The 142,108-nt window shown below is 50.6% G+C and overlaps 1 protein-coding gene across 1 annotated transcript; it reads right to left on the bottom strand.

Moving 5' to 3' along the window:
* Nucleotides 1–32,246: 32,246 nt before the first annotated feature.
* NECTIN1 (nectin cell adhesion molecule 1) lies at nucleotides 32,247–94,157 on the bottom strand. The gene is made up of 6 exons (XM_059488352.1): nucleotides 93,561–94,157; nucleotides 45,890–46,240; nucleotides 44,445–44,747; nucleotides 43,688–43,805; nucleotides 41,799–41,950; nucleotides 32,247–32,960 (listed from the first exon to the last, which is right to left on the bottom strand). The coding sequence occupies exons 1-6, from the start codon at nucleotides 93,640–93,642 to the stop codon at nucleotides 32,419–32,421; spliced, it is 1,548 nt and encodes a 515-aa protein (XP_059344335.1). The 5' UTR covers nucleotides 93,643–94,157; the 3' UTR covers nucleotides 32,247–32,418.
* Between the last annotated feature and the right edge of the window lie 47,951 nt (nucleotides 94,158–142,108).

The following is a 142,108-nucleotide window of genomic DNA, read 5'->3' as shown; positions in this document are numbered from 1 at the left end:
CTAATAAGGAGCCCGCTCTTTGCAATTTCTCCTGCAATTTGGAAATTTTACAATTTCTTCTGCAATGTGGAAATGGGAATCTGAACCCTGGTCACTGATTTGTTGTGTTCTTGATTCCAAGTATGATGGTTTCCAGCTATTCCTGCTGCAACAGGGACAAGAAATTCCCAAGCAAAACAGAGAGCTGGAGTGTGGGGAAGTGAAGGGGGAGGAAATAATTAAAAAAGCATCAAAAAAAATTAAATTGCCCTGATCTGTGGTGTGTCTTAGCAGGGAGATTACACCTTCAAAGCACCATATGACTGGCTTTATTTTTACTTCAGAGAGACTGGGAGGATTTCCAAATTTGGATTTGGAGGATTACTGTCCTTTTGCTGACAATAAAATTCCCCACCCTGGGGAGGACGAGGCGAGACCTCCCAAGATGGATTAGGGAGCTCTTGCCTTGTTTGGAGCAGCGGGAGCAGCCCAAGAATCTGTTGGGAACGGGAGGTGAAGACACGAGGGAGAGGGGCTGGTTTCCACCAGCCCTTGCTCAGGGCTGGAATTCCCATCCCAGAGAGGCTGGAGGTGCCAAACAGATCCCCACAAGGAGACAGAGGGAAGGGGAGAACCAAACCCATCCAGAACTTACTGTCCACTCTCGCTCGTTACGTCTACGAAGACCTTGATCCTCATTCTGGGAGCAGGAGTGGGTGAGACACCACAAGAGAGACAGGTTATGGATCTGCTCCGGCCCAGCTGCTGCAGACACTCACCTAGGAGGGCTTTTGCTACACCAGGGGAGCTACAGGGCTGCTTCCAGCACGGGGAAACCAGGGAGAACAGGGACAGAGCAAACTGGAGCAGCCCCTGCACAGCCCGCACCCAGGAGTGGGTGCTGCACCCTCACCGTGGAGCTCCTCAGCTCAGGGGACCTGAACTGGATTGTCCAGGGCTTTATAAAAATGCCATTTTCCTCCTGCCCTTCCTCCCTTCCTTTCCTTTCCCAATGATCCAATGGTTTTTGTCTTCTCCAAGCCGTCCTTTCTGGCCCCAAGGTCCCGCTTCTCTTGAGCCCCCTCTGATCTACCTGGGCTGACCAGGAGGGATTCAAGGATCTCCAAAGCACCTCTCTGCATTTGCTGGCTGCCTTTTCTCCTCTCCTTTCCATTCCTTTAAACCCAAAGATCCTTCCTGCTGCTGGAAAAGCAGCAAAGCAAAGGGGAAGGAGCAAGGCAGAGCCTGGAGTCACCACAACCTCAGGAGTGAGGGACAGCTGGGGCCAAGGAGAGGGGCACCAGTGGCATTTCCTCGGCCAAAAACTCTTGGAATCATCCAGAAAATGTGGGAAATGAGAAATCTCTCCATTTCAGGGACTTGATGTGTTTAATAACTGAGAAAAAGCTGTGATTATGGGGCAAAGGAACATGGGAATAGCTGAAGTCACCCCAGTTTTAGTGTTTCTTCCACTAAAAAAATCATCATTCAGGCAGTTACTGGAGATGGTCCAGAACAAGCAACTGAGTCCAAATCACTCCCTGCCACAGGAGCTGAGCTTGAAAGAGCTTGGTGACACTTGAAAAAGTCCAGAGAACAGGGCTCAGTCAGTAACCTAGTTCTGAGAAGGAGAACACCAAGCAAAATTATCTCCCCCTCTCTCCCAGGCATCCAGACTTGCCACCTGCACCAGCCACACCACACCAGCCCTGTCACTGTCACATGCACTGTCCCTCTCTGCCTGTCCCTTATCCATGGACACTTTCAGCTTGGGGGAACCTTTAGGTGCTCCCAAATTCTGTCACATCCTCTCCCATGTTGTTCTTTCACATATGCTCCACCTTCTCTAGAGTTACTTCCACATGCACACAAGCCTTTCTTTTTTTTTTAAATTTTCCTTTCCATCATTCCCTTGTCCTGGGAGCAAGGAGGGAAAAGCCCTCTGAGCATCTCTGACCTTCTGGTTCCTCAGAAATTCCCTCAACCAGAGCAGGAACTTCAAACCCACCTGGAGCAGGGGGGCCAAACCAAGCCGTGACCCCTCTCCCCCTGTCCCACATGCCTGGCTGCAGGAAGCAAAGGGAAAGACAGCAAAAAGAGCATGCAGAGAGGCAAGGCAAGGCAAAGGCATTCTGGGCAACAACCCCAAAAAATAAAAAAGAGAGACAGAAAGAGAGCAGGAGAGCAGGCAGGGAAGGACAGACAGAGAGAGCGCTCCAGAGGGAGGGAGGAATGCAGGGATGGGGGGATTTGAGGGGTGCAGTGAGGGAGGCAGAGTGTTGTGGTGAGTACCTTGAGGCCAGAATCTGAGGGGAAAGGGCCTAGAGTGACATGCGCTAGCGAAGGTTGGGCTGGATGGTTGCATACTCGACTAGGTCTCCTCCTGCATGGATGGAGCTCCGAGGGCTGGGTGACACAGCCAGAGCCGACGTGTCCAGCTCTGCATACTGGACATCACAGTCCTTGTTGCCAGGGTTCTGGAGAGAAGAGAGCAGCAAGGCAGTGGGGGGACACGAGGGAGGAGTGGGGGGCAGGAGGGGAGTGAGGGCAGAGGGGCCGTGCAGATGGTGAGGGTGAGACAGGACACGGAGAGGGTGAAGGGAGAAGAAAGAAGAAAAAGGGTGAGGAGGGAGGGGAGGAGTAAGAAAACAGGGGGGGAGTAAGAAAAAACAGTTAAAAAGAAGGAGGTAGGGAGGTAATGAATAATCAGTCAGGTAAAATCCCAAATCAAAGCAAAAGTCACCAAGGTGCTGCTCCCCCAAAAGCAGAGCTGAGTGACCCAGCCCTGGCTGGCAGCACTCCCAGCCACTGCCCCTTTCCCTGGGGCTGCTCCCAGCACCCTCTCACTGCTCTGATCTTCCACTGAACCCCCCTGGCACCAGCATTGTCCTTAGCTGGGGCTGGGTCAGTGAGTCCAAACCTCACAATGCACCTGAGCTGTTTGAACCCCAGAGTTTGGGATTCACTGCAAAATCAGGTTCGAGGAAGATGAGTGAAATTCCTTGGTTTGAAATTTGGGGTTTTGTGAAGGAGCTACCCAGAGGGAATGGCTTTAAAGCCCAAACTCCAAAGGCATGGCCACAGGGGAATGTCAGTGTTGTTCTGCCCCAATGTGGGAAATGTGGAGTGCTGAGGAGCCTCGTTTAACACAAGGCTTGGCTGCACAGCTTGGCACTGCAGATTACCTCTGCAGCACGAGTTTGTCATCCTAACACGGTCTAAGAGATGCTCAAAGCATCCTCCTTTGGCATGGAAATATTTATGGGTATTCCTTCACTAAGCAGGCTTATCAGCGAGGACTGCATGAATGGAATATTATCCAATTTGTCTGATCATTCCTAGCCAGGCATCTTTCATGCAGATAATAATAATGGGAGAAGCCTGGGAGGTGGGATAGCCCAGAGCTTGTGGCTCAAGGGGAAAAAGGATCACCAGGAGCAGCCTTGGTGCCAGCAGCCATGGTGTGAGGGGGGATCCTGGCTTCTTGCCCCATGGAGTTTCTTTAATCCTCCCTTTTGGGGCTGGTTGCAGTGCCAGCATTAGCCAGGCATCTGTGGGCCTCTCTGAGAGGAGAGAGGTGTCTCTTCCAAACAAAACAGCTTTCCAGTCTCTCTCTCCCCTTTCCAAGATGGCTGCACTGCATGGCAGTGGTGCAAAAGGTGTTTAATTTGAAAGTGTTCCTCTCCTCTCCATTTGGAAGTGTCCTCAGCCACCGAGCAGCTGTGGCTGAGCCGTTTTTAGGAGTTTATAGCCCTGTAATGAGCTGGTTGAGTGCCTGTTGCTGGAAGGGGCTGTTCACTCCATGATTATCTCGGCCTGTGCCAGGGCCTGGCTCCCTGCTCTGCCCCTCAGCCACGGGGATGAGGGGAATGGAGGGGAACGGGGCTGCAGCAGCATTCCCAGCATTTCCAGCGCTCAGCAAAGCTGGGGCTGCAGGAGCAGAGGGCTGGAGGTCACCTCTGTCCGGCCCTAGGTGGCCAGATGGCAGTGGCGAGTTGTTGGCATCAAAGCTGCACATCCTGTGGAGCCTCTGCTTCGTGTCTGGACACAGAGTTTGGACATTTAGGAAAATTAGCAATGCCAACTCCAGTCTCAGACCTAAATCTAGGCCTTGCAGAGCTCTTTCCCTCTGAATTTTGTGTCTCAGCACCTTCCCCTACTCCTGGAGGAAGCCAGACTAAGTTTTACCTCCTCGTTCCTATCCTGCCTGCTTTGCCTCACTCCTCTCTGCTTCCTTCTCACAGGAGGTGTTTTCTCCATGGATTTCCCTTCCTTTCTCCCACTCCTGGGCTTGCTCCTGCACTTTTCTGCCTGTTTGGAGCAGAATTTATTACAATATCAATAATGTGCCTTGTATACAAGGCCCAGCAGTGCCTCACGCAAGCGCTGGGTGTAAATCATCACCATCGGCACCCCGGTAATTGCCCTGCAAACCCTGAGAAATTATTTGGCTGTCTGCAGCAATGAAACTTCCCCTTCTACCTGTGCAAATGGGCCCTGCTGACACGGACACTAATCACAGCTCTGCTCCTGCACTGCCTCTGCCTCCACCCCTCTCTGGCTCCTGCTGCCTCTCACACATGCATGGAGCATCCACCTGGCACAAAAGCACTGGCAGAGCTCACCTGCCTTCACCCACACACCTGGAACACCTGAATCACACTCCTCACTGTGATTTGGAGTGATATCCTCACTGTCACCCCAAAAGTGCTCAGAGAAAAGCACTGCAGGCAGCCCCCACACCCACCCCTGGAGCCTCAGGTGCCTACACCACTCTCCTTGGGCATTTTGGGGCTGTCAGCTCTCTGTTGGCTTCCTCACAGCCTGGAACCCTAAAAACAGAGATTTATTCATGGCTCTGCTCCCTCCTGCAGGTATCCTGAGCCTGCAGACGTGCCCCAGCCTCTCCCTGTGTCCTGGTCCCCTGCCAGCACACGTCCACACGCTCGGCCCTGCACACCCTCTTGGAGCTTCCTCCTCCACCTGCCTCTTTTATTCTCTCCTGGCACTTCTCCCATTCTCCCCTCCCTCACTCTTTGCCATCTCTAATCACTCCCTGACTCCCATTCTAGCGCTGTGAAATCGTCAACCCCAGGCGGTGTCTTTCGTGATAAATCTGGTTTATCCCAAATTACGAGGTTTTGCACAATTCATTCAAAGCTGAACGCACCCGCCCCATTTTCCTGCAGGATCTGTTCCTTCCACTCTCATCTCCTTCACTCCCCTCCCAAAACAAATCTGCAGATGAGGTACAGGCAGAACAAGAATATCCTGCCTTTCTGCAGTGCATTTCGCTCTCAGGGATCCCAGAACCACAGAGCAGCCACTGCATCTGCATTTGGAGCAGGTGGGAGCAGGGCTGTGCCAAAGTGAGCCTGGCAGGGACCAGGGATGTGCTTCCCTCCTCATCCTCCAGCTGAGCCAGCCCTCAGGTGAAGGATTGGGCAGGAATTGCTTCATCCCATGGTGGTTTTGGACACCACTGCTGTTCCCTGGGGCTTCCCAATCCTCAGAATCCCACTGTGACATGAAAAGGAGGTTATGTAGTGCTTTAAGGGTGAAAAAAGTGATGCAAGTCCCTTTTTTCCCCAGCAGAGAGGAAGGCAAAGCTCGTTCCTTGGCAAAGCGTGGCCCGACAGCACAACCCAGCCCTGGCCTGGCTGAGGCAGCACGTCCTGCCTGTGAGATCTGGGCAGAATCCAGCAAAATCAGCACTCCTTGGCAGCCAAGGACACCCTGGTGTCCCTTGCCAGCCCCAAACTCCATCAGCCAGCTGCCTGCCCAGAGGATGCAGCCATTATTGAGCGAGGGGTGGGAGCAGGCTGCATCCTGCTGCTGGGGCAGGGAGCCAGAGCACGGCGCAGGTACGTGCTGGGCGAGCCTGGTGGCACTGCCAGGGGCTGCCACAGATGTGCCAGCCCCGTGCCAAGAGCTGGAGCCCCCCAGACACCCCGTGCTTGCTGCAGAGCCAGTTCTTGTTGGGCCAAGTGAAGGGAGAGCTCCACGGGCGAGGAGCTGCCGGTGCCAGGCGTGGGACATGGAAATGCATCTTCTCCGGCCAGCACTGAGAGCGGCAAACTCTGTTGCCATGGTTACGGAGCAGCAACCCATCAGGCCCCATCTCACATCACTAACTCTGCCACTTAATTAACTGACTGCTCGTTATTTCCCGAAATGAGCTCCTCCATCCTCCTGCTTGCCTGAAATTCAGCTTTCAGACGCTTTCCGAGCCGCGGTCTCGCTCCAGCGTCCTGTGTTTCATTTAAAACTCAGCAAGGAGCAGAAAGAGTTGGGGAGCAGCCCCAGGGCTGAGGGAGGGCTCCAAGGGGAAGTTTTCCTTTAGGGATGAAATAAACAGGATCAGCACAGAACTGTGGCTTTTGATTTCCAGCGTCCTTGGCATCTCCCTGGCATCAGACTTGTGCCAGCTAAAGGTCACTGAGCCCTGTCCTTGCATTGTCTGCACATGGCAGGGCCACACCAGGATGAACTGGGCTGTAATTAGTGGTGTTCATAAAAGATTACTCCAGTCTGGGCTGATATTTCTGCCCCTTTCTCCAGGCAGGATTTCACTATGCTGAAGCACCAGGCTGAGTGTGCAGTGCTCTGAATTCCTCATGAGGAGGAGTTTGGGACAGACCTGAAGGATTTACATTGGGATATCTGGTCTGCTATGGTTAAAAAAGCAGAACATCCCCATGCCATGGGGTGAGGGAGGGAAAGGATGCTGTTCAGGGCCTCAGAGTGGGATGGTTTTGTGTTTTCTCATCAAAAACTCACTCTAATCTTACCTGTTTCCTATTCCCTACACCCTCACATCTAACATTTCCTCACTCCTTGCAAACCAGCCTTTCCCATGTGACTGCCAGCATCTCCTCCTGACCCTTAATCTCTCCCTGCTGCTGCTGCCTCACATTAACATCTCTCCATCTGAGGCTGAACAAATCCACACTCCAGAAAAAAAAAAAAAAAAAGGTTTAAATAACTTGTTGTTGTCAAGTGAGAGTCAAACGCTGGCATGCTCTGCCCTGCAGATAATTGCTTTGTGAAGCTCTCACTGCTGCTTCCCTCAGCTGCAAACCCCAACAGGGGCTCCCTGCAGGAGCTGAGCGGTGCCCAGGGGTGGCAGGTACAGAATTTGGGGTGGGCAGGGCATTTTACCCATAAAAGCCCATTTGTGGGACCTACAGACAGCTGAGTTAGAGCTGGGATCAGTGTGGAGGCTGCTTTCCTCCAGGATGGGATAATCCCAGGCTGTGGATTTTGCTGTTTCAGGGTCCTGGGTGCCAGGTGAGGCTGGGCTGAGGTGCCAGGCAGTGCCACTGTCACCCTGTGCTCCTTACCAGCTTGTCACTGTAGGGAGAGGGCTCGGGGGCTGCCATGTCATAGTAGGGAGTCTGCAGAGGGAACTTCTGGATCTCCTCCTCGTGTTTCATGTTGTCCAAGTGAACAACCTGGAGTAAAAGGGACAGGAGAGGGATGAGAAGAGAAGGAATAATTATCCTGTGGCACAGCTTGGGGCAAGCTCTGCTTCAGGTGGCACCACAACCAAACACCAACCCCTTCAGACTTCAATATCCATCAAAGGGGCAGAGCAGAACCCAAATTATATCTTTTAATTAATGCTAGACTCTGGGAATTCTGGGGGACAAGTCACAGAATCAGAGAATCATAGAGTCATAGAGCAGTTTGGGTTGGAAGGGACCTTAAAAATAATTTAGTTCAAAGCTCCCACTAGACCAAGTTTCTCAGAGCCCCATCCAACCTGGCCTTGAAAAATCCTCATTTTCTGCCCCTCAAACCCAATCCGGGAACATCTTTGCTCTTGCAAACCCCATTTCCCAAAATCCAGGCCCTGTGGGCACTGCTTGGGATCAGTTTTCCGTGCCAGAGGCAGGAATTTGCAGGTTTTTACCTGGATGTCTTCTGGAGTCAGGTGGCTTTTCATGTCCTGTTTCCTCTTTGGTGGAGGGGCAGGTTTGTGGGATGGAGGGAGGTCAATCCTGCAGGGAAAGAGGAGGCTGCTGAGCAGAAAGCAGGAGAAAAGGTTCTGCTGCTTTGATGTGCCCAAGGGTTTGATTGTGTTTGTCACCAAACTGCCAATACAATCACACAGATTATCCTCAGGAACTCCCCCGTGCCCTTTGCCTCACCCCAATTAGAATTGTTAATGGAAAATAAACTCCCTCCTAGCATTGTGTCCTTATTCCAGGCAAATCCCAGTGTCAGAGTGCAGATCCTGAGGGTGCAGTGGGATACCTGCTCAGGAGTGACTGCAAATCCCTTGGGAGGTGTTTGTGATATGGCTGTGAGGTACCAGAAAGTGATAACAAGGTAATTGTCACAGACATCTTTTATGAAAAATCCTTTCCTTAGGATTTTTTTTCCTCCTGAGAAGCTAAGAGGCCTCAGGACCAAAATGTAAACAATGGTTATCTGCTGCTGTGGAATGCAACAGGTGCATCTGTGATTGGTCTCATGTGGTTGTTTCTAATTAATGGCCAATCACAGTCAGCTGGCTCGGACTGAGAGCCGAGCCACAAACCTTTGTTATCATTCCTTTCTATTCTATTCTTAGCCAGCCTTCTGATGAAACCTTTCCTCCTATTCTTTTAGTATAGTTTTAATGTAATATATATCATAAAATAATGAATCAAGCCTTCTGAAACATGGAGTCAGATCCTCATTTCTTCCCCAATCCAAAAACTCCTGTGAACACCGTCATAGGTAATGCCAACCCCAGCCTGACATCTCTCTGGAAATGGTTCCTGTCTGCAATAAACAGCCTTGTTTGCAGCCACAGCTCCCCAGGAGGAGTTTGAAGCCTCCTCATGGACCTGCCCTGCCAGGCAGGGACATTTATCCCCGACCCTCACCAAGGATCAGCTCCTACCCCAGAGCACAGGGATTGGCAGCCACGATAATCCCAGCCTGGAGACTGTCTCCGCACATTCTGTTCACATGCACAGATGTGTCTAATCCTTTTACAAAACTTATTAAAACTCTGATCCACTAATTAGCTGGCTGCCCCCCTCGCTCCTCTCCGTGCAGACTCCACCAGATCCGATGGAGATGGGCGCCTTCCCTTGGATCCCAGCGTGGGACTGGAATGTGCTGGTGACAGGGAGGGCAGAGCAGGTCCCCGGGGCTCTGTAAAACATTGACTCCGTGGCTCTGCACAAAAGAAACGCCATTACCTTCGGGATCAGCCTCCACAATAGAGGCAGCACCTCGGCAGAGCCGGGCACAGTTGTGTTTCTATTCTCAGCTAAAGTGGCTCTTCCCTGAGCCTGGTGGAGGGCCATTGTGGGAAGTGGATTGTCAGAATGCATCTCGATCACAGGCCCGCTGCTCTTGATGCAATTTCACCTTGTGGTGCTGGTTTTTGTTGTTTGTGTGCCTCTCTGCCTCTCCTGCCGCTTCCCCCGCTCCTCTCCCCTGCCTCTCCTGCTATCCTCCAGTGCCCTCTCTCAAATGGGATTAAATGGAGCACAAAATGTGCCCAAGGTGGAACAACAATGAGCTGGGGGCTGGGGGAGCATAAAAGCAACCTCTGGCTTTGCGTGCTTCCCTTGCTCTCCCTGGGAAGGGAGGGAGGGAAGGAGGGGATGAAGAGCCGGTGCAGGACAGAGCTGTTCAGCAGAGCCCAGGCTGAATGCTCCTGGAGAGGTTCCTGCTGCACAAAGTGACCTCTACACCACTGCATTCCCTGCCTGGCATCTCTGCTGCCCTGTGTGGGCAGCGCAAAGCCCAGCTCCAAAGAGGAGCCCCTCTGGTGGCCTCTGTCCCTGCTGTTGGCAGAGTTTATGTCACCCACAGATCCCAAACTGCAGTGCTGGTAGATGTGAACCCTTCCCAGACTCTTTGGAATGCATTCAGAGATGCTCAGGTGTTGCAGACATCTTTTTATGAAAGTCCTTTCCTTAGGATTTTTTCCTCCTGAGAAGCTGGGAGGCCTCAGGAACAAAACGCAAACAATGGTTATCTGCTGCTGTGGAATGCAACAGGTGCATCTGGGATTGGTCTCATGTGGTTGTTTCTAATTAATGGCCAATCACAGTCCAGCTGGCTCGGACTCTCTATCCGAGACACAAGCTTTTGTTATCATTCTTTCCTTATTTTATTCTTATCTAGCCTTGTGATGAAATCGTTTCTTCTATTCTTTTAGTATAGTTTTAACATAATATATATCATAAAATAATGAATCAGCCTTCTGAAACATGGAGTCAGATCCTCGTCTCTTCCCTCATCCTCGAACCCCTGTGAATACGGCCACAGAGAAACAAGACAGAACCAGCAGGAAAACATTTTCCCACAAAATTTCCCCCTTGTGGAGGTAGAGGAAGGGCTGGAGGAGCTGTGCCCGTGCCCAGGGCAGCTGCAGCCTGGCTGGGCAGTGCTGGTGCTACTCACAGGTCGTTGTCGGTGTCGGAGCGGCTCTTCTGCTGCCGCCTGTAGACGATGATGACGGTGACAGCCACGCCGATGATGAAGACGGCGGCAATGACACCTCCCACGATCCCGATGATGCCTCCGGGGGCACTCTGAGGTAGTGGCTTGTCTGCAACACACGGGGAAGCACAGGGGACAGGGTAAGAACAGCAGAAATGCAGCTGGGGTAGCGCTGGCACCACCAGGGAGCAAAGGTGAGGATGAATCCCGAAGTTTCCCTGAGTGTCCCTGTCCAGCAGCTCCATGGAGGGAGCCAGATCCTATTGAAATGCACTGCTCAGAGCTCAAGAGGAACAGAAATTGTGGCTACAATTGTGTCTCCAAGAGTTAAACACTTCCTTACTCCGCTCTGCAGTTTCATCTTCAGGTGTTTATTCCTGGATCCGCTTCCCTGCCTTTGTTCAGGGCTCAAAGGAAGAAGGGTTTAGGGAATAAAGGTGCTTCCAAGCATTCATGTGGACCTGCTGCTTGATACTGTTGAAGTATTCTGAAAGCCTTCTGCTGGGCTTTGTCCCAGCTCCCTCACTGAATTCCTGGTGCTGCTGGAATGTTCCTTAAACGAGCTAAGGAGCAATGCTCAATAGACTGAGGTGGAGCAGAGGTTTGTGCACCCCAAATCATTTCTAAAAAAGATGCCCTGAGTGCAGGATTTAGGAGCAGGAGGGAGATAGACCCAGTCTTGCATTTCATCCCCTGCTTGGTGACCAGGGCCAGCTCCTTGGTGACAAACATGGGCCTCATCCAAAGGAAACCCATCCTGATGGGAAAGCGCTTTGAAACCTGCGATAAAAGGATTTAATTTGCTCTACCTTCCAACCTAATTAAACTTGAAAACTAGCTAATTGGTACTTTGTACTTACAACTCAGGCAGTGATGAAAGGAGGAGATAATTGGGATGGAGGAAGAAGGAGGAGGAGGAGGAGGAGGAAAAGATATTCAGGGGAGGGGAGCAAGACAGGGATGAGGGAACAAGGGGCTTTGTAGGATCTGTCTGTCACATCTAATTTTTGTACTTCTCTTAATGCCCTGGCTACTGGCTGCTCTGAGAGACCACACTGGGCTAATGGATCTTATTCTGCAACAATTTGGACCAGAATCTCCCCTAAACTATCCATCCCCAAGGCCTCAGAATTAGGCCCACTTTGCATGTGCAAAGCAGTAAAACAAAATGTATGTGGCTATAAAACATCTGCACACATCCCCAAACCACACAGGATGAGGAATCCAGGACTTTTCAGGGTGAAAATCCTGCTCTTTACTCCCACATCACCTCCATGGATGCAGCGCTGCTCATCCTGAACCCCCCCGTGCCAGGTGCAGCCTCAAAAGGGCTGCGCTGGATCATTTACAAGAGCGCATTCCCAGATGTCCCCTCCCTTCCCCAGCTCTCAGATTTGCTGCTGTCATCCAGGAGTGAACTGAGGCGTGCAAACATCTCCCTGGGAGCCCCCCCTGCCCTGCTCCATCCCAAATTGCAAAAAGCACTCCCAGCCCCACACTGAGGAATTCACCCTGGGAATTGCTCTGACACCAATGCCCCATTCCCATTCCCACAAAATCCTGTTTTTTTCCTGCCACAATTTGACACTCCATGGGTCATCATCTCACCCTGCCTCTGCCTTTTCCTGCTCCTTAATGTAAGCTCCAAGCTGTGTTAGTTTGGTGGCAGGATGCTGGAGCCATCAGACCCCATGGTTGGCAGCCTCTTCTCTTCTCTGTTGTTATTATATTTCTAGAGTCCCAGCTCTCAGGCTGCTACAGCTCTCAGCTGTCCTATCTTCTATCACGTCGGGGTCACCACTGGTTTTTATTATATTTCTAGAGCCCCATACCTCCTCAGTGATATTTCTTGGGGGCAGTTCTTCACAGCACAGACTTCTGCTTGTTGCTGCTTCTTAGTCAGGGCTCCTTTCCAGCTCCCCCCAAGTGGCCAAGCCCACCCCCTTTTATCACAGTTATCTTCACTAGCCACAGCTGCAGCCCAATTAAGGACATCGCAGCTTCAGCCCATCAAAAACAACTGGGGCTTATCAGGGCGAGGCCTATACACAGATATTCATATACAATACAGATATTTTACTAGGACTCCTACTTCTCTCCTCTCCTCTCCCCTCCCCTCCCTAAGTCACAACACCTTGTAAATAATATTTGTGCCTCCAGACAGTTCTCTCACATCTGACATCTCACCACAGAGCCCCCCTCCAGGCCAGCACTGGGGATTGTGGCTGTAAAGAATGTCCCAGTCACTTTGGCTGGGGCATTCCCGTGATGGATTGGCCCCTGATGGCTCTGGGGATGGCAGAGAATGAACAGGGAACATCAGCCTCCTGCTGCTGCCGTAAATCAGGAAAAAAAGGGTGGAAGGAGAAAGAGGGAAAGGAAATAAATAAATAAAATGGATCTCCAGGCGCTCAGGTGAGGCTGGGTGATGGCAGGAAGGGGCTGAGAAGATTTAGAGGTGGGGGGAATACAGCAGGAGAGGGAGAGGTGAATGCAGGGCAGCAAGGGGAGGAGGGGAGTGAAAGAATGATGGAGAATTGCAGATATTTGGGTGTTTATGAGAGTCCCTCTCCTTCCCAGGCTCTCTGCATGAACATCCCGGGGTCAGAGCCCATCCCAGGGCTGTGTGGCCTTGCAGGGACAAGCACCAAAGCATGGCACAGCCCTGTGACAGCAAACCCTGCCCCTGCACGTGCAGCTCTCCTTGCTGGGGACAATCTGAGCCACTCCAAAGGGTTGGTCACAGCTTTGCAGGGGTCCAGGCAGGGAGATGGCAGAGGTGACAGCACTAATTGCTGGCAAGAAGAGGAAACCCTAGGAGGTGAGGAAGACAACTGAGAGAAGAAGGTCCTGAGAGAGCAGGAAAGTGCCCAGGATAGAGGAAAATGAGAATTAGAGAGAAACCTTCCTTTATGCTTGCTCTTCTCTTTTACTTTTTTTTTCCCCTTTTAAACCTATTTTTTCATCTCTATCCACTGTTTATTTACCCCTGGGGAAGAGTTGTGGTTGGTACAGTTTGGAGGCCACCACCAGAGCTTTTCTGGAGGGCAGGGTGGCTGCAAAAAGGGACATTTCCAGTCAAAGGGGAGAACACCAGAAGAGCCTCAGGAGATGCCCAGCAGTGCCAGACGAGGATTCAGTTCCACTGACAGGGCTTTTGGGCAGCCCTGGGAAGATGCTTGCAAGGCTTGTGAATCAGGATCAGAATAAATTGGCAGGACAGCTCAGGGGCCTCCAGACAGGAGTGGGAAAAGGCTTTGCCAATTAAGAATGCAAACCCCCGTGCTCTGTCACGCTTGAACAATTTAAGTCTCCAAAAAAAGAACCAAATTAAAAAAAAATAAAGAAAAAAAAAAGAAAACAAAGTTTGTGTGAAGCAGTTGGCAGTGAGGCAGGTACCAGAGGGGCTCAACAAACAACTCGGCCTTATCTGGATGTCTGAGGGCTGCTGGGAAACTCCCTGCTCCTGCTGGAAGCTGAATTAATTCACAGTATTACAATTAAGGAGAAAAGAAGGGCGTCCCACCCCCAGTCTCTCTCAGAGCTGTTTTGTTCATGACTTTGTTCTCCCACGGCTCTTCTGGAGAGGGAGGCAGGCACAGGGAAGGGAGGGAATGGTTATCTCTCTGTAAAACGTCATTCCCAGTCACCGGTGCCGTGTGAGGGGAGCCACCAGCAGACGAGATCTGTGCACAGCCAGGCCAGGGACACCAATCTAAGGTGCTGATAGCCAATTCCCCAGTTCTGAGGGGCTGATAGCCAATTCTCCAGCCCCAGAGCCCAGTTCAACCACATTCCAACCTGCCAGCCACTCCTAGGGAAGGTGGGATGCTGTTAGCCATGGATGTATGTCCTGCTATCCATGGACGTGTGTCCTGTTAGCCATGGATGTGTGTCCCATTCTAGCGATGAATGTGTCCTGTTAGCCATGGATGTGAGTCCTTCTAGCCATGGATTTGTGTCCCCCCAGCCATGGATATTTGTCCCTCCACATCTGCCCTGAATTCAGCTGCCCCAAGGAGATCCTGAGCCCCATCTCATTGCTGAGTCACTGAGCTTCAACCCCCAGGTGAATCTGGAAGCTGGGCCACTCTCAGGGCTGGTTTACAGCAGCTCTGAGTGGAGCTAATTCGTTCCAAGAGAGATGCACACCCTTGTCCTGTCTGCCCTCTGCTAAATCCAACCTGATCCCTCTTTCCTTCCCAGCCAACCACCACAACAACACACAGCACCTCTGCTCTGAGATCTGCTTTACCCATAACCAGCTGCAAAGCAGGGTTCCCTTTCCATTTATCACCTCCCCACAGTGAGCACATCTCCCTTTATTTCATGGCTGGCCAAGGGGCTCACAGCCTTGGGCAGGGATTGGGATCCTTCTCTTTTGAAGCTCCTGCAGCAGCCAGCCTTGCTGGATTTAATGCAACCTCAGCCCTGCTCACAGCATTTACAGCACAGCACCCTGCGCCCAGCCTGTCCCCAGCCTGGATTGTCACCGTGACCTGGTGGAAGGAGAAGTTTGCTGGACTCTTTCTGCCTGCCGAGCAAGACAATGAGCTCAGACGATGCATATTTATAATGCACCCCACCTGACACATTCCAGGGAGCCTGAGACAAGTTCACAGAGCTAAATTAAACCGAGTTGAAAAGCTTGGCAGAACAAATACTTCCCTGGCTTGGTTCTGAAGGCAGGAGCAGGATTGGCTAATTTGAGACACGCTCCAGTAGAACACACACCCCCAGGCACAAGCTGCTCCCCAGCCTTGTTGTGATGCCTTTTGTTGGCAAAGGGTTAATGGAAAGCTGTTCCCAGGAGCTGATAGGGCAGAGGGGAGGATAAACAGAGGGGCTTGCTGGGGGTTTTAGAGGGATCTGAAGCCTGGGGAGGAGAGTGGGGAGGGTTTCTCTGGGGGCTCTGTGCATTCAGTGAATCCCTTCCAGGGACAGCCAAGGCAGGCTGTTAGCCATGGGTGTGTGTCTCCCAAGCACCCAGAGGATGAGAGGGATTCAGGAGGGCAGACACTGCTGGGAAAGCTGCACAGCAGCACTGGACCATGAGTATGTGAGGCTAAAATCCTTCAGCCCTTCATCCTCTGCATCCAAACCCTTCCCAGCCCTTGCTTTGATCCTGGTTTGAAGGGGAGTGCAGCAGCTCACTCTGCTCCCTCCTAGGCCCCCTCAGACCCTGCTCAGGCTCAGACCCTTCCCTCACTGCAGGTGGTGGTGACCAGGCTGCTCTTCACAGTGAAATTCTGCCCTGTGCAAACACAAACCCACGTTCCACAGCGATTCCTGGTTTGCAGCATTAATTAACCCCTGGAAGGATCCAGACCCAGCTCTGTCACCAAGGACTGCTCTTCCAGGGAGAGGAACAGGGGCAGCTGCACCTCAGCTCAGGTAGCAGGAGTGGTCTGGTTAGGAAAGGTGATTGGCAGGGTTTTCTGAGCAGGAAGAGTGTCTGGGCTTCATTTGGAGACAAAAGCACTGTGTCAGTAATTCCCATGCCTGTTATGTAACCCCAGCAAACTTCCACACACGCTCAGGGGAAGATTTTTCTCCTGGGCAGAGCCTTTCTGGTGTGATTTTCAATATTATAATGAAGATAGCTCAGCTGCAGAATGTATGGACCTTGAATGTTTTGCCACGCAGACATCCATCAACATCTTGATTTAACACATCCTTAAAGCTTGTTGGTTCCAGGAGGTTCTGGAATAAGGGATGCTATCAGCTGTCTGTTCCACTGATAGACAACATCTTCATTTACCCCATCCTCAAAACTTGTTAGTTGCAGGATGTCCTTGGCTGGGGGATGCTGCCTGCTCCCCTGATTAGGTCTCCTTTCTTCCTGATTAAGTTTGAAAGCCCACAAAGGTCTGACAGCAGGGAACATCCTGACTCGAGATAATCTTGACCTATTCTGCATTTTGCAGCACAGCCAGCGAAAGGTTAAGCACCAAAAATGAAGGCAGAGCTGCTCTTCTGCCTCCGTGCCCTGATATAAGTCAGATGGAATTTTCAGAGCCGCCACAGCCTCTCCCATCGGGCTGTTTGTTGATGTAACTCTCACTTACACAATCAGCCACCACACAGGCGAGTGCCAAGGCATGGCTGCGATCCTGACAATGCCTCCTTTGCCTGGAAATCCCCCTCTGCACCGGCTGGGCCCCCAGAATGTGCTGCTCACCTCCCACACGGCACTGCTGGGCCTGCAGAGGGGTGCTGGGAGTGTCCTGGTTTACTGTGCGTGTGATGGGGGGGAAAACTCAGTGTCCCCAACAAATAAACGCCCTGACCCCTCTGCATGGTCCTTTCTCCTCTTCCCACAGGTGGGAACTCCTCTGTCCCTCTCTAATTTCCCTCCCATGAAGCCCAGAAATCTGGGTATCCCCTGGGTGCTCGGCCATTCCCAGCACAGCCATCCTCCTGTCTGGGTACTGATCACAGCATCCCCTGAACATCCCTGACCACTTTCTTTCCCTCTGTCATTTCTGCCAGCCCAGCTGGCACTTTGAGGCTTTCCAAGCCTCTCTCCAGCCTCTGATGGGGTTTTGGGAGAGCCTGGACGTGCAATGTGTGGATCCAGCTCTCCCTGGGGTGCCTGCTTTGAAGTGGACACTGGGATGTGCTTGGGATTTCACACACATTCCAGCAGGGAATGGCTTTGCCATGCGAGGCTCTCTCCAGTAATGACCAGCTTGTCCCTCCTCTGCAGGAAGCACCATCCTTGCTTAAATCACATCTGGTTAAAGAGCTGCTGGCTGCAAAAACATGTCTGGAATGTGGCCCTAGCCCTTGGTGGCCTCCCCTTCCATGCTGCCAGCGGCCACTGACAAGGATGGGGTTTGGATGCAGCAGTGGGAGCAGGGTGTGAACCCCTGGGATCCAGCAGGGATGAGGAATCTGCAGAGCTCTGGTGGGAATTTCTCACAGATTCCTCATCCTGGGCTGGTGTTTCTCCTCTGTGCTGAGGATTCTGCAGAGCTCTGGTGGAAGATCCACCACAGATTCCTCGTCCTGGGCTGAGGATTCTACAGAACTTTGGTGGGAGCTCCACCACAGATTCCTCATTCTGGTCTGGTTTTCCTCTCTCTGCTGAGAATTCTGCAGAACTCTGGTGGAATCCCCACCACAGATTCCCCATCCTGGGCTGGTTTTTCTTGTTTGTGCCCCTCCAGCAAAGAGGGGGCAAACACAACCTTGCTCCACTAATCCACCCCAAACTCACCTGCCCTCTGTCCCTGCCAGCCCCACAGACCCTCCTGCCTCCCACCACCAGGATTTGCAGCACCTCAGGCTGTTTTGGGGAAGAAGATGAGCCCTGGAGAAGAAGGGAAATGTTCTCTGGCATTTCCTCTGCCTCGCAGCCCTTAATTTTAGTTCTGCTTCATTTCATTGCAGCTTGGCAGAGTAATGAACAATCAAATCCCTTTAGTAATTTATTTCTTCTGCCGCACAGTTGCGAGGAGGTGATGACACTTGAAATTGCCTCTCCTGGAGGGATGGAGGGGCTGGATCCTGCAGCCCATTACACCAGGATGTTCCTGTCCTGCTCTCAGCAGCCTGCCCAGAGCACAGCGTGCTCCCAAGCCCATGTTCAGCCACAGATACAGCCCAGCTCCCTTGACGAGTCCATTAAGGTCACGCTATTACAAGCAGCCACCAGATGAATTCTGTCAGATAGAAGGCACAGGGACTGCAGCTCAGACTCTCATCATTTGTGTTAATAGAGTTAATTTGCTCAACGATCCCCAGCAGCACTCCTGGGAGCTCTGGCTCTGCCTGGCCGTGTGCCCCGGGCCGTGTTTGTCTCCCGTTGCCGTGGGGGTGTTTACAGCTGGGTCCTGGATGTCTCCAAAGGATGAGCTCACCTCCCCTTTGCATCCCTGCTCAGGGAGCCAGGATGGAGCTCAGGGCGGGGAGGAGCTGCTCTGCTCCCCTGATACCTGGCAGGGAAAGGGGCACAGTCTGTGGTGGTGTTCACAGGGGTCCCAGGATGAGGGGAGAGATGAGAATGTTGACTCCATGTTTCAGAAGGCTGATTTATTATTTTATTATATATTTTATATTAAAACTATGATAAAAGAATAGAAGAAAGAATTTCAGCAGAAGGCTGGCTAAGAATAGAAAAAGAATGGAATGATAACAAAAATTTGTGTCTCGGACAGAGAGTCCGAGCCAGCTGACTGTGATTGGCCATTAATTAGAAACAACCACATGAGACCAATCCCAGATGCACCTGTTGCATTCCACAGCAGCAGATAACCATTGTTTGCGTTTTGTTCCTGAGGCCTGTCAGCTTGTCCGGAGGAAAAACCCTAAAGGAAAGGATTTTTCAGAGAATGTGTCTGTGACATCAGCCCTCTCCTGTGCCCAGGCAGCTGCAGCAGCAGGGAGGGCTCCAGGCTGCTCCTCACACCCTTTCCTTCTCTCCTGTCCCAAATCCCTGAGACATGCAGCAAACCAGACCAAAAGTGACTTTCCATCCTCCTGGGGCAAGGAGGGAGCTGCCAGATGTGTGAGGATGGAGCTTCCAGATGTGTGAGGATGGAGTTTTGGATGCTCCTGTGGCTCTGGTGCTGCTGCCTCCCCTCCTGCCCCTCACACACCTTCCAGGACTGTCACCATCCCTGTCCTGCTGTCCCCAGCTGTCCCCACCCAATCCTGCTCCAGGAGAGGGACCTGGTGCAGAAAACAACTCAGGCCTCACCTTCCTGACCCTTTTCCTGATTTCTCTCTCCTGTTAATGGCACTGAAAGGCTTCTCACACACCTTCCCACCTCACCTAACTTCTGAAATGATAAATTCACCAATAACTGGCACCAATAATTTGCCATGCAGCCTCATTCAGCTGAGAGTTTCTCAGGTTGGACAGGGAGCTTCCCTCTTGTCCAGCATGGATGAAATGGAAAAGCAGGAAAAGGAGCAAAAGGAAAAGCAGAAAAAGGAGCAAATGGAAAAGCAGAAAAAGGAGCAAATGGAAAAGCAGAAAAAGGAGCAAATGGAAAAGCAGGAAAAGGGTAAAATGGAAAAGCAGGAAAAGGATAAAATGGGAAAGCAGGAAAAGGAGCAAATGGAAAAGTAGGAAAAGGAGCAGATGGAAAAGCAGGAAAGGGAGCAGCCAGTGAGCAGCCCAGAGAAGCTGAAGGACAGCCATGAGTACTAAACCCAGCCTTACCCTGGGGGTACAACAGGACCAAACAACCCCCCTGCACTGTCCACAGGCACTCCTGCATGTGGATGTGGTCAAGAGAGCTGGAATGACCCAGAAAAGGCACAAGATTTGAAAAGCTGCTCATGATCTGTCTCTGGGGACTGGCACACTTGTGTTGGTGGCTTCTGAGATGACAAAACAATTTCCCTGCGTTTGAGGATGGCAAAGCTGAGGAGCTTCCTGGACAGCATCTCCTTGGATATTCCACTTATTACAAGCAAACAGAGGGGTTGAAAGACTCAGCTGAGGAGATTCCAAACTCACAGCTGTTGGTTTTTTACTGTTTGTTAAAATAGTTAAATTTGAGAAAGGTTAAATTCCAGCAGAAAGGAGGAGGGCACAGAGAATGCCTCGAATCCTACCGGGTGGTTTCCTGGCACCACAGAAAAAGCAAACACAGGCTCCAGGTAATGAAGAATTAAAAGGGAGGAATATAATCAATGCCAGTCTGTGAGGGTCATGGGAAATGGGCCTTGTCAGTCAAACACAATGTCATTTTTTTGCCTACTAAACCAGTCATGTCATCAAAGCGAGAGTGGAGACGGGATGGAAAATAGATTTAGGGTGACTGACAGGATTTGGGAGTGGAACACAGAGGCTGCCAGAGCTGGGCTGTCACAAGGGCACCCCCTGACCCAGGACATTCCTCCCCATCTCCAAACCTCCCTCTGCCAGCCCAATGCCCTGCTGGGTGCCAGGAGAGGGGAGGTGACCCCTGTGTGACACAGGGCCCTGGGGAAAAGGACATTGTAGGGATGGACAGGGCTCTCAGAGCCTCTGGGCAGAGTGCAGGGCTGCTCTCAGGGCTTCTGCTGCTCACAGCGACCCTGAGATGTGTTAGAAAATCTCTTTTCCCAGCCCAGCGGTCACAGAAGGAGTCAGAGCTCTTCAATTCTCGTTGTCAAGGTTGTTTAGTGTTTCTTATGTATAACATTTTTTCTCCTGTCCAGCCAAAATCCGTTCAGCAGGACGGACAGAGGCACTCTGACACCCTCAGGGCGGTGTTATCTTTTTATACTAAAAACTACGTGTACAATATTTACAATAACTTCCCAATACCCATCACCTGTGTTACACAGTGAGCTTCTACTCTAAACCAATCCAAAAGTGCCACCATCCCAGCAGAAGATGGAGGCCAAGAAGAAGAAGGAGAAAGGCTGGACACACCCAGATCCCTCCATCTTGCCTCCTGAGCCCCCATTCTAAAAACCCACAAAAAATCTATTTTTTTCACCCTGTGATAAATTCATTATCATTCTACTCAAAATTTTGTGGCTTGTAATTCTTCATGTAAGGTTGGTAATTTTTTACATGGGTCATAATCAAAGGCACAGGGGTCTTGGGCTGTGTGCCAGGGTCTCTGAGACCCCTGGCAGGGATCCTGGCACTCCAGGACACCCAGAATTATCTTGAATTCCAACAAGCTGCCTGTGCACATCCCTCCTTTTGGGGACAGGCTCCAACCCCTTCCTTTCACATCTCCCCATCCTGTTGCTCAGGTAACAATTTCAAGGCAGGTCCTCCAAGCAAATTTTTAGGTCAGTTATAATTGGAGGAGCTCACACGGAGCTATAAAACATCAGTTAATATGCTGGAACTATCTAGTTAAATGCCAATTATAAAACCCCATAAGCTCCTCAACTCAAATATATTAATAACATAATTAAACATTTATTGCTTATGCAAATTAAAAGTTCAGTTAATCGGACGCCAACCAAACCCCAGGAAGTGACCATTTAAATAACTAATTTCTATTTAATTACAATTCCTCCCCTTGCAAAGCCCCCCCATGCCATTTTTGCTGGGCAGTGTTTACTCCAGCTTGGCATTCCCAGCCCATTCCCATTCCATTGATAAGCCCAGACAGATGCAGCATTCAGAGCACAGCTGGCAGCAGCTGGACTGGGCACACTGGGGCAATTATGGACCTCAGGATGAGCATTTTGGGGTGGGATCAGCTCCCTGGGTGGACAGATGTGTGTGCCAGCAGAAAGGCTCTGTGCATTTTCTGGTGGCACTGGGAGGACTGGGAGATGCAGCAGTGGGGTGAGGCTGGAAATGAAGCATTTATTCCTCTGGGGATGGAGGAATTGAAGCATTTATTCCTCAGGGAATGGAGGAATTTAAGGATTTATTCCTCGGGGGATGGAGGAATTTAAGGATTTATTCCTTGGGGAATGGAGGAATTTCCCCTGGTGAGCAGAGCCATAAGGATGGACTCCCTCCTCCCTTCCCTCCTCCCTTCCCTCCATCCACGGGCAATCAGTTAAACCTGACAGGTGTGAACTTGGCAAATTTCTGTTCCAAAGCCTGAGGAAAGCAGGCTGGCAGGAGTTTGGGGTGTTCAGGGACACGAGGGAGAGAGGGAAATGTTCTCACACCCTCGCTCTGCGGGGTGAGGGTGGGTGGAAGGAGGGAAGGTGCACCTGGAATCAGGGTGAGGCTGGAAAAGGACCTGAAAACCACAAAAATCAGAACCCCCCTCCTCTCACAGCTCCCTTTGACCCTTTAGGATTTGATCCCTAATCACCTCCTGGGATTTAGCCAGTGCTGATTTCCCCAGCAAGCCACAGGACAGCGTCTTCTGCACAGAGGCAGAAAAAGATCATTTTCTGCTCACATTCAACCATTTTCCTCCCAAAATTCCCAACCATTCTGCCTGCCTCCTGCCAGGACCTGGGTTTGGTCCAGCAGTGGTGAAATCTGCGGAGGAGGGAGCATCCCCAGCTCACCTTGAGCCTGGCTCAGCCACACGAGGCCACGCTCACCCCAGCTGTGAGGTGAAGGGAGCAGCTCGGATGCCAGGGATCCATAAATCTCTGCCTTTCAATAATTCAGCCCCTGGAGGGTGACACAACACTTTTTACCCTACATTTCAGGTGAAAATATCAGCCTGGCTCTCTGATTTCTGCTCGCCAGGATGTGAAATTCCAGCAGTGCAGCACGCATCCGTTTTTTTTTTTTGTTTTGTTTTTTTTTTTTTTTTTTTTTTTAATTTTTATTTTTTATTTTTAACAGGCTGAGCCTTGTTCTGCAAATACTCTCTAAATCCAGGCTGCATCTAGACACGTCTGGGAAGGCTGTGAAATGCCTGTTTGGAGGAGGAGGAGGAGGAGGAGGAGGAGAGAACCAGCCCTCCTCTCCTTCTGCCAGGCACCATTGAGGGCATCTGAGGCTCAACAGCACTGCTGGTGTCACAGGTCCCTCAGCTGGAATCCATTTGCATAAAGCAATTTCCTCCAACAAATATGTTCATACAAATCAAACTGGAGATTGCAAATCATTTGAAAGTGGTGAAAAAAAAAAAACAGCAAAAAAACCAAACCCAAAAAGCAAACCAAACCCAACCCCAATCAAACATATTTGTTGCTACGAGTAATTCAGCCTGCACCGTGAGTTTCTCTTGGTTCCATTTACCCAGCAGTGGCTGCAGGTTTAATGGGCTCTGGGTGACCTTGAGTGCTCTGAGTTGAGCTGCAGCAGGGCTTGCCTCTCACCTCACAAGGAATTTGGGATTGGAGGTTGAATATTTCAGCGGCCTGACCTGTTTCCAGTGCCCCCTCACTGGTTTAACATGTCCCAGTCCTGCTTTCCTCTCTGGCTGCTGCAGCCCTTTGGCTCCTGCACTTCCAGCTCTGGTTCTGTGGATTTATCCCCCTGGTTTTGGGTCTTGTGCAAGGTGTCAGTCCCAGGTGCTGCTCCAGGGAAATTCCCTGATCGCCCTGAGCTGCATCTCACCACAAATCCTTCTCCAGCTCCTTTATTTGGTCAGAAATAACACCCCACCGTCACCAGGCATGGTGAGGGAGTGCACAGGGTGGGAACCCGGCCCTGCACCTCCACCAGGGACATTCCAGCCCTGAATTCCACCTGCATTCACCTGGGAGGGGGATCCCACGACACACAGAGCCACAAACCTCCTGCTGCCCTGGTGCAGCTCCTGCCTTGCTCCGTGCTGATCCTCAGGGCTCTACAGCCCCTCTTGGGCTCTCCTACAGATCTGTGCCTTGGAGAAAGGATCCAAGCCACTCTTTTTCCAGTCCAGCCACTTTTTTTTTCCTGATGCGGTTCCTGCCTCACCCTATGCTGCTCCTCAGGGCTCTGCAGCTCCTTTTGGGCACTCCTGCAGCCCCTTCTGGGCTCTCCTACAGGCACTTCTGGGCTCTTCTGCAGATCTGTGCCTTGGAGAAGGGATCCAAGCCATGTTTTTGTCCATCAGGCACTGCTGGCCTTCCCACCTCCAGTGTTTTTCTGCTTGGTTCCAAAGAAAACCAATCTTTGGGCTCTCCTGCAGCCCCTTTTGGGCCCTCCTGCAGATCTGTGCCTTGGAGAAGGGATCCAAGCCATGCTTTTGTCCATCAGGTGCTGCTGGCACTCCCACCCCCAGTGTGTTTCTGCTTGGTTCCAAGGAAACCCAATCCTTGTGGGCTCTGCCTGGGGGGCTGCTCCTGCTGCCTGCAGCCCTCTGCAACTCGAGCTGCCGAGGAGAGGCCCCAGGCTGTGGCTTTTATCCATCAGCACTGAGCTCCTTAGGCCTGGCCCCTGGGAAAGCAGAGCAGCATTTCCCAGGGGCTCATCCCAGCCCCTCCTGTCCTTCTTCCCATCTCAGCCCCGGCTCTGCAGGGCTCCTTCTGTTCCTCCCCATGCCCAGAGGAGGCTGAGGCAGCTGCTGGGAGCTGGTTCTGTAGGAGCTGTGGTCTCTCCTGAAGGAAAGCTGCTCCTCCAGCACGTGCCATGGCTAATGGGGCAAAATGAGAGGGGGGAAAATGGGGGGAGAGATACACAAAGCCCAAGTCCCCTTGGTCACCTTGGAGCCTGTTTCTTCCTCCTTTTCCAGAAAGAAAGCGTTCCCAGGGCCCTCTAATCCCTCCCAAAGCAGGTGCCATGGCTAAGGGGGCAAAATGAGAGGGGGAAAATGGGGGGAGAGAAAGACACAGCTCAGAGAGTGGTCACAAGTCCCCTCGTCCACCTTGGAGACTGTTTTTTCCTCCTTTTCCACAAGGAAAGCATTCCCAGGGCTGTCTCTAATCCCTCCCAAAGCACAGTGGCTGAGCCCTGGCTCTGTTTGCAGAATTTGGGGGGGTTCTCCTGCCAGGCTGCACTCAGGTCACCAGTCCCAGGGACCAAACCACTCCTCCTCACCCTATTTTTGCCCTCTCCCTCCAGCTCCAACCCCAATTTGGGTCAGATCCCTCTCCCTCTGTGCTGGGCTTGGGCTCAGGTTTAGGTCCAGGCCTGCAGCACATCACCCACATGCTGAGGCTGGGTGCAAAAAGCCCTTCCCAGGGAGCATCCCACTGTCCCAGAGGATGGCACAGGAGCTGCTGATAGCAGTGCAAGGACAGCAGAAATGTTCCCTCTGATCTGCTGCCCACCTTGTCTCTCCCTCCCTGGCCAAAGCCTGGCCTTGAGCTTTGGGAACAAGGTTTCCTTTGGGAACAAGGATCTTTGGGAACAAGGTTTCCTTTGCAGCCTCCTGTCACACAAAGTGTCCTTCCCAAAGCAGGGACATTGGGATATTGATGCCTAAAGTTTCAGCTTTTCTATTTTTTCAGTTTCTGTGCTGCTTTACTGTGTGGGTCTGGGTTCACATCAGGGGATGCTGAGCTCTGTGCACAGAGCAGGGACACAAAACAATTCCTGCTCCAGCTGGGCACCAAGGACAAATGATCCAAATCTCAGCCCAGGAGCACAAACACCGTGGGCTGCAGAGAGAAAAACAAGCAGGGTGGGACTGCCTGGGCTAAAGCTGGAATGGGACAATGAACTGCAAGGTGCAAATGGAGCAGAGCTGATCCCAGGGAGAGACCCCGGGAGCGCTCGTGCATTTTGGGGCCATTTTGGGTCATCTTGGGTTCATTTTGGGACCATTTGGGTTCATCTTGGGACCATTTTGGGTTTATCTTAGGTTCCTTTTGGGACCATTTGGGTTCATCTTGGGACCATTTTGGGTTTATATTGGGTTCCTTTTGGGACCATTTGGGTTCATCTTGGGTTCATTTTGGGACCATCTTGGGTTCACCTTGTGTTCATTTTGGGACCATTTGGGTTCATCTTGGGTTCATTTTGTGGCTATTTTGGGCGCAGCCCTAGCTGGGCTCTTATGCTGCCCAAGATGCATCCATTGAGGCCTCCTAATAAGTCCCTGCTTTATTCTTTAGCTCCATCCAGTCTCTGTTCCAGGCCAGCCTTCCCAAGGCATCAATATGCCCTGAGCTCCCCCTGAGCTCCCCCTGAGCTCCTCCTGAGCCTGCAGAGGGTTTTGAAGCCCCATTGCCATGGCAGGCACGTGTGGCTCTATAAACCATCCTCCAGTGTCTCTGCATCCTGGCCCTGTCACCAGCTCATTCCACATTTCTAGGGAAATATTGACATTTTTCCAATAGCCTGTCCCATCTGCTGCAGCCAGCAGTGAGAACTTCCTCACCACAGACACTCATCCTAACTTTTCACAGATTTTCCGATGGATTTTTCTGCCCTGTGTTTTTCTAGCCGTTTATTTTTAAGCTCAGGTTAGCTTTGGGCCTCAGCCAAGGAATTTCACTGTTTACATCAACAAAGGGAAGCTCTCCCAGCCTCCTTTAGCCTGCACTGGATCTGCTGTCCAGGAATTCCACACAAAACCACCGTGGTTTGCAAACCCAGTCATTCCCAGTCACCTCCTCCAGCCCATTGCTGGATATCTCTGAACCCTTCACCTTCAGCAACTCCCCTTCCAAAATACAAATACAAATAATTGGAATTTCCAAAAAAACACTGCAAATTCTGGGATATTTCCATCCCAAATAATTGGAAAAACCATGAGTCCCCTCACAGCTCCCACTCCCACTGAATGCACAACGACGCAGCCACAGATGTCCCAGAAAGAAGGAGAAGATATCTTTTTTTAAAATTCTTTATTTATAAAAAAGTACATTTTTTTTTTCCACAGCTCAGCCACTATTGGTTTTTTTTTTATACAAGTAAAAGGAAGGGTGATGCAACACCCCACCCACACAAATTATAACCATGAAAATATCCCCCCCTCCCCAACCCAGGACTCAAAATGAACAAATTACAAAGGATGGAAAACAAAACAAAACAGAAAACAAAACAAAAATCTTAAAAAAAAAAAAAAAGAAAACAAAAAATCCAGAAAAAAACCCCAAACCGAAATCATGAAAGTCCATTACATTATTATTATTATTATTTTTATTTTTTATTTTTTACAAAAGCACTTACAACACAGATTACAAAATAAAAAAGAAAAAAATAAAAGAAAAAGAAAAAAGTGGGGTTGGGGTTGTTCGTTTGTCTGTCTGCAGTTTGAATTCCACAATGATCATTACAGCCAGAGGACGAAGAAAAAGAGAGATAAAACCACTGGAGCTGAGGAATCATGTTTTAATAAAAGAGAAAGGCCAAAGAAAAGAAAATCCAGACCCTCAAGGAGAGCCCCTCCACCAAGAGCAGAGGATCTGACCCCGTGTGCTCCTCGCATTCACCCAGGGAAAATCCCCAGTCCCAAATCCAAGCTCGCTTTAGGCTTGGCTTTGTCTTTCGTTCCCTCTGATGGGCTGAGCCCTCCCTGCTCTCCCCCAGCCCCTCTGCCCTTGGCCCCGCTCTGGGTGAGGTTGGGATGGATGGGAAGGACCCAGAACCTTCCCACCCTCCAAGGGGAATCCTCCAAGGGTTCCCCTCTCACCCCAGGGAGAAGCCCAAAGTGGCAGCAGATTCCCTTGGGATGAAGGGGATGGAGAGAGTGCAGGGTGAGGGGCTGCTCCACACCTCATCAGTAAAGAACAGGCAGCATGATGATGCTGGCAGTGTCCCCTGTCCCCACAGACCCCAATCTTCAGTGTTGCAACAGCAGAGCTGGAGGGAAAACTAAAAGTTTAAGTTTCTTTCTTTCTGGGTTTTAATCCTGCTGGGATTAACCCCATTTCCACCCTGGGAAGCTCAGAGCTTACAGGAATGACACAGCTGAGCCCCACAAGGGCAATGGGGTTTTTCCCTCCACTTAATCTGCTCCCCAAACCCCAAAAATCTGTGTGTGTGCGTGTGAGCTTGTGCAGGGCAAGGAGCCAAGCAGAGCAGCAGCCCCGTGCCAATCACACTCCCTGCTCTGATTGCCTCGAGATCAATCTTTGGAGTCTCTCTCTCCCTAATCCTCCCTGATTTTTGCTGAACTGTTGTTGTGTTTCTTTTTGACTCAACATCAGGAAAATGGCTCCCTTTGTCCCTCATGTCTTAGCAGTCGATTTGGTGCAACCATCTCAGTTTGTTGATTTATTTCATGAGGAAATCTTCAGGTTGTTTTTTTTTTTTTTTTTTCCCTGCTTGAATGAAAATGATTTAACAGGGGGAAAAAAATAAATCAACAAACCTGGTAATTAAATAAGGGAAAAAAACATCACCAGGGTGAATTGCAATGAATAATTCTAGAGAAAAGCCCCAGCAGGGAAACAGCTGGGGTGGCTTTGTACATAAAGCACAGGCTCGTTGTGGGCTGTGACACAGCTCTGCTTGCTTGCACAGCTCCCTGAATTCACTCTGGGAATGAGATGGGGGATTGGCCCAAATTCACCTGAATTTTGGGTCACTGACCTCTCTCACTGCGTGCTCAGCTTCCCCACCCACCCTGAGGTACCACGGGATTTGTTATCCAGGATGAGGCTGGGAAAGGGAGAAGGGAAAAGGGAGAAGGGAAAAGGGAAAAGGGAAAGGGAAAAGGGAAAAGGGAGAAGGGAAAAGGGAGAAGGGAAAAGGGAGAAGGGAAAAGGGAAAGGGAAAAGGGAAAAATAAGGGAGAAGGGAAAAGCAGCAGGCTGATGTGTCTGTTCCTGGCCGGGAATCCCTGCCAGGGGAGGGGATGAGGCACTGACCCCAGTCCCAGCAGGGTGAAGGCATTCCCCAGGCAGAACCCCAACCCAGGGGGGCCACACCAGTTTGGGACTGGTGTGAAATGGGACATTTCCTGCCCAGCAGCAGCTCCCTAGCACCAGATGGAGAGGACAGCTTCCCTGTCCCAGCTGGGAGCTCCCACTCACTCCTTTCCAGGTCCCAGGGGCATTCTCCAGCTCCTGAGCACCTCTGATGGAAGGGGGCTGGGAGAAGCAGGGGATTTTTCACTTGAGGGTCCCACAGAGGTGGCCCAGCTCATGTGTGGCACTCCAGGCTGGCAGAATCTGCCCTCTGAGGGACATTGGGGCACAAAGGGACAGGTGACACCATCAGCAGAGCACAGAGCAGCCCAGGCTGGCCCTGCACAGCCCCAGCCCATTCCCTCCCTGCAGGATGCACGTGGTTCTTCACTTTGGCCTCTGCCCTGAGCTCACCCCTGCACTCAGGTGGGAGCAGGGATCACTTTCTGCTTGATGATGCTGGAAAAACTCATCTAATTCTCTCCAAGGGTCCCCTCAGAGCAATTTAACCCAGAGAAGGCAGTGATGCTATTACTGGACCAAAAACAGCTCTCAGATGAAGCATCAATCTGATTTTCTGCCCCCACACTTCTTTCCTCTTCCACCTTGCTAATGGCTAATCACTCGGCTAATTACCCCCCCAAGAGTCTCCTGGCCATCTAGCTGACCTTGCAAGGGACAGCAAGAAGCAAATCACAGCACAGAGATGGCATTTCTCCATGGCTGTGGTGATAATTGCACCAGGGGAGCAATGCTGAGGAGCTCAAGGATGAGAGAAACGCAGCACTGAGCCTTGAACTCGCAGGGTGCCTCGCTGCTGTGCCAGGCAACGCTGTCTAAGGATCTTCCACTGCAGCTTCTGGATGAAAAATGAACATCTGACCCCTTTTCTGAACCACTCTGAGCAGGTAAGTGGCTGAGCTAAGTCCTAAATTTAGGCTGATGCAAAAAGGGCAGGGAAAAGTGCTGCAGGAGGAAGGGAATGGTGTACAGGATCTGGCTTGGAAATCCCACATTTCTCCACTGTCTCCTTCCCTTTCCCTGGCTCCCACTGGGGTTCTGAGCCCTCACTCAGTGGACAGTGTGGGAATGGGCAATAAATAATCCAAGGAGGCTGCAGCTCCAAAAATGGCACCTTCAAAGGCAAGCTAATAACCCCCAAAGCAGATTTCTTAGGGTTCTTTTGCTCATCCCTGAATTTGGGAGCAGCCCTGACCTCTCCCAGCCCTCATGTCAGCCTTGGCACCTTTGTTCTTTAGGACACAGAGCTGTGGGGTCAGCCTGGTGGGAATTGCCCAACCTGAGCAGTGGCCTCAATGTGAAGAACCCCTGCTGGAACCTGCAGATTTTATATAAAAGATTGTTTTCTTGCAAAGCCACCCCCTCAGAGGGAAATCTGCAGGGCAGGCTCTGTGCCACTGATCTCACAGGTGCCTGCTGGTGCCTGCCTGGAGCCTGGTGTGGCACTGTCACCATCCTGTCCCCAGGGGCTCAGATCTGAAGGATTATTCACTCCAGAGTTGGACTTTGTTGGGAATTCTCCCTGCACCACACACTGAGCCAGATTACAGCTCTCCCTCTGGGGGAATCAAAGCCCTGTGTGCGCTGCTCTCCCAAGGCACTGGAGGGAAGTCATTCCCATCCCTAATCATCACTAATCAGAGCTTTGGAGAGATGTTAAGAGGATTTTATTCCCTTTATTGGGGGCTTTCCTGCTAGCAGGGTGCTCCTGGTGGCAGTGGGGTGATTCAGCCTGAGGGATCCTGAGGGAATCTGTGCCTGCCCTGATCTGAGAGGACACAGAGCAGGCATGTGGGTGTGCAAAGAATCTCTGCCTGTCCTGCTCTGAGAGGACACAGAGCAGCCCTCCTGTGGCATGTGGCTGTCCAGGGAATCTCTGCATGCCCTGGATCTCAAAGGACACAGAGCAGCCTTCCTGTGGCATGTGGCTGTGGTGCCAGGAGCCAGGAAGCCTGAGGGGGCTGGCAGGAACAGCAGAGAGATTACAGCCCTACAATTGGATTGCCCACTGCCCTACCCCACTAATGCAATCAGGGCACGCTGGGGAGGGCTCAGGCTGTGGTCTGCAGTGAGCACCTCACAGGAAAGGAAAGCTTTGGAGGCTGCCTGGATCAGAGATCTGACCTTGACTCATCTGTGTGGGTCTGCCTCTCCAGCCTCCTCCCTTTCTGCAGCAGGATAACTGCTGTGGAACAAAACCCAGCGGGTAAGGCAGGAGGAGAATTAGTCCTGCTATTTTTAGATGTGCATGATAATACAGCTCAGAAAACTGGGGATTTCTTTTCAAACAAAAGATTTATTTATACATGGAATTAAAAAAAAAAAAATATAACCCACAAGAAGAAAAATAAGCCCCAACCCAGTGAATCTAATTTGGAGATGGTCGGTGTGAGACAGAGAGCCCTGAAGTCTGGAATCCCATTTATTCACAGAGCAGAGATAGCAGCAATCCAAACCCCCCCAGCACAACGGCGTGGCTCAAGGCAAGGAGGGAAAGATCAATACCCCAGGCTCAATCCCTCCTACCCTGTCTGCCAAGGCTGTGCTCAGGAGAGGGATGTGAGATTGGAAAAGTGGCAATCAATGCCACCTACGTGGTGCAGCCACGGGCTGGGGTTGTTGCTAGGGGAGAGAGAGAGAGAGAGAGAGAGAGAGAGAGAGAGAGAGAGGGAGATAGGAGCACCCCCGTGCTCTGACCAAAATAAAAAATAAAGTGTAAACACATGACAATTAAGTCTTAGTGGTATAATAAAATAAAACTCAGGGGCTGGTCCTGCCCTGCCGGGGTGTGCAGAGCATGGCTGAAGGCAGTGAATGTGTGGAAGCAAAGTGTCCTCAGTTGGTCCCTTCCCCAGTGGATGTGCCCGGCACAGGGGTGCCCCAGTGAACTGCTCTGTGGCTGGTACCAGCAATGACAACAGCAACAAGAACAAAAAGAGCCAGCCTTTCTCTGAGCCATCACGGGGGGAAAAGTGTCAGCAATAAATACTCCTTTTCTTTCGTTTAAAAGAACACTCAAACAAAGACAGAGAAATGAAAAGCCAGGCGATAATAAATCGTAGGAGGAAAATGGCAGTTTTGTTTCCCTGCTCTGCTATCAGCCCCTACACCTGGGGTTTGGTCTAGGGTGTTTTTTCCTCCCTTTCTCCTCATTTTCCTTTTATTGAGTCATTAAAAACTGAGTGTGGTTCTCTCCAGGTGTGCAGCAGGCAATGGGAATGTCATCCAGACCCCACCAAAAACAACAAAAAAAAAGTGATTGGGGAAAAAAAAACCAAAATCCATTCACCTGATAATGGCACCTATGTTTCCATTGCCATAAAACTCTCCTGGCTCTGTCCTACGGACAGCCCACCTGCCCCCCTCCCAAGGTTAAAAAACAAACAAAGAAGACAACATACAAACAAATTTCCAGTGTTTCAGGGGAGGTGGGAGCGGGAGGAGGAAGCCTCGGGGAGGGAAGGGCACTCTGAGACATGAAGACACAAACAGAGTGTAATATACAGGCTGGGCAACAGTCGTTAAAGCAAAGAGTAACACCTAAGCCACCGACCAATACAAACACCACAGAAGGGGACGAAAGTCGTCGAAGAGAGAAATTAAAAAAGCCAAAAACCAAAACCGAGAGAAAATAATTACCCGACCTCCCGCCCGCCCTCCCGCACGAGCCCCGCCCCCCCTCCCCAAAAAATGATCCGTAAGCAAAGCCACCCTCCCTCCCCGCTGGCCCCCAGCATCCAAAAAGTCTGTGCGGGGCCGGGGCGTGCGCGGGAGGGATGCAGGGGAGGGAGGGCATCGTTGGTGAGCGTTGGTGAGTGTGTGTGAGCGTGTGTGAGTGTAGCAGAGGGGCGTGGAGCTACACGTACCACTCCTTTTTGGAAATAAAAGAGCCGTCGGTCTGCGACACCATGTTGTCGGCCAGGTCGAGCTGCTCGGGGTCGTACTGGAAGCCGAGTGTCCTCTCGTCGTAAGGTTCGGGGTGGGCCTCGCCCTCGTCCACGGTGAAGTAAGGCCTCTTGGCATCCTCCTCGTAGGCTTTGGGGCCGCCCAGCTTGCGCTCTCCTCCGGCATCCTCATCCTCATCCTCGTAGGTGCTGCCGCCCAAGGGGCCCGGCTTCTTCTCGTCGTCCGAGTCGTCGGGGTACTGCAGGTTCTGGGCCATGGGGGGGTGGTGCTGTGGGATGCCAGCCTTGCTGTAGCCGTTGCCGTACACGTGCTTCTTTGTGCTGTAGTCACCCTTGAAGGTGTGACGCCGGCGCCGGAGTACCACAAAGAGCACCACGGCCACCAGCAGGACCAGCGAGACGCCTCCCACTATGCCCCCAATCACCGGTGTGGGGATGTTCGGCTGCACCATGGATTTGTGATCATCGATTGGAGACGGGGTGTAGGGAAATTCTGGGTAGGAAAAGACAGATGGAAGGGGGAACAGTGTCAAACCATGCGGAAACGCGCCCTCCCCTCCATGCTCTCATTGCCAGTTTGGGGCGGGGGGGTGAGGGGGTGGGAAGATGAGGGTAAGGAACAGGGAAGGGAAAAACTGGGGAAAGGGGAACAGGGGTGTCCTCAGCAAGGGGAAGGTGCCGTGCCAAGCTGGCCAAGCCTCATGCAGGAGCCCAGCAGGCTGGAAGCAGTGGTTTTACCCTCCCCAGCCCTCCTGGTGGCTCCATGTGTGCTCACATCCCACCAGCCCTGAGTTGTGAGTCCGGACGCGCTCCGTTTGAGCAGCTGACAGAATTCCAGCTTCCCTGAGAGTGCTCCTGACAGGGAGCAAACCCCAAACCCCACCCGAGGGTGGGCATAGACAGGTGCCATGGTGAACCCAGCAGCTCTGCATCCTCTCCTCACATCCCAGCCCAGATTAGAACCAAGGCAGCAGCACCTTGTGATCCCCCACCCACAGGTGCCCTGTGGCTGCTCAGAGCCCTGCTGGCTCCTGAGCCCTTGTGCTGACCCTGCAGCGTGAGGACACAGCCCTCCCACTGCTTCTTCCCCTTCCCTGGCCAGCACAGTGCCACTCCTCCTGCTAATCTTGCTCCTACCCTGACCTATTAAAAAAAAAAAATAAAAAAAATAACTCAAAAGGAGGCAGAGGAAAGAGATGAGAAAGCAGCTCTGTTCTCTTTCATGCGCTTTAACACCTACACTTTGGCACAGATAAAGTTTGAGCCAGGACTTCAATCAACCTTCCTGGGCACAGGTACAGCCCCTGGCTGAGCTCAGAGCCTGTTGAACATCCGCGTCCAGCAGGCATCAAACACAAATGGTTGTCTCAGCCCTTCACCTGCCTCCCAATTTAGGCAGCAGGTGCCCTGTTAATGCCCTGTGGCAGCCTTGTTTTTGCATATGAGGTCTCTCCCAGTGCTTTTCCCACCCCCAAGGCCTCTCTGCCAACCCTGGAACCTCCTGTCCTTCAGTTCTTCCCCCAGCAGCAAAGTCAGCATCCCCGAGCACAGCCAAGGTTGTGGGGGGCTCAGAGGCAGCAGATCCAAAGGGGACTGCTGCCACCCTCCTCCATTCCCTGCTGGCACAGCTTAGCCCAGCCACTGAGGGAGAGGGACAAAGGAGCTTCCCCCAAGTGCAGGCACTGCAACAGCTGCAGTTTTGGACAAGGGCACTGAATTTGAGCAATTGCTGGCCTGAGCCATAAATGTTTTAGGGTTTTTTTGTGCCTGGGAGATGATTAATTCCTGCCTTTCCTGAAACATCAACCCAACAACAGCCTCTTGGTTTCTGCAGTGCTGACTTGCCTGGAGCAGAGCCTCCCAAGGCTGAACCCACACAGAGAGCAGCCCAGTGGGCAGAGTGGGCTGGGGGACAGATGGAGGGTCCCTGCTGCAGCCACAATGAGGAGCAGGATGCTGTGCAGGCAGGAGCCAGCATTTTTTCCCAAAGACAGCCTTAGAGAAGCAGCAAGGGCATGTCTTGCAGCACGGGGAGCCGGGGCTGGGCTGTGGAAAGCCAAAGCCACATGTTGCATCAACAGAAGGCCTGTCCCAGCCAGCTGGTTAATGCAGATCCTCTCTGCAGGGACACCAGGGACAGTCACGTCCATCCCCTCATGGTCCTGCCTGCTGAGGGCTCAGCTTCAACCACACAACACCCACACTGCTCCCTCTGCCCCTACCAAACCTCAGAGATCCCTCTGCCCCCAGCTCTGAGAACAGATATGAGAGGAGAAGGCTGTGCCTGATTCCTAAAGGAGCTTGGCCCACTTTCCTGTTAAAAGCCTCATTGACAGCCCAGGTTGGATGCATGCAGAGAAAAGGGGGGATGTTTTCCTACCTTTCTCAGGAGATTTTTATTTTTTCCCTGCCTTTTGTGCTGCCCACCCCTGATATAGCACTCGCCACCTCCGTGGCACTGCCAATACTGTGGACACGAGCAGGAACACATCCATCCATCCATCCATCCATCCATCCATCCATCCATCCATCCATCCATTTTTCATCCATCCATCCATCCATCCATCCATCCATCCATCCATCCATCCATCCATCCATCCATCCCTGGTGGATTTCACACATTCCTCAAGCCAGGATCTATTTTCTCCCCTCATCTCATCCCCATGCCAGAAAAAACAAACCCAGACTGTGGGCAGGGAGAAAGAAAGAAAGAAGGAAAACAGAGGGAAGATCAAATCACCCCCTGATCACCCACAGAGCTCCTCCCTCCTCATCCTCCCTCCAGCCCCGGGCCAAGGGGGGCTCTGGGGGTCCCTGGGGTGGGTCAGTGTTGGGAGACGAGGGGGTCTGGCCCCTCCAGAGCCCAGCACTGCCACTGGATGGCGGCACAGACCCGTGCTGGCTCCACAACAGGGTGGACACTGCCCTGCTCCTGGGCAGGAAGGAGGGGCTGTGCCCTGGGACAGATGCCTCAGCATGGCAGGTGGTGAGCGGGCACCAGCATGTCACCTGTCCCCGCATCCAGATCCATTCACCACCAGAATGTCCACCAATCCCACAAATTGGGATCCCGCCTCGTTTCAAACAGAGCAACACCAAGGGGAGAGGGGGAAGTGTGGGAAAAGGAATCCCCTTTTTTTGTGTCCGAGGGGGGAGCGTGAAATTTCTGGAACCCTGAGTGTGCTCGGGGGCCCCATGTGAAAAATCCATTAGGAAGAGTCTGGAGAGAATTAAAGCCCCTGTGAAAAGCAGCCTGGAGAAACAGGAGACAGCGGAGCCGAGGGAGGGGGAACAAGCCAGGCTTTAATGCCAGCATGAAAAGCCTCCCCCCCCGCCACCCCCCAGCCCTTATAAAAAGAGGGAGTGCTGTATGAATAGGAATTAAAGCAGCAACACTATCTGCCCGTGCCCAGCTCTGCCAGCTGTTGCATTCAGCCCAGCTTCCTGTCCCTGTGCCAGCAGCCAGACCTTGGGGACAGCAGCTGGGAGAGCCGGCAGAGAGACAGGAGCTCACCCCGGGCTCAGCCTGGCACCTGGCCCAGCCCACAGGTTCCCTTTGATCCCTCTGCGAGGCTCCAGGCATCTCCTGCCCTCTTCCTGCAGCAGCCCAGGGCTGAACAGGGAGGCCACAAACTTCCCCAAACCTTCCCCATCACAAGAGTGGCTTCAAAAGTAGAGGTTTGAAAGAATCTCATCTTTCTCTTAAAGCTGTTTTTCAATAAAAATGAGGCGCATGCAAATCATCACACCTGTCCATCAATCTTTTATCTGCTGCTTTTTTCAACCTGCTGGCCAATTTTAGTGCTGTGTGACAGAAGGAGCTGAAATTATCCCTATCAGAAAGCTCCTGGAGATGGCTGGAGTGGGATCCTTGCTAGAGATGGGAGCCAAACCTCATTAGACATCAGAGAACCCAGAGGGACAGGAGGCTGCTCCCAAGAGCAGGAAGGGCCCAGATCAGAAAAAGGGTATTTTTAGACACCCAGTAATTCTTCTGTGATATGCAGATCCACTGGAAATCAGCTTTCAAAAGCTCTTCTGCTCATCTGCTGGGATATTTTAAAAGACTGCTTCCTGTGGACATGTTTTTCCTTTAAGCCCCATTACCCTCCTTTTCCCCTCAATCCTAAGGAGCAAGGGAAAAGCCAGCACCAGCCCAAATTCTCCCTGTAGCCACGGGCACTGAAGAAAATGTCATTTTCACTGAAGAAAATGTCCAAGAAAATGGACATTTGTCCATTCCATGAGGAATTATCTGCTGGACATGTGTCAGCCCAAGCTCTTCCAGAGGAAGACTCTGGGTTTCCTTTTGCTTTGGAAAACCAAACATCCCCACAACGTGAACAGCAGCTCCAGGGAGGAACAGGACCTGAATTCCAACGTATTCATGGGGCTCCCCAGTTCCCAGATGGCCTCAGCAAATACAGAAATGACCCTGCAGGGTTTGCTCAGGAGCCAGATTGCTGATGGCAAACTTTCCCTGCCGGAACAGCCCACGCCAAATTATCCCAGGACTTTGCTCGTGTGTTGAGTTATGTACACAAGGCAAGATAAGGAGAAAACTCGGGACAAAGCTGCAATTTGAGAAGCCCGGAGCACTGCTGACCTCCTCCCTCCCCCCTGCACCTCTGCCATGTCCATCTCCAGCTTTCCAAGCTTTCTCCTCCCTCCCAGGGGTTCCTGCAGGGCGGGAGGGGATGGAACAACCACTGGCAGCTAATCCAGCAGTGCAGCAGCTGCCCCCGGCCTTTCAGAGTGTGACAGCTCTCGGGCCAGATGCCAAACGTGTCTTAGGCTTTAATCTCTCTCTCGGGTCACCTATCCCCTGTCAGTCAGGCCCTGCTCCGGTGGGGGCAGCTGGCACAGATGCCACCAGACAGGATGCACAGCCACTCTGCAGGATTAGCATCAGCCAGACCCCCCCTCCCCGGGGCTTGCTCCCCCCGGCCCCACATCCTCCCACCGAAATCTGCCTGCCTTTGGGAGCACCTGCTGCAGGAATTGGCATTTAGGTCTTCCCAGAAAGGGCTTTTCCCAGCCAGTGCTGTGTGGCAGCAGCTCCAGAGAGCCCCAGGGCTGTTTGCAGTGACCTTGCTGGGACGAGAGCGCTGCTGGTGTGTAAATAACTCCCTGCTGGGAGCCAAGCAGGGGGGGTCAGCAACCCCTGCCAGCTTTTCCTCCCCCCCAGCCTGTAGCACATCCAAGGCCAGACTGCAGAGCTGCTGGCACAGGCTCTCCCTGCTGCCCCAGCTCTGTGAGTCTCCTTCAAAGGTCTATTTGACTTTTTTTTCCCCAGGTCCATTTGCCATTTTTTCCCTTTCTCCTTGTGCTTCCTCTAGCTAGAGCCAGTGCACAAATGGGTGAATGTTTCCTGCATGGGGGCAGGGTGTGTCCATGCTCTGCTGCACCCAGAAAAGCCCATGTTCATGAATTCATGGACATTTCCACATGCAAATGTTCTATTCCTGCCCTGTGCAGGAATTCCCATTTCCCAAAATTCCCATTTTCATCCTGCCCTGTGCACGCAGCTTTGGGAAAACCATTTCTATGGGCAGGCTGAAAACTGGGAGTCTCAGGTGGGAATATCCATGGCCAGGATGAAAATGGGATCACACAGGTGTGAATGTCCATAAGCGGGATAAAAATGGGATCACATAGGTGGGAATGTCCACTGGGGTCACACACACATGAATGTCCACAGGCAGGATGAAAATGGGATCGCACAGGTGTGAATATCCATGGTGTGAATGTCCATTGGGGTCACACACATTTGAATGTCCATGACCAGGATACAGATTAGCATCACACAGGTGAATATCCATGGCCAGGATGCAGATTGGGATGAGACAGGTGAATATTCATGGCCAGGATGGGATCGCACAGGTGAATGTCCATAAACAGGACACAAATGGGATCACACAGGTGAATATCCATGGCCAGGATGCAGATTTGGATCACACAGGTGAATTTCCATGGCCAGTTCTCTGTTCAGGACCACCACACATGTGCAGTCCGTAAGCACAGCCTTTTACTCTGTCACCCACTGCCTGTAATAAATAGTTACATGTCACACTACATGGCTTGCCTGCGACTGACAAAGGTCCTGCAAGGCAGGAGAAGCTATTAGGGGAACAGATTGCTGGAATAAAATATTAAATTTCCACTTATCAATCTCTTTAATGCTCCATAACTCTCCGAGAAGCATTCAGCCTTCTCCCTCTGAACAAATTGCCCTCCCCATCAGGGGGCTGGACCAGCCCTGCATTTTCCTCTCTGGGGCCTGGAGGGAAGATTTTGGGTGGCATAAGGGGGTAGAACAGGGAGACAGAAAGGGGAAAAGCTGCTGCAGGCTTTTCTCTGCATCAGCCTTCTGTGTTGTTTTTTTTTTCCTCCCAAGGCTGGCTGCTCACTAGATTGAACTCCATTTATTGCATGCAGCTCTTGAAAGAGGTTTCGTGGTCCACTGACAATCCCTAAATTGCCTGCAAGACCCAAACAAATGTACCTGTAATAGCTGAGTGAGGAGGGTGAGCCCTCCCCAGCACCGGCCTAATCGCTCCTGAGGGAGAGCTGGATAAACATATTCAGATCCCATGAATTATTAAAGGATTTTTTTTTTTATTATGTGGTGCAGGCCTGGCCTGTGGGGTTGGCTGTTAATCCCTCCTCACAGGGTAGCTGTGGGTGTGCCCTTCATTCTCTCTCATTTAACCTCATCCCCACAGCCAGGACCTTTGGGAACCAGCTGAGATTAGAGGCAGGCAGACACGGCACAACCCCAAAAATCCTGCCAGCCCTGTGCTGGTGGAGCCTGAGAACAATGCTCTTTTCCAGTCCTTTATAAAAACACCAGGAAAAGAGACAATTCCAAATTCCAGAGGGGGAAGCCACAGCCCCTCGTGTCTGGAGGAGCCTGTGCAGGTGAGCTGGTGCAGCCACCTTCAGTGCCACTGTGGTGCTGAGACACATCAAAAACGGGCAGGAAACACAAAGAGAAGGCTGTGCCTCGTGCCCTGACACCCCAAATGATATGGGGTGGCTGGACAGGCAGAATTGTGGAGGCCTGGAGGGGCTTCTCTTAAGTTACACCCCACCCTGGACTTTACTAGCAGCAATTCAAGCTGCAACAAGAATAACAGCAAGAAATGGACACAGAGGCTATGGAGGGATGGCAAGTGAGAGCCTCTCACTCTCAAAGTCTCTTTCATTCCCTACTCCACCTCCTTCTCTCTATCTGGGGCTGACCTTGGAGGTTTTTAAGCTCTGCTCACTGTTTCAAACATGCCCCAAGGTTGTGGACACTGTGTGGGATGGATTTCTGCTGCCAAAGGGAGTCAGCTCAGCTTGAACCAAGCACTGCCCCAGGAACACCGAGGTGACAACTCCCCAGCAGCTGATTTTGGCCATGACCTTGTCCTGGTTTTGGGTGGTTGGGCAGGGCTGGGCACAAAGGGCTTTGTTCTCCCAGTGCCTTTCCCTGGCACAAGAAACAGCCCCCAGAGAAATGGCTGTACCAGAACACTTCAGCAGGCAGGGATCCAGGACAGGAGGTGTGAATGAAAGGCCTGCTCCAGTGATAACGATCATAAACAAATACCGGGTAATTAGCATCTAATTAGCACATCCCACCCATTGACCTCCAAGCACTTGGACAGAGGAAGCTTAGCCTGGTTTGCCCAAGTTAGAGAAGGGAGCTGAGGTGCCAAACATGGAGATATTGCTAATTTTAGCTGCCCCAGACTCGGCTCTGTGCTTGCTCAGCATTTACCAGCAGAGAAACTGGTGCAGGGGCTGGGGTTTCATCACCCTCAGGTCAGACAACTCCCAAGGTTTGGGGTGGCAGGAGAGGCTCTGAGTTCCTTGGGCTGGGCAGAGCAAGAGGTAACAGCCCTGGGAGGCTGTCCTGTGCTCCCCGTGCCTTGGAAGCACCCAGTGCACCTCATTCACCTCACTGCCCATCCTGTCCGGGCTGTTTGCAGCCCAGAGCTCGCTGCAGTGTGGCTGTGCCCCACCTCACTGCTCCAAGAAGCACTTCCAGCCCTCCTGAGTCACTGCCTGATAACCCAAATGGCTCCTTTTGCCCCAAAGGAATGGGATAATTGTCCCTTTCCTGCTCTTGAAACACCCACAGCCACTTTTCCCCCTCGGTGATGTCTCACAATGTCACTCTGACTTTCAGAAATCAGGTCACTGCCATATGTTATTTCTTCTCTCGAAGCTGTTTCCTGACATGACTTTCTCTCCCTGACGCTACCTCAGCTTGCCCACATCTTTCCCTCCCTCCTGTGGCCACAGTGCTTTGCAGGCCCTCAGATCCCTTCTGTCTCTGTGGCATCACAGCATCACTTCCCACTGCCTGCAGCCTGGGATGCTGCTCCTCCCTGGAGCCCAAAGCTCCTCCAGCACCCACAGGGATCCCTGGCAGGTGAGTGAATTCACAGAGCAGCACTGCAAGGAGCTCAAATGAAGAATCATGAGAATTGCCCAACACCAGGAACACCAAACACCATCGTGGACAAGTGACTCATCCATCTCCTGCCTTTCTGGCAGTCCACATCCTCACCCTGCCCCTTGTTCTGATCAATATCTCCCTGACGTGCCTCTGCTGTTAGCATGTACAACAATCTCTCTGAATCCAAAGCAGAAGATGAGGGGGGAACAAACTGAATTGGTGTAGGAAAGAAAAAAGACCACGAGAGGAAAGGAGAAAATCCACAGCAAACCAGTGCAACACCAGCACAAAGCCAAGAACTCCACTGCCCCATTTCCCTCAGGAGATTCCCACCCTGAAAGAAGACAGTGTGACTGAGGAGATGGTGCTGTGGTACAGACACATTTTGTGAAAAACCTTTTCTTTAGGATTTTTTCTCCTGAGAAGCTGAGAGGCCTCAGGAACTAATGCAAACAATGATTATCTGCTGCTGTGGAATGCAACAGGTGGATCTGTGATTGGTGTCATGTGATTGTTTCTAATTAATGACCAATCACAGTCCAGCTGTCCGGACTGTCTGTGCGAGACACAAACTTTTGTAATCATTGAATTCCTTTTCTATTCTTAGCTAGCTTTCTGATGAAATCCTTTCTTCTAGTCTTTTAGTATAGTTTTAATATAATAGATATCATAAAATAATAAATCAAGCCCTCTGAAACATGGAGTCAGATCCTCGTCTCTTCCCTCATCCTAAGAACACCATCACAGAAGTGCTCACACCTTTGTGTCCCTCCCCAGTTTGTTTTTTCCATGTTGCAGAGCAGCCCAGGTGCTCACACCTTTGTGTCCCTCCCCAGTTTGTTTTTTCCATGTTGCAGAGCAGCCCAGGTGCTGTCCTACCTGTGACATTGACCTCCACCAGGCCCGAGCGTGTCCCGATGGCATTGGTGGCCTCGCAGACGTAGGTGCCAGCCACGCTGTAGGACACGGGCCCTTTGAAGTAGATGGTGTTGTTCTGGATTTCCACACTCCCTGGCAGGGTCCCGTTTGGCCTGGTGGGGACAGAGACAATGGTTGACCCCACAGGTGACACCCAGAGGTGACAGCAACATTCTGGGTCTGTGCTTGCCCTTGGGCAGGTGGGGAAGCTGGAGGTGCTGGCTGGAAAATCCCCATTAATGTGGGCTGGAAAATCCCCATCGATGTAGGCACGAAAGGGACACAACCTGAGCTTGTTTTAAACCCAATTTCCTGCCCATTTAACTCTCCTGATCAGCCAGGGTTAATTTCAAGCACAGCAGTGTTGATTTAGAGCCCTGCTCACGTCACAAAGTGTGAAACTGGAATAATGCAAAACTAAACCCGGAGATACAGAAAATAAATTGACAAAGGCAGATGAAAAAAATAATTTAAAAAAAAAGCCCCTGTGTGTTAGGAAAAGACACACATGGCCTGGTTGTTCTTAATTACTGAAGTAAAGTAAAGTAATTACTCCTCTTAGGCAATTAAAAATTACTCAAGTAATTCCTTCCCCTCCTCCCAACCCAAATGTGCACATATTGTCAGCAATTTATAAGAAACAAAAGGGAATAACGGGGGTATAATTAGGATTGTAAAGCAGTGCCTAAATGCATGTATTCTGCATGTCTACATGTACACATATGTACAGAAAACAATTTTTCCAGCTGCATCAAGCCAACAATCCCAAAGCTGATGGAGAAACACCTTAACCATGGTCCTACAGAGCCCTGAACCTACAAAAACAAGAGCACAGGGTGCTCAAAGGGGTGGTGTGGGATTGCTGCCTCCTCTGACTGCTGCTCATCACCACCCAAATGGGAGGAGAGGAAAAGCACTGCTGGGTTTTACATTCCAGGCACAGAAATTGCCTCAAGTGGCATCTCTTCTGCTTTTGGGTGCGTTTTTGCCTCTGAGGCTTTCCTGGAAATGTTGTGAGGAACCCAGAGAGCCCCTCAGAGTTTTAAGTCAGACTGGCAGAACCAACAGATGGAGAGAGCTGGGGATGGAGAACTAGGAAAAAAGGCAAGAAAAACAATCCTCTTCAGACTTTCACTTTGAACAGTTTGATCTGGGAAGTGGAATGAGAGAGAATGTGCTCCTTGCAAAGCCATGTTGAGAGCCTCTCTCCTGATGACAAATGCCAGCTGAAAAGAAGAAAGGATCCATTTGATCTTCCTCTTTTAAAGCTACATGAGTGCTTACAGAGAAGAAAGAGCAGCAGGAGAACCACATCAGGCTGTATCAATTCCCACCTGACTGCCCAGACACCCCTCACTCACTTTTCAAGTCCCTTTAGTGTGCTCAGCCAAAAGCTGGAAACCTGAGGACAAGGAATTGCTGCTGTTTAATGCCAGTCACGTGAGGAGCTGATTCCAGGGGAAGGTTGTTCACACACACACACACAAATTTTGTGTTACTTGTGCCTTTTCAAAGCAGGGAAATCCTGGGTTCTTTCCCAGCTCTGCTGCCGAGGCACTTGGTGGTTCTGGGCACGTGAATCACCTTGTCACATCTCAGCTGCCTCACGTCACCAGGGCAGAAAATGATCCCAGGGAGGTGAGAAAGGGGAATTTTCCCTGGATATTGAGGCTGCACTGAGCTGGCAGCCACCCCCACACAGGCACAGGCTGTACCTTGGGGTGACACCGCTGACACTAATGGGACTGGGCCCTAAGTGACCACAGGGTGAGTGAGGTGTCTGCAGAGACTCCTTGTCCCTGCTGGGAGGTGACATTTGCTGCTGGCAGCAGGGCTCTGGGGACACTTACAGCTTCCACTCATAGGTGTGAGCTGGGGGGTTGGCATCAGACTTGCAGATCAGCTTCACATCCTTGCGGTTCAGGAACCAGTTGCCATCAAAGCCCTCGATGGTGACTTCTGGCTCATCTGCAGGGGTGGGGGGAAAAGGGAGGAGAGCAGGGGGGGAAAAGGAGAGAGGAAAGGGGAGGAAATGAGGTGGGAAGAGATGAGGGGCACAGTGGGAAAAGGAGAGAGATTAAAAGGAGATGAAAGGATTGTGGGAAAGGGGAGAAAATGAAATAGGTAGAGGTGAGGGGGTAGGAGTGGGAGAAGGAAAGATTTCAAGGAGCGAAAGGTGATGGGACAAGGAATGTGGGAAAGGAAAGGGGAGAAAATGAGATAGGGAGAGATGAGGAGGCAGGAGTGGGAGAAGGAGAGAGAACACGAGGAGGGAAAGGTGATGGGACAAGGAATGTGGGAAAGGAAAGGGAAGAAGGTGAAATAAGAAGAGATGAGGCAGGAGTGGAGGAAGGAGACAAACATGAGGAGGGAAAGATCATGGGAATGCAAAAGAGAGAGAGAAGGGGAGCAAAAGGGACACAGCAGAAGCAGAGGAAGAAGGAAGGAAGGAAAAAGAGAAAACCCACAATTATTCCAAAGGATCCTTTCAGTTCTCACTCTCAAAACCACAACCACAGCCCCTCCAGCAGCCCAACCCAAACCCCTCTTTCCCCAGAGCCCAGCCCTGAGCAGGGGGAGCCCTCCCAGCCGTGCCAGGCCCCTTACACTGCACGTTGAGGGTGATGCTGTCGGTGAACCTCTCCAGCTGGTAGTTGACCACGCACATGAGCTGCTGGCGGTGCGCCTCGCGGCTCGGCACCAGCCGGTACCGGCTGATCACCGTGATGGTGCCGTTGCTGTTCCGGATCTCCTGGAACTCCGCCTCCCCCTTCAGCTTTGTGTCCCAGGTGACGGTGCTGGGGGGTTTCCCATTGGAGGACGTGCAGGTGGCCACCAAGATCTTCTCTGTCCTGCCAGACTTGGCGATTAGAGGCCTCTTGGTGCCCTCCATCCAGTTGGTGGGTTTGGCTGTAGGGGAGTGCAGAAAGGAGGAGGAGGAGTGTCACAGACATGTTTTATGAAAAATCTTTTCTTTAGGATTTTTCCTCTTGAGAAGCTGAGAAGCTTCAGAAACAAAATGTAAACAATGGTTATCTGCTGCTGTAGAATGCAGCAGGTAGATCTTTGATTGGCTCATGTTAGTTGTTTCTAATTAATGACCAATCACAGTCAGCTAGCTCAGACTTTCTGTCCGAGACACAAGCTTTTGTCATCATTCTTTCTTTTTCTATTCTTAGCCAGCCTTCTGATGAAATCTTTCCTTCTATTCTTTTAGTATAGTTTTAATATAATATATATGATAAAATAATAAATCAAGCCTTCTAAAACATGGAGTCAGATCCTTGTCTCTTCCCTCATCCTAAGACCCCTGTGATCACGGTCACAGAGGAAGAGGAGAAAAGGGTGCAAAGGGATGGTTACAAAAGCAGTGCTGCTCTGTTTGCTACATCCCCAGAGCTGTCTAACACCACTGAGGCTGTGACAGGGCTTGTGGTGGGTCCAGAGTGTGTAAATTGCCAGCAATAATTCCCATATAGTAATCGCTTTATGGCAGTGCCTATGCACCTTGCACCATCAACCTGCATCATTTATGGGGAAACAATGGTGGAGGTGCCCTAAATGCACAGATATATGGAAAGCCCTTTCCTCCCAGAGGTTTTCATCCCTGTGTTAGAAAGGAACTGAAATTGGAGAGGAAACAACTCATGTAGACCTTGGGTGGGGTCTGTTCACTCACAGCCCTGAGCTCCAGGGACAAGCTCTGATTGAGTTTAGGATCAATCTGTTGTTTCTTCTCTCTTGACAGCTCCCGCTCATTAAAACTCACCACTCCCACAGGGCCCTGGTCACTGTTACTGCACCTACATTAGGAGTGTAGGTGGAGGGAAAAGGGGAATTGAGGCCTGGAAAAAGAAGAGGTCTGACAGCTCAGCTGTCTCAGAACCACCTGCTTTGTTCTCCCTGCTCTTCACCTCTTCCCAGTCAACATTAAAACATTAAAATCCATCCCAGCTACAATTCACACCCCAAATTCATCCCGAGCTCCCAGGATGTGAATCTCAGCTTCCTCCAGCTCTGTTGGACTGGAGGTTCACCCTGCAGAGCCTTACCCAGCACGGTGAGGTTCAGCTGCCCTTCCCGGTTGCCGGTGGGGAAGGTGGCAAACTCACAGATGTAAACGCCCTCATCGTCCAGCTCCAGCCGGGACAGCTGGATGGTGCCATCCTTGAAGGAAGGGTTGCGGAAAGTCACCCGCTCCTTGTAGGGGGACAGGATGGACACGCCCATGGCGGGGTTGTAGATGGCCACATTCTGCTTGGTGCCGTTGGTGGCCTTCTGCCACGTCACCTGCGTGATCTTCACGATGGGCAGCGGGTTGGTGAAGCTGCAGTGCAGCACCACGTCCGTGCCGATGAACCCCGAGACGGAGTCATTGACCAAGACACTCTGAGCTTGCAGCCCTGCAATGAAATGGCAACTTGTGAGCGTTTGGGGGCTTCCCAGAAGCACTGTGGTTATTGGCATCAGGCTCAGGAATTTCTCTGTTTATTGCACTTGTTTCACAGAATTCACAGAATCACCAGGTTGGATGAGACCTTTGAGATCATCGAGTCCAACTCAGCCCCAACACTTCAACTAAACCCTGGCACCCAGTGCCACATCCAGGCTTTGTTAAACACACCCAGGGATGGTGACTCCACCACCTCCCTGGGCAGAACATTCCAGAACTTTATCACTCTTTCTATAAAAAACTTTTTCCTAATATCCATCCAAAATTTCCCTTGGCACAGCTTGAGGCTGCATCCTCTGGCTCTTCCCTCTGGCACAGCCACCTTTCAGGAGATGTAGAGAGTGATAAGGTCACTCCTGAGTCTCCTTTTCTCCAGGCTAAACAACTCCAGCTCCCTCAGTAGTTCCTCACAGGGCTTGTGTTTCTTATTGACATGGCTGATACAAGAGCAATATGTGGCTACAGGCACCTTCTGCATCCACCTGCAGCCTCATTCTTGGTCATAAACATCTTCCTCCCACTATGACCTGCCCAGCTCATCATCATCACCCAAAGGCATAAGGCTGGATCAATAACACCTTCCTCCCTTTTGTCTTCAGCTCCGGGTGACACTGAGTCAGTTGTGGTAAATATGCAGGGCATGTGTGTCTGCAGGCATGTGAAAGCCCTGATGTTTATCAGCACAGCACATCCCAACATATGCTAACACACACTCAGACATCCATTTAATCCCATTGGAGCTACAGCAGTAATTAAAGGAGCTGCAAAGACTCAGCCCTCATTTCTGGGCAGCAATAATTCCCATATGAGAAAAATGTTAAGGCACTGTCTCTGCACCTTGCATGATCTCCCTGTATCATCCAGATCATTTCTGTGGCCTTTTTATAACCCCAGAAGTGGCTGAATTTAGGAACCTTCCACCCTGTTCTGTGGAAGGTGCTGGTGAGAAGTGGGAGCTGCAGTCCATGACAGCTCTTCTGTCTCATTTGATTCCTCCCCTGCCAGATGGAGAAAAGCATCTCCCACCAGACTGACCCTGAAATTCATCTTTGTTGCCACTGTGTCTTTTCCTAATCTGTGTGTTTAGAGATAATGCTCTGGTAATTATACAGCCAGTATTTGTATGATAAATACAACAGGGAGGCAAGGTGGGAAGAACGAGAAAAGCGGGTTTTGCTCCCAGCTTCTGGGAGAATCTGCAATTGGATGGATTTTGGAAGCTGGGCAGGAAAGGAAAGAAAGGGATAATAATAAAAAAAAAAAGATAGAGAACTCTTTCATGTTCTGCACAGAGAGTGAGAAACATGAAAGAGTAATGGAACAGAGAGAGGGGCTGGGGAAAGAAAAATACAGAGCAAGAGAAACAAGACAGCACCTCCTAACAGAAATGTCACCCTGCTCTGTTCTTCCAGGGATGAATGGCTCCCTGTCCAAGGCTAAAATAAACTCCTCAGTGTTGGTCCCCGTGGCAGATGTGCCCTGGGACCTCTCCAAGAGTCTCCTTCCTGCAGTTTGACAGACACACACACACGAGTGCAGGCAGACAAAACTCTTCTCCACCCACACTCCACGTTGCCCTCTCACTCCCTGCCTGCTGTTCCCAGCCTTACCCTAATCCCCAATTCTCATCCACGCCTCTTCTTTCTCCCTTCTCCTTCCTGTGACCCTGAGGACAAGCCCCAACAACCCAGCCTGGCCACGAGACGCCACCACTGACCACAGCCATCAGCAGTTCCGACCGAAACTCGGCCTCCAGAGCTTTGTATGGACTTGCCCCTTGCTCCCCGAGCCAAGCCCCACACTCCAGCACTGCAGCTGGGTGCTCAGGAATGTTCTCCAGAGCTTCTTGCAGCCACAGCAAAGCACTGGTGCCCTCAAGTGCCTGCACACACAAAGCCACCATGTCCTCTGGGGCTGGCAGGGTGCATCCTTCCCCTCCCAGCACAGCCAGGGCCAGCTTCCCCACAGTTTTGCTTCCACAAAGCAGAAGGTAGGATATCCCCACTCTGAGGAATCCTTCTCCAGAGGGGAAATATGGTCCCCAGTCATCTGGACCGTGTTTCCTCTCTGGATCATGATGTTCCAGCAGGACACAGTGCAGGACATTTCTACCACCAGCACCCACAACATCCTCCCTGATGAAACGAGGGCACAGGCTGGGTTTAGACAAGGCCACGCTGGGATCTAAAGGAAGAACGGGTGCACAGGGGAGGGGGAGATGTCTCCACCATGCTGTGCAGCATATGCTGCTCCTTCCACCCTGGAGGTGAGCATTGCCCACACCCGCCGAGGTGAGGAACAGCTTTGCCAAGCAGTCTGGCTCAGAAGGCTCTAGAGCCTCCCAGAGCGTGTGGGAGCTTGCTGGGGAGCACTTCAATCACGTAGCCAGGGCCTTGGGAACGGCCCGGCCTGGGTGGGTGTGCTCAGCACTCCCTCAGCTCTCAGGGCCGGGGGAGCGCGGAGTGATTAGCACCGCTTCCACCAAGGCCTGTTGCCCCCAGCAGGGCCTGCCTGGGGCTGGGGCGCTGCCACACAGCTGGCTCTGCTCCCCACAGGAGCTGGCTCTGCTCCCCACAAGCTCCCTGACCCCCCACGGGGCCTGGCGGGGCCCTTTGAACCGGAGTTTCCACACCCCAACAAAGCGGCCCAGCGCAGGAAGTCACGGCTCAGCGTCTCCTCTTGGTGCCTGGGAGCAGCAGAGGAGCCAAACTGCACACAGGAGAGGGTGGAAGGCCACCAGATTCTCCTCAGGGTCACCCCTGCAGGGCTGGCAGTCCCTCGTGGCACGAGTACTGCTAGGCTGAATGTCGCAGACATCTTTTATGGAAAATCCTTTCCTTGGGGTTTTTCCTCCTGAGAAGCTGAAAGGCCTCAGGAACAAAATGTAAGCATTGATTATCTGCTGCTGTGGAATGCAACAGCTGGATCTTTGATTGACCCATCTTGGATGTTTGTAATTAATGGCCAATCACAGTCAGCTAGCTCAGACAGAGAGCCGAGACACAAACCTTTGTTATCATTCTTTCCTATTCTATTCTTATCTAGCCTTCTGATGAAACCTTTTCTTCTATTCTTTTACTATAGTTTTAGTGTAATATATATCATAAAATAATAAATCAAGCCTTCTGAAACATGGAGTCAGATCCTTGTCTCTTCCCTCATTCCAAGAACCCCTGTGAGCACTGCCACAGCTGAAGGCCTCCACTGATGTGCCTCTCGAATGGAGATAAAGTCATTCAACCAGCAGGAAATGTGATGGATGGCACAGGGGAGGTCAGTCCAGTCCCTCACTCCATCCATCATTACTGTGTCCTTCCTTTTCGCTGTGATTTCCCTGCAAATTAATGAACTGACCCTTTTAAAAATCAAGTTATTTATCTTGACCTTGAGCAGCAACAACAATTCCCAGTTCTACCCTCCCCCTGCCATGGGACCCATGCATCAAAACAAGCTGGGTTTGCACATAAACTGGAGAAAAAGTGGATTTTGGAGATGATAAACCTGATCCTGAGCTCACAATGGTCCTGCAGAAGCCTTCAGTACCCAGGTGTGAATAGCCAGATTTCTGGCCAGGGAAAAAGCTTGTGCCAGTTGAGTGAGGACAGCTTGCCAACAGCCAAATGCTGCCAAAGCTGGGATTCAGGCCCTTACATGCAGCAGCCTTGACAAAAACACATTCCAAACTTTCTCAGGGCTCCAGGGGAAAAGGGAAAACAAAAAAATAACACCCGGCAGAACAAAATAACAAAACAAAACAAAGAAAAAACACCCTGAAAAACCTCAAACACAGCGCGGAAATCGCGCTTCCTTTCCAGGTGACTGAACAACTCTTTTGCAAGACAGGAAAAACTCTCTCTGTTCCACTCACCCAAGCCTCAAATCAGGAAAACAAAGCACCCATTCTGCTCGAGGAGCACCCACACCTCAATGCAGCGATGAGGAAGGGGGACAGATGGGGGAAAGGGGTTTGGGAGGTTGTTAGATCAGCTTCCCATCCTAAATCAGAAGCCAGAGGGCAAACCTGGCTGCTGCCACGCTCTGGAGAGTGCTCGTTTGAGTACTTGTTTGCAAGGTGACTGAGCTGGGCTGGCGGGCCTTCCCTCACCCCGTTACACACTCAATAATTCATCAGGGCAAATGCATAGATAATTGATGGCAATGAGCACGCACAGCCGGCAGAGGAGGAGAAAATAAAATCACTAATCAGCCTCTGGAGAGGTTTGAACATATTCAGCTGGATGTGTGTGTGTGTGTGTGAAGTGCTGGGATTGGCCGCGTTTCTCCTTTTGCTGAACGATCCGTGCGCTTGGTAGGGCAGGGAGAAAGCTGGGGATGAATCCTGCCATTTTCACAGCCCAGATCTCCCAGTGCCCACCAATCCATGCTGACACCTCCCAGGGGCAGCCAGCACCCGAGCAAGGATTAGCTGGATGGGTTGCAGCTTGCCCACTTGCATTTTATTCATTAGTTTTGTGGTGTTATTTTTTTGTCGCGGACCAAAAAGGGCCCAGCTGTGTGCCAAAGACATGTTGGTGCCAAGACTTCATTAGTGCAGACCTCGGAGATCCTACTCCTCCACCTTGGCCTCTGAAGTGGTTTGTGTTGATGCCTTTCCCCACGATCCCAAGCCCAGATATTCACCGAGGCCTCGGGGGCTCCGTGCACAGCTTGGGGTGCCCTGAGGCACATGGGCTGGGAAGGGAGGGCTGCACTCCCTGTCAGGGACACAGCAGAAGTGGCAGGTGGTGGCTCTTGGAGCTGGAAACCCTCTCTCTAAAAGCCCAGGAGGCGCTGTCCCACACTTGCAAATCAGGTTCTTGCTCTCCCGTATAGAAAGCTCTGGAAATGATTTCCAGGCTCTGGGTGAGCTCTGTCACAACCTCACTCAATGCCTCTTTGTTAAGAGCCATGTGAACTGCACTCTGTTTTGCACAACCTTGCCTCTGCTGAGCCTCTCACCGATTTCTCTCCCTCCTGCTCCCTGATACTCATCTCCCCCCCAGGGCACTGAAACAGCCCTCGGCAGGGTGTGATGAGCCACCCTTTGGTGTGGCAATATCATGACTGATGCAGATGTCACAAAGCTCCTGATTCTTAGTCACAGCAGCTGGGATCTTACAGAAGGGCAAATCAATGCATCACACTTCAACCTGCACAAAGTCCCACAAAAGGACCTGATTTTGGGACAGTTCCATGGCCATGGCAGTGATGTCCCATCCTGTATCTCTCACAGACACTGCAAATTTTTCATGAAGGAAAAGTGGGATGGAACAGGAGCCCAAAACTTTCCACTTGGTGGCACTTAAAAAATTCTCTGCTGTTGTTTCTGAACTCTGAATCTTTCCAAAGGAAAACTAGGTCTGAAACACAACTTGTGTGGGACAGAGCCTCCAGCAGCCCAGAGGAACATCCCAGGTGTGCTAGGCAGGGTGGGAAACATGGGAGAAAAGATCCTAAATCCCAGCAGGGGAATTTCAGGTGGCAAGAAGCAAAGTTGTGAGGTGGCACTTGGCCAGGAGGTTGGGGTTAGTACCTCTGCTCTTGCCAGGGAGGTTTTGCATTGATTGCCAGGCATTTAAATCAGGATTCTGCTGCTCTTCCAGGAGCACAGGGCCTCCCGTTGCAATGAAGGAGTGGGCTCCAGTGAGTCAGTGGGCTCCAGTGAGTCACCTCAGGCCCTTCCTGTGACAGCAGACTTTCACTGGAGGTCTCTCTGCATTCCACTGATTCACCCCTGCAGAGCCTGAGCACCACAGGGATTGTAAAACTTGAGTTTCCAACACAAGGAGAGGGGGAGCCTTAGAAGGAAGATGAGATGAGAGAGATGTGGCAAGATTATAGCTCCAGGTGACATGGCTACACATGAAAGGCCTGAGATAACACTGGGATGGGGTGGGGGCACCCCAAGAGAGAAACTGCACGCCCAGGCATCCCTTCCCCCTTCCCAGTGGGAGCTGGGAGAGATTTATGGGAGCTGTCGGGAAATGGCAGCGTTGTACAATGGCCTGCCTGGCCCTCAGCCAAATAAATCCCTCTCAAACCAGAAAGGACTGGGCTGGCCTTTGGCTTGCAAATGAGAAACATGGGGTCCTCTCATCAAGGTCACTGGTTCAGACCCAGATCCAGCCCAGGGCAGAGATGATTTTATCCCAGGAGCAGTCAATGGCTTGTTTCGAGCGAGGTCTCCAGCCAGGCCATCACTGGCTGCCTTTGGGATAAAGCCTTCTCCTGCCTGGGCAGGATTTCCTCTCTGGATAAATGGAGCACAAAGCAGCCTCAGGAGCCCCTTGAATGAAAGCTCTTCCCCAAAGGGCCTCATCCATCCATGCTCCACTTATAATCTGGTCACTGAGCCACTGCTGGGATTCACACACAGGCCTCAAGCAAGAGCAAGGCCATGCTTGTCCCAGTGCTCTTCATAGAAAGAGGAAAGAAAAACAGAGACCAGGGTGGGATGGGCCACAGATTGAAGAGATAGGGATGACTAGACCATGAGTTTTTCAACTTTGCAAACATCCCCAGCACAAAGCAGCCTCAGGAGCCCCTGGAACGAAAGCTCTTCCCCAGAGGGCCTCATCCATCGATGCTCCACTTATTCCCTGTTACACTTTGTGAAATCTGGTCACTGAGCCACTGCTGGGATTCACACATAGGCCCCAAGCAAGAGTGAGGCCATGCTTGTCCCAGTCCTCCTCATAGAAAGAGATGGAAGAAAAGCAGAGGCCAGGGTGGGATGGGCCACAGATGGAAGAGGCAGGGATGACCACCAGACTAAACCACGAGTTTTTCAACTTTACAAACATCCCCAGCTGCATCCAGCCAGGAAAAGCAGGGGAGTGGGATGGGAACAGCAGCCTGCCTCTGCTCCCAGCTCTCCCTCCCTGCTGTTCCTTCCCTGCCTTTCTCACAGCTGCTTTGCTTCACCCCCCAAGTCACGGGGAGGGGAACATGCCCCATGGCAAAAGCAGGGAGGCTGGCAGAGCAGGGCTCCTGCAGAAAGAGCTGACACAGCACTGGGAAAGGCCTTCCTGCAATAAAGCTCCCAAAGCCCGTGCTCAGCAACAAAGCACAAAGGCTCCGTCCGCGCCGCGCAGCGCCCGGCCCGCCCCAGCGCGCCCGGCTCATCCAGCTGCCAGCTCCCACACACCTGAGCACACACACACAGCCTGCTGTGCCCACTGCTGCCCACTTGGCTCATTTCCCCTCTCCTGTGGGCTGGATGTGGCTCCAGCTCCTTCCTCAGCTCTTTTCCTTCTCTGCGCCCTTGCTCACACCTGTCCAGCGCTTGGTTTCGCAACTCCAATCCCTTTGTCCTGCAATTTTCACCTCACATCTCCTTCCCTCCCCACTGCCTGTGTGGGATTGCCTCTCCAGCTCTTCAATGCTTGTGCCTTCCTTTGATTTGCCCTCTTTCCATTGTAGCATTAAAAATCTTCCCACCCCTCTTGTATCTCCACAACCACACCCCGGCCCACTTGCTTGCCCCTGCTCATCCACTATTCCACCAGTGGACATGTCCAAGATGACATTCTGCACTAGGAAAAGCAGGCAGCTGGCCAGGCAAAGACAAAGAACCAAAAATCCAAGACTCTTCTCTCTGGAATCATCTCACTGTCTGCCAGCAAGGGAAAAACCAAGGTATTTTTGCTTACCAATTCTAACCTGTAAGCAAAAGAAAAGAGGACCACAAGCAGAGCCAATGCTTATTTGGTGGTTGGGTGGGGAAGAAAAGCTGGAAAATCAAGTGTGGAGGAAGGGAAAGAAGCTGGAGCTTTGAGAAGAGGGAAACTAATTAAGCTGAGACTGTCCTGAGACCTTATCTTGATGGGCTGAGTCTCCAAATGCACACGAGTGTTTTCTCTGCTCTGCCTCTTTCTTTGACTTCCTTGTTGCCTTGGATATTGCTCAAGGAGCTCTGGTCCAGTGCTAAATCTCCTTGAGCTCTCCAGGTGCTAAGGAGGAGAGATTTAATGAGGAGCTGTGAAGAGGGGATCAAGATAGTAACCCATGGAGAGCCTCATTTCCGAAAGGAGGGAACTTGAGACTGAAGAGATTCAATAAAAATAAAAATAAACTCAATGGCACAGAAAAAGGAGAGAACATCAGATCCTTCCTCCCCTCGCTGGTCTGTGGAGCTGGAGCAGGAAATGGGGGAGCTCTCAGGGCTGGAGCAGGGAGTGACTCACTCGCCTCCACAATGGGAACGGGACAAAGCCGAAACTCTGCTGACTCAGGCGTGACTTCAGCGCCAGGGTTAATAACTGGCAGCCTCCCCTGGCTGCCCCAGCAGCCAATTCCCTCTGTCCCCACTCAAACCAAGCCTCTTTCATCAGCAGAGATGCCCGGTCACAGGAAATTATCAAAGATCCAAACGCTGGCCTTGCGTCCAAAACGCGGTGAAAAACGCACCCCTGCCAAAGCCTGCTGGTGCTGGCCAGCCCTGTAATTTTCATGGAGAAGATCAAAACTCTGACTTTCCTATAGCTGAAATGTGTGTTTAACAGTCACAGCTTTCTGCCTGTGGTTTTGCTTTCCTCCCATTATCTCTCAGGATATAACATATTGCTGATATCTCACTATCTCCCGAAGTTAAAAAGAAATGTTTCCTCCTCTCGCGAGCAGGAATGCCACACTCTGTTCTTCTGTAATTTGTTTCGAAAGACAGAAACAAGCAAGTTTTTTGTAACCAGGAGAATGTGATATATGCTCTGGTGGCTGACAAGTCGGGAAAAGCTTTGCAAACAAGACAAATGCAAACATGGCACCAACAGATGCAATGGACAGACACCCTTCGCTGGCTCCCTGCCTGAGATTTCTCTTTTAATGTGTTTTTATCTTGCTCTAGAGATATCTCTGCAGGGAAGTGGGAAAGGCTCAGACCTCCCAACTTTCTCTGGGTTGTTTAAAGATTCCAGCCCGTGAACAACAGCCCAGAAAGAACAGTGAGTACAAATAACCCCAAATTCAGTGCTCTGCTTGATTTCCAGCCTGCTGCTGCTCAGCTTCCTTATCATCAAGCCCTTGTGTAAGAAATTCCTACAAATTTCATTTCTTGCTGGGTTTATGGTCTCCACAAAGCAGAGGCAGACACAGCTCCGGCCCTACCTGGGCCCCATCTGCAGGAATCACTCTGCATATTTATGGAAAAAAGCTTTGCATCTTCAAAAGGCTTTTCAAACAGCAACTAATTAATCCTCCAACACCCTGAGAGGCAGGAAAGCCTTATTACCCCTGCTTTCAGGGGTGGGGAAATCAGAGGTGCTGAATGACAAAGAGATGTGCCCAAGGCCACCCAGGCAAGCAGCGGCAACCTCAGCCGGCTGGAGGTGGGGTTGTGCAGAGGATGGTGGCAATTCCCACCTGAGGAAGCAGGGATGGAGGCATTTGTGGGGAGCCCCACAGCCCCACCCACCCCTCATGCAAATGGCAGAGTCACCCTCATTTCCATGGCTGAGGAAACCGGGGGAGATGAAGTGGAAAATCCATTTAACAGGCAGAGCGTGGAAACCTAAACATTGTCCAGGTAAGAGCTCCACTAAAGTTTCCTAAAATGTGGCTCACGATTTTACCAACCACAAGGAAACTGCTTGCAACCAAATCTCAGAGATTTTGTGCTAAGGACATGCCAGAAATAAGAAGAGACTTTGAGGGGGTGAGTGTGGCATTCACCCTCTGAGCAAAGCCAGCGCCACATTTCTGAAATATCCCACAAGCTGAAAAACAGTGGGTTAGATTAGATTTTAAGAATAAATTCTCTGCTGTGAGGGAGTGGCACAGGTTTCCCAGAGAAGCTGTGGCTGCCCCATCCCTGAAAGTGCCCGGGGATGGAGCTCTGAACACCCTGGGATGGTGAGAAGTGTCTTTGCCCATGGCAGGGGGTGAAATGGGATCAACTTTGAGGTCCTTTAAACCCAAACCATTCTGTGACCCTGGTGCTGGGTGGAGATGCAGCTCTGCCATCCATTAATGTCCCAACCTTCATCCAGGCTGTCTGAGGAATGATTGCTGGGCTTAGAGGGGCCTGCAAGGGACAGGACTGTAAACAAGGGACAAGACCACCCATTAAAGGAGGGCTGGGCATGGGGAGGGGGAGAAAAGCAGGGAGGAAAGCAGGGAGGGAGGGTCAGAGACAGCAGGGAGACCTCCCAGCACGGGTCATGCTCCCTGCCCCATCCTCTGCGCTGCCTGGGCTTTGCTTTGCTGGGACACCAACCAGGTACAGCCCCTCCACCCTGCCCAGAAAGGTGAGGGCTGTCAGTAAGGGCTCAGAGAGGCCAGAGGGCAAGGCAGGAGGAACAGGGAATTCTGCAGGAAAAAAAAGATTATTTGTCCTGCAGAGAGTTCACAAACTCCCATTTCCCTTTGGACATCTCTCATTGCTCCTTCGGCTGAGTTAACTGGGGACTTAGACTCAAAAGTTTTATCTCAGTGATTGTAACGCAATGAGGGACACAGGTGAACTTCCAGGAAGGGAAATTAAAGATTTCTCCATGCCTGATTATCCCATTCTCCAGCAAGGTGGCTTTGTGCTTCCAGGTAGCCCCAGGGAGGAGCTGGGCTGTGCCACAACACCCAGGGGAATTTGATGACAAATGTCCCTCAGGAGGTGGAGTGACACCAGTGCTGAGTGCCTCAGTGCCCAGGGACAAAGGTGTCCCTTCAAACACAACCTTCAGCACTTCTGGGGGCCTCTCTCAGGGTGTTCCACCTGAATTCTGAGCAGGAAGGTTGGCATCCCCACAGCTCTCAATCCCTGTGGCAGGCTGGAATCACAGATTTGCCCTAAAACTGTTCCCCAGGTCCTGATCCACGAGAGACCAGGCAGGACCAAAAGCAATCAGCTCCTCATGGAGATCCATGGGGATCTGAGATCTGATCCATGCAGAGGCAGAAGGAAGAGCCAACTCCCCATCCCCAGCCTGGTGCTGGAGAAACCAGGCCTGGATTCTCAGGGTTAAACAGCTCAGTTGGCCTTAACTGACAGATTTTCTTGCCTTTCATGGTGATTTCATTGCCTTTTGTTCAACTACATCAGCGCCAGGCTCCCTGTTCCCTTCTCAGGGAGCAACAAGCCTCGTGCAGAGGGATGTGGAAGCCAGATGGATTTTCCTGTGCCACTGGGGAGAGCTCCAGGGAGCCATCCTGCTCTTCCAGAGACCAGGAGGTCAACTGCTCTCAGGGGACTCCTGTGTGCTTTGTCTCAGCTCAAACTGGAGGCTGCCACAAAAATGGAAAGCATGCTATGAAAAAATAACCAGAGCTGGTGGAACATTTTCCAGCACAGCATATTTTTCTGATGGAAAGTGTCACTTAGTCCAAGCCAAAACCATCTAATGGAACGTGCTGATTTTGGCAAAATTCTATTTTTGAAAAAAAAAATAAATAAAGCCTTCTTGATAACTTTGAAATGGTTTTTCCTTGTGGACTCTCATTTCTTTGCAATGGCATTATGGTAAAACGCTGAGCAGGAGTGCAGCCAGGATGGGATGCTTTGCTTGCCATGGAATGGGGGCATTTTGGATGAAGCCAGGCCAAAGTTTTCTTTGGAAATTTCCCTTCTGGGGAAGTTTTCAAATGACAGCCACAAAGCAGAAGGAGACCTCCCTCTGAAACCACCAACATCCCCACTCTGCCAGCCCATCCTGCCTTAGTCATCCCCAGAGCTGACCTTTCCAGCAGCTCTCACCCCCAAACACAAATCACTTCCCTGTGCCTCTCCCCACCTTCCCTCCCCACAGCCCCTGATCCATCTGGGTTTATCGTCTCCTGCCCCTCATCCCACCCTGTCCCTGGAGTTTTCTTCAGGTTTGGGCCAGCCCTGCAAGCTGTGTGGGACCCCCAGCCCCTCTGGAGCCCCTCTCCCTCTGGGCTCTGTCTGCTCCTCCTTCCTGACAGACAGATTTGCTCCCACCCTGCACCTGCCTGCTGTGCCCACCTCCTCCTCCTCCTCCACAAGTCTGCTGCTTGTGCCTTTCCACTCTCTAACAACTCCAGGGGAGGCTGGTTGAGAGAACTCCCGTTCCTTTCAGATTTGGGGGCAAAAAAGAGGAGGGGGGAGAGAGAGAACACAAACCAGGCTATTACATTTTTTTAGCAGACATGACAATATGGACACAGCTCCTCCAGAACATTGTGCTTATTTTAAGGCAAACTTTACCCCAAAAATGTCAGCCAGCTCTCCTGGTGGGAGGAAGAATGAAGGCATGGAAGGGTCCTCCAGGTTTCCAGCAGAACTTTTAGCTTGGAAAAGCTGGAAACTCCTGAGCACCTTCCCCAGCACAGCATGCTGTTTCCCTGCTGCCTCCCAAGGGCTGGAGCAATGATGAGTGCTCTAAAATTCCCATTTCCCATGGGAGAAGCTCTGTCCTCCATCAGGGGAGTGCTCAGGGTGGGGAAAATGGCTCTGGAGACAAACCAGTGGAGGCAGGAGGAGAGATTGCCCAGAGAGGATGTGGACTCTCCATCCCTGGAAATATCCAAGGAGAGGATGGATAAGACTCAGGTGAAGCTGTCCCTGCCCATGGCAGAGTGTAAATTAATGTTTTTTAAGGTCCTTTCTAACCCAAAACATGCTGGGACTCCATGCCCTGACCTCCTATGCCAGGACCATCATCAGGTGAGAAGGAAGTGTGCAGGAGGAATCCCAAGGAGGGAGACAAGAACTCCTGCTCAGAGGGATGGGACCAGCCTGGCTGTGGCTCCTTTGGTGCTCCACCACCTCTGGACCTGGGGTGGCTCCCAGGCTGCAGTGTCACTTGTTTGTCACCCCTGCTTGAGCTAAGTTCTGCTCAGAGCCACCTTTACTTGTTGCTCAGCGAGCAGAGTGGCAGAGAGAACACAGCTGGAAGCTTGGCTGCCTAAAGAGATGGATGGGAGGATATAAATAGCTAATGGCAAGAGGAAAGAGGACAAAAAGTCCCATTTCCAATCTGGTAAAAAAACTGACCAGAATAGTAGAGGAGGAAGACTTCCAGAAATAAGCATGTGAGTATTAAATGAATGGAAAATGAATTAAAAGAGAAGACAGGGGAAAGAGACTAAAAGGAGACTCTGAACCTGTTTGAACAGTAATTGTCCCATCTTGGAAAAAGAGTTTATGGAAAAAGCTTTTCTTTTGTCACCTGGGTGCCACAAACCCCTACTGGAGGTACCTTCAGAGTGACAAGAGGCAGTGGAGAAGGAAGATAAGCATGCAGATAAATGCCATTAACCCCTGTTAGTGCAGGGCTCAGAGAGTTCAAAGGCTCCATCTGCACTGAAGGGTGGAGGTCACAGGAATTGTTTTGCTTGTCAGTAAAAACTCTGAGAGGAGGCAGTTGAATAAACCAAAAGTTCCTTGCAGGCTTGGGAGCCTCCTGTTTGTGAGGCTGCCACAACACCAGGACTGTGACAGTCACAGGGAGCTCAGCAGATCCAGAAAGGGAGAGAAGATCATCCCAAGTGTGCCAAGGTGGGTTCTGCCTCTGAGGCCATCCCTGAGCCACAGGGATGCAGCAAACAGAGGATGAGGAGGATGTGCCCCAAAGGGAAGGGAAGAGCCTTCCTTGAGGGGAGCGACACACCTTCCTCAGGAGAGATCCCATCAGAGAGAAACAACAGCCCTGGAAAGGACAATAACAGCTCTCTGCTCCTCTCAGGGCGAGCTGTGAGGATCCCCACAGCTGTTCCCAGCCCTGGGGCACTCCAGCTCCACAAACACCCAGCCAAGGACGGGGACACTTTGCTGTGGATGTCCCCAAGCGAAGCACTCAGACAGGGAAGCCGCACAAAGCCCAAGAGGAAGAGGAAGTTTACAGCTGTCCTCAGAAAAGTCAGCGTGGCCTTTCCTCTCAGAGCCTCCCCATCCCCTGGGAAAGCACAACTCATCTGCAAGTCTGCACAGAGCCCTCTGGGAGCTGCAACCTCGGGCCTGACAACTCCGTGGCAGAGTGTGAATCCAAAGTAATTGCACTGTTTGCTCTGGGAATACTCCAGGTACACTTGGCATAACAGAGGAACTCAGAATTCTCTCCTTGCAGAATCTACAAACCCCCTCTTTCTTTACATCCCCAGGATTTTCTCTGCTCCCTTCTTTCTTTCCATTGCAGTGATTTTAGAATTTTAGAATTTTTTTTTGAGTCTCTGCCTTCACTCTCTGCCTGTGTAATGAAATCTTTTTATCCTCCAAAGCTGCCTTGCAGAGAGGGGGATCTCTGGAGCAGAAACCGAGGGCAGGGTCCCTTGGGCATGGAGAAAACGATCTGCAGGCAGCTGCTGGGGCTGCAGGGTTGAGCCATTTTAATTACCTGCAAGCAGAGCACCAGCCAAGGAATGGCCAGTGTGCAAAGCAAGCCCTGGATGTCTCACCAGGCTCCTGCTGATGCTCTGTTAGATTAAATTCTTTGGTGAGAGCTGCTCTGCAGTTTTATGGCAGTGGGGATGATCCCCTGCACCCCTGTCTGGGCTGGGGCAGCTCCCAGAGCTGTGCAAATGCAAATCTCCCATCTGGGTGACACCAAGGAACTCCAGCAGGGTTTGAAGTTATCTCTTTTCAATTCTTAACCCAGCAGAGAGGCAGATCCCTCCTCTCGATCCTCTCCCCATGGTCCCCTCATATCCCTTCATCTTCCTCAGATGCCCACAGCAAACCCAAGGGAAGGAAAATGGTGTTTGGGTGTGTGTCTGTGGGGGCAGAGGGAAGGGAAGGAGCAGATCTTTCCCAGGGCACTCAGATGGGAGTCAGGGCTGAGCAGCAGCTCTCCCCAAGCTGGGACGGACATTTGGGGCACCTTGGATTTGTTATAAGGTTACGTTAGGGGTCTTTCAAGCAAGAATGGCAAACTGTGCTGTCAGAAACTCCCCTGTGCCTCCTTCCCAAGCTCTCCCCAAGCAGGGATGGACATTTGGGGCACCCTGGATTTGTGTGAAGACCTCTTAGGCTATGGCAGAGCTCCTTCCCAGATGGAATGTGGCAAACTGAGCTGTCAGAAACTCCTGCATGTGCCTAACTCTACTCTGCCTCCTTTCAAAGCTCTCCCCAAGCAGGGATGGACATTTGGGGCACCCTGCTTTGTTATGAGGTTATGGCAGGGGTCCTGGGGTCCTTCAAGCAGGAATGGCAAACTGTGCTGTCAGAAACTCCAGAAACTCCTGCACATGCCTAACTCCTCCCTGCCTCCTTCCCAAGCTCTCCCCAAGCATGGATAGACATTTGGGGCACCTTGGATTTGTTATGAGGTTATGGCAGGGCTCCTTCAAGCAAGAACGGCAAACTGTGCTGTCAGAAACTCCCCTGTGCCTCCTTCCCAAGCTCTCCCCAAGCTGGGATGGACATTTGGGGCACCCTGGCTTTGTGTGAAATCCTCTGAGGCTGTGGCAGGGCTCCATTCCAGCAGGAATGTGGCAAACTGAGCTGTCAGAAACTCCTCTCTGCCTCCTTCCCAAGCTCTCCCCAAGCACGGATAGACATTTGGGGCACCTTGGATTTGTTATAAGGTTATGGCAGGGGTCCTGGTGTCCTTCAAGCAGGAATGGCAAACTGTGCTGTCAGAAACTCCCTCTGCCTCCTTCCCAAGCTCTCCACAGGCAATTCTGTCCCTCCCAGCTGGCAGTGGCTGTGCTGCACAGACCCCCTTGGCTCCATCCCCTCTCCCCCGTGCCTGCAGGTGCTGGGGAAGGCACAGCTGAGGCTCTCACGGGGCTCAGGGTCCCCATCCCTCCCTTTTCCCTGGCCCTGCTGCATGGGAAGCCGCGCCCTGACCTCTTCCAGCTCCGACTTGCTTTCCCAAATTGGGCTGGTTTGGGGCAGGACGTGCCTGGACCTGCCACCTCCTCCCCAAGCCTTTGAAGGCAGCCACGTAGGCAGCTGCACCCACAGACTTTGGTGTGGAAAAGCCACAAATCCCCTGAGTCACCTGGCTCCAGCCTCTGGAGGTTCCTGTTCCCTCTCTCGGTGGGACAGACAGGCACAGGACAGCAGGACTCCCTTCCCAAGAGCTCCTGGGAAGGAGGAGATCCTGTGCCAGGCTGGGGAGCAGCATTTTGGGCTCAGGATGGGAAAATGGGAGTCCTTTGTGCAGGATTTTGCACCTCAAAGTGGGAGAAGGGGACACAGGATTTGGACTCAGGATGAGAAGAGACCTTTGTGCAGGATTTTGGACTCAGGATAGAAGGGGAAACCTTTCTGCTGGATTTTGGGCTCAGGATGGGAGAAGGGAAGATTTTTGTACAGGATTTTGAAGTCAGAATGGGAAAAGGGGGGTCCTTTGTGCAGCCAGCCGCGAGAAGGGGACAGGGCACAGGGACTCCTGGTGCCACAGCAACCAGAGCAGATGTATCCCTGCAGGGTGAGCCCCAAGCCAGGGGGCTCTGGTGTTTTTCAGCCTCAGCAAAGGGATCTGCCTGCTTGGGGGGCTCTCTGTGCTCAGCACTGACCCATTTCCCCTTCCACTTCCATTTCCACGCCATTCTCCCGCTCTCCTTGTCGCCCAGTGCCCTCCACGGAGGGCCGAGGGTGAGCTGGGTGTGGAAGGAGCCGCCTGGCAGGCAGGGCACAGAGCAGGGTGTGTGCCCAGGGAACGTCTCATGGCAGAGGAAACACGTGCAGCGCTCCAAGGACACAAAACCCTCCTGGATTTCCGCAGCCCCGGCTCCAAATCCCCCAGCAAGGCCATTTTCTCAGCCAAAGGGACAATGGGAGCTGACATAAACAATCCCACAGGATCAGCACATCCAGCCCACCCCCACTGCTGCCTCGCCTCCCCCTCAGCCCAGCTGAAGCCAGCAAGACACAATGTGTAATTAGGTTAATGAGCTAAGCCCGGATTTTAATTGGGATTCCCTGATTTACTGGTCTATCTCCTCTTTTTGTTTTACTGCTGCTGCAGGTTCCTAAAAGCTGCCCTTGCTGAAGGCCCTGATATTAGAAAGGTCTTAGGGATCTTTAATTGTATTTAATCATCGAGGTAATTAATGATCCTTGAGCAAAATGGAGATTGCATCTAGAGTAGCTCCAGTCTTGCCCTTTAGCATCTGTTGTGTCTGGGCACTGGAGTTCTGCAGGCAGGCAGGACAGGGGTTCACACAGAGCCAGACAAAAGGATGGGAGAGAGAGGAGAGTGGTGGGGAGAGAAGGCATTGGGGGAAAAAAGCAGATTTGAAATGGGTAGAAGAGTCTTTTGAACTCTGAGTCCAAAATCCTGCACAAAAATCTCCCCTTCTACCACTTTGAGGTCCAAAATCCTGCACAAAAATCTCCCCTTCTACCACTTTGAGGTCCAAAATCCTGCGCAAAAATCTCCCCTTCTCCCACTTTGAGGTCCAAAATCCTGTGCAAAAATCTCCCCTTCTCCCACTTTGAGGTCCAAAATCCTGCACAAAAATCTCCCCTTCTCCCACTTTGAGGTCCAAAATCCTGCGCAAAAATCTCCCCTTCTGCCATTTTGAGGCCCAAAATCTTGCACAAAGGAGCCCCCTTCACTCATCCTGGAGTCCAAAATCCTGCACAAAAATCTCCCCTTGTCCCATCCTGAGCAGGGAAAGGGAAACAATGGCATTCCTTCTCCTCACCGACAGGAGCCATTCAACTCCAGAGCCAGGGGGGATGGCTGCTTGTTCCCTGTGTCCCCAAACTGGACAGCCTTGACTCAGACAACTCCCACGAGACGAGCACCAGCTCCTGCTGCTCCCCTTCTCCATCCCTTCCCTCCCTCTGGCACCATTTCACAGCCCTTTTTTCTCAGGGAGACGTTCCCAAAGTTCAAAACCTTGAGCTGGAACAGTGGAGAGGGGGAGTGATGGGGCAGCAAGTCCCAGCACGTCCCCTCTCTGCCAGGCCACAAACCCTGCACCTCCCATCCCCTCCAGAGCACAAACAGAGCCTGTCCAACCAGAAACTGGGGCTGCCTGCTCCAACTTGCCCCAGAAAGGCAGATTTAGTGAGAAATGGCACAGGCAAAGCAGCAGCAGGGACGTGGAACCAGCCCCTGAGCTGTCCTGAGCACAGGGGCTGTGCTGGCTTGTTGAGGAATGTCCCCTGGCTCCCAGCCCCGGTGATAAGGGACAGTTCAGCCCAGGAAAAGCAAAAAGCACTGCCCTCCCCTCCTCCAGCCCCAATTTGTGCAGGAGAGTTGCACATATTGCACACAAAGCACTGCAGCCTGTAGTGGGGGGATATTTGGGACTGCATGAATCCTCCCTAAAGGAAAAATCCAGCTGGCACAGCAGATCCCCCTTCTCACTCCCATTCTGGTGGGGTAGAGCACGAGTGAAAGGTCCTGGAATGAGTCTGCCTTTATTCTGTCCCTGTGAATGAGCCCCAGATTAAGCCAAATAAACTCTGGGAGCTGGGACTGAGTTGTTGGGCTGGGCTGGCATTTCCAGCTGCCCACAAACTGAGCTTTGGGAGAGAGGGGCAGCCTGAGCCAGGCTTAAGGCCTGGGGGCAGAGTTCCCCTCCAGATCCTGCAGTTTTCCCTGCAAATCTGTGGCTCAGTTTCCATGGGAAAGGCTCTGCCCAGAGCCAGGCCTGGCTGGGAATCTGCCCCTTCCTACTCTGGAACAAGCTGCCTCCCTAGGCAGGTCCCAGCTTGCTTGGGCCGTCAGCTTGGCAGATCTCATTTCTGCTGTTTTCTTCTCCTTTATTGCCTCCTGATCTGCCCCAGGGCCTGAGAGAGGGCTGCCTCCTCCTCTGGAGCATTAGCAGCCCTGCCAGTTTTCCCCACTTGGAATATTTCATGCACAGGCCCAGGTTTCTCCCACGCTCCCTCCCCATCCACCTTCCCCAGCCCAGGTCCAGCTGTGGCTCCTGTGGCAGCTCCAGGGGCTGGCACAGCTCAGGGGGTGCCCCTGCCCTGCTCCCTGGGCTTCACCCCCAGCCACAGCACAACTGGGAACACCAGATGGGAGATACTGGGAGAGGCAGAGCGAGGAGGGACACCCAAACATGGAACACAAAGGGGATGAAATCACAGGCCTGTCCACAGGGGCACTGCAGTGGGGAATAAAGGGCTGGGAGATGGGGAAAGCCTGGCTGCAGATGCTGGGAAGAGAAGAAGGGGGAGATATTGGAATCTGAAATGCAGGGAACCCTCAGAACTTTGGGTCTGTAAGCCAGAGCTTAGAATTAAACACAAGATTTGATCTGAGACCTTGGAAAAGGCTTCCAAACTTGGAAAACTTCCAAACTTAGGTGAAAACTTTAGTCCTGCCCCCATGCCTGGCAGAGTAGGGTCCAGCCTCTGTCCCAAGGCTGATCTGCACAGCCCCTGATGCTGGGAATGGCCAAGCTGATTGCAACAGCCCCTGAGATCTGCACCAAGCCTCTCCTCCCTCCCAGCACACAGATCAGGCCGCCTGATTGTGTCATTTATTCCCCCATAAACAAAGCAGCCAGAGGAGAAACCCAGCCCAGAAACGAGAAACCTTCCAGGAGACACAGCTGGGCCAGGCAGGAGGAGCAGGGCAGGCTTTGAGAGCTGGGCTGGAGGCACAGCAGCATCACTGCAGCTGGCAAACGCCCCTGGTGGGTCCATCTGCCCCACAGCACCCTCAGAACAGCACCTGGAGCAGAACACAGCCAGCCCTGAAGCTCCAGGGCAGGACTGATCCTGGCTGGCCACAGCAGGGAGGAGCTGCCCCTTCCAGGCACGTTCCCTGCTGTCCCTGGTGCCACCACCAAGAGCTTTCCCTGGGCTCAGCAGCAGGCCTGAGGTCCCAACCCAAAATCTGCATCAGTGGGGCTCAAATCCTATTGCCTGCACGCAGAAATGGTGTTACATCCCATCAGGGAGTGACTCCAACAGCTCCCACCCTCCTATGAGTGCAGGACTCCAGGGTTCCTGTGCATCCCTTCCAGCTCAGGATGTTCTCTGGTTCCAGCAGTGTCTGCAGCCTGGCTTGGTGAGCAGCCACAGTCACAGGGGCACTGCAGTGTCCCCATGTCACCAGCCATGGTGGCTGCACTGGAGGAGAGCTGGGGTTGGTTTCTGACAGAACCACAGGACACAGCCTCGAGCTATGGCAGGGAAGGGATAGGTTGGATATTAGGCAAAATTTTTTCACCAAAAGAATAGTAAAGCACTGGAATGCTCTTCCCAGGGAGGTGGTGGAATCACCATCTCAGGCGGTGTTTAAAAACAGACGGGACATGAAACTTGGTGCTATAATCTGGTTAAGGTGTCGGGGCACAGGTTGGACTTGATGATTTTAGAGGTCTCTTCCAACCTCATTATTCTGTGATTCTGTGACTCTGTGATTCTGCAATTCAGTGATTCTGTGACTCTGTGACTCTGTGATTTTGTGATTCTGAGATTCTGAGAGGCAATTTCAGCATCCACAGAGCTGGGACACCCTGAGGAGCAGGGGATGCAGCAAACAGAGCACAGAGGATGGAATGAAACAGTTTTTAAGATCCCTTCTTAAATGCAGAGTTAACAATTAAGTGGTTTTTTAAGAATTAAATGTTTTTTTAAGAATTAAAATTTTTTTTAGTAATTAAATGCTTTTTTAAAGCCCAGGGGAGGAGCAGGGCTGGGCCCCCCTTGGATAACCACCCCCAGAGTCCCAGAGCCCCTCCAGGTGTTTATGGGGGGCTCCCCCTCAGCCAGGGCTGCCCAAGGGGAGCTGGAGCTGTCCCTGGAGCTGCCCAGCCAGGCTCTGGTGCCTTCTCCTGCTCTGGAGCTGCCCAGCCTGGCTCTGGTGCCTTCTCCTATGCTGGAGCTGCCCAGCCTGGCTCTGGTGCCTTCTCCTGTGCTGGATCTGCCCAGCCTGGCTCTGGTGCCTTCTCCTGTCCCTGGAGCTGCCCAGCCAGGCTCTGGTGCTTTCTCCTGTCCCTGGAGCTGCCCAGCCTGGCTCTGGTGCCTTCTCCTGTGCTGGATCTGCCCAGCCTGGCTCTGGTGCCTTCTCCTGTGCTGGATCTGCCCAGCCTGGCTCTGGTGCCTTCTCCTGTGCTGGATCTGCCCAGCCTGGCTCTGGTGCCTTCTCCTGTCCCTGGAGCTGCCCAGCCAGGCTCTGGTGCTTTCTCCTGTCCCTGGAGCTGCCCAGCCTGGCTCTGGTGCCTTCTCCTGTCCCTGGAGCTGCCCAGCCTGGCTCTGGTGCTTTCTCCTGCTCTGGAGCTGCCCAGCCTGGCTCTGGTGCTTTCTCCTGCTCTGGAGCTGCCCAGGGCAGGGCTGGTTTCCCTCCCTGTGTGTGCCAAGGGCAGCAGCCAAGCTCTGCCTGTGCCTCAGCTGTGCCTTCCCAGGAGGAAGAGGAAGAGTAGCAGGCTCGGAGGCAGCACACAGGCGCCTGACTCACACTTCCCTTGTGTTTTGCCCTTTCTCCCACCCTCCACAGCACCTCTGGCTCTGCCTTTCTGGCACCTCTGCACACAACAGCATCGCTGTGCCGTGCCAGGAGGAGCAGCCTGACAAATTCACAGCAGGGAAATTCAGTGGGCAGGGGGAACACACCTGGCCCTGTCACACTCCCTGTCACCCCTGCCTTCAAAGCTCTGCCCTTCACACACATGAATGCACCCAGCAACTGAAAGTTGCAGCCACAAAAAAAATCAAATTGGAGTTTTCAGCCACACAACAGTAAAAAGCCCTCAGTGTCCTTGCTCGGTGCTGCCAGATGAGGACGGATCAGGCCAAAGCATGAATAAATTGTCTGAAAACTCCTCTTGATCCACTGCCTTGGTTTTTTACAGAGGTGGGAACAGAGCAAAGGATCTTGAGGGAGGCAGAGAAGCCACTGGCTGCAGCACAGCCTATGAAACCTGGCCAAGTCACTGAGAAAGCTCAGAACCACTGCTCAAATAGATTTTAAATGGAGTCCCAGGCCTTCCTGCACTGAGGGTGATGAAGAATAAAATGAGCTGAGAGCTTTTCAGTGCACACACTGAGGACAAATGGCTTTTTAATTGATAATGCCAGGAGCTGGAGCCAGGGGATTCATCAGCAACATTTTGGCACCTCTCAGGACTGCAGGATTCTGCCCATGCTTGTGTTAAATGGCACATTAACAGGAGCAGGAGTGCAAGAAGAGTGCAAGGACTCACAGCAGCTCCAAGAACTCCAGGAGCTGCTGCCAGAACTCATCTTTGAGTTCGCCCATGGAGAGCAGCTCCTGCAGGGCTGACAGCAGCTCCTTTGGCTTGGATTGTCCCACAGCTGTCCCAGGGGACAGTGAGCACAGGAGAGGATGGTTCAGCTCCAGCTCAGTCATCCTGAGCAGATTTGGGAGGCTGGGATGCCCTTTGTGCCACCCCCTGTGCCATCCCTTTGTGCCATCCCCTTGTGCCATCCCCTTGTGCCCTGCCCTTGTGCCCTGCCCTTGTGCCATCCCTTTGTGCCATCCCCCTGTGCCCTCCCCCTGTGTCCTGTCCTTGTGCCATCCCCTTGTGCCCTGCCCTTGTGCCATCCCTTTGTGCCCTGCCCTTGTGCCATCCCCTTGTGCCATCCCCTTGTGCCATCCCCTTGTGCCCTGCCCTTTTGCCATCCCCTTGTGCCCTCCCCCTGTGCCCTCCCCGTGTCCTGTCCTTGTGCCATCCCCTTGTGCCATCCCCTTGTGCCATCCCCCTGTGCCATCCCCCTGTGCCCTGCCCACCCTGGCTGTGTGTTCTCCTCTCCATCCCCCTCAGAAATCTCTTCCCAGCTTTGCTGTCACAGCTTTGTGGCTCCTTGGGAGCAACCCAAGCAAGGAGATGAATCTTTGGAGAGACACTAATGACTTCTGTCAGATTAATAAATTAACAAATCTCCCGTTTATTCTCCAGATTTCATTTCCTGTCCTTGCGTTTTCTCTTCCTGCCATGCAAAAATACCATGGAAAAACATGGGAGCAGGAAAGGGGAGCAGGAGGCTCCAAGAAAGGGCCACTTTCCCCACTGGGAAGCTCTTAAGCATCTCCAAGCCACTGAAAGGGCTCCTAAAGTTGCAGAAAGGTGAGAGGAGGAGGAGAAACTCTGCCTGCACAAGGAGCAGCCCCCCTTGATGGAAAATCCCAGCTCACACATCTCCATCCTGGCTCTCTGTCTGCACTCAAAGTCAGTGAGAGAAATTCTCAGTTCAGGCACTCTGCATAAGAAATCCACCTTGGGCTGGATAAATCTGGAAGTGCCTGTTTTTTGTTTTTTTTTCCCTGGACACGAGGGAGTCTGGATGATTTGCTCCATTTTCCCTTTTTGTTCCAAAGCAGAGAACTCAGTGCAATGGAGCCTTTCTCACTGACCTGGGCAAGAGGGAGAGAGCTCTGCTCACCCAGAGACTGCTGAAATCTCTTGTGGAGGAAAGCTCAGCCTCTGCTGTCTCAAGGAGCTGCTGAGCTGGAGAACCCATTCCAGGAGAGCATTTTCTTCTCAGAAATGACTCCTGAAGTGCTGCTGTCCTTAGATGGTCTCAACCAGAACAGCCACAAGGCGAACATCAGCTGAACCTGTCTCCTCCTCCTCAGCACCACTGGTTTTTGCCCAAATTTCTGAGCAGAACTCGCCTTTCCCCTTCTCCCTTTGCAATTCCCCCTCTGAGAAAAGCGACACCGGCTGTGGATCGGATTTCAGCCTCATCACTTAAAGATGATGTGTTTTAGCCCAGTGCTGGTCCAGCCTGGGTAAAATGATGCCTGGTCCCACCCCCTGGAGCAGCCCAAGGCACAGGCAGTGCAAACCCAGCTGGGTTTCTTGCAGGCACTGCCAGGACCTGCCCCTGTTTCCCAGCTCAGCAGAGCTCAAGTGGAGCATCCACGTAGAAATAATAGGAAGGGGAGGAAAATTGGGATCCTACTGCGGGCCATCAGGTCTTTTCCATTCCTTTCCCAGCCATCCATCCCTGGATGACCCTGGATTCCCTGCCTTGCTGGCAATTTCTTGCTGGCAAGCACACAGGCAGGAGGGTGAGAGGCTTTGTGCCAAAGAATAGGTGGTGAGAGGAGAAATAGGAGCAGAGAAGCCAACAGAACCGACCTCTCCTGCTCCAAGCATTCCTCTCCTGAGCATCCCACATGCTCACCTGTGCAGGTGCAGGGCTAAGGCAATGCTTTTCTTTGCTATTTTGGAGAGGCAGAAGGCAAATCCCCCAAGGATTGCTGTTCCATGAGCACAAAAGGTAAAAAAGAACCCAAAACTGTCGGAGTGTTGGGGGGTAGGAGGGTCAGGATGGTTGGAGGTGAGAGATCTCTGCAGCCAGGTCATGGAATTTGGGGTTCATTGCAAAGGGCCTGGGTGCAGGGCCCTGCTGGGAGCTGCCAGGCACAGCTCAGAGCAGGACTGAGAGAAGAGAGAGGGGGAGAGAGGATGAGAGGGTGAGAGAGCAAAAGGGTAAGAGAGTGAGGGGGTAAAAAAGGTAAGAGAGCAAAAGTGGTAAGAGAGTGAGGTTCCCATTACAATACAATAAATCTTCTGTGCTGAATATTGTAATTCTCACTAACCAATCTAGTCCAAGACACAAATCCTACAGCATTTACATGCAGCCTATAAGAATCATTACATCACCATCCTGTGTTATATTTTACACAAACTCTTTCCTCACCAAGCCTTGGAAAGCAAGGCCAGGCCTGCAGCCTGCTCAGAGCCCCAGAGCCTCTGTGTCCCCTTCATCCAGGGCTCTGAAAACCACCTGCTTGCCATGATCTCTCATTTGTTTGTGTACAGCTTTATATTTAACCTTGTAAGGAGAGTTAAACCACATTACCATGCTCTGTTACATTTTAAACCCTAAAAACTCCTCTTTGGGCCCCTTCTGCCAAGCTGTGGGGTCTGCTCTGACCCTTGGGCCTGTCTGCAAGCAGAGGGTGTTGTTCCATCAAAAGGGGATCACCTTCAGCAGCCTCACCATTGTTTTCCAGTTGTTCGTCTCCAATTGAGGCGTCTCAAATTAAACTGATTTCATTACAATTTCAGTTTCTATGTTCTCAAAATCTTTTGCCAGGCAATCCTATTGATAAGGCTTTCCTGTTCCATCTTCCCCAGCCCAGAACAAAAGGCAGCGGCAGCAGCAGCCTCTCCCTGCCCCCTCCCTGCAATGTCCGCTGGCTGCAGCCTAATCCGGGCAGGCAGCAGTGTCACCCGGGGGGACAGCGCTGTCCCCTCCCTGCCACAAAGGGGGGCTCAGCAAGAACAAAGCGCCGGGAATTCATCACAACCCAGCATTGCCATGCTAATGAGCGCTCCCCGTTCCATCCCGCCGCCCGCCCGTGGCAAATTGGAGCGAAAATCCAGCCCTGAGAGGATGCAACTTTTATGTCCGATGAGCGTCGCCGGGCTCCAGCACCAATCCTCTGCCTCGGTTTATTTTTAATTGACTCCTACTAAGCCGGAGTGCATTTTCATCCATTTCCAAATGGAGCAGCTGTTGAAACTGAAAATCAGCAGCAGAAAGTGCGGACGTTTCTATTTTGCGGTGTTCGCTCCTCAGCTCGCTCCATTTCCAAACCTCAGCAGCCTGCCCAGAACAAAGGATGCCGTGGTGCAGAGCATTAACCCCATCCTGAAACCTCCGAATCCTTGCAACCCTCGCATTCCACTCTGAGAGCCTCACATTCCATCCTGAAACCTCTGCATTCTCACCCGGCATCCCTCCTGCCCTCCTGACATCCCAATCCTGCAGCCCTTGATATCCCCATCCTGTACCACTCACATCCCATCCTACACCATCTTATTTCCCCATCCTGCACCCCTAACATCCCATCCTGCATGTCTCATGTCCCCATTTTGCAAAATCTACATCCCCATCTTGCATCCCAATCCTGCATCCCTCATGGCTCCATCCTCTACCACCACATCCCCATCCTAAACCCTTTTATATCCCACACCAATCCCACACCCTCTTATATCCCCATCCTGCACCCCTAACACCCCATCTTGCATCTCTCAAATCTCCATTTTCCACAATTTGTGTCCCCATCTTGCATTCTTCACATCCTCATCCTGCACCCCTTGATATCCCCATCCTGCACCTCCCAAATCCCCATCCTGCAACCCCTGCATCCCAATCCTGCATCCCCACCCTCCTCATCCTGCATTCCTCATGTCCCCATCCTGTACTACTCACATCTCCATCCCACACCCTCTTATATCCCCATCCTGCACCCCTAACATCCCATCCTGCATCTCTCAAATCCCCATTTTGCAAAATCTGTATCCCCATCTTGCATCCCAATCCTGCATTCCTCACATCCTCGTCCTGCACCCCTTGACATCCCATCCCTCATATTCCCATCCTGCTACCCCTATATCCCCAAACTCCAACCCCAACCTCCCAATCCTGCATCCCCATCCTCCCCATCCTGTGTTCCTCACATCCCCATCCTGCACCCTCTTATATCCCCATCCTGCATGTCTCAAATCCCCATTTTGCAAAATCTACATCCCCATCTTGCGCTCCTCACATCCCCATCCTTCCTTCCTCACATCCTCATCCTGCACCCCTCAAATCCTCACCCTTCAACCCCTGCACCCCCATCTTTCCTCCCTTCCATCCTCATCCTTCACAACTGCATCCCCAGCCTGGATCCTTCACATTTACATCCCGCAGTGCCAGGTCTGTGGGTTTTTATCCCTCCCTGCATCCTGCACTCAATGTCACCAGCACGGTGACAATGTGTCACCTCATAGGGTGAGCTGGAAAAGCTCTGTCCCCAGGCAGGGAGTGCTCCCATCCCTCTGAACAGGGCCAGCACACTTATCCTGTGCACAACTGACCCGCACACAAACCCCAGGGTCACCCTGTTATGTTTATCTAAATTTTTTTATGTTTACATTCTTGATGTAAATAACTGATTGCTTTGCATTCTTTTATCGAGGAGGAGAAATTTAACAGACTGCTAATTTGCCCAGTGCCATTGGAGAGGTGACACTGTCATCCTCCAATCCACTGCCACTTTTGAAAATCTATAAATGGTAAAGTCAGAAATTAAACTTCTCTCTTTTTTACCTTAGAGAGTTGCATGTCTGAATAATTTTATTTATTTATTTATTTATTTTGTTTATTTATTTGTGTCCTGTAACAACACTCTAGAACCTGAGAAAAGCCCTGGCAAGGCTCTGGCCCCTGGAGTGGCCAGCTGGACGCCAGGAGCTCATCCCAAGGCTGGGATTTAGCAGGCAGGATGTTGGGATCAGGCACCAGAGCTGACACAAATGAGCTGTGTCCTCCTCCACAAGGCAAACACCAGCTGGCCAAGCCATGGCCATGCCACTGCTCAGCCCCAAGGGACAATAATCCACAGAATTATCATTATTGTAGTGCCAGAATCCACAGACCCGGCACTCCAGAATCCACTAGAGAACCCTGGGCATTGCCAAATCCCTGGACCCAGAGCCAACATGGAAATGCTGCAAATGGGATGGGGCAGGAGCTGGGACAGGATGCCTCAAGCAGGGGATGAGCCGTGGGGTCTGGCTGGCTCTGAGGACACCCAGAATTCCCTCCCTGCACACAGGGGAGCTGCCAGCCTCTAGGGGTGTGTGCCAGTGGTTTCTGTACATGGCAAAAATTGCTGATGGGGAATAAAAGCTCAATTTCCCTCCCTCAGCAGTTTGCAACAGGGTTTATACAGGAGCAGCTGCCCAGAGCCTGGATCCCTAATCCCAGCAAAGCCAGAGGGAAGCTGGATCCTGCTCTAGGAAGGAAATCCTGCTCTCCTTGGCTTCCTTGGAGAAGCCCCAAGGAGGAGCAGGAGGAGGGGAGTGGATCCAGGTCACACTTTGCTGGCACATGTCAGCACGGCTCCCTCTGTAAATAACATTTCACACCAGGGCCATGCTGAGTGCCAGCCAGTTCAGGTGCTTGGCACATATTAGCTTTGAGGTGTTCAGAAAATCTGTCACTGACCAGTGTGCTCCAGTCTTAAAATAATTGATTAATTAAAAGCTGACCCTGAGCTGTTTTTCTGAAGGTCTGTGCCTAGCTCTAAACCCCAAAAAAGCCATTTTTATCTTTTGCCAACCAAACAAATCCAGCTTCAGACCTCTGATTAAATATTAACAACTTAGCACAGACCACAAGCAAGCTCCACAGCTATTTATTGCTCCAAAGGCAGCTGCAGCAAGAAACACAGAACAAAACAAACAAAAACCAGCCAGGAACGAGCGGTGCCATCCACATCAACAAGTTTCCCTTGAGTGCTTGAGTCAGCTCAGAGCCAGGGGGCATTTCAAGCACGTTTCACTGGGCTCAGAGCTTGGGGACCTGGTGCTGTTGGAGCTCCAGGTGCCTCCCAGCACCCCTTCCTGGGGTGTTCCATGTGCTGGGGATATCAGTGGTCCCCACTTTGGAGATCACTGCAAACCCCTCTGATGCCTGAAGAGCTCAGTGAGGGTGACTGGCTGGGTTTATCAGCCTTTCATCCCCATTTCCAAGCCCAGTTTGGGGCTAGAAGTGACATTTAGGGACGCAGAGATGAGGTGAGGGCGTGCAGGAGCCCAGCAGCAGCCAGGCAAAGCACACAGGCAGGAGGATGAGAGGCTTTGTGCCAAAAAATAGGTGGTCAGAGCAGGAATAGGAGCAGAGAAGCCAACAGATCCAACCATTCCTCTCCTGAGCATCCCACACAGCAGCACGCTCACCTGTGCAGGTGCAGGGCTTTTCTTTGCTATTTATAACTCACAGGGTCAGTGTTTGTCCCTGTGAGTCACAGCCAGGTGTGGGACACCCCTGGAACCGAGGTCAAACCCCCAAACTGCCCAGTGCGCCCCACTCTGTGCACCCCATAGATCCAGCAAGGCTTTTTCCCTGGAGCAACAGGACAAAAGGGGTTTGTTCCCCATTGCTCTCCTGATCCTGCCTGGAAATCACAAAGCAGCTGTGCCTGTGCCTGGGCTCTGAGCCAGCCTGGGATCCCCCTCCCCACCTGATTTCTCAGGTTTCTGAGGCACAGCATCAAATAACCCATCAGTCATGGTGAGAGATGATCCCCTATTAGCAATTCCATGCAAACAGCTCTGCTCTTGCCAGGATTAAAGCCAATTAAAGAACCTTGCTTTTCAAGGGGAGAGCAAGATGAGAGGAGGGGTTTTTGTGGGTTTTTGTTGGTGTCTGGCTGGGAGGAAATATCTCCCCATAAGAACTATTGATGAGTTCTTTTCAGATCACATTGATTTTGCTCAGAACCATTTGGGATTCATGTCTCCAGAGGAAAAAAGAGAAACACAAAGAGGACAACAACAAAATCCCTACAAGCCATGTCCTAAAATGGAAAAAGAAAGAACTTTTATTTGCAGGAGGATCAATGGTGTTTGCTGAAGTCAGCAATTGGTGTTTTGGGTTTCAAAGATCTCTCAGGGCGAGGGAGCCTCACTCTCAAGGTGAAGAGCAAGCTCATAAATCTGGGAGAAGCTTCAAGCCCAGAATCTGCTGATTCCCCACTGCAGGGAGGGCAGAGCCAACAGGAAAAGGGCATTTGCTCTGCAAACAGGGAGCAGGATGAGCTCCTTGTAAATCGCTGCTCACGAGGGAACAGGTGACATTCAGCCCTGCTGCACTCAGATCTGGGATAAAGGGGAGCACAAAGGTGACTTTAAGCCAGCTCTGCACTCACCAGGGCCTTGTGAGCAGCTGGTTCCTCATCTCAGCTCACAGCACAAGCCTCTGATGCTGGGGAAACAAAGCGTGTCCTCAACACTCAACCCCAGCCCCAAAGCCTAAAACCATGGAATGGGGTGGAAGGGAATTAAAGATCAACTTCCCACTCCCCTGCCATGGGCAGGGACATTTTCCAGGTTGCTCCAAGCCCTATCCAACCTGAAATGCCTCCTGCCCTGGGAGCAGACGTGTCCAGGGCAGGGGAAAGGCAGAGAAATGGGAAAATCTCCAGGTGGGACTGCAGCAAAAAATGCACAGGGAGAACTCACCCCATCCATCCCACTTCCCCACATTTAGGAGGAACAAGCAAAAAGCCTCATCATCAACCCCCCAGCCTGCCTCTGCTGCCAGTGCCCTCCCCAAAAGGAGCCCTGCTTTTAGGATCACAGCATCATTAGGGTGGGAAAACCCTCCAGGATCATCGAGGGCAATCTGCCCAAACACCCCCTCATCACTAAACCACAGAGCTTCCCCCAGCCTGCTCCTGTGCCCCCCAGCCCCAGTGGCACCAGTTTGGAGCCAGCTCCTGCCCCTCAGAGCAGCCTTAGGGTGCCAGGGGTGTGCAGCTCTTGCCAGGGGTGTGCAGGGGTGTTTAGCACACCCACCCTCCTCAGCAGGCAGGTAGGTGACCCCTCAAGGTCCCCTGCAAAGCTGAATTATCTCCTCTTTCTATCAGGATGCTAAACTAGCACAAAAACATGTCTGTCTTCCTGTCAATCTGTCACTCCGCGTTCGCTTCACTTTCGTCTGTCAAACATTAGCCCAGATCTCACTGTCAACAAGCAGATATTTATTTGTTGTTTCCTCTTTTGTTTGCTTCTTTTTCCAGGCCATTTCCACTTGAGATGCAGCCAGGCAGAGCCACATGCACACAAATAGCAGGGCACCATTTTCACTCCATTCCAGGCTTTTTTTTACTGGAAAAACTGGGAGTAACTTGCTCTGACAAGTGACTCCTTGCATTAAATCAAGCTGCCAGGCTCCCCTTGGCCACACACCTGGGCAAGGTGAGGGGATCAGGGCTGGGCAGGGATGATCTTTAAGGTCCTTCCAACCCAAACCAGTCTGGGATTCCATGGGAATGGCTGCAGGGCTGGGGGAGAGGCAGAGCCTCCTGTCAGAGCATCCTCACTGCTTGTGGCCATGCCTGGGGGGCAGGGGAGATCCCAGACCTCACCTGAGGAGATCCAACCTCACCTGAGGAGATCCAGACCTCATCTGCACATCCCCAACCTTCACCTGAAGAGATCCAGACCTCATCTGAAGAGATCCAGATCTCACTTACATGGCTCCAACCCTCACCTGAAGAGATCCAGACCTCACCTGCACATCCCAAACCCTCATCTGAAGAGATCCAGACCTCATCTGAAGAGATCCAAACCTCACTTGAAGAGATCCAGACCTCACCTGCATGGCCCCAGCCTTCACCTGAAGAGATCCAGACCTCACCTGAAGAGATCCACACTCACCTGCACAGCTCCAACCCTCACCTGAAGAGATCCAGACCTCACCTGAAGAGATCCAGACCTCACCTGCACATCCCCAACTCTCACCTGAAGGATCCAGACCTCACCTGAGGAGATCCAGACCTCACCTGCACATCCCCAACTCTCACCTGAAGGATCCAGACCTCACCTGAAGAGATCCAGACCTCATCTGCACATCCCTAACCTTCCCCTGAAGAGATCCAGACCCCACCTGCATAGCTCCAACCCTCACCTGCAGCTTCAACCCTCACCTGAAGAGATCCAGACCTCACCTGCACATCCCCAACCCTCACCTGGCTGCTGCCACACACCTGGATGGGACACCCAACCTGAGGGGAAGGGAAAAGCAGAGAGCAGGAGGAGCCCAGCCCTAAGGGGGGAAACAGGGAGGAGACAGAAGGATCTCTTCCCTCTCCCGTTCATTTCCGCCCAAGATTAAAAAAAAAAAAAGAATATTTTCCTGCCTGGATTCATTTTCCTGGCCCGTCTCAAGCCACCCCGTTGCCATGGCAATGGGCTGAAGGAACAGATGGGCCTGGCAGGCAAATCCCCCTTGGAGGGGAATGCTCAGGGCCACACCCTTGGGGACAGGGGGACAGGGGGGTCACCACCCTCTGGCACCCTCCCCTCATCCTCCCCATGGCCACCACACCTTGGTGGCACCTCAGGGATGGCTCTGCAGGAAGGAGGGACAGGGATTGTCCCCTCCCAAGGGCCTGAGATCCACCTGGCTGTGGGAAATCCACATTTTCTCAGGCATCTGCAGCATCTCCCTGCCTGCCTCAGCCCTAAAGCAGGGCACAGAGGACACAGTGCCATCCCTGGAGTCAGGGGACACAGGGCTCAGCTGTCCCAGCCTTGTCCCAGAGGGATTCATCCGGCCAGACTGGGCTGAGGAGAGGGGTGGGTGAGATAAAACCCAGCCATTAATCTCCCTGGGGATTAAACATCCACGTGGGGCCCTGTGTGGGGCAGCTGAGCCCTCCTGGAGAGAGGAGGAGAAGAGAAGAGAAGAGAAGAGAAGAGAAGAGAAGAGAAGAGAAGAGAAGAGAAGAGAAGAGAAGAGAAGAGAAGAGAAGAGAAGAGAAGAGAAGAGAAGAGAAGAGAAGAGAAGAGAAGAGAAGAGAAGAGAAGAGAAGAGAAGAGAAGAGAAGAGAAGAGAAGAGAAGAGAAGAGAAGAGAAGAGAAGAGAAGAGAAGAGAAGAGAAGAGAAGAGAAGAGAAGAGAAGAGAAGAGAGAGAAGAGAATTCTTTCACCTCTTCCTTCACCTCATCCTTTACTTCATCCTTCACCTCTTCCTTTACCTCATCCATCCCCTCATCCTTTACTTCCTCTTTCACCTCATCCTTCACATTTTCCTTCACCTCATCCTTCCCCTCCTCTTTCCTCACCCCATTTACAGACAGAGCTGCAGCTCCCTGTGCTCAGCCCCAGAACTGGTTCCTCTTTTTTTGGGGAAAAACACAAAGTGAGAGGCTGCACTTCAAAGCCTCCAAATCTGTCTGGGCCTGCACAGGTGAGGGGCTCTCGCCCTCACTGAAGGCATCAAGAAACTGCTGCAAGGAAAGGAAAAATTAAAAAAAAAAAAAGAAACAATAAAAAGAAATGGCTGTTCTTTAGGAATTTTAGCACAGGCTGTCCCAGCTGTTTGAGCCTGTTTTCTCCTGAAAAACCCAAAGCAACACTGCTTGTCCAGAGCCAGTTTTGGAGCTGTTACCGCCATTACCCAGCCTCCTTGGCTGCACACAATCCCCCATGGATCATGGTGGAAATCTGCAGCCCTGTCCCCATCTCAGGGTCACACAGGGGTTTCCTTCCCATGGATCCTGGAGATTTTGGGATTGGGAAGCATCATTCCTTAGGGATCAGAGGGGCTGAGGAGGTGTGGGGGTTGCTGGGGTCCCAGGACAAGGGAAGAGATGAGAATTTGACTTCACGTTTCAGAAGGCTGATATATTATATTATATTATATTATATTATATTATATTATATTATATTATATTATATTATATTATATTATATTATATTATATTATATTATATTATATTATATTATATTATTATATTATATTATATTATATTATATTTATATTATATTATATTATATTATATTATATTATATCTAATTTTATTATTTTATTATTTTATTATTTTATTGTTTTTATTATTTTTATTATTTTTTATTTTTATTATTTTTATATTTAAAATGCTATATTAAAACTATACTAAAGAAATAGAGAAAAGAATACTTTAGAAGGTTAGACAAGAAGAATGATAATGAAAGAAGAAAAAGAATGACAATGAAAGCTCCTGACCGACTCCTCAGAGTCCAGCACAGCTGATGGTGACTGGTTATTAAATTAAACGATTCACATGGAACTAATCAAACAATCCCTTGCCATATTCCAAAGCAGCAGATAGTTATTTTTTTATATTTATTTGAAGGTTTTTTTGAAGCTTCTCATCTTTTCAGGAGAAAAATCCTGGCGAAGGGATTTTTTCATCAAATATCATGGTGACAAGGAGGGGAAGCAGGGGTGGGAGATGATGGTGCTGAGGGGCTGGGTTTTCCTTGCCCGTGGAGTCCTGAGAGGTTCTAGCCTAGGAAAGCAGCATTCCTTATGGTTCAGAAGCCAGAAAGGGGAAGCAGGGTGGGAGATGATGGTGCTGGGGAGCTGAACCCTTCCTGCCTTCCCTTCCCTTCCCTTCCCTTCCCTTCCCTTCCCTTCCCTTCCCTTCCCTTCCCTTCCCTTCCCTTCCCTTCCCTTCCCTTCCCTTCCCTTCCCTTCCCTTCCCTTCCCTTCCCTTCCCTTCCCTTCCCTTCCCTTCCCTTCCCTTCCCTTCCTGCCCTCCCCGCAGCCCTGGCACCCTCCCAGGGGCGCTGGGTGCTGCCCTGGGGGCCCAGCCCGGCCCAACCTGCTCCAGCCCACACCCGTGGGAAGCTCAGAGCCCGTCCTGCCTCCCAGGTGTGGCCCTGGCCCCGGGCTCCTGCTCCAGAGCCGGCTGCCAGCTGGGCAGGGCAGCAAAGCCTCCCAGGGCCATGGCAGCACCAGCAGCACCGTTTGGGGCTTCTTCTCCTTCCTCCAGGAGGAATAAATATATATTATTTTTCTGTCTGGAATGCTTGCAAAGTTCTGATAATCCCTCGTGTCCTTTATGACTTTATCCAAAGTTCACTATAATTGCCCCTTTTTAGGGCTTCTTCTCCTTCACAGCGGGTTCCCCTTCACAGGAGGTTCCCTGATATATATATATACATATTTTTCTGCTGGTGTCTGGAATGCTTGCAAAGTTTTGATAATCCCTCGTGTCCTTTATGGCTCTATCCAAAGTTCACTATAATCTGTGTGTCCAAAGCTGCAGTGTCAGTGGGAGACCCTCACATTAAATCCATGCAGAAATCAGTTGGTTTTCTGGTACCCCCAGCCTGTATTAGTGCTTTTTGTCTCCGGGGTTTTTCTCTGCCCCACACCCTGCCCCAGAGCCCTCCTCTTCCCTCCCTTCCCTCTGCTCCTTTCCCGGATCACAGCTGCCTCCCCTCCCTGTATTGCAAACATTATTCAGCTCTGAGATAAGCAGCTCTCCAGCAGCACTTTATTAATCCCACAGGAGGCAGGAAGAAGCAGAGTGGAAGGGTTTTAGTGTGGCCAGGACAGACTAATGTTCCACAGAACACCTTTGCAGATGAGAGCCACGTCTTTTTCCCAGAAAGCCTCCTGGGAAGCTTGGGTAATAATTAACAATTATCGACCTTTAAACCCTCCATCTCTGTCTGTGTGTCCTGGCCAGGATTTTGTAATAACTCCCCCAGTCTGGAACACTCCCAGCCCGGGGTGCTGGGGTGCACTGGGGCTGCAGGGTGAGGAGGAGGAGGAGGAGGATGCAGACAGACTCCGTGGGCAGGCTGCTGACTCTGCAGCTCCTCCAGAGCTTGGAAGAGAACCTCCCTTCCTTCCTCCAATGAATCCTGCACCTCCTTTGGCCACAGAATGGCTCTTTGTGGCTCTTCCCAGGGAAGTTTCTCCCAGCCCTGGAATGCCAGAGACTCTCTTGCATATGGCTGAAGTCGTCATCACCCAGGAGAGAGAGACTCAGAGCTTTTCCAGCACAGAGACACTTGTTCCAGCCCATCTGCTGTCTGAGGCAGCCACAGTCAGTGCCATCAGTGCCAGGCTCACAACGGGGACACACTGGGAGCCTCAGTGGGCTCTGGGTTCCATCCCTGCCTGGGGGAAGGACCACGGGGATTTAGAAGTGCTTGTTCATGCAAGAAATGGTGTTTCTGTTATCTGGGGCAGCTCAGGCGCCAGGAATGCTGCTCACAGGCATGCAGGGAGGTTTTGGGAAGAGCAAAAAAAGGAGTGTCACCTACTGCCATGGCAGGACACCATGAGTGTCACCTGCTGTCATAGCAGGACACCATGAGTGTCACCTACTGCTATAGCAGGACACTATGAATGTCACCTACTGCTATAGCACGACATCCTGAGTGTCACCTATTCTCATGGCAGGACACCGTGAGTGTCACCTGCTGTCATAGCAGGACACCATGAGTGTCACCTACTGCCATGGCAGGACACCATGAGTGTCACCTACTGCTATAGCAGGACACCATGAGTGTCACCTGTTGTCATAGCAGGACACCATGACTGTCACCTACTGCCATGGCTGGACACTATGAATGTCACCTACTGCCATAGCACAACATCGTAAGTGTCACCTATTCTCATAGCAGGACACCATGAGTGTCACCTACTGTCATAGCAGGACATCCTTCCTGCCTCAGCACCCTGTTCAGGTTGTGAACCCCTGACAGCCATTCCTGAGTCCAGCACAGTCCAGGCTGTGGGTGGGAAGGATCTGGGAAGTGCTGAGATGTCCAACTCACACCTCTCACCCTCCTGTCCTGGAAACCAGAGGTGACCTGAACACAAAACCAGCAGAAATCAAGAGAGCTTTGGGTTCCAGCAGGCAGGGAAGCAATGGGCTGTGCTCACCCAACTCCATGATGTCAGCCCCACATCCCACACCCAGAGCAGCCAGAAACTGAGCCCAGTGTTTGCTCTGACAGAATGTTTGTACTTGGATCCGTGCAAAAGCATTTCCTGCCTTCCAAATTCTCTGCCTGCGTCTGGCAGCCGTGAAAAAACGACCGAATAAAGGAGAGTCACCTTTCCCTGAGCTCTGCAAATGCCTCCTGCCTGGCTGAGGGAGGATCAGGTGTGCAGGGCACGGGACAATGTGAGCAGAGCGCACAGGGACAGCTCCCAGCAGCTCCTGACAAGGAAAGGCACACAGAGGTGAGGGGAGCTGGCCAAGGATGTTCCAGGGAGCTGCTGGCACAGCCAGGAAACGCTGCCAGCCCTTCTGAGCTCTGCCATCACCTCCAGGCCATCCTTTCCCTGTAAGCAGGAGCTGATTCATGCCTGGTAGGAGTTGCTGTGAGGCAGCAGATATTCCCCTTGCCAGTGAGGTGCTCTGAGGTGCTCCACGGGCACGGCAGCGTTGGAAATGTCAAGAACACAAAAGAATATATGTACTTAAGGAGAATGATTCGAGCCTTTTATTTCCAAAGTGGGTTTAGAGGCAGTGAAAGGTCTCGGATCGATACCTGCAAAGCTGCAAATTGGAGTCCTCCCCTTTGCCACGGGGAGGGTGCAGCTGAGACAGCGTCTGCACCACCAGCCTGCCCACAGCCCTGCCAGCCTGCCTCAGCTCTGACCTTCAAGTGGCAGAGGGAAACTCCCCCTCGCCTTGCAGCCCTGGGCTTTTGTTCCTTGCATGCTGATTTATTTAACTTGGGTACATTCTGTCTAGGGAAGAACCTGAGTCCTGATAAACTCACTCCAAGTGCACGCTGAGGAGAAGCCTGTTCATCCCGCAGCTGCAGACAAACCCCAGGGGGGGTTTGCAGCACAGATTTTGAGGTAAATCCAGGAGAAAGCTCAAGTACCAGGCTGGCTGTGGCATTTTGGAAGGTGAAATGCAGCCACCTGCTCAAGTGCCCCATTACAAAAATCCTTTTCTTCCCCTCCCTGCCCCACAGCTGTGCTCAGCCCCAGGGACCCCTGGAAAGGTTTTCCCCATCCAGATTTGGGATCAATACACCTGTCAGGCCCTGGCCACAGCACCCCTGCTAATTGGAATTACAGCAGGCAGACTCAGCCCTCACTCCATCTCTCTGTCGCTTGTCATAATGTAATCAAAATCTCTCTCTCTCTCTCTCTATCACCCAGCCTGACAGGAGCAGAGGCAGCCACAGGACTGCAGATTCCTCCAGACCTCACTGGGGCTGGGCAGCTTGGCCACAGGGCTGGGAAAAGAGCCCCTCACTGCCAAAACTGCAGCTTTGGGGTGAGCAGGATAATGGGAAAGGTGGCCCCAAGGCAGGAAGGGATGGGGATGTGGGAAAAGAGCTCCTCACTGCCAAAATTCCAGGTTTTGGGTGATCAGGATAATGGTAAAGGTCGCCTGAAACCCCCTAGGGAGGAAAGGATGGGGATGTGGGAAAAGAGCCCCTCACTGCCAAAACTGCAGCTTTGGGATGAGCAGGATAATGGGAAAGGTGGCCTGAACCCTCCAAGGCAGGAAGGGATGGAGGAAGGGATGGGGATATGGGAAAAGAGCCCCTCACTGCCAAAACTGCAGCTTTGGGGTGAGCAGGATAATGGGAAAGGTGGCCTGAACCCTCCAAGGCAGGAAGGGATGGAGGAAGGGATGGGGATATGGGAAAAGAGCCCCTCACTGCCAAAACTGCAGCTTTGGGGTGAGCAGGATAATGGGAAAGGTGGCCTGAACCCCCCAAGGCAGGAAGGGATGGGGATGTGGGCAGGGGATGCAGCCCCAGCTGTGACCAGAGGCAGCCCCAGGTTGGTTATGAGGGTGGGCAGAGCCCGGGAAGGAGCCTCCCTCCTCTTCCTCACTGCCTCCTGCCTCACCTCAGCCACAGGTTGCCAGTGGCTCCAGAGGCAGGAGTGAGCAGGGATCAGTGGATAAGGCAGCTTGGCATGGACACAGGGCACAGAGCAGGACCCAGAGCTCTGTGCTCACACCGGAGCCCCTGCACCTCTCCCCACCCCTGCCCTGCGGGCTTGGCCAATTTTCAGAGCCAGGGTGATCCATCCTGGGCAAACGGTGCAGCAGCCGTGATTTGTTGGCCATTATCACCCAGCAGCAATGCAGGGCTGAATTACCCATTGCAGGGAGGGATCAGCAGCCTGGACGTTCCCAGCTCCCCGGAGAGTGGCCATAAACAAAACTTAAATAATTAGAGTGCTTGGGTGGAGATGCAGCCTCTAAGTATTCTCAGGCTGGCGCAAATATAGGAAATAAATTCTTGGAAGGTGCCAGGCTGGATGGGGCAGAGGGAGGCTCATTTTCCAGATCACTTGAGAGCAGCCGTTATAAATCTCAGTGAAAGATGCACCTCCCCAGGCTGGCGATATTTTTAAACTCCAAGAGAGAGAGAAAGAAGGGCGGGGGGAGAGAATAAAACCCATTTTAGTATTTACACCACAGGCGAAATGGGTATTTAAAAATCAGGGTACATTTTCCAAAGTCTGTTCCTGCCACGCCAACAAATAAAGAATTTTCTTTCTATAGTGTGCTAGCTGGCAATATTAGCCCCAGAGAATTCACTGCTACCACCATCAGTCTGTTGTGAGCTGAGAAATCAAACTCCCAGAAGGACTGGGGGAGTTGGGGGATAAAGGTTCCATCACTGGCAAATTGCTGCTCCAGCTCCAAAGTCAATCAGCAGCAAATGCAAATCCTGAGGGGTGGCTCCTGCCCTGTCCCTGCTCACTGGGTGTATGGGATGATGTCCCAGGGATGTCCCAGCCCTGGAGATGGGAATCCATGGATCAGCATGGGCAGGATCGCCAGGCCAGTGTTCCTGGAGTGGAACACAGAGCTGGAGTGGGCACACATCTGGTTTTTGGGTGGATATTCAGGAAATCTTGTCAAGAGCTGCCTGATCATGAGTGGGATGTGATAGCTCCAGCCTGGATCTCCTGGAGAACCCCAGATAAGAACTGCCAGGGCTCTGCCTTTCCCTGCAACCCCTGCAGCCTTCCCTGTCCTCAGTCCTGATCCTCATTCCATCCTCAGGCACAGAGAACATTGCTGCTTTTACAAACTCTGCTCTGCCCAAGCCTTTCTCCCTCCTTCCCACCCCTGTCCTTGACTGCTGCCATCCTCCACAGGATCCCACCCAGCTCCTACCAAAGGGGTACCCAGCATGCCCATCCCAGCATCCAACAAATCCCCAAAGAACCCTCCTGGAAAGATTTGAGCACTGCAGTCACTCCCTTGAGAGGAGATCCCCACAATCCCTGCTCCTCTTTCCCTGGGTTCTCATTGAATTTCTCCCTGGGTTCTCACTGAATCTTTCCCTGGATTCTCACGGGATCTTTCCCTGGCTTCTCACTGGATCTTTCCCTGGCTTCTCACTGGATCTTTCCCTGGCTTCTCACGGGATCTTTCCCTGGCTTCTCACTGGATCTTTCCCTGGGTTTTCACTGGATATTTCCCTGGCTTCTCACTGGATCTTTCCCTGGGTTCTCACTGGATATTTCCCTGGCTTCTCACTGGATATTTCCCTGGCTTCTCACTCATTCTTTCCTTGGGTTCTCACTGAACCTTTCCCTGGGTTCTCATTGACTCTTTCCCTGGCTTCTCACTGAATCTGACCTCCAGGTAAATTTGGCAAAGCTCAGCCCCATCACTGGGAAAAGCCTCTGCACGAAACTCACACACACAGAGAGCTCCTGACCCAGATTTTGGGGGGCTGAGCTGGAGGAAGGAGATCCACCACTGCCCTTTTCCCCTCAGCACCCTGAGCACATGAAAATAAACTCACCAAGTAGAACATCCAGCACTCCATGGAGCCTGGCAGAGCCCAGAGGGGTCCTGTATCCAATGGAAACTGGCAGCTGATATGAATTACAGCATGGCAGGGATGCTGCTATGTAACACATCCCCGATCCTCAGCAGCCACAAACGGGCACAGCCCCAATTCTGCCCTGTGCCCAGAGATGTCCCTTCCTCCAGCACAGCCCCCAGACACTCTCTGACCAGGGCAAGAGCCCAAAGAGGCCCAGCAATGAGCAGCTTGTGCAGTTGTGCACCACCAAATCTGCTGCTGCCTCCAGTTCCAGCCCTCAGAACAACATAAGTGAGGAGACAGGCAGGAAAAAAGAAATACAGCCCCTCCAGAATGGGGGAGATCATCTAATTGTGTGTTCTTAAACTGATCTGGATTATCCATCTCTAACATTTCCCCTGGTTTTGGCACCCCCAGGTTAGGAAGGCCATCAGCACTGGTGAGATCAAGACTCTGGGCTTGCCTCCAAGGGGTCTCTGCTGATGGTGTAGCCCAAGAAAAGTCAGGGTAAGGCCCCTTGGATGCCTCTTCTTAAGGAAAACGTAGCCAGAGCTTGATGCAGGTAATTCTGCTGTGCAAAGTGTCCTCCTGACTGCAGGCTGAGGCTTTGTAGGGTTATTTCTAGGAGAGGCTTCAAGACAAGGGGAGCCTCTATCAGAGCCATGGGTTTGGGTTTGGGTGAGTTATGACTGCACAGAACTGATAACTCAGAACTGATAACTCAGAGCTGGGAACTCAGAGCTGGGAACTCAGAACTGATAACTCAGAGGTGATAATGGGCACCAGGCTGCCCAAGGACAGGGCAGGGTTCATCCCTCCCTTGCTGCTCTCCCCTGCCCTGAGTGCCACAGGGCAGCAAAACCATCCCGTGCCAAGCTGCTCTGCACAGAAATCAGGAGCAGGGAGTGACAGAAACTCTGACCTCTCTCCTCCCCTACTTCTCCCATTAAACTCTGTGACTTCTGCCCGTCAGGGATCATTTGTAACCCTTGTAATCATTTGTGCCAGGGCACTCAGCACAGCAACCTCTAATTGCAGCCCTCTGCTCCTGAGTCACAGCAGCCTCCTGTGCCCATCAGAGCCCACAGGCAGAGCTCTGACCCCAGGCTGGGCCCTTGGGCTGTGGAAACGGACAGTGCAAAGTGCTCCAGCAGCATTTCCCTTGGAGGGGAAATGAAAGAAGAATGAAATTAAGCAATGAAACCTGGTTTTGCACACGTGAGAACCTCAGAGCAGAGAGCAGACACTCTTAGGACAGTTCCTGGGTGAAATCCCTGCACGCACATGACACAGCTACACCACAGCAGCCACACAGAGCACAGGGCTGGCTCTGCTCCCAGGTGGTCACACAGCCCTCCTTTCCAGCCCCCTGGGTGCCTCACAGACTGCCCTGTGTGCTGGAATGTTCTGGAAAGGCTCATGTCAGCCCTGCCTAACAGGACCCTCCATCACTCCTGGCCATGCTCCTGATGCCCCTCACCAGCACAGAGGGAGGGAAGAGGGATGGATCTTCCACAAGAGAAGCAAAACAGCCTCAAACCCATCCTGATTGCTGGGGAGGGAGGTGGAGGCTGAGTCCTCCTGCCTAAGCAGGCTTGGGAGTACCTGCTGTCTCCCAGCCAGGTGGTCCATCTGGTGCCTGGTGCTGCTCCGAGGCAGGGATGTGATTTGCAGGTCCTGGACCACATCTGGAGCATCCCTGCATGCTTGGGAGCAGATGGGAGCACTTGGCTGTTTCCTGCAGCTAGAAAGGCAAATAGGCTGGGATGGGGGGCAGAAAACCCCTTCATTGTGCTCTAACATCCAGGGAGGAGAATCTCCCTGCTCCTGCCTCTCCTGGGCTCTTCTCCCCGCACACCTGGGCTCAAGGGCCCTCCACCAGTCCCCATGGGTCTGGCTCAGAGCAGGGAGGGCAGGCCTGCAGCACAGAGAGGAGAGCTGGGTGGAAAATGCTCAGAAATGCTTCCAGCTTGCATCACACCCAATAACGTCAGGGCAGGATTATGAACCTCCTGCAGGGACGGCTTTGTGGTGGGGAATGGAGGAGAGATGGCTCATCAGGTTGGGTCAGTTCCTCCCACCATGCCCAGCACCCCACAGAGCTGCTGGCATGACAGGAGAGCTCTGTGCCTCCCCAGGCTGGGCTCTGCTGTCCCTCTGGGCTGGGGACAGCAAGGGACAGGAGCTGTGTCCCCTCCCCATGGCCAGGAGCTGCTGTTTGTGTGCCCTGGCACTGCAGCAGAGATGGAGAGCCATGGCTCTGGTGGGAAGGGCTGCAATCAGTGCCCAGACAGGACAAACCCTGGGTGGCAGCAGGAGCTGAGCTCCACACGTGTCCCCAAGGAGCTGGGACACAGCACAGGGCACAGACAGTAACACGTGCTGCCAATTTCACTTCCCATTTCTCCCTGTGACTCAGAAGGGGCGTTAAACCCAGTGTGGGACAGAGGGGAAACTCCTTCCTTCCTCTTGGTCATTTGAGCAGATTTTCTTCTGCTCCAGAGCCAAGGAGTTCCCCTTGAAAACCCTGGGTTGTGCCTCAATGCAGGCTGGGCTAATCCTGGCAAAATGTGCACCTGGGAGAACATCCATGGTTCAATACAGGCAGGAGGAACCGTGGCATGAGATCTCTCATTCCTTGAACAAACCTTCACCTGGAGCTGCTGCTGTGCGTGAAACAGCACACAATTCCTTCACCTGGAACCTCAGAGCTGGGAAATCTCCGTGCTGGGCTCTGGTAATTAACACAGAGATGTCTCCAGTGCAAACCGGGTCCCTGCTCCAGTGGCTCAGCACCAGCTCGCCCTTCAGCAGAGCTGCCCTGATTTAATCTGACGTGATTTGAAAAAGCAACATCTCCAGGGGCTGCGAGACTGGAGTACCTTCCTTTGTCCCTCCCTCATTTGTTTCTGCCTTTTTGCACTGATGAGCCTGGCTGGCCTCTGAAAGGGACCGAGCAGGAGCCGTCAGCACCTCGGGCAAGGATGTTGCAATATTCCAACCCTTTCCTGGCAGCCCTGAGGACCGTGGCCATGCTCCTGGGCGCTGGCCAACCCATCCCTGCAGCCCTCACACAGCCCAGCTCCAGCTCTTCCCAAAATTCCCGGCTTGGAGCAAACCAGCCTGGTGGAAGATGTCCCTGCCCAAGGAAGGGTGTTGGAAGAGATGATCTTTAAGGTTCCTTCCAATCCAAATCATTGTGGATTCTGTGATAAAACCCTTTTTCCTGCAGTGCTTGCCCCATCCCTGTCTGCTCACACACAGTGCAATTCCAGCTTTTCCCAAAATTCCTGGCTTGGAGCAAACCAAGGTGGAAGGTGTCCCTGCCCAAGGCAGGAGGTTGGAAGACAATCTTTAAGGTGCCTTCCAACCCAAACTACTGTGGATTCTGTGATAAATCCCCTTTTCCCTGCAGTGCTTGCCCCATCCTGGCAGTGCTGTGTGACTCCCCAGGTGGGAAGAGGTGGGCAAAGACCCCTTGCTGCTGTCCCCGCGGGCTGTCCCCAGCCTGGTGGCACTAGCAGAGGGCAGCAGGTGCCGGTGGCAGCCTGGGAAGCAGGTCATGGCCAACCTGCTCTTCAGGTTCCTGCCGTGATTCAGCCGAGGTGTGAGCCCGGCTCCAAGGAGCCCCGTGGTGCCTCCCTTTAGCTCGGCTTTTGTGGCTGCTGCAGCTGCAGCCCAGAGCAGCAGGGGTGGTGCAAGGAGAGATGTGCCAGGCTCTGCCAGCATCTCCTGCCCACCAGCTCGTCCCGAGCACTGGAATTGCTGCTGGATGAGCCCCTGGAATCTCCCTGAGGATGGGGCTGGGCTGGGAGCTCCTGCCTGACCAACGCTGCTGGTTCAGGGGGCAAACAGCATCTCAGGGAAGGACCAGCACACAAAGCAGAGAGTCTTCACCAGACCCCACGTAGTTCCTTTTGCATTGTATCAAAATCATATATATAAACATAAACATATATAAAGATGTATTTAAAGTTTGAATTCAAGGAGAGGAAACTCAGGATCCTCTACTAACAGAATCCACAACGATTTGGACTGGAAGGCACCTTAAAGATCATCTTCCAACACCCCCTGCTCATGAGCTGAGCTGCCTCTGCCCCAGCCTGGTGCCTCACCCACACTGACACACTCAGCAGCTCCAGGGTAAAACCCGACTGGTCGGTTTAAGTGAATTTTAAAGAGAGAAAAAATCAGCCAAAGACACGTTTTTGCTGCCTGAAATAGCCTGATGCTGCTGTTTGTGAGTTTTGGGAGGCGGGGGAAGAAAAAAATAACAGCCAAGAACTCAACCCAAATGCTGAAGGAGACTCTGGCAACTTTTTTTTTTTTTTTTCCATTTTGGAAGCTACTTTGGGATATTAAAAGCACAAGATGGAGCAGATCCTGCAGTGACACGCTCTGGCTCTTTCCAGCTGTGGCTCCCTGCCTCCAGCTGCAGCCCAGCCTGACCTCAGCCCTGCGGGTCACCACGGCTCAGCCAATGCTCCTTTGATGGAAAAACCCCGTGGCAAAGCAGCTCCAGCCACCTCTGAGGCTCTCCATCCCCCGTGGAGCATCTCAAAGCGCTTTGCAGAGCGTTCCCAGGCAGAGCAGGAGGCAGCCCAGCAATGGCAGAGAGGAATTTGTCTGCAGCAGTTTGGGAGCAGGGGCAGGAGCAGGCACAGGTGATGCCTCCACTCTGTGTGGCTGCACCTGGAGCTCCAAGGTGGGGACAAACAGACAGATTGTTAAGGTTTGTAAAACACAAATTGAACTGCAAGTGTTCCTATGCTGTGCCTGGGATCTCTGCTCCCCTTCCCCCACGGCTCTCTGTAACCCCTGTTGATATCAATATCTCGAGTGGAGCGTGAGCTGATACCTGGTTCCAAATGGATGGGCAGGGAAGGCTGCAGGAGCCGTGAATTGAATCCGTTCTGGGCGATTGAACCGCTCACATTAAAGATAATTTGTAAAGCAGATTTTTATACCAGGCTCCTTACAGCTTTTACAGCGGCGGAACTTTTATTTCCTTATCAGAGCAAAGGGGAAAAAAAAGCTAACATTATCTGAAGGGGGAGGTGGGTGGGAACAGAATGAAATAGCATTGATCAGCTGGACATGAAAGGTTTCTCAGAGAGCAGGCACTGCTCTGATCCTTCTTGGGTGCTGGGTACAAAAACCACATTTTCCAACAAGTCCACAGCTACTAATTCACTTGTAGTAGAGGATCGTGAGTTTCCTCTCCTTGTAGAGCAAGCTTGTCTGAATTCAAAGCTTAAATTGAATTTTTATATATATATGTATATAACATATATATATATATATATACAGCTTTGTATATGTTTATATGACATATATATATATGTGTATTTTATATATATATGATTTTGGCAAAATAAATTGTGAACTCAAGGAACTACCTGGGGTCTGGTAAAGACCCTCTGCTTTGTGCTGCTCCTTCCCTGCAGCTCTGGGTCCATCAGAGCACCCAAACGAACCAAAATAAATGAATGAATGAATATTTAATACCCAGGATCAGCCCCTCCTGCAGCTGTGGTGCATCCACCACTGAACAGGTCGGGCCGAGAGTGTCGCCCACACAGGCTGCAGGGCACCGTGCTCAGGGCCAGGCTTTGGGGAGGCTGATCCTGCTGGAACACTGCAGAGCTGACTGTCCCCCGGCCTTGGCAAGGCACCACGAGATGCACCACTGCCTTGTCCTGGCAGAGCTGTCAGCGGGACAGGGCAAGACAAACTGCCACGCTGCTGCAGCGGCAAGAGAGGAGCTGCTGCTGGCAGCACAGCCCCGAGGACAGCCAAAAATAGGAGGAGAAGTCTCTCTTGGCAGGACAAGGTGAGATGCCAGGCTGTGTCAGGGTCACTGCGTGTCTCCTTGGTGAAAGCAGCTCCCAGGGGAGCACGAAGTCCTTTGGTTCAGCCGGAGCATCGCTGCCCCTCCAGCGCCTCTGCCCGGGGCTGTGGGAGGAGGATGAGGTGAAGAACGGCACGGAAAGTTCCGAGACTCCTTGCGAGGAGCCGGAGCTCAGCCAGGCACCTGCCTGAAGCACAGAGGAGCGCGGGGAGCCCGAGGCTGTCCCTTCCGTCACCTCTGTTTGCGATGCACACAGATCCCTTTGTCCTGGGGACACCGAGGTGCACCCAGCCCTGCTTTCCCATCGCCCTGCGAACCTTCTCCCTCTCACAGGCTCCCTGGTTTCTGGATCGCCACCCCCTCCCGTTCCATCCATTTTAACCAGACCCATCCAGCCGCTGGGATCTGTTGATCTCCCGTGTCCTGATGTTATCGCGTCCCCGTCTTTGCCAGGGAACTCTGGGCCCTGATGGCCCAGACCTCGCTCATATCTCAAAGTCCCGACCCAGCCAGCCTGGCCGCTCCTTTGGGACGCTGCCCCAGCCCCAATATCGCAGGAGAGGACGCAATTCCACCCTGCCTTCATCGCAACTTCCCAGCTGCAGCTCCCAGCCCAGGCTGGATCCGCTGCCGTGCCCGCGCTCCAGCCCCAGCCACCGAAAAGGCAAAACCCCGGCTCTGTTTGCATCTCTCAGCTCATTCACAAGCTGCGAACGCAGACTGCCGATCCCCTTTCCATGGCTCCGACTCGCGGAAAGCCCTCCAGGATGGCATTAACCCCTTCTGCACCGGAGCGGAATAATAAATGAGTCCCCGCAGGGCAGTGGCCAAAGTGGGTCACTCGCCCGCTCCCCAGCGCTGTGCCCAGCCCGGGGCAGCTCCTAGCCCAGGGAAGGACACACGGACAGCTCTGCTCTCCCCAGCGAGCGGGGAGAGGCGCATCTCTGCCCATCTCCGTTCCAGAGACGGATCAGAACGCGAGGGATGGATCGGAACCAAAGGGATGAATAAGATGCCATCAGGCAGCCAAGCTCAGAGGCAGCGCAAGGAAGCGCTGAAAGCTGGGAGCGGTCCAGCCCCTCCGCTAAAGAGCCCGTGGGAAGTGTGTGCGGAGGGGAGCGGGCATTCTGGGCATGCTGGAGAGCCCAAACCCTCCGTCTCTCCTCCCGAAACATCTGCCCAGCCTCGTGGCTGCCTTTCCGGGGAAGCCTGGCTGCTGCTGCACCTCGCTAGACGCCGCTCCATCCAAAAAGCAAACAAACGGCCTCGGCTCGCAGGGCTCCGGAGCCCGCTGCCTGCAGCTGCTTCCAAAACAAACGAGCGTGTTGTTCCGAGCCGAGCCGGCGCTGAAACCGGCCCCGGCTCCTCTCCCACCCTCGCACAGATGCTCCCACACCTGCTCCGCGCCCCACAACGCCGATCCCACCCTTCCCGCATCCCGTTTCCCGCACGGGCACCCCGCAAATCCCTCCGGGGCTGCCTCCAGCCCCGCAGCGCCCTCCGGGGAGCGGCTCACCTGGTAGGAGCGCGGCTGCCAGGATGCAAACTCCGATAGTCCACCACGATGCACGGCAACTTGTCTGCGGCCGTGAAGCCATGAGAGTTCCTTAAGAGCGATGGGCAGGGGTCGGTCTGGCAGCGCCGCGGGGCCCCCCACCCTCCCAGCCCGCGGTGATGCTCAGGTCTGCTTGAAAAAAATGAAATTTCAAAATAAAAATAAAAATACGCTCGGAGGTGGGTGAGGACAAAGAGAGGGCGGGAGGGATCCGCACATCCGCGGGGCCCCTCGGGGCGGGCGCGGGGCGCTCCGGCCGCGGGGCAGTGCGGGCGCTTCCTTCCGCAGAGCCCGGGCGAGCGGCGAGGAGAAGGGAGGGGGGTGGAAAATGCGATTTAAAAAAAAAAAAAAAATTGAGAGGAAAAAAATATTGAGAGAAAAAAATATATTGGGAGGAAAAAATAAAAAAAATTGAGGAAAAAAAATTGAGAGGAAAAAAAAAATCAAAGAAAAGAAACCCCAAAAGCAAGAGGGGAGGCAAAAGAAGCGCAGAGCGGCGAGGCAGAGCCCTCGGCGGGCTGCGGCGGTGCCGTGGCTCCGGCGGCGGGGCTCGGCAGCCCCCGCCCGCTGCCCGCCCTGCGCTGGGGCCCCGCTGTCGCTGCTCAGGCGCTGCCGCTGCGGGGCCGGGCGCGGCGCTCCATGGCCGGGCGGGGGGCGCGGGGCCGGGCCGGCCGCGGGTGCCCGGGTGCGGTGCCCGCTGCGGTGCCCGGTGCGGGGCTCGGCGGCCGCGCTCGCACTCACGCACACACTGGCGGGAGGAGCCCGCCCCGTGATGTCAGCGCTCGGAGGAAGGAGGGCGCAGCGTTAACCCTTCCCTGGGCCGCGGCTGCCGCCGGTGCGGGGCCGGGCGAGGGCGGGACGGGCGGCCGGGCTCGCCGCCCGCCCCTCCGGATGTTGGCAGCTGGCGGCAGCTGGGCTTTGTTCGCCGAGCGGCCCAGGGCGCCTCGCCGTGGGTTGGCGGAGGTGCTCCTGCCTCGCTTGCGGACTTGGGGCTGTTCCTGAATTCTTGAGCCGGTCCTGAATTCCTTTCGGGGGCCCGGCACCCACCGACCGCCCCGGCCGAACGCATTTTTCACCCTGCGCGATGTGAGTGAGATACGCGGGACATAAAGCGGCGCTCCGGAACGCCTGGGATGGGGACACCGCAGCGCTTTCCTGGGGCCTGCTGGAAGAAGGAGATTGTTGTGGCCACCCTCTGTGTGCGCCGATGAGCGAGGGGATTCGGCGCTGGCACAAGAGCTGATGCGCGGGAGGAGGGGGCAGCGGTTTCGCTGCGTTTTGTGGCAGCCTTTATTATGTGGACACAGTGCCAGCCTTTGTGGATCTCTCGCCAAGGAGGTGTTCAGCCTGCTAATGCCGGCCCCTGAGCTGCCCCGGCCTCTGCGAGGATGCTGAACCCCAAACAAAGATGTGAACAGCAATGACAACAACCAACAACAAAGTCATGTTGATTTCAAGCTCCATTAGAACAACACGGGAACAAATCAATGCCTGGCAGGCAGAAAAGGATGGAATCAGTGGGGAAGGATACCACACATAGTGGGAAAGGGAAAGGAGGGGGGGGCAGCCAGCAGCTATAAAAAGATACCCCTAAGGACCCTTTCGGCAGTCTCCTCCTCCTTTTAATTCCTTTAGAAGTTAATTCCTGTTCGAGGGAAGGATGGGCAGCTCTGTAACAAAGCGGATTAGGCAGATACAAGGTTTGCTCCGAAATAACAAAAGTTATTACGTAGTAATGAGGTTTAGTTAATAGATTCGCAGACTGTAAGGCCGCTGGGATTCTTTTGGACATCCTGCCTGTGGAGCTGGGGCTGCTGAGCTGATGATTTCTGCCTCCTGCCTCCTCTCTAAAGCCACCGACCTGAGCTCAGGAGGGCAAACCCCCATCCTTGTGGGCAGGCAGGCCGTGGGGAGATCCCAGCATCCTTGTTGTTGCTTGGTTTTCCTGCCTGTGGAGTGTTTATCTGTCTAATTTCAGTTTTAATCCATAAAATCTCATTATTTCCTTTCCCAACTCCATTAAAGAGATACCTCCGATGAGACATTGCTCCCCTGGGCAGGTCTCTCTGAGTTACCATGGAGTTCCCCACATTAACAATGCTCCAGCTTGCATTATTCCCAGTGTCACATTCCCCTTTCTCCCATTTATTGTCACTGCACCTGAGCTGACATCCCTGAGACCTGTGGGGCAGCCACACCTCAACTCTCCTCCTTTGAGCTTCCTGCATTTCAGGTGGGGGGAAAATTCACATTTCCCTTCAAAAATCTGGGGAGATTTCACAGAGCCTCGGGGCCTTGGCTTCCCAAATCACAGCCCTCAACCATGCGAGACAAAAATGTAAATCCATTTAGCAGCAGCAGCAGTGGACCATTAGCCCTGGTGCATGAGGCCTGACTTACTGAGCCAGAATGTATTATTTTCATGATCCTGCACAAAGCAAAACCCATCGCATTTGGCACAGTTCTGGCTGTTAACTTCTAAGATTTATTACACAGTGCCATGGGGGCCCCTGTTCTGCAGAATTTTGTGAGACCAAAATTTCCGTGAAGCCCAAGGGGAACTCGTGCATGAGCAGGAGAGGCAGGAGCAGAATGCTCTGGTTTGGCAGTTTTTTGTTGTTTCTAGGGGAGGAAGATCATAATATGTAACATATTTAATTGCATCATGCTTTATATTGTTTTTAATTTGGGGAGGTCTCTGTGTGCATGGCCTCTGAGGGGCTGGGGGAGCTACTTTGCCAGATCAGCTGGTTTAAACCCATTTTTTATTTCCTTGTTTTACCCCTCACAACAGTGAGTTCCTAAAACTCATCTCAGCCAGAGATGAGGAAAAGAAGCCCTGCAGTGATAAGACAGGGGATTTCAAGGTTCCTGCTGCAGGAACACATGAACCACTGTGAGACTCAGAAATCCCTTCCATAAATCTCTAAATGTGTTCCACTGCAAACAAAGAGAGAAAAAACCAACCCACCTGGTGCCTCAGGTAGCACTAGGGTGTGAGGAACCCCACCTTCTCCAAGGAAAATAATTTATAAAACTGTGATATTTACCCTCTCTTGGGTTTTAGGGGTGGTTAAAGTCTCATTTTAGGTGGCAAAACAGAGATCCAAACCTTTCCTGTGCCCCCCTGTGAAATCAGGTTTAGGCACAGACCCTGGAAGTGGTGTAGGAACTTGGCCCACACTTACATAAGTTGTCACGCCAATATTGCTCCTGAAAATCACCATTAGAGCATGAAACAACATTTGGCTGGGAAAAAAAAAAAGAAAAAAAGAAAACAACAGGCTTGCAGTGTTTTGTCCTCCCAGCATTTTGGCTGCTCTGCCAGCACCGGGGTTTTCTGCTGATGCTGCTGTGTGAGGTAACGTCTCCTCAGCAACCTGCTGGAATGGGACCTCCCCAAAGCCTTCCCACTGGAAAATGTGGGCAGTGAGCAGTGGGCAGGGGTTGGGATGGGGCTGGGATGGGGCTGGGATGGGGCTGGCACTGGCACAACCCCTTGGATGAAGGGTTGGTGAGGATTCTGCACTGGCGCAGCTCCTGTGGATGGGATCTTCCCTGGCAAACTGATGCACATCCTTCCCCAGGGTGGAACAGTTCCTGGAGTTGTCTTGTCCAAATCTTTCTAAAGCAGCTCCTGGCTGCCGTGGGATGAGCACAGAACCGGGGCTGGGCTGGTGGATGGAGCCAGGAATTCCCCCAGTGCCTCCCCAGTGGCTCCCTGCCACTTGAAAGGCTCAGTGGGAACGGACACCTTCTCTGAGATTTTTACAGCTCTGACTACCAGAAAGTCTTGGAAGGGGAGGAGGAGGGATTGCTCTCTCAGGCATTCCTCGGTGGGGTTTTTTCAGCTGCTTTTGTTTGCTGCAGAGCCCACAGCAGAGAGCTGTCACTCCGAGCTGGGAGCGCGTTTGACGCTCCTGTCTGTGCCGTGTACCTGGTGTGTATTTGCTGCAGTGCTGATTACATTAACTCCCGTGTTCATAAACATTTCGAATCAGTGCAGAAGGCTGCGCTCGGCGGAATTTTAACGCCGGCACCGGTTTTATTTTTCGCTTTTTTCATCTGTAAACACACATAATGCGTCTGTGGTGCAGCCAGCAATGGGGGATCGGGGGTGCAGAGGGATTCCCGAGCTGATTCCGTGCTTGGCTTCACTTCTGAGCTCTCCTGGAGCAGCCTCCTGCATGGACTCACATACACACAGCACACATGCTCTGCGCGGGCAGCTCGCACATCCCATTTCAAAAGGCAATTCAGCGCTGATAGTCGCTGCTGCCCTGCTGTTCTCTGGATAGAGCCAGCAGTTAGAGGAGGAATTAAGTCTGAACTGGGGAGAAAATTGCCTCCCAGTTAATGGGAGCTGATGCGAGCTGCGAGCAGGCTGCAAACAGCAGTGGGGGTTTTCTCTGAGCCCCTCTGCTGAAGGGCTGGGAAGAGCCTTTCTGTGCTGAGTGCCTTAACCCTGGCAATCCCCACAGCACCCCCTTGTGAGGCAGGAATTAAACCGTAATCCTCATTATACACGGAGAAAAGAAACCGGGGGAGATCAGGAATCCCAGCCTCGCAGGAAGCGGGATGAGTTCTGCCAGGGATTGCCAGTGGAAGGCGGCTGGAACTGCGAGGCTGGTGGGCTTGGAAATGCCCTACGAGGGCTGGAGTGAGGGGCTTTCAATGCACGGGAGGAATTTGGGATGGAATTTGGGGGTCTTGCATGGGTAAGAGTGATGCAAACAACAACCACTGGCCCAAGGTTTGGCCAGCAGTGCTGGGGACTCCAGTGGCTCCTGTGGGCTCTGTGTCAGCCTGTTCCCATCAGCAGGGAATAATTCCTTCATCAAAGCCGTGAAATGCCTCCAGGAAGGAGCTGCTGTCTTCCCAGAAGGAGCTGACATGGAAGAAGGGATTGAAGGATCTCTCTTGCACGCACACCAAGCGCTGGGGACGGTGTGTGAGCGTGTCCATGAGGGCCAGAGGCAGGCAGGAGATGAGGCACAGCATCCACAGGGAAAGGGAAAGCAGAGGAGAGGCAAAGGGTGGAATCGGCAGAACACTTCAAAGGGCATCGCTGATGAGGTCGGGCAAGGGGAATTCTCTCGCAGAGGCACGGGCACAGCTCGTTCAGAGCAGCAGCGACTGTATCAGAAAATATCATTTATTATTGAGCAGCTCTGTGCCCTGCCATCCCCAGGGCCTTGGCAGTGCCCATGCATGGAAGGCAGGACACAGAGTCCCCAGGCAAGGTGGGAGCAGCCTCCTGACGGGGTGTCAGGAGCTGCTGTGCAGCCATCCATGAGGGAGAGCTCCCAGAGAGGATTTCTCTGCCCTGGAAATTCTCTGACACGCTCTGCTCCGGGCTTGAGTCGGGATCAGGGCTTGCTGCAAGTGTACAAGTGGAAATAAGCCTTTTGCTGCTTGTGCTTGGACAAATAGGCTTCTCTTCCTGCATAAGCTCTGCTGAGGCCTGGTCTCAGGGTCACACAGGGAGCTTGGAGGGTCTGTCTCATTTGCAGGCTGTCACGGCAGTGCCACCGGAGGGGAATGCAGAGCTGCTGCGGCCGGGGAGCTGTGCTCCTGCAGCCACCCCTGCCATCAGCAGGGCAAAGCCACTGCCACCCTCTGGGGACCTTGGAGCTGGACCAGATCCATGGCAGGGTGCAATTCTGCAGCAGCTCCAATGCATTAAGCTAGTAAATCCATGCCAGACATGGGAATTTTTGGTGTTATCCTGGAGTGAGTTGAGCACAATCACTGCTGTGGACACAGACAGTGACAGGGAAGGTGTCACAGACATCTTTTTATGGAAAATCCTTTCCTCAGGCTTTTTCCTCCTGAGAAGCTGTGAGGCCTCAGGAACAAAATGCAAACAATGGTTATCTGCTGCTGTGGAATGCAACAGGTGCATCTGGGATTGGTCTCATGTGGATGTTTCTAATTAATGGCCAATCACAGTCAGCTGGCTCAGACTCTCTGTCCCAGACACAAACCTTTTTTATCATTCTTTCCTATTCTATTCTTAGCCAGCCTTCTGATGAAACTTTTTCTTCTATTCTTTTAGTATAGTTTTAATGTAATATATATCATAAAAATAATAAATCAAGCCTTCTGAAACACAGAGTCAGATCCTCATCTCTTCCCTCAACATAAAACTCCCGTGAACACCACCACAGGAAGGGACTGCCCCACTCCACCCTTGCCATTGTTTCTGAGGCACATCCAGCAAAGATTATCTTTTATCTCCCCTTCTTTCAGCCATGCCATTAATTTCTGGCTGTCCCAAAAAAAGCAGGACCCTCTGCCCCCATCCACCAGGCCAGGTGGGAACCAGCACACACCAGAGACGCTGATTTATCGTCCCTGAGGCTGGCATCTTTCACACTTGATAAACAGAGCTGTGAATGCTGAGTTTACCTTGTCTGCACCCCTGGATCTCCCGCGGGGAGGCTCTGGGGGTTCCCTGTGCACGTTCCTGCTCCGGCCCAGGCAGGGAAGGGGATTTATCAAACAATGCACTGTGAGCCCGGGGTAATCCCCCTCCCAGCCTGCTTTGTAAATGCCAGCTGGGCCTGCCTGATGTCCATTCACAGGGGTTTTGCTGCAGTCTGAGGAGTTAGCAATGGGAATTTGGAGGGGCTCCAAGGGGAATGTCTCCGTCAGCCTGCAGTGAGGGCAGAGGGGGCAGAGGGGTGGGGTGGCTGCTCTGAACCAGGGGACAAACCTCTCCTCATGGGCCACTTCCCTGCTCCTGGCTCATCCTTCTCCATCCATGGGTTTCTGCTTTCTCCTGCAGGTGCTGGAGGGAGGAATCACCTGGGTAATCATGAGAGGAACCAAGTTCTTGTCAGAACCCAGCGCATCCCTCTGGCTGTCCTGAGCAGCCCAGACCCTGCCAGGGGGCTCAGAGTCCCTGGCACAGAGCCCAAAATGCCCCCGTGGGTTTGATTATGACCCATGGAGCAAACTACCAACCTTGTATGAGGATCAGCAAGCCACAACAGCTTAAGTAGAATAATAGTGAAGTTATCACAGGGTGGAAAAGTAGATTTTGGGGTTTTAGGTAAGGGGATTCAGGAGGCAAGATGGAGGGAACTGGGTGTGTCCAGCCTTTCTCCTTCTTCTTCTTGGCCTCCATCTTCTGCTGTGATGGTGGCACTTTGGGATTGGTTTAGAGCCATCACTGTCTAACATAGGTGATGGGTATTGGAAAGTAATTGTAAATACTGTACACGTAGTTTCTAGTATAAAGACATAACACCACCCTGGGGGCAGGCAGAGTGCCTTGGACTGTCCTGCTGGACGGACCTCGGCATGGCAGGAGAAAATTTTTTACATATAAGAAACAATAAACAACTTTGGGACCGAGAAATGAAGAACTCTGACTCCTCCTTCAAGCTCTGGGCTGCGAAAAGAGAATTTCCAACTCTTCTCAGGGTCACTGTGAGCAGCAAGAGATCCCAACAAGTTCTGATCATGAGACCTTTCCAGAGGCTCTGGGTGGCTTTGCCCACCTTGGCCTGGCAGTGAGGATGAGCCCTCATGGCACCAAATTTCACCAGCCAAAGAAACAGCTTTGCTCCTAACTCCTCTTTACAATTTAGATTTATTTGTGATGGGAAAAAAAAAAAAAAAAAACCTGGAAAATAAAATCAGTGGGTTAATGGTGCTTTAGAACCTTCTGAGGAAGAAGGATTCATGCAGGCTTTGGATTTTGGGGAGCCGGGTTTGTTTGCCCTCCCTCCTCAGTGTGACTCTGTTTCCATGAGCCCCTGCCACCCTGGGCACCCTCCCAGAGCTGTAAAGTGACTTTAATGAGTCATCTCCTCCCGAGCAGGGACAAAAAATGTCACATTACATTTCTGTTTGCAAACGTTACGAGTGCGTGGCTCCAGCTCTCTGACACAAAATGAGCTCACAGTGGAAACTGTGCAGGGCTGCATTTCCATGGGATCTTGGTGGGGTTTCGTGATGTTTTTGGGTTCTAAATCCCGTTCTCATGGGGGGACAGCTAAGCCAGCACCTATACAGAGTTTGGTGGTGGTAAAATTCAATGTTTTCTGCAGATTTGTGACAAGGAGAAAACTTTTAGCTGCAGGAAGAGACCCCTGAGTTCAGCCTGTGTTTTTGACACCTTTTTTTCATGGGATTTTCTGTGTTCAAGGCCAGGTTGGGTTTGGTTACATTTTATTTTACCCTGATGCAAACAATTGGGACAAGAATTCAGATCTCCCAGTGCCTGTCTGTGGTATCTATTTCTCCTCTCCAGATTTGAGGCTGAGCCTTCATCTCCTCCTGCCTCAGTTTGCCACCAAACATGGGAATTTTGGAGGCCAAAACCCTTTCAGTGAATTAACCCAGAGCTGGGGATAGATGAGTAACTGGTTTCCATCTGGAGCATTGAGGGGAAATTGGACCTCTGTGGAGGTGAAATGTTGGAGATGGATAATGGCAGGGACAAGCTGTTAAGGGCTTTTTGTCCTTCTGTGGGCAGCAAGAGTCTCTTTTCTCTTTCAAGATAACCTGAGAGGAGCAGGGCTGTGGGCTCACTCCATTTGTCAAGCGATTCTTCTAAATGTATTTAAATACTTTTACAGCCTCTGTTAATGAAACTTTGGTGACCCCGGGGCTCCTGAGGGAATCCATCTGCATCTAAGTGATGGAAAATGAACTCGGTAATGGCTGGGCCCTGCTTAGTCAATGTGGGATATCGATCCCTGGTGATGAAGGGCTGGATGGGAAGGGGCTGGGCTGGATGGGCTTTATCCTGGGCTGGATGGCCAGAAATTGGTGGAAGATAGCTTGGAAAACGCCTCATTTTCCCTGCTGGCTGCAGGGATTTTGGTGGTGCCAAAAGGACACATAGAAGGAATGCTCAAGATCTGATTCCTCGCCCCAGAAATTTTGGATGTGCGAATTTCCCTCTCTCTGAAAGGTTTGTCTCTCCCAAACCACCCAGCCCTGCTCCCAAACAATCTCATTTCCTCTTGTCACAGCTGATTCAGCAGGGGCAGGGAGATGAGCTATGGATAAGGTGGGAGATAAGGGCTGCAGAGCATCCCTGCATCCCCAGGGAAGTGCCCTGGAGGGTTTGGAATGTTCCCTGGAGGGTTTGGAATGTTTCTCATCACCTGAAGGGAGTTATCCTGGGGGAAGGGCTTGTCCTGGTCTAACAAACTCCCCTCAAGCCTTTTTCCTGTTGCTCATCACTGAGGGGAAAATGGGGAGGAAATCTTACCTGGAGATTTGGGGATCTGCTGCAGGAAATGGGAACATGGCACAATGGGAAAGGAATGAGATGGAGGAGGGATGACAGGTTGGAAGAGGGAATACGGAACAAAACTGATATTTTTTATGAGTTTTGGGTGCAATCCTCCTATAAACACTGGCAAAAATGGTGTTGGGTGTTTTGAGAGCCCTGATCCAGCCTTCCATCTCTCCCACAGGGCAAAGCACAGCGCAGGGAGCTGGGAGCAGAGCTCCAGACAGGGTGAATTGATCTGTTCCATCAGTGGGTGATGCTGATTTCCATCCCAGTGAGATCAGAACATCAGGGCTGCCTGGGCTCCCCCTCAGGGTCCCTCTGCTCTGCCTCGGGGGATCCCCCTATTTAAAGGCATTGCAGGGAAAGAAGGGCAATTTTGGAGAAGTCAGTGAAACCTTTCTGGCTCTGAAGCAGCTCTGGGTGCCCTCACAGGGCGCTGGGATGGCAGCAGGCAGAGCTGAGCAGTTTTGGGAGGGTGGGATGGTGCTGTGGCCTCAGGGGTCCCCAAACCCCCTGGGCCACATCCTCAGCTGATAAAAGCTGGCAGAGCTGGGCTGATTGATGGCTCAGCTGCAGCAGCCCCACAGGAGAGCGTTTCCCGAGCGCTCTCGTCTCTCTCCACTTGCCTTCAGTCACTAAAATCTGCTTCATTAACAAACCCTCCCTAATCACCGCTCCAGAGCAGCCCAGCGCTCTGCCCACTGGGGCTCTGCGTGGAGCTCCTTCCCAAGGATTTTTCCAGCCAATATAACTCACACTTTAATGACTTTCTTTCTCCTCAGCCAGTTGTTGGAGGAGCTGGAGCAGCGGCTGGATGTTAGCTGTGAATCTGCTGACATCCTGAACAACCAGACATCTTCCTTCCCCGGAAAGGAGGTGGTCTTTAGCCAAAAAAAAAAAAAAAAAAAAAAAAAAAAAATTTGAGTAGTTTGAGTCAAGGAGCTGGTGGAGGTGATGCTTCAGCCTTTAGGGGTGCTATGGAAAAAGTATAAGGGGTCTTTAATAAATCAGAGCAACCAGACATCTTCCTTCCCTGGAAAGGGGATGGTCCTTTAGCTAAAAAAGAAAGAAAAAAGGAAATTTGAGTCAGGGAGTTGGTAGAGGTTATGCTCCAGCTTTTAGGGGTGCCATGGAGAAAGTATAAAGGTCTTCAAGGATTTCAATTTTGTATCTCCAAAGGAAAAACTCTTCCAGAAAATGTTTTCTGAATGTGATTAGATTGTGAGGGAGGGAGAGACAGGCATGGAAAAGAGCAGGTTCAGGCCTGGGCTGATGCTCAGGATTTGTGCTCAGCAGCGTCTGTCGATGCTGGCCCTGCACCCCAAGGCTGACAGAGCCCTCTCCAAACCCTGCATCCAGCACAGAGAGAGCTGCTCCATTCCATCCTGGCACGGATCCACCTGTGTGAGACACCAGAGCCTCCCCCTCAGCTCCTCGCCAGCCCCTCGGCCGTGGGGAGCAGCCCAGCCCAGCCCAGGCAGCCTCACACCCCTGGGTGCATTGTTTGCCCTCCCTGATGACGATGAGGAGGAGGAGGAGGATGAGGTCTATTTTTCTCCCCTTCCAGGAGCAGAAATAGCTCGTGGCGCTCGTCTTAAATCACTCAGAGGGTGAGTCACTGGCTGATCAGAGGATAGACCCTTTTCTGGGGCTGGGAGGAAGAGGAGGCGCTTCAATAAATCATTAGGGATCCGCAGCAAGGAGTGGCCCTGGGGTCTGAGGAGAAAACCTGGCTGTACCCTCCTTTGTCCCCCTGCCCCTGGTGTAAATCACAGACAGATTTTGGTGTCATCAGTGGGGACAATCACAAATTTTAGTGTCAGGAGTAGTGGGGAAAGTCACAAATTTTAGTGTCAGGACAATCACAGATTTTAGTGTCATGGGTGGGGGACAATCAAAGATTGTCATGTCAGTAGTGGGAACAATCACAGATTTTAGTGTTTTGGGTGGCGACAATCACAGATTTTAGTGTCATTGGTGGGGGCAATCTCAGATTTTGGCGTCAGGAGTGGGGAAAATCACAAATTTTAGTGTCAGGACAATCACAAATTTTAGTGTCAGGAGTGGGGGCAATCACAGATTTTAATGTCAGGAGTGGGGACAACCATAAATTTTAATGTCAGGAGTGGGGACGATCACAAATTTTATTGTCATGAGATGGGGACAATCACAGATTTTAATGTTAGGAATGGGGACAATCACAGATTTTGGTGTCAGGAGTGGGGACAATCACAAATTTTAGTGTTTTAGGTGGGGAAAATCACAAATTTTGGTGTCAGGAGTGGGGACAATCATAGATTTTAATGTCAAGAGTCATTTAGGATCTCTGTCATCTGATTTAGGATCTCTGTCACCTGATTTAGGATCCCATTCCTGGGCGCTGGGCAGGGCTTTGCTGCCCTAACCATCAAAGCTGGGCAGCAGGAAGGAGACAGGCACTGTGGCCAGGGGGGACAGACGTGCCAGGAGCAGGGAATGAGAGGGGACAGAGTGCTGGCATGTGCCACTCACTGTCACAAAACCAGAGGAGGAACGAGGAGTCCAAGGGGATCAGCGTCAGCGGGGCACGGGATGTGACAGGAGCTGGCAGGAGGTGACAGCAGCGGGCAGGCAGCGAGGGGACGTGCCAGCCTGTGACACAACTGGACAGCACACAGGGCACCTGTGGCAGGCTGGCAACGAGACCAGGGCAGTGCGGCAGCGGGGAGAGGAGGAACCCCGAATCCCTCATCTGAATCCTGAATCCCAAATCCTGAATCCCGAATCCTGAATCCCAAATCCTGAATCCCTCATCTGGAATCCAATTCTGAATCCCGAATCCCAAATCCTGAATCTGAATCTTGAATCCTGAATCCCAAATTCTGAATCCCGAATCCTGAATCCCGAATCTTCATCTGAATCCTGAATCCCAAATCCCTCGCCTCTCATCCCTCACCCTGAATTCCAAATCCCGAATCCCGAATTCCTCACCCCTCATCCCCCATCCCTCACCCATCATCCTCATCCCTCATCTTCATCCTTCATCCTCATCTTCATTCTCATCCTCACCCCTCATCCCTCATCCTTCATCCTCATCCTGAATCCCTCATCCTCATCCCTCACCCCTTATCCCAAATCCCTCATCCTTCATCCTTTTCCTCATCCTCATCCCTCACCCTCTTCCTCACCCCTCATCCTCATTGTCATGGGTGGGGACAATCACAGCTTGTAACGTCAGGAGTGGGGACAATCACAGATTTTGGTGTCTGTCTGAATCCCTCATCCTCATCCCTCATCCCTCATCCCTCATCCCTCATCCCTCATCCCTCATCCCTCATCCTCATCCTCACCCCTCATCCTTCATCTTCATCCCAAATCCCTCATCCTCGTCCCTCATCCCTCATCTCTCATCCTGAATCCCAAATCTCTCATCCTCACCCCTCACCTCTCATCCCTCATCACTCACCCCTTACCTCTCACCCCAAATCCCTCATCCTCATCCTCACCCTCATCCTCATCCTCACCCTCATCCTCATCCTCACCCTCATCCTCATCCTCACCCTCATCCTCATCCTCATCCTCATCTTCATCCTCATCCTCACCCTCATCCTCACCCTCATCCTCATCCTCATCCTCATCTTCATCCTCATCCTCACCCTCACCCTCACCCCCTCCCCAAGCCCTCCCTGGTGCCCGCAGTGCCAGCCTAGGGCAGGACGGGTCACACAGGGACACGGGCGGTGTCACAGCCGCCGGGACAAGGGACAGAGCCGGGTTCCTCCTGTGCCCCGACATCCCCGCGTCTCTCCGGGAGGGAAGGAAGAGCCATCGCCGGCTCTCGAGGCAGCGACTCCGCTGAGCCGAGCAGATGAAGGCTTTGCCATCTGTGAACAAGTTGTTCTGATTGAATTAGAGAACATTTAACATTTACAGATAATTAGCAACAGCCACCCATTACAAAGGCGGAGGAGGGAAGGGGAGCTTTGAGAGGCGATTGGAAGCTCCTTGACACATCAGCCAGGGGAGCATTTCAGACACAACTCCTGAGCCTTTCCAGATGCTTTGTGCTCCTTACATCCCCGGTTCTTGGGAGCCAAGATTCTCTCCCTTCTGTCCTCTCCATTAGTTTTTAACTGCCTTTTGCCTTTTTCTCCCTGCCAGCTCCTCTCTTGGAGGTTTTAGCAGGGTTTCCTCTCTGGTCCCATGAAGCAAAAGGGAAAGAAATTTGCTTTTCTGCTCCATTACTGTCACAATTCCTTTGGTCTGAAGCCGTGGAGAGGGACAGCCCTGAATGCAGAGGTTCCTGTGCTATCCTGACCTCTGCAGGAGAGACCTGGACCTAAACCTGGGTAGGATTTTATTCAACCTCTATTACAGAGCAAGATAAATACCTTTATAATAGGAAAAAAATATTTTTTTTGTAGATAAAAAATAGTAAAATATGTAAAATACTCTCCTTTATGCTCAAAAATACATTCTCCTCTTTTTATCCTTGTGTTTCCTTAATGTGTTTTTACATCAACAGTATTAAGGAAGACACGTTTGCCATCCTTTTCTTTTGAGCGCCAAAGGAGCTCAAATTCCCCCAAACACAAAAAGAGATGATTTCCATCCCAAATTTTCCTCTGAAAAAGAGCTGGCATTTCTCAAGCAGCTCGAGCAGTAATTGCCTCGCAGCAGTGCTGGTAATTTCCCTGCATCTGCTGCGGAGACACCCGAGGGGTGAAGCCATAAAGCTGCAGCTGCCCTTTGCCTGGAAGGAGCCTCAGCGATGGTTTTTGGGCAGCACATCCAAGGCTTGGCCTCTGCTCCCAGAGCCGTGGGCAATTCCAGCAGCAGAGCCACGGGATGCCAGCGGGATTGCTGTGCCTTGCAGGGGGGAGAATCCTGACAGAGAATGAATAGGTTCATGTTTGGATGGACTCTCAGAAGGAAATGAATGCCCTGAGAAGCTCTGGATGCCCTGGAGGTGTTCAAAGCCAGGCTGGACAGAGCTTGGAGCAACCTGGGACAGTGGAAGGTGTCCCTGCCCATGGCAGAGGGTGGAACACAGTGATCTTTGAGCTCCCTTCCAACCCAACCCATTCCGAGAGTCTGTGAAACGGCAAACAGAGGTTTTTCCCACCAAAAAATCCCAGGAATTTTGTCTGGGACGGTGATACCGACAGGGCACAGCTGGCACCCCGTCCCTGTGCCCTTTGCCGGGCTGTCCCCAGCAGGCAGTGATGCGCAGGACCCTGACAGACATCTAGTGGCATTTCCTATAACTACAGCGCTGCCAGGCTGCCCGGGGGTGCCACAGCCCGGGGGGACGGGGCAGTGGCGAAATCAACATCGGCTGGAGGGCTGGGCACCTCTGAGCTCCGTCCTCTGAGCTCCATCCTCTGAGCTCCATCCTCTGAGCTCCATCCTCGGAGCTCCATCCTCTGAGCTCCATCCTCTGAGCTCCATCCTCTGAGCTCCATCCTCTGAGCTCCTTCCTCTGAGCTCCATCCTCTGACCTCCATCCTCGGAGCTCCATCCTCGGAGCTCCATCCTCTGAGCTCCATCCTCTGAGCTCCATCCTCTGAGCTCCATCCTCTGAGCTCCATCTTCGGCTCCAGAGCGAGGAAAAGGAGAAATCCGTGTTCCAGCAGGGCTGGAGTCTGGGACAGTCCCCCTGAGGCACTGCGGGCTCACCCTGCACTGCCCTGGGCTGGGGCATGGGCAGGGATGGTGGGCACGGGGAGGGGACGGATGGACGGATGGATGATGGATGGATGGATGGATGCATGGATGGATGGATGGATGGGTGGTGGGCACAGAGAGGATGGATGGTGAGCACGGGCAGGGGATGGATGGATGGGTGGTGGGCATGGGCAGGGGTTGGTGGGCTTATGCAGGGATGGATGGATGGATGGTGGGCACAGAGAAGGATGGGTGGTGGGCACAGGGATGGATGGATGGATGGATGGATGGATGGATGGATGGATGGATGGATGGATGGGTGGGCATAGAGATGGTTGGTTGGATGGATGGATGGATGGTGGGCACGGGCAGGGCATGATGGGCACGGGCAGGGATGGATGGATGGATGGATGGATGGATGGATGGATGGATGGATGGATGGATTGTGGGCACAGGCACGGGATGGGTGGTGGGCACAGGGATGGATGGATGGAGGGATGGATGGAGGGATGGATGGATGGATGGATGGATGGAGGGATGGATGGATGGATGGATGGATGGATGGATGGATGGATGGATGGATGGATGGTGGGCACGGGCAGGGATGAATGGATGGATGGTGCGCACAGGGATGGATGGATGGATGGTTGGTGGGCATGGGCCAGGATGGGTGGTGGGCACAGGGATGGGTTGATGGGTGGCAGCCACGGGCAGCCCATCCCCATCACTCCCGGGGCCGGCCCACACGTGCCCGCGCCCCGGCTGCGAGCATGAGCCAATGCCTGCAAGGGGGTGTCAGACGCGGTTACAGTGAAACACGATATTTATAACAAAGTGTGGGGGAAGGTGTCACATCACATCACGCTCATGCTCCGGCGCCCGAGACGCGGGGATGGGGTGGGCCGGCAGGCAGCGGGAGGAGCCGTCTCTGGGAATGCTGATTCCCACCCTCAGCAGGGTTTGCCAGGGCCAGCAGAGCAGGGCAGGGCTCTGGTGGGTGCTGGAATAACCTGGTGCTGTCACCCGGCTCTGGGAGCCGTGCCTGGCCCTGCTCTGCTTTCCCACGGGGAAAAATAAACTCCAGAATCTTGCTGACCTCCAGCACTGCTCCACTGTAGCTTTTGTGCACGGGCATGTCCCACTCATTGTGCGTCAGCTGCCTTGGAGCACAGCCTTGCTGATAAACCTCGCCTTACCAAGCTGCGATTAAGCGCTGTAATCTTTTGAATAAACAATTCTTTGGAGAAAGCTGTGTCCCTGAGAGCTGGGAACTCTCAGAGTCCCAGGGATGATCTGTATGGCCTGGATAACACATCCCTGTATTTCCCATGGTCTGGATAACACATCCCTGTAATTCCCATGATTTGTATGGCCTGGACAGCACATCCCTGTTATTTCCATGACCTATATGGTCTGGATAACACGTCCCTGTAATTCCCATGGTCTGTATGGCCTGGATAACACATCCCTGTAATTCCCATGGTCTGTATGGCCTGGATAACACATCCCTGTAATTCCCATGGTCTGTATGGCCTGGGTAACACATCCCTGTAATTGCCATGGTCTGTATGGCCTGGGTAACACATCCCTGTAATTGCCATGGTCTGTATGGCCTGGGTAACACATCCCTGTAATTGCCATGGTCTGTATGGCCTGGGTAACACTCCCCTGCTATTTCCACAAGAGGAGAGCACAGCCCAGCTGTGAGGATGCCGGAGTGCGACAACCCGGGGACATCCATCCTCACAGGACATTCCCAGTGGGATCACAGGGGGACACAACGTCCAAGCCCAGCCCTGCTGGCTCCCTGCACACCCCACAGGGCTGTCTGAGCAGGGGGACACTGCCAGCTCTGTGTCACTACAGAGCACAGACACACCACCTGAGTCACTGCTTGTGCCAAAACTCAGTGCTGAATCTTGATTGGGGTGACAGTGGGGGGCATTTATGGGTCCTGGGAGGCACTGGGTGCCCCACAACATGTCCAGCCCATGGATGTGGGCACAGCACCGCTCCCTGCACGGCTGGAAGGAGCTTGTCCTGCTCCCTGCGGTGACTGAGCAGCCTGGCATTTACCCAGGGTTTATTTGGACACTCCAGAGCCAGCTGCAGACATTTTTTTCATTTGCTTTTTGTCTGACTTCATGCCCTTTTGGTGATTGCTTATAAACTCGGCGTGGAGAAGGGAGCTTGAAGGGAAGGAGGCTTGTGCTGCATCCACCAGAGGCAGCCAGACTAAGAGAGAGAAAAAAAAAAAACAATCCTCATGAATTATCTGTCCTGGAAACAGCGTGTTCTTTTTACAATTCCCTTTGACTGTTTAGGGAAAGATTTATCCTCTCCTTTCTCTGACAGCAGAGTTTGCAGTGCTGCTGTTAAGTTCGGGCCAGCCTGGATTAACTGTGCATCCTCAGTGCCTGATTAGTTCTATTTGCTGTGTTTTTATTGACCTATGCAAGAGGGAAATCTGGGTCAGGCCAGGCTGATGAGGCTGGAGCTGGCTCTGCAATATAAATCAGAACAAACGAGGCCGTGCAGCCGCTGAGCCATCACATCCTGCTCTGGGCTGGGTGGCCCCAAAGTGTCCAGGGGACATCATTAGGAACTTTCCCAAGCTGTCAATCAGAAGGGAGCCTGCTTTGGAGGTGCAGGGTTGTTTTGGGAGCTGCTCCTTGTTTCTGGGTGAGGTGCATTTAATCAGTGAGTGGCTGCAAATAGAAAGGGCCCCTGCCTGCCTGTGGCTCCGTGTTTCTGTGCACACAGGAGGGATGAGACAGCTGAAGGGAGCCTGCAGGGCTGAAATGAGTTTTTGCACAGAAGCAGGAGGGGAGGGCAGAGTCTTTTACCCAGACCTTATTGATGGCTTTTGCCACGCACAGCCGAGGGGGAAGCAGCGCAGGCTGCGTGCTGCTGGCAGTTCTGAGTCTCCTCTAAGGCTGGCACTGCTGGTTTGTTGGATCAGAGCAGGGATCAGCCTGCAGTGACCCAGCGTGCAGCTGTGTTAGTCACCCTGCTCGGGGGGGACACAGCAGGCTGTGACAGGCTGATCTCAGCTGCCTCACTGAACCCCTGCACCGCTGGAAAAGCTCTTTGCAAGGAGACAAAGGTGTCTGGTGCTGGAAGTTTCCAGGCTGGGAAGCAGGGAGCAGCCTCAGCTGGTGCTGTCTGGGGTGTGTGATGTGCTGGGAGTGTGGTGTCACACAGCATCAGCTTCACTTTCAGCAGGGCCGAGGCGCAGTGACAGCACTGGGGACCACAGAGCCACCGTGGGAGGGGACAGCAGAGCAGCACAGCCCCTCACAGGGCTCACAGCCCACAGGGGCACCCAGAGAGGGGCACACAGGGCAGGGCAGGCTGTCCCTGCTGCCGGGCTCCCCTCGGGGCTGCCAGGAGGTGCTGCTGGCTCACACAGGGAGGCCAGCTCAGGTCACTGTCACGTTGTGCTGCCAAGAGCCACACATGCGGCGCTGGCCCTGGACAAGGTCACCTGGGTGGGGGAGCTGCGTGGGTCTGTTTTTGGAGGAGCAATGGGCTGGGGAGGGCAGGGTGAGCTCAGCCCTGGGAACGGAGCAGGGAGGGTTCAGGGAGAGGAGGGAGCAGAGCTCCTGCGGCCTGTGAGATTTCACATGTCAGGCCTCAGTGAACCTGCAGTGCTTTCCCACCTGGAGGGGTTTTGGAACATGTGGAGCAGGAATACCTTCAGTGGGAGTGTCAGGAAATGCCCTTTTAGGAACAGGGAGAATCCACCAGGAAATGCCCTTTTAGGAACGGGGAGAACCCACCAGTGTTTGTACAGCTCCACACCCAGTACAGCAGGTGTCCAGGGCTCTTCTTCTGGGAAAATCCAGTCAGGAAAACAAGAGATGTAGGAGTGATGGGTGTAGGAGGGTGGGGATGGATGAAGATGAGAGATCTCTGAAGCCAGGGCTTGGAATTTGGGGTTTATTGCAAAGGGCCTGCGTGCAGGGCCCTGCTGGGAGCTGCCAGGCACAGCTCAGAGCAGGATAGAGAAAAGAGAGGGGGAGAGAGGATGAGAGGGTGAGAGAGTGAGAGGGTAAGAGAGCGAGGTTCCCATTACAATACCATAAATTTTCTTCTGTGTTGAATATTCTAATTCCCACTAACCAATCTAGTCCAAGATACAAATCCTACAGCATTTCCATGCAGCCTATAGGAATCATTACATTACCATCCTGTGTTACATTTTAAACCCTAAAAACTCCTCTTTGGGCCCCTTCTGCCAAGCTGTAGGGTCTGCCCTGACCCTTGGAGCTGTCTGCAAGCAGAGGGTGTTATTCCATCAAAAGGGGATCACCTTCAGCCAGCCACACCATTGTTTTCCAGTTGTTCAGTAACTGAGGGATCTCAAAGCTTGCTTTCATTTCAGTCTCACTTATAGTTGCCTTATTCTCAAAATCTTTTGCCAGGCAATCCTATTGATAAGGCTTTCCTGTTTCATCTTCCCCAACAAAGAGGAACATCAGCTTTTATGAAGCAAAAGAGACCCAGACCCGCTGGTGTCCTCCACTGAACCCATCCAGCCCAGCCCACCTCCAAGGAGATGCATCCTTGGGTGATGCTGGTGGATGCAGGGGCACCCTGGGGCTGTCTGTCTGTCTGTCCTGCTGGGCTGAGCCATGGCCCTGCCTCCCCAGGCATTGCCATTCCCTCCACACGCCGCTCCTGCCTCCCTGCCCTGCTTTATGCCTGCGATTCACTCACGTCACAGGCGCGGCGTCGCGGAATTGAATTCACGGCAGGCTGAATTTATGATGAGAGAAATTAACCCTTCGCCACCCCCTGCCTCCCCCAGCCCCTCCTGTGTGCAGCACCCTGGCTGAGACACCCCAGGGGAAGACAAGGATTCCTGCAGGATTGCTGCTGCCCTGAAATGAAGGGATCAGGGAAGGCGTTCCGTGGGCAGCCAAAGTGAGCTGGCACTGCAGCCTCTCCATCAGGCTCCTGTCTGCTCCTTCCACGCTAACAGTCCCCTCCATAATGATCTATTCCCACTTCTGGGTGATTTCCAAAGCATTCCCAGCAGGTATTTCTCAGCCTTGCCATGCCCTGCCCCTCCCCTCTGAATTTCTCCCTCTCTCCAGCTGAATTATTGGATGAACTGCAAGGCTCAGAAGCCAAACAAAGAAGGAAAGGGAGCAGAAACCAGAGACAATTTACAGGTCACAAGCCAAACTCGCTGCGGGGTTGTGGCTGGGTGTGTTGGAATTGCTCCATCCTCAGGAGCTAATTTGGGACATGCTCTGCTCCCTGCCTGGGGAGGAAATGGCTCCTGTGCAGCAGGCGCTTGTCTGTGACAGATCTCTTGTAAACAGCATAATAGCTCCGTGTCAGAGCAGACATCTTCATCAGGTGCTCTGCCAAGGCCCCGGGGGAAGCTGGAGGACAGAGCTGTGGTCAGCAGGGATTTTTCAGGCACAGCCTGGCTGGGATTGAGGCTGCACAGAGCCAAAGGCTGCTCAGAGAAAAGGAGATTTGTGCTGTACCTGCAGCATCCCCCAGCAGAGCAGCTTTGCTCCGGTACTCTCAGCAGAGGCACTAAAGGAAAGATGATATCAAAACTGGAGCAGGATGGAGAGAGGATTTCCTGCTCTGGGGGAAGGTCAAAGCCTTTCTTTTTTACCAGAATGAAAATCCTGGCGTTTCTCATCGATCATCAAAACCAACTTTTACCTGGGCTTGATCACAACAATTCATTTAGGCCTTTTTATATTTTTTTCCTACTCCTGCACATGTATTCACCACCTTTCCCTTTGTACAGCCCCCAAAATCCAAGTTTCAAATCTGGAACCAAGGTGCTGCTGTGTTTCTTTTTCTGTTGAGTGAGGGGAATCTGTCTTGCTCTCAAATGAACATTTTGGGATTTCTCTTTCTGCTGGAGGCTGAACAATTTCTGTGGGCATCAGCCTTCCTCTGGTGCTGTGATTTTTTTTCCTCTCCTGTGAGTCCATCCATCCATCCATCCATCCATCCATCCATCCATCCATCCATCCATCCATCCATCCATCCATTCCCATCCTTCCAGAGCAGCCCTGAGACACCCCCAGGTGCAGAAATCCTGCTCGAGGTGCAGAAACTGCAGCAGCACAAGGAGTCTCTACAGCAAAGAGTGTGTTTATTGAGATTTCAAATCTGGAACCAAAGTGCTGCTCTGCTCCTTTTTCTCTGGGATTGCTGTTGAGTGAGGAGAATCTGTCTTGCTCTCAAATGAACATTTTGGGATTTCTCTTTCTGCTGGAGGCTGAAACCACAACAATTTCCATGGGCATCAGCATTGTGATATTTCTCCTCTCCTCTTTTAGCCTCTAAGCCCCACAGCCCTGTGAGTCCATCCATCCATCCATTCATTTTTCCATCCATTCCCATCCTTCCAGAGCAGCCCTGAGACATCCCCAGCTGCAGAAATCCTGCTCGAGGTGCAGAAACTGCAGCAGCACGAGGAGCTTTTCCAGCAGAGTGTGTTTATTGATATTTTATTATGCTGTTTAGCAGGACCCTGGTGCCTGTAATAAAGCATTAAGGAAGTGTAGCAGCACATTCTCATTGATCCCCTTCAGTGCTGTGATATTTCTGGGAGGACCAGCGACAAAGAAAAGGAATCATTTTGCTCCCTTCCCCTGTGCTGAGTTGCTGATGGCAAAATGCCCCGGGAGCCTGAGGATTAATTGGATTTAATGTCACCCCCAGCTGAATAATCACAAAGCACATGGGAAGAGGAGAAGCTTTGGGGGTTTTTGATCTGTAGAAGTGCACAGTGAGGGATCTGGAGGAATCCACGGTGACTCAGGAGAGCTCAGATCTGGTAATTCCTGGCTGGATGGGAATGCTGTGGGCTGGATGAGCTGGAAATCCCTCGGTGTGACAGCAGTGACAATCTGCTCTGCTCTGCTCTGCTCTGCTCTGCTCTGCTCTGCTCTGCTCTGGGGGCTGCAGCTGCAGCCGGGCTGGGTTTAGCACAGGGAGCAGCCCCTGAGGTCTGCACCTGGCAGGGACCTGTCCCTCTGTCCCTCAGAACACTGGAATTCCATCTGGTACCAAAAATGGGATAAAAAAATGCTCTTATCTGGCACCAAAAATCAGAAAAAAAATTGCTCTCACCTGGAATTTATTTGGCACCAAAACTGGGGGAAAAAACCTGCTCTCATCTGGAACTTATCTGGTACCAAAAATGGGAATAGACTGCTCGTATCTGATACCAAAAATGGGAAAAAATCTGGTCTCACCTGGAATTTACCTGGTACCAAACTGGGTTAAAAAATTGCTGTCACCTGGAATTTCATCTGGCACCAAAAGTGGGAATAAAACTGCTCCCATTTGGAGTTTACGTGGTACCAAAAGCGGGGGAAAACCTGCTCCCATCTAGAATTTTCTCTGGTACCAAAATTGGGAGAAAACCTGCTCTCACCTGAATTTTATCGGGTACCAAAAGTGGGTTAAAAAATTGATCTCACCTGGAATTTTATCTGGTACCAAAACTGAGATAAAAATCTGCTCTGACCTGGAATTGATCTGGTACCAAACTGGGGAAAAAATTTCTCTCATCTGAATTTTCTCTGGTACCAAAAGTGGGACAAAAAACTTGTTCTCATCTGGAATTTATCTGGTACTAAAACTGGGAAAAAAACCTGCTCTCAGCTGGATTTTATCTGGAACCAAAACTGGGATAAAACCTGCCCTTACCTGGAACTTATCTGGCCGGATAATTTTTCCCAAAACTGGGAAAAAAAACTGCTCACAACTGGAATTTATCTGGTACCAAAACTGGGGAAAAAACTGCTCTCACCTGAATTTTCTCTGATACCAAAAGTGGGATAAAAATCCTGCTCTCTCCTGGAATTTTATCTGCCACCAAAACTGGGATAAAAATCTGCTCTCATTTGGAATTTATCTGGCACCAAAACCAGGATAAAACCTGTCCCCACCTAGAACTTATCTGGCCAGATAAGTTTTCCCAAAACTGGGGAAAAAAAAACCTGCTCACATCTGGAATTTATCTGACACCAAAACTGGGGAAAAAAATTGCTCTAATCTGGAATTTATCTGGTAGCAAATTTGGGAAAAAACCTTTCAGGTCAGAGCTCAAGGAAAGCTTTAATGCATCCAGCCTGGTGTTTGAGACCTGTCTGTGCCCCCCTTCTCCTTCTGGGTGATTTTTTAAGAACAAAACCTGCTCCAAAGTGTACCAAAACTGGGGAAAAAAGCTTTTTATTCCTGGAGCTGCAGTTCTCACCCCTGGGAAGAGCTGGGAGCCTCTGGCTCTGCCATCCCTGTGCAGGCACATAATTCTGTCTGGGCTGGAGGTTTTATTCCTGTAAACATTGTATTTATTATTAAAAGAATACATATCTATAGGCTGGCGAATTCATATTGCAGCAAAAAAAAAAAAAAAAAAAAAAAAAAAAAAAAGTCATAAAGCTCCCACTAAAGAGGCAGGAAAATGCTGTGAGGAGAACAAAGCAGGAATTTATCACTGGGTTTGGGCAATCTCGGAGCCAGGCATGGCGTTGTAAATAAAACACACAGCGCTCCTTTCACCACAAATGTACTCTCAATAAGGGAAAAAAATACAAATAATTTGAGATCTGATCTGCTCCTCAATCAGGATGTGACTTATGCTCGGGAATCAGGGAGATAAAAAATGGGGGCAATTTCTAAATCACTCTGGGCTCCAAATGCTGCATCCTCAACTGCTCTTGGAGGGAGGGGCTTTGGGAAGGAGCAGAGGAATTTGTGATGCCTCAAATTTTGAGGTTTAATCCTATTTTTCTTTAATTCCGGCACCCTAAATGAAGGCAGCCAATATTGCTCATCTTTTCCGAACAATTTTACCAAGTTCCCCACACACAACCTTTCATTTTTATGGGATGATTTAACTCTTGCCCTGCTTGGTGCAGGCCGAAAAATTCCAGGATTGGTTTAATCCCAGGTTTCCTAAATTCCAGAACCTCACAAATGAAGGCAGACAATATTGTTCATCTTTTCTGAAGAATTTTATGGAGTTCCCCATACACAAGCTTTTATTTTTATGGGATGCTTTAACTCTTGCCCTGCTTGGTGCAGGCTGAAAAATTCCAGGATTGGTTTAAACCAAGAATTTGATGCCTGAGGTTCTTTTAAAGGATATTTCAGAGGGATTAAGAAAGCAAAGCTCACTAATATCAGGCTTTAATTTGCCACGCTGCTGCTGGTGGATTTGTGGGGCCTGCCAATGAGGGTGAAAGCTTTGCAGCCACCGAAACCACACAGGCAGTGACTTGTGGAGACCCTGACAGGGTGTAAAATCCCTGTCTGAGGGAATTTCAGCCCTGGTTTAAAACCCCGACCAGACAAAACTCATTCCTGCGTGCCAGAACCTTCCTGCAGAATTATTTTGGTGCCTTTCATGCATCTGATGCTGCTTCAGAGCCATTTAAGCCCAGCTTAACTTGTTCTTGATCCCTTAATTGTATCATTAGGAGCATTTCCAAATCAGTTCTGTAAAAAATAAAAAATATCTCACTGCTGAGTCTGAGGAGAGCCATTATCCAAGTTTTGATCCATTTCCCTGATAAGAGTGATTCATTTTAGCGAGGCACTGCTTGCTGGGGACGCTGAGGAGGAAGGACAGTCTGTCCCTTTGGGTGACATTCTTCATGTCTGTCATCCTGGTGACATCCAGGTGACATTCAGGTGTCTTCAGGTGACATTCAGCTTTTGGGCTTTGGGGTTTTGAAAACCCTGAGTGTGTTTTGGTGCCTTATGGGGGTAATTCATGCTTTGTGTAGATATTATTGAGGGAAATTATTATTAGATATTAATACGTAAATTGTTAATAGGTATTAATAGAAACAGATATTAATTAGGAATTATTAATAAATAATTTTACTTAAATTTTTCACGATGCCCTGTGGCTCAGGGTGCTGTGCAGGCACCCAGGGGTGCCCAGAGGGGCAGCAGGTGAGGAGCATTTCCAAATCAGTTCTGTAAAAAATAAAAAATATCTCACTGCTGAGTCTGAGGAGAGCCATTATCCAAGTTTTGATCCATTTCTCTGATAAGAGTGATTAATTTTAGTGAGGCACTGCTTGCTGGGGACGCAGAGGAGGAAGGACAGTCTGTCCCTTTGGGTGACATTCTGGTGACATCCTGGTGACATCCAGGTGACATTCAGGTGTCTGAAGGCGACATTCAGCTTTTGGGCTTTGGGGTTTTGAAAACCCTGAGTGTATTTTGGTGCCTTATGGGGGTAATTCATGCTTTGTGTAGATATTATTGAGGGAAATTATTATTAGATATTAATAGGTAAATTGTTAATAGATAATAATTATTATCTATTATTATCTAATATTAATAGATATAGATATTAATTAGAAATGATTAATAAATAATTTTATTTAAATGCTACACCATCCCCATGGCTCAGGGGATAAATCTTATAAAATATTTCATATTGTGAAATAAGACAATATGAAATTTAGAGCAGATTCTGAGTGGAGCAGGGGAGGATTGAGCAGCTGAGGGGATCTTTGTGCTCAGCCCAAGTTCATTACTCTGCCAGGAGTTTATGATTCCTTTGTTATGGAGGTTCAATACTGATTGATTTTTAAATAATTTTTGGGGGGGATGGGGGGGAGTTTAATAAATTCACTTTATTGTTGGGCTTTGATGTTATTTTCCATGTGATCAGCATAAAGTTTCTCCCTTGGTTCCCTCTCCACTGAATTTTAGACCTTGAGGCCCTTCTCTGCCTCTCTCTGATCAAAAGCTGGGCCTGGACTAAAGCTCAGTTCTGAAGTAGTAATTCAGGAATTCAGCCAGCCCCACTCACTTTTTACCCCAAACCTGTGTTTTCTCAGGTATTTTCTGTTGGAATCAAGGAATTTCAAGTCTTGTTAATGAGTCTTAACAGATGGGAAATTTCAGGTGCCTGAGCATTTGCATCACGGCGTCATTTGGATAATAATTGTGGCTGTTCCCCAGGGATGGCAAAGAGGGCATCCTTAAAAGGAAATTTATCCACTTTGCAAACCCAAATGTGTTGTGAGACAGGAACTTCTTGCAGAAAAGCACAGAAATCCATCAGAGCTCCATGGTGAGCTGTCCAAGGGAGCTGGGCAGGGATTTGGGAATTCTGGAGGATAACTGAGGAGGTAATGTGGGATTTTCTGAGAGCCCTGTCAAAGGGAGGAATGATGAGTCTGACTCCATGTTCTTAGAAGGCTCATTTATTATTATATTATATTATATTATATTATATTATATTATATTACAATATATATTATATATTATATTATCTATACTAAAATTTTACTAAAGAATAGAGAAAGGATACAGGCAGAAGGCTAAAAAGATAATAATGAAAACTCCTGACTTCTTCCAGAGTCCTGACACAGCCTGATTGGTCATTAAGTCAAAACAATTCACACGAAACCAATGAAACAATGACCAGTTGGATAAACAATGTCCAAACACATTCCAAAGCAGCAAAACACAGGAGAAGCAAATCAGATAATTATTGTTTTCCTTTTTCTCTGAGGCTTCTCAGCTTCCCAGGAGAAAAATCCTGGGCAAAGGGATTTTTTAGAAAATATGAGGGTGACAATTTACCCTGGATTGTTCCAGGAGTCCTTGGCCATGCAGCTGATCCCATCAACTGGGACAATTCCATTTGAAGTTTTCACCTCGCGCTTTCCCTTGGGAAAATATTTCCTTCAATCCTCACTATAAATTTATTCTGTCAATTAAAAACCACCTACAGGTGCCACCAACCCCATAGGCCTTGATGGCATTGGAGCAGGTGGGTTTGGGGGTAATTAAACCACTTTTAGGAATCCTGCTCAAGGTGAAACAAACACTTTCTGCAGGTGCAACCAATTCCCTCCCCAGGTGTCACCAATTCCCTCCCCAGGTGTCACCAATTCCCTCCCCAGGTGTCACCAATTCTCTCCCCAGGTGTCACCAATTCCCTCCCCAGGTGTCACCAATTTCTTTCACAGGTGTCACCAATTCCCTCCCCAGGTGTCACCAATTCCCTCCCCAGGTGTTTCAGCTAAATCCAACATCCCCAAATCCCCACCACCTGGGTCACCACCTCTGCAGGAGATTTATTGAGCAGCTCCAGCCCCCGCTCGCCTTTTAGGATGTTCTTCTGGACATTTTCATTGGTTTTTTTGTTTGTTTGGGATTTTTTTGGTACATTTTTAGTTTACGGTTATACATTGCTGTGGCTGTAGGTGCCAGCTGATTTTTCCATCTGCTCTGACCACAAAGCTGCAGGATAAGGTAGGAAAACTTTCTGCTGTTGCTTTTTGTGAGTCTCCCTCCAGCCTGGAGTGCCAGGGGAAGGAGGAAAAATCTCTTTTTGGGGGAGAAGAGTGTGTTTTAAAGAGCAGGGATATCTGTCAGTGAGACAGCAGCTGCTCTGTAATTCATTCCCAGCTCTGCCTCCTCCTCCTCCTCCTCCTCTTGGCCCAGAAATGTTGACACAGCACTTTTCTCTCTCTTGGGTTGTTTATTGAGGGGTTTTTAAAATTATTTCAGTGCGTCTAGGGGCTGTACTGAGGAAAGGGCGAAGAAAATTAGGGAAAATTCAGGGATCTGTGCAGCCTCTCCCTGGATTTGTCAGTGGTGGATGAGTTCATTTCACCCAGGCTGGGGCACAGGAGCATCAAGGGGAGCTGCTAAAATCCATTCAGGAGTGCCCAGCTGTTAATTTGGGATTTATCCAAATGTCCCTGTGCTGCTCAGGAAGGTCAGACACCACATACCCTAGAAATATCAAGCTTTACCTCTCATTTAACAAAGATCGGTAAAATACGAGTATTTGCTATAAAAAAAGGGAGAAAACACCACACAAAGCAGAGCAAAAAGCTGAAAATCTCTTGGGAGCAGCTGAATTTTGGAGCTCCAGCAATTGAGTTTTCATTGTTTCCCCATTGTGCTAAAAAAGGTGTAAAGAGCTGCTTTTCTGGGGCTTTTGTTTTATTTTTTGGGTTTGTTATTTTTGGAGGTGTTTTTTGGTTTGTTTTTTTGTGGTTTTTTTTTTTTTTTTTTTGGGGACTTTTTTGGTGGGTTTTTTGTTGGCTTTTTGGATTTTTTTGTGGTTGTTTTTTTTTTTTTTTTCATTTGGCCTGATGGGTTCATGGGGGAGTAAATGATATTTCTGTGTGTGGAAAATTCCCTGGCAAGGCTCTTCTTTGAGTACTTTTATTTCCTTTGAGCACCTGTCCTTCCTTGCTGCTGCAATGCCCATCCATCAAACAGGAGTTCCAGGACTGCTCCCTCCCCTGCTCCAAATAATTTGAATTATTGGGAATAACTGATGAAAACCCTGACAGTTTTAAGTGTGAGCCGCTGGGTTTATCCAGGGGGATTTAAGGCACTCCATGCTTCAAGTTTGGAAAGGAAAACTTCCTTAAAAAACTTCCCTTATTTCTGCAAAATTAAGGTGCCAAATTGTCACCTGGAACTCCTTTCTGGAGCAGAATTTGGCCTCAAAAGCTGCTGTTTTGGTGGAAATAAGTTGATTTATGCCAGCTGAAGATGTGTTTCTAAAACTGCTTAAAGCTTAGTGTTCCTCTCTCTCAGCATCCCTGTGAGATGAGGATTTACTGCAGCTGTTGGAGAAATGCAAATTTTGTAATATATTTTTGCTCTCCACGAAATATGTCTTCTCATAAAAATGCTCCTTTGGTGTGGGGAAATATTTCATGAGCATCTTTAAGGCTTTGATGGGAGATGGGATCCCAGAAAGCAAAACACTTTTTTTAGAATGGTTGGTTTGGTTTTTTGTTTTTTTTTTTTTTTTTTTTTTTTTTTTGTCTCAATTATTTACATTTTCCCTGCTGATAAAAAAGTGTGATAAATGAAAGCAGGCAAGTTTCTCATGCACACAGAAAATGGTGTTTGGGGAGAACGAAGAAATTGCAGTGTATTATGGTGCTTCAGGCAGCTCTGCCAGTGACAAGCTTCAGCTTCAAATAAGAAAATCCTGGGTTCAATTTTTATTTGGCAGATTTTTTTTTTTTTTTTTTTTTTTTTTTTTTTTTTTTGCCTTTTATCAGCTCCTGCAAAGCAGCCCATGCTTAAAGAGCAGAATCAATACCCAGGAAGGGTCAAGCAGCTTACAATTCATTACATGTGTGTGTTTCTGCCTGACAATGCAATTCTTGCTTCTCATTTTTCACTTCAACTTCTTCTCAAGAAAAAAAAAAAAGAAAAGTAAAACCCATAAAAGAAAGGAAAGAAAAGCAGGAATAGACAAAAGACAGAGAGATTTACCCCAGTCATCAAGTGGAATGGAAGCTGACAGGTTTCCTGATGTTACAGGCCCAGAACAAAAAGGATTCCTCACTCTGCTCCTCTGGGAGTGCTTGAGGATCCTTTGTGCTGCTCAGGGGAGCCTCAGCTCCAGGATTTCCCTGAATTTCCCCCAGAATGTGCCCCAGATGCTCCCTGGCCTGGCAGGAGTTCTGCAGCACATCAAAGGCAGCAGCAGTGAATTGTTGGGAACTTTTCCTGGTTCTGTTACTGAATGAGCCCAAATCCCCCAGGCTAACCAATTTTTTTGGGGTTTTATTTTCCTTGTTTTGAGGCAGCTTGGGAAGGGTCAGGATTTTAAACTTCTAGAAAAATCCCTGTAGAGGGATCTCTCTGATGATCCAAATTACCAAAATTTCAACTTACTCAGTTTTTGCCAGGTCCAAATGTGTTTGCAGGTGCCCTTGGAGGTGCCAACTCTACCCATCCAGATTTTGGTTTATCCTTTATCCAAAATAAACCCTGATTTGGGGTTTTCCTGGAGCCCAAATTCCCCTGGGCAAACCAATCCTTTTTGGGTTTTATTTTCCTTGTTGTGAGGCAGCTTTGGGAAGGGTCAGGATTTAAAACTGCTGGGAAAATCCTTGTAGGGGAGGGATATCTCTGATGATCCAAATTACCACAATTTCAACCTAATTCAGCATTTCCCAGGTCCAGCCATGTTTGCAGGTGCCAACCATCCATTTATTTATTATTAAATAAACCAGCCATTATTTATTATTAAAATAATAAGTCAGCATTCTGAAACATGGAGTCAAGATTCTCATTTCTACCCTCAATCCTTTATTCTATTATTTTAGTATAGTTTTTATATAATATATATTAATATATTATATATTAAATAATATATATTTGATATAATATATTATTATTATTTTAATATAATATATATTATTATTTATTTATTATTAAAATAATAAAAGTCAGCCTTCTGAAACATGGAGTCAAGATTCTCATCTCTACCCTCAATCCTTTATTCTATTATTTTAGTATAGCTTTTATATTATATATATTAATATATTATATATTAAATAATATATATTTGATATAATATATTATTATTATTTTAATATAATATATATTATTATTTATTTATTATTAAAATAATAAAAGTCAGCCTTCTGAAACATGGAGTCAAGATTCTCATCTCTACCCTCAATCCTTTATTCTATTATTTTAGTATAGTTTTTATATTATATATATTAATATATTATATATTAAATAATATATATTTGATATAATATTATTATTTTAATATAATATATATTATTATTTATTTATTATTAAAATAATAAAAGTCAGCCTTCTGAAACATGGAGTCAAGATTCTCATCTCTACCCTCAATCCTTTATTCTATTATTTTAGTATAGTTTTTATATTATATATATTAATATAAGATATTAGTATATTATATATTAAATAATGTATATTTAATATAATAGATATTATTATTTTAATATAATACATATTGTTATTTATTTATTATTAAAGTAATAAGTCGGCCTTCTGAAACATGGAGTCAAGATTCTCATCTCTACCCTCAATCCTTTATTCTATTATTTTAGTATAGTTTTTATATTATATATATTAATATAAGATATTAGTATATTATATATTAAATAATGTATATTTAATATAATAGATATTATTATTTTAATATCATACATATTGTTAGTTATTTATTATTAAAGTAATAAGTCAGCCTTCTGAAACATGGAGTCAAGATTCTCATCTCTACCCTCAATCCTTTATTCTATTATTTTAGTATAGTTTTTACATAATATATATTAATATAAGATATTATATATTAAATAATGTATATTTAATATAATAGATATTATTGTTTTAATATAATACATATTGTTATTTATTTATTATTAAAATAATAAGTCAGCCTTCTGAAACATGGAGTCAAGTTTCCCATCTCTTCCCCCATCCTGGGACCCTGCAGGCACCAGCACAGAGATGCAATCCCTGTCAGTGCTGACAGCTCCAGCTCTCCACATCAGCGTGAAATATTCACGAATAAACCACTCGTGCATCTCCTTTCCTTGCCTGCCTCTCCTGTCATGTTTTCCCCCAGAACTTGATGTTTTCAAGTCTCTCTGCTTTCAGATCAGCTCCAGGAGCAGAGCACACGAGAGCTACAACTTTCTCTCACTCCCTCCCCCTCATCCTGAGTGTTTAATTTGCTCCCGACTCTGCTTGAGCAATTTTTTGAGAGCACAGTTTATATTTGCCTATGCAAATCAGCTGAGCAAATATGCTGAGCAGCTCCAAAGATAGATCAGGACGTTTCAGCAGAAGCCCAGCCCAGAGGAAAATCATCCCAGGCCGTTTTGCTCTGTGTTAACCCTTCTGTTTTTGCTGATTTGGGGTTTTTTTGGCAAGGAGAAGCTCCTGTGAGCCCCTGGTGTGGCTGTTCTGCACAGGAGCACACACAGGGTTGTATATTCAGGAATCACTTGTCTTTCGTGTCCTTTTATTGGAGAACAAGCAGTTCCAGGAGCTGCAGAGTCCCAGCCAGCTTTCCTTCAGCCCTCTGATTTATGCTGGAGTCTCTGGTGCCTTGTAAAATCCTGCTCTTCTGAGGCTCTGGGCATGGTTGGGAGTTCATAAAAATCCTCTTCCCTCTGGGTGCTCTCTGAGCTGGGCCCAGCTGTTGTCTCCTCTTTAGGGGCAGGGAAAGAATTTGACCTTTCTGCTTGAATTCCCGCCAGCAGTTATAAAACAGCAGAAAAATGAATTTTCCTTGAAAGTGGTAGATGGCAACTGACAGAAGCAGAGGGGACAGTCTCCAGCTATGGCAGGGAAGGGATAGGTTGGATATTAGGAAGAAATTTTTCACTGAAAGAATAATAAAACAGTGGGATGTTCTTCCCAGGGAGGTGGTGGAATCACCATCTCTGGAGGTGTTTAAAAACAGACTGGACATGGCACTTGGTGCTATAGTTGAGGTGTTAGGGCATGGGTTGGACTCCATGATCATAGAGGTCTCCCAATCTCATTATTCTGGGATTCAGTGGTTCTGTGGTTCTGTTATTCTGAGATTCTGTGGCTGAAGTGGGCTCCAGCATCTCCTGAAGAGCTCTGGTCCCCAGTTCCATTTCTGGCTCCCCAATTCCACTTCTGGTTCCCTTTTCCCATTTCTGGCTCCCCAATTCCACTTCTGGTTCCCTTTTCCCATTTCTGGCTCCCCAATTCCATTCCTGGTCCCCGATTCCATTTGCCCTCCCTCCAGGGGGAAGGAGCTGCTTGGCATTCCCTGGGGTGGCAGAAGCTCCTGCAGAATCAGCTGCTCGGCCACCACGAGTGACTTCACTGGAGAATAATTACTCCACTTTGGAGGAATGCTAATTACTTTGGAGAGGGTTTTTATTCAGGAATGAAGAGCTGCTGTCGCAGCGTCCTTTGGGAGGCGTCAGGGAATCGTTTCTCCACTCCAGATGTTTTCCTGCTCCTGGAGATGATGAGGGCTTGCAAAGGCAGGGGCTGTGCTGCTGCTGCTGCGCCTGGGGAAGGAAAAAAGCCTTTCAGGGACGTTTTATAGCAGGGTTGATTTAACCTCGGAGCGTGTGGAAGGCGACACAGCTCCTCAGTGCTGTTTTTAGCTGAGTTTCCTCGAGAAATGAGCCTTACATAAGCAGTGTCTGTATCCATCACTTCTGCACCATTAGCTCGCTCCAGCCCTGCTTAGCCTGGCGCAGGAGGGGTCCAGGACTGGGTTTGGGTGCTCAGGGGGATCCTGTGCTGAGGGAGAGGCTGAAGGTGTCATTGTCCTGCTTAAACGTGGAATTACCTGTGGGATGGTGTGGCTGAATGTGTTCTCCTGCAAAGGAAAGCTCTCAGATCGCAAAGCCCATCACACCACACCCCCAGGGCTGATTTCTGGGCCCACAGTTTCACTCCTGGTGGTCTAAAGCTGCAGCAGCCCCACAAACTCCTCCTCAGACTGAGCTGGAGCCAGCTCTGAGGAGGAAGAGCTGCTGCTCATCCTCTCCTCTTCCCATTCTGCTGTCCCAGTTCCCCCCAGACAGTCAGATGGCAGCTCAGGGTGCTTGTGCTGGTTCTGCAAATGTTTTACTGTGCTTGCAGCCAAAAGCAGCCTCGCTTTGCCAGACAGCGGAGTCTGAACCCTTCCCCCTCAGCTCTGCCCTGCGTGGAGGGTGAGGGACAGCTCTTGTTCCGCTGAATTGGCCAAATTCATTCCCTCATGAACGCTTTGGGTTGAAATTCAGTATTTTTGCACTGCTCTGATTGCTGGGATCTGCTCACCTGGGTCAGGAGGGATAGAACGGGAGAGGAAGGTTCTGCTCTGGGTTGGGGATTGCTCCTCACCTCCTCCTCTTGGTTAGCTGGGGAGCCAGGCTGGATAATGAGCTCAGAGTTAACACCTCCTTCTGGTTTTGGGGCATTTTAATGAGTTATGAGCAGAGTGTGGATCCCTCGGCTGTGATTGCGCAGGGGAAGAGAATTCTGGAAAATGGGGAAATCATTATGGGGGCCACTTCTTGGTGTGGAGTGGTTTGGGGGAAAAGGACCCATTTTTGTGTCCCATCATGGTTCTCTGAGGAGCCCCAGCTCAGGCAGGGCTGAAGGCAGCCCTGCTGTCATTGCCAGGGCTTTGTCCTCCTGCTCAGGGTGACCTCAGCTCTTTTTGCTCCTGATTTGTCACATTTGGGCCAGAGGGACCTGATTGCCCCAGGGCACAGCGAGGTCACCCTGTCCCCAGCCAGAGCAGGGCAGGTGGCACTTCTTGTGCCCTTCCAGCCCTGCCTGGTGCCAGCTGTGACAATGGGCTCTTGGAGGTGTCAGGGTGACCCTGCAGAGCTCTGCCCTGTCCTGATTGTCCCTGCTGGTGCCTGGTGCCAGGACAGCAGTGACAAGGGGCTCTGGAGGTGTCAGAGCTCTCTGCCTTGTCTCCAGTGTCCCCAATGTCCCTGCTGGTGCCTGGTGTGACAAGGGGCTCTTGGAGGTGTCAGAGCTCTCTGCCATGTCCCCAGTGTCCCTGCCTGGTGCCAGCAGTGACAAGGGGCTCTGGAGGTGTCAGAGCTCTCTGCCATGTCCCCAGTGTTCCCAAGTGTCCCTGCCTGGTGCCTCGTGTGACAAGGGGCTCTCAGAGGTGTCAGAGCTCTCTGCCTTGTCTCGAGTGTCCCTGCCTGGTGCCAGCTGTGACAAAGGGCTCCTGAAGGTGTCAGGGTGGCCCTGCAGAGCTCCCTGCTGTGTCCCCAGTGTCCCTGCTGGTGCCAGGACAGCAGTGACAAGGGGCTCTCAGGGGTGTCAGAGCTCTCTGCCTTGTCTCCAATGTCCCCAGTGTCCCTGCTTGTGCCTGGTGTGACAAGGGGCTCTTGGAAGTGTCAGTGACCCTCCAGAGCTCTCTGCTGTGTCCCCAGTGTCCCTGCCTGGTGCCAGCTGTGACAAGGGGCTCTCAGAGGTGTCAGAGCTCTCTGCCTTGTCCCCAAGTGTCCCCAGTGTCCCTGCCTGGTGCCAGCTGTGACAAGGGGCTCTCAGAGGTGTCAGAGCTCTCTGCCTTGTCCCCAGTGTCCCCATGTCCCTGCTGGTGCCAGCCAAGCCTGCTGCAAGGGCTGGCACCTTCCCTGGCTCTGGGATGTGTTCCCAGATCCAGGCACAGCGGGGAGGATTTTTCATTTTGTTTGTTTGTTTGCTTTCTGCATGTGTCAACATTAGAAAGCAAAACCCAGACAGGGAAACGCTGAAGAGCCTCTTGCCCAGCCCAGCTCTTGTGCTTTCATTTGTCAACACTTATTTTTGTTTCCTGCCACAAAGTGGAAACATTTGGTCAGTGCTTTGGCTCCTGTCCCTGCTGTTTTCCCTGTCTCCTGCAGTGTCACTTGGAAGGACATTCCAGGGCTTTTTTTGTCATTTCTGTCAGGCATGAAGCTGTAAAATATTTGGGGGGGGGGGGGTGACAGTGTTTAAATCCCCGGAGATGTTTTTTCCCTGCCCTTTGGGTGAGGGAATGTTCCCAAAACCTGCAGAGCTGCTGAATTCGTGTTCATTTCCCTCGGCAAATGGTGGCACACGGAGCTGGACAGAAGCAAAAATGATTTGGCTGAGCTGATGCTCAATGGTCCAAGTCTTGGTTGGAGTCTTAATAATTGCAATGTAATTATCCTCACAGTTATGGTCAGATAAATCAATGCTCAGAGATCAGGGGAATCTTGAATTTCTTTTTGTTCTTTTCCCTCATTTTGGGGGGAATGGATCTGGATAAAACAGGACAGTGGATGGAGGGAACAATGGTCTGACCCAGCACAGGCTGTTAAACAAAAAATAAAGATTTTGGATTCACCATTTCCATAATTTATTGGATTGATGAGCAGAAATATCTTGCAAACAGAGGACTGATTGCTGAATAAAGGAATTCCAGTTTATAGCACCAAAGATTTGCCCCCTGTACAAAATAGACAAATATTTAATGTTTTTAATATAAAATATATTAAAAACATTAAATATATTTTATATATTTAATGTAAATAGATTACATAAATATTAAATTAAAAATAAATATATATTAAATAAAATTTAAATATAGATAAATATATAAAATATAAATATATTTAAATATATAAAAATTTATATTATATAAATATATAAATTATATTATACATATAAAATAGAAATATATAAAATATACAATATCAATATATAAAATGCAAATATATTTTAAAATAGATAAAATATATATTATATTTAAAATATAAAAGATATACATATAAAATAGAAATACATGTTTAAAGAAATATAAAAATATATTTTAAATAGAAAGATATAAAGGATGTTTGCATGCACAGGGACCCCCTCAGGCAGTGGTGAGAGAGGCAAAATCCTTGGAGAAGGAGGTGCCAGAATGGAACATTCCCTGGGATGCTCCCAAACTGAAATGGGAATCAGCTCCTGCCAAAATCCAATTTCAGAATTTAACAGGCACCAGGAAGCCACTGGGACATTTTGGGAAGTGCAGGAATTTTGTCTTGTCCTGAGAGGTGAGGCATGAACAGACCTGGATAAAATATCTAAAAATGAGGGGTCATTTTGTGGGGTCCCTATAACCGCCCCCAGCCTTGTGCTGCTCCCTCCATCCACATCCCAGCAGCAAGGATATAGAGAATTTTATTAATTAAACTTCTTTAATTAAATTAAAATCTTTAGCAAGAACTTATCTGTGCTGCCTCAACAGCATGATTTCCCACAAAATTTGGATTTTTTTAATGCCCTTGGAACATTAGCTGCAGTCCTCCCCGGGTGAGAAGGCCCAGAGTGGCTCAGCCTCTCCAGAATTCTGGCACTGCCCTGTCCTGCCCTCGAGAGCAAGGGGAGATGAAGAGATAGTGCCTGGCTGGCCGCCAGAACGCGTGGTTTTCATTAAAAGTGTGCGAAAAGCCTTGCTCTTTTTCAGCAGTGATTAAATGAAAATATATGTACACGGCAGAGAGCTGATGTCAGCCCTGTGGGCAACACAGCCCGAGATGAGAGGCTGAAGAAATAAGAAATTGTCACTGATGTTATGAATTCCCTGTGCCCCCAGGTCTGAGGGTTTTCCTTGATGGCAATTTTTTAATAAAGAGCGTTGGGTTGGCTTCGAAGCCCAGAGTTGTGAGTGCAGCTGGCAAAGGGGGGATTTGCCAGGCAGGAGCCTGGCAAAGGCAGGGATTCCTTTAAAAAATAAACTGGGGGGAACCTGAAAAGCACCTCAGGGCTCTCCTGCCTTCTGATGGTGACAAATGACCAAAAGGCTTGGGGCTGTGGATTAACGTGGGTTTTTAATCAGGAAGGAGCCGGAAGCTTTTCAAGGCAGCACAAACAATGGGTTTGTCTCCTTACAGCTGGGCTTTGAGCCCTTCTGCTGCCCTCAGCACAAGGATCAGAGATGCTCAACAAGTGCCTGCTGAGATATTGTCCCAGAAGGGTTCTGTGCACCTGGGCAAGCTGCAGATACAGCTCAGGGCTCAGCTGGGAGGCTGCTGTGCATCACTGCTGCTTTTGGGGCCAGCACAGAATTCTCCTTCTCTCCTCTTCTTGTTCTCCTCCTCTTCTCGTTCTCCTTCTCGTTCTCCTTCTCGTTCTCCTTCTCGTTCTCCTTCTCGTTCTCCTTCTCGTTCTCCTTCTCGTTCTCCTTCTCGTTCTCCTTCTCGTTTTCCTTCTCGTCTCCTTCTCGTCTCCTTCTCGTCTCCTTCTCGTCTCCTTCTCGTCTCCTTCTCGTCTCCTTCTCGTCTCCTTCTCGTCTCCTTCTCGTCTCCTTCTCGTCTCCTTCTCGTCTCCTTCTCGTCTCCTTCTCGTCTCCTTCTCGTCTCCTTCTCGTCTCCTTCTCGTCTCCTTCTCGTCTCCTTCTCCTCCTCTTCTTCTTCAAGAGAGAAGATTTTTCTCTCCTTTTCCTCTTCTTCTCTCTTATTTCCTTCTCCCCATTTCCTTCTCCCCATTTCCTCTCTCTTCTCCCTTCTCCCAGTGTGGGTGCTCTGCAGCAGCCCCTGTTTAAAGCTTTGTGCTCTCTCTGCGCACTTAAAGCATCACAAAATCTGAAAAATAGAAAAGCCAAAACCTGAAAATCTGAGAAATAGAAAAGCCAAAACCTGAGGCATCATGACCAGAGGATTATTTGTCATAATCCCAGAGGATTTTTTTGTCACCTTTCCTGAGCTCAGCTCCTCTCCCTGGTGTTCCCTGCTCAGCCTGGAGCTCTCCCTTGGATTTGAGATGGAAGCCCTGCCAGTGCCTTTCTAGCACCTCTCATTTTCTCCATTTTCATCACTTTTTTTCCCCTGCTTTACATCAAGAGGGTTTTTCTCTGTCCACAGTGCTCCAGACAGGTGGGATCTACCATGGGATGTGATTTTTGCTTTGTCCCAGGAAATCAGCCTGGCCAACCCCAGATGCCCAAAGGCATCATTTTACCTGTGGGTAGGTTGGCACAGAAAAAATCCCTTTAAGCCCATGAAATCCATGGAAGGAAGGGAACTTTTTGGAGCTCAGGCATTGCCAAAACCATATTATTTTTTTTAAGGACTACCTGAGTGGAGAACCCCGTGGGGATAAGCAAAAAAAGGCTCTGCTGGAGTGATTCAGGAATTTTCTTTTAATTTAAAAACTAAAGGCAAAGCCTGCCGGTGTAAGGATTTTAATTAGGGTGAATTAAAAGCTTAGAGAGAAGTGGAATTATTTGTAAATAAATAACTCTTAAAACCTTGATGTGCAGCATTAGAGGAGAGCAGAAACCCTGATGGGAAACAAGGAATAAATGCAGGAGAAGGAGGGCTGGCTTTCAGTGCTGCCACAATGAACTTGTCTGGCCTTTAAAAAACAGAGTTTGTGATAAGGGATGAGATCTTTTTCTGCTGGCAGAAAAGAAATATTGGCAATAAAAATGCTTCAGCTGCTGTTAGACGCTGTCTGTGATTTGATTAATTCCCTAGATCCTGTTTCTTTGTTGTGATGAATTGGAAATCCCATTTCCCGTTGATTTGGGCAGTCAGGGGGACACCACCTGCACAGAAAGGTGTGCTCACCACAGCAATCTGATTTTTTTTCTGAATTTTCACACCTGCTTCAATCTCATGGCTCCAAGCAAGTTAAATTTAATTCCATTTTAGTTTAGTTCAGTTCAGTTTGGCAGCTTTGAAAGGACCACACCCCACCTGTAAACCCAGACCTGTAAACCATCAAATTCCCTCAATTTGCCTCCAGTTTTACACTCCAGTTTTTAAAAACTCCATTTTTTTAAACCCCAGTTTTACACCCCCTTGGTCAATAAGCTCACCACAGCAATCTGAATTTTTTCTGAATTTTCACACCTGCTTCAATCTCAAATTAAGTTTAATTCAATTTCACTTTAGTTCGGTTCAATTTGGCAACTTTGAAAGGACCACAACCCACGTGTAAACCCAGACCTGAAAACCATCAAATCCCCTCCTCCAAAACTCAATTTACCTCCAGTTTTACACTCCAATTTTTAAAAACTCCATTTTTTTAATCTCCAGTTTTAAAACCCCTTGATCAATAAGTTTTCCTCTGCCCCACAAATAAATTGGGCTCCAATTAAATCCTTGGGAAACCTTAAAATTGTTGTAGTTATTGTTTGATTTCTCAGGGAGGGGAGATGAAGATTTCTTTTTAAAAGCCTGACACAAATGTGCAGCTTTTGCTGCTGTTCAATAAAGTTGATCATTTTAGTGAGGAAGTATCAATGCAATTTTCCACACCAGTGCCTTAAAGATTGGCTCAGGGTGTAAATGCAGCCATTCCTTTTCCTCTCATTTGTGTGGGGAGCAAACAAAAGGGAAAAAAATCTTCTCATCAACATGATTATTTAATAAATCTCAGAATTTCTGCCCCAAAATAAGCAGCATCGCTGCATTTTTGCAGGTTTTTATTCCATTTGTGCCTCAGCTGAATGCAGAACTTGGGAATGTCTTTCCAGCCCATTACATTTCCCAGTGAAAAATGTGAGAATTGCCTCTGATGTTCGTGGGAAGCTATTGGGATGGAAAACACCTGAAAATGAAATATTAACTTTGCCACCCAAGCCAGTAATGGCTGTTATGTTTTGTATTATAACACATTAAGGCGAAGTTCCTGCCTAAGAAAGAAATAAATTTTAAAAAATCCCCCAGCTCCTATCCCAGGAATGACAGGCTGATGGGAGAGGATAAAATTGGAAAGTTGGGGGGGGGGAAAGAAAAAATATAATATATTCACAGTTTAGATGACAGTGAATATAAAGACAGACTGAGCTTAAGTGGAAATTGCAAAATATCCCTGGGAAGTTTTATTCCCTCCAGATTGCTGCCAGATATCCTGGAAAGTGTGTGTTTGTAGCAAAACCTTATGGGCTGAGGCAGTGCAAGCATCTCTGCTGCTGTTTAGTTCGTGGAATTGACAGAAAAGCTCAATATTTGTCCCTTTTTGGAGCAGTTTTGTGGCTCTGCTGATCAGGGTGGGTGAGCACAGCTCCAAACCCCCCGTGGAACTCAGGGCTGTCTCTTTCTCCAGGGCAGGAGTTTTGGTTTGCCTTGAATTTTGTGAAAAATTTTGCCTTTTTTAGGATTTTTTACCCCTTTTCTGTGTTGTGGTGGGAGCTGCTGTGAGCTGGGACCTGTAGGAAGCAAAAACACCTTGAGAGACTTAGAGGAGAATGAATTAAAAAAGCTTTAATTCGCTGGTTTTTCTTTACTGTCCCTTCACTTTTTGTTCCCAAAACCTCCTTTCATCACTTAGGAAAGAAAATAATTGGGGAAAAAAACTCCTCCAATCCTTTTCCTGCTCTGTCCCCTCCAAAAATCTGAATTTTCCTTCCCTAGATCTGCTCATTTTAATGTGAAAAGGAGAAATTCTGGGTCATTAGCACTGATTACCTCATTTTTGGGTCTATTTTCAGATTATTTGTTTGGACTTGCTTCTGTTTCAGGTTCTTTGCTGTTCATAGAGAGAGAACGTCTGATTTTTTTTCTCTCAGAAATAAAAAGTTTGAGGCCAGATTTTGTGGTTAACAGATGTCAACAGAACACTCTGCTCTAAAGAGCCTTTAGATAAATGGGTTTTACTCCAGGTCTGCTAATTAAACAGTCTGGAGACTTCAAGAGCCAGGAAAAAAGGACAAAAGGTGATAAAAACAATGCAGGTGATAATATTTAGGTTTCAGAATGTTCTCCAGTGAGTTAAAGGAGCACCAGGTGTTCTAAACGAGCTCAGATAAAAAATTGTGGATAAATGGGAAGCAGTGGATAACGAGGGGCAAATTTTTTAATTTTTTTTTTTTTTTTTTTAGGGTTGAAGCTTTGTTTTAAAGCAATTTTCCTGTCAGGGATTAAAGCAGGCTGGGTGTTTGCATGGGAATATTCCTAGCAGGGATTTCTCTGCCACACCTGGAATTTTTCCCAGTTTTAGTGAGTTCAGCCCTGCCCTCCCCTCAGCCCAGCTGCTGCAGGTGATTATTGGCAAGGAATGAGGATTTTGGGGGAGTTTTGGGAGTTTCCTGGAGCAGAATGTGGGGATGGGTGTTTAATCTGGGAATTCTGGCTGCTGAAATGATGGATTTGGATTATTTTGGTGCTCAGTGTGACTTCTTGTTATCTCTGCCCATTTCCAAGGCTGTGCTGGGCTCTTTGCCTTCCCAGGGAGAGAATTTGGGAATGGGTGTTTAACCTGGGAATTTTGGCTGCTGGAATGATGGATTTGGATTATTTTGGTTCCTAGTCTGCCATTTTGCTGTCTTTCCCCATCTCCAAGGCTGTGCCGGGCTCTTTGCCTTCCCAGGGAGAGGATTTGGGATCCCTGATGGATATTCCTGGAATTCTGCACCTCTCTGAGCACTGGGTTGTTCTGCACCCTCCCCTCAGCCCAGTGCTGCAGTTGATTATTGGCAAAAAGTGAGGATTTTTGGGAAGTTCCAGCTCAGTCTGTGACCTGCAGCCCCTGGCAGATGCTGAGGGGTGGATTTTTTAAACCAGCCTGGGCAGTGCAGTTTGAGGGGTGGATTTGTTAAACCCAGCCTGGGCAGTGCTTTAGAGGGGTGGATTTGTTAAACCCAGCCTGGCAATGTGGTTTGAGGGGTGGATTTGTTAAACCCAGCCTGGCAGTGCAGTTTGAGTGTTGGATTTGTTAAACCCAGCCTGGGCAGTGCTTTAGAGGGGTGGATTTTTTAAACCAGCCTGGGTAGCGCTGTTTGAGGGGTGGATTTTTTAAACCAGCCTGGGTAGCGCTGTTTGAGGGGTGGATTTGTTAAACCCAGCCTGGCAGTCCTGTTTGAGTGTTGGATTTGTTAAACCCAGCCTGGCAATGTGGTTTGAGGGGTGGATTTGTTAAACCCAGCCTGGGCAGTGCTGTTTGAACTAAAATCATCCAGAATTCCACTGGAGGCCTTTCCAGGCCAGGCTTTGTTTGCAGCACGCTCAGAAATTAATTTTTATTTGCAGGCTCGTGGCGGGAAGAGCAATAAAAAGCAAACAGAGGGAAATGCAGACAAAAACTGCATCAGGAATGTTTGGAAAAGGCACTGCAAGGTCTCCTCTCAGAGAGGGAAATTTCCCAGGTCCCACACAGGGATGGCTCTGAGGATTAATATTTAGGGGGAAAGCAATCAATTATGATGAATAGCAAATTATTTTGCAAGCATTTTGAGCTATTAAGGACACATAAAGCAGAAGAGGAGATAACCATCCCAATTAATAATGATTAATGCACCCCTGTCAGCAGCTGTGTAATTTAACTCTCAGAATTCAGCACACTCTGGGTTTATCACCATTATTTTGTTGTTCTTTGTTTTGACAAACATCAGTGAGTGTTGGTAACTTCTCACTCAGGTGTTGTGGAACACGGCTGCTGCCCTGCCAGGGCTTTGACATGATTTATCTGGGATAACAACAATAATATTCCTCATCTGGAATAATCACAATATTCCTCACTTGGGATTTGAGGTGTCTTGAAAAGCTGTGCCATCCCCAGGGGTGACAGGGAGGCAGAACTGACAGTTCTGTCCTAAAAATCAAATTTTTATTGAGACCTCTTCATCTCTGCAGTAAACACAACGTGCTCTGGCTGATTGCTTCCAAGGAGAAAACTGAATTTATTTTTTATTTTTTGGTCTGTATTGGGATTTTTGGAGCCTCCAGGAGTTGTCAGAACAAGGGGATGATGATGCAGTGAGGACAGGGAGCTGTCCCCAGGGCAGGGGGCTCAGCTTGGGGTGCAGGAATGTGGGGAAACAGGAAAAGTGCATTAGGAAGGGGAAAAATGACAATTCCTGGTGGGGAAGGTGCCTTTGTGATCCATTCCAGAAAAGCCACTGAGCTCTGTGTGAATGAATCTGGAGTCCAGAAATCCCCGTGGCCTCTGAAAATCTCTTTACACTGAGTTTATGGAATATAATCAGCATTCATGGAATAGAATCATTATTTATTTACTATTTACAGTGAGTGCATGGAACAAAATCATCATTCATGGAATAGAATCAGTGAATTCGTGGAACAGAATCATCATTTAGGCCAGGAAATTCTTTAATATTGAGTCCAGCCACACCCCTAACACTGGCACTGCCAGCAATGTCCCCAAGTGCCACATCCACACCTCAGTTAAATCCCTCCAGGATCTGTTCACTCCCCTGTACCAAACTTTTTGGTGAGGAAATTTTTCCCTAAAATCCAGCCTAAGCCTCCCCTGGTGCATCCTGAGGCCTTTCCCCCCTCATCCTATCACTTGTGAAAAACAAAAAATTAGAATTTAACCATTTCTTCTTTTCATAATTTATTTATCCACACGTTCAATGCTGTCTAATGGGAATTTGTAAATTTATTAAGGCAGATTTTACTGATTTTTTTTTTGTGTGGGTGATTCCTTTCTCCTTTATCTCTTTGAATCTTGGTTTTGGTGGCTGGGTCAGGGTTTTAAGCCTGGTTTTGATGGCACAGCTCTCACAGCAAGCTCTTGGCTTCAGGGTGCTTCTCTGAAGTGCACCAGGCAAAGCTTCGCTGGGCTGGTTGATAAGGGAAAAAATTTAAAAATAATTAAATATTTATTTGGAAAATAAATATTAAATTATTAAAAATAAATATTGAATTATATTAAAATAATTTAATATTTATTTGGAAAACTCCTGACTCCTTCAGGAAGGGTGGAATTACAGAAATTTTAAAAAGTGTAACTAAGGATCTGCCTGTTCTAGGTGAGGCTCCCATGCCCCAGTGCGGTAATTAAGAATTATTCCTGGAGAAAATTAACCCAAACCAGGCACAAAACCTTTGGAATCAGAGGTCGCTTGAGGCCACCTGCTAAAAGTGGCCACAGACAACACTGACTCCCCCTTTGGGTCTAAAAATGCCTCTGCCCACCCTCAGCCCCATCTGAGATGTGACTCAGAAGTGACAGCGAAGTGTGGATTCGTTGGCAGCAGCACAGCCAGGAAGGGATCCAAAGGGAACAGCTCCAGCTCCCAGCCCAGAATTCCTGAAAAATGAGGGAGCATCCATTTGGGAAAGGCTGCTCAGGAAGCAGGGGATGATTTGGGAAGGCTGGCCTGGAACAGAGGCTGGAGGAGTTAAAGAATAAAGCAGGGATTTGTTAAAAGGATCTCCTCAATGGATGCACCTTGGGCAGCACAAGATGAACTCAAGATGAACCAAAATGGTCCCAAAATGACCCCAAGATGAACCCAAAATGAACCCAAGATGAACAAAAATGGTCCCAAAACAAACCCAAGATGGACCCAAATGGTCACAAAATGAATCCAAGATGACTCAAAATGGTCACAAAACGAACCCAAGATGAACCAAAATGGTCACAAAATGAACCCAAGATGAACCCAAAATGGTCACAAAATGAACCCAAGATGAACCAAAATGGCCCCAAAATGCACGAGCGCTCCCGGGGTCTCTCCCTGGGATCAGTTCTGCTCCGTTTGCACCTTGCAGTTCATTGTCCCATTCCAGCTTTAGCCCAGGCAGTCCCACCCTGCTTGTTTTTCTCTCTGCAGCCCACGGGGTTTGTGCTCCTGGGCTGAGATTTGGATCATTTGTCCTTGGTGCCCAGCTGGAGCAGGAATTGTTTTGTGTCCCTGCTCTGTGCACACCATCCCATAATACAAAGCCCATACCCACACACTAAATGAGCACAGAATGTGAAAAATATAAAATCAAAAACCTGAGGCATCAAGAGCATATGGAATGCTGCTGCTGATGTCCTGACACATTATCAGCTCGGCATTTTGTCGAGTTTGACTCCAACTCCTCTCCTCCCATGCCTGGCAATTCTTCACCTGGAATGTATTGATTCCATTTGCTGGAGAGTTCCTTCCCTTAAATGTTTTTTCCATAATGTGGGGTTGAACATGTTCCTAATGGCTCCTGCAAGCCCTGTGTTTTCAGTGGCACCAATAAACTCATTTGGCTTAAATTGAATTGGACTCGGCCAAACAGAGAGTGGAAATTGAGAAAGGGAGCAGAGAAGTGCAGGGTTCTATTGGAGGGGAAGAAAAGAAAAGGGAGAGATATTTTTTTTTTTTCCTAAAGGAGAGAAAAAATTGGGGAAAAAGCAAGAAAAAGTGACAAAAATATCAGACAGGGGAAGTATCAGTGGTGACTTGGCTGGTAGGAGAGCTGTGCTGGGATCAGACTGCATGGATGTGAGGATGCTGTGAAAAACACAACCCCAGTGCCTGGCAAAGAAAATGGGAATTTTCCTGCAGAATTTCACCCTCGAAGGGGAATTTCCTAGTTCACCAGCTGATTTCCAGCTTTTGAAAGGAGGGGGTGGTGATGTGGTGACAGTTTTCCATGCCCTGTGCAGCAGGGGAGTGCAGCCTTTCCTTCCAGGTGTTGCTTAGGATGTCTCCCGGTGTCCAGGCACCTTTCTTGACCTAAAAATGAAGCTTTTAATGTTCAATACAATTTCTTCAGGTCTGTGGGAGCACTGAAGTGATTCCAAGCCAAAGAAAACTCAGCTGTGCTCCTATTCCTTCTCCAAAGGGTCCCTCTCCATCCTTTCCCCCATTACACCACTCTGTACATTTTATTTCCTTCCATTCTCTGTTCATATTCAATTTTTATTATTTTTTATAGAAATCTTATTATAACTTTGATCTGATTTCCCCGTCTAATTGACAGGGAGTCAATTATCCCCCTGAATACGACTGTCACACACTCAGCAGCAGGAACTGTCAGGTGTCTCTTTTGAGGGGGGGAGAGATGAATGTCACCTCTGCATCCTCCCCTTCCTCCATTCATTGCCTTTGGGTTTGTTTTTGAGATTTGTTTTATTGAGGATTCCATTTGGAAACAGGGAAGTGGAACAAGGAAATGTTGGGTAGTGAGGGAGCAGGAAAGGGTGAGGTGAATTTTAATTTTAATGGACTCCCTTTAGGAGGGGCTGGTGCTGCCTGGCAGGTTCCATCAGACTGGGGACATTTCCTTCTCTTTTGGGTCTTTCCTGTAAAATTATTGGGAAATTCTGAGTGAAGGAGGTCTTTGAGTCACCTTTCCACCTAAACCAGCTGTTTGGGTCTGGGCCATCCCTGATGAATATTGCAGGGATGATTATTTAGGGATGAATAAAGCCTGGAAAACTCCTTTTATCCAGCCCTTTGCTGCTCCCTTGTGCCTGCTGTACAGAGTGGGGGGCCTGGGGAGCACCATCCTTATCCCCACGGGAATCTGGAGAGGAGGAAACCACAAAAAGCCCAGGATTTGCCATTGTCCTCTCATTCTGCTTCCTGGAGGGCACTGAGAGAGCTTTAATGGCATCTTGATATTTAAAATCCAGGCAGGAGCCGCAACTTGTGGGTTTTTCACGGGTGCCTGACATTTGGGAGAGCTGGGAGGGGATAAATGCTGCGGGAGGAGCTGGTGAGGTGTGAGCACCTCCAGCCAGGAGGAGATCACAGAGCTAATGAGGGCTGGGGCACTCTGAGAGAGAGGCTGGGCTGGGGAGGAGGGGATTTGGGTTGGGGAGGAGGGGATTGGGGTGGGGAAAAGGAGATGGGGCTGAGGAGGAGGGAATGGGGCTGGGGAGAAGGGAATTGGGGTGGGGAGAAGGGGACAGGGGTGAGGAAAAGGGAATTCTGTTCAGGAGAAGGGAACTGGGCTCGGGAGAAGGGCATGGGGCTGTGGAGAAAGGGATGGGGCTGGGGAAAAGGGAATTGGGCTCGGGAAAAGGGAATGGGGCTGGAGAGAAGGGGATGGGTCTCGGGAGAAGGGAACTGGGCTGAAGAAAAAGGAATTCTGTTCAGGAGAAGGAGATGGGGCTGGGGAAAAGGGAATTCTGTTCAGGAGAAGGGGATTTTGTTCAGGAGAAGAGGATGGGGCTGGGGAGAGGGGTATGGGGCTGGGGAAAAGGGAATTGGGCTCAAGAAAAGGGAATTGGGCTCAGGAAGAGGGGATCGGGCTTGGGAAAAGGGAATTGGGCTCAGGAAAAGGGAATTTGGCTCAGGAGAAGGGGCTCAGCCTCTGTCCTTGCCCTGTGGGAGTGGGAATTTTGCTGGCTGCTTCCACTGAACGCATTCAGAGCAGCATCCCACTGAGGGATCTGTTTCTGGGTGGTGTTGAAAGGGCTGTTTCAGGAGTTGAGCCTTTCAAAAGGACACAAGGGTGGCTCAAAGACACAGGAATGAGCACTGAAATCTGTGCAAGGGCCTTGGCTTCAGTGCTCCTGACGTTTCCATATGCCTGGTAATTAAATTGTGAGTCAAGGGAAGGAGCCCAGCTCCTCTAATAGCAGGGAAAAGGAGGCAATCATGGAACTTCCATCTGTCTGCAAAGATCCTTTATGGGGCAGATCCATCAGCAGGGCTGAGCTGTGTGCCAGGCTCAATTAGACTAAACAGGATCAAAGGGCAGCCTGGGTAATAAATATCCCTGCAGAACCAAACTGGAGTCTTCCCACTGGCTGCTAGAAGGGATAATAATCATTAGTGAGTGAGTGAAATCCACATCCAGACAAAGCTGGGCTGGGGAAGGGAGCGATGTTTTATTAGGGAGTAAAAATCCCCATCTCTGTCCCAAAAATTGCAGCAGGCTGCTGTTATTCCCTAGATTGCTTTTTTGGAGTTTGGGGAAGGACTACCCAGCCCTAGATCGTTCCCAAGTAATTGGGAAGTGTTTAAAATGTACACGGGGTAATTGAGAGCTGCAGTAAAACCCTGGGCCAGGCTCAGAAGCTCCTCTCTTCTAATGAGGCAAAAGGTGGCCAGAGATTGAGTCTGACTTGCAGGGAATTGCTTTGCTCTCCTGTTTTTAGGGCCCTCTGTGTGCTCGTGGAGAAGCTGCCAGCAAAACTTTGGTGACACATTTCCTATAGGAAACGTAACAGTAATTGTGCCTGGGAAAAAAATAAATAAAAAAAGCTGAACTAAAGCCTCTTCTGCCTCAATAGCAAATAAAGAGAGAATAAAAATATTTTAGTATCTTGCTTTCCATCAAATTTCTTCCTGCTCTTGCAAAATGATACAACAAAAAGTACCTGAAGGAAAGGGGTATTTTCAGGAGATGATGTTGTGTCCTGAGTGTGGATTCAGTGATGCAGCAGCTCAGGACATGCAGTTTTGCTGCAATTGTTACCAAGGGAAGCCTTGCTGGGATGTTTCACTGCCTGCTCTGCTTTGAGCCCTCCCTAGGGCTGAATTTTAGGAAGAGCTCAGTGAGTGTGGAGGCAAAAATCAACTGAACCCCCTCAGGGCAGCGCAGGGGATGAGAGGGCACAGCCTGTCTTGGCCCAAAAAGTCAAAATTCTTTTTGTGGGGAATGCCTGTGTGGGTGAAGTGCTGCAGTGAGGGCTTTAGGCTGGCCTG

Source organism: Ammospiza nelsoni, chromosome 24, assembly GCF_027579445.1.
Source record: "Ammospiza nelsoni isolate bAmmNel1 chromosome 24, bAmmNel1.pri, whole genome shotgun sequence".
Lineage (NCBI taxonomy): Eukaryota > Metazoa > Chordata > Aves > Passeriformes > Passerellidae > Ammospiza > Ammospiza nelsoni.
Note: the sequence above shows the minus strand (reverse complement) of the source record. Positions and strands in the feature narration are given on the sequence as shown.

What these genes read in the sequence shown, in the direction of transcription:
- NECTIN1 (XM_059488352.1), bottom strand. Translation starts at nt 93,642, where the DNA reads ATGGCTTCACGGCCGCAGACAAGTTGCCGTGCATCGTGGTGGACTATC. An exon ending in GCTGAACCTCACCGTGCTGG is followed by an intron (nt 44,748 to 45,889) that starts GTAAGGCTCTGC and finishes ACTCCCCTACAG; the next exon opens with CCAAACCCACCAACTGGATG. An exon ending in CATCACCCTCAACGTGCAGT is followed by an intron (nt 43,806 to 44,444) that starts GTAAGGGGCCTG and finishes CCACCCCTGCAG; the next exon opens with ATGAGCCAGAAGTCACCATC.